The following is a 138,718-nucleotide window of genomic DNA, read 5'->3' as shown; positions in this document are numbered from 1 at the left end:
TGGAGTTTAGGTTATGTTTTCTTAGCTTGAGGTCCCATTATTGTGTTACTGTCAGATCAGTGTTCACTAGGGATTCTCCTTGTATGTCATTTAAAGCTCTTTAGAGGGCGAATGATTAATGAAATCTTAAAGCCTTCTACCAAGTGTTGCCTTGCTTTTATGCTTGTTTGTTGTTAGACCTTTATAGATATTGTGTCTTACTTGCATATTAGCTCCCCTCCAACCCAACTTGATGCGCTAAGGACTCGTGGTTCGGACCCGCTTGTGCCCGCTTTGAAGTATCGGCCGCCACAAGCCCCGACCACCCGCACTCCGTCGCCCAGATAGACGTGAGTGCTCCTGAGATTCTATTGCCCGCTTGTGTTGCTTTGTGCTCACAAGCCCCTCTTCCGCTCAAGGCTAGCGTTCTTGCCGCCAAAAGGCTAGAGCGCGCCGCACGTTTCGGGGTCCAAACTCCCGGACCGTGACAGTTGGTATCAGAGCCGAGGCTCAAACCTCGTCGCAAGCAACCCGTGTAGGCACCAAGGAGGGCTACACGAAGATGGAATTCGTAGAAGAAAGGCTCGCTTGGCTCGAGGAGAAGGCGGACAAATGGGCCGAGCTCCAAGTCATTGTACACGAGCAAGCCGAGCAAATTGTGAAATTGATGGCTGACAGAGATGCCCTCCGCGAACAATTGCAATTTGTTCAAGAAAAAGCCGACGAAGCACTTGAGAAATGTGCTACCTTAACGCGCGTTGTGGGCAGAGACGCACTGGGTGTTGGTGCGGCGAAGATAAAGCCGCCCAAACCTCGCGACTACAGTGGCGCTAGAGATGCGAAAGAAGTTGATAACTTCCTCTTCGACATGGAGCAGTACTTCCGAATATGTCAACTAAGTGACGATCAGAAGGTGGATACTGCCATCATGTACTTGTCCGAAGATGCTAAGCTGTGGTGGCGCACCAAGCACGCAGACATCGAAGCAGGAAGGATCAAGATTGATACATGGGCGGAGTTCAAAGAGGAACTCAAAGAACAATTCTACCCCGTCAACACAGCGTTTGTTGCACGGATGAAGTTGCAAGAGTGCCGCCAGAAGGGTTCTGTTCGCAACTATGTTAAGGAATACTCGGCGATAATGTTGGACATCACAGACATGAATGAGAAAGATCGTGTGTTCAACTTTGTCAACGGGTTAAAGGAATGGGCGCAACGAGAGATTTTGAGGCAGAATATTGATACCCTCGCTGCTGCTATGTGTGCTGCTGAGAGATTGATGGACTACTCAGTCGGGAAGGGTCGTCAATCCGAGAAGGATTCAAGTGGGACGTCAACACGCTCTAACAGTCCGTCTCCAAGCTCTCCAAAGGGTACAGAGAACGGCTCACGAGTATCGTCCAACACCATTAATACATATCATAGAAGAAGTGGAGGAGGTGATGCCCAGAGACAAACATCTACCCCCTCCCACAACTCAGGAAACTCGAGGGCCGGTGCATCCTCGGCAAATACAAGGGCAATAAACTGCATACTTTGTCGAGGTCCACACAAATGGTGGGATTGCGAGCATAAAGAAGAACTTGACAAGATCCAAAAGAGATTGTCATCCATGTCCGTTCAGGAGGCCACAAAAGAGACTAGCAGCGATGAGGAGCCCACATATAAGATGGGTTCCATACGACGCCTGAGTGCTATGAGAATGATAGCACCTCAAGAAGAACCAGAAGTCTGATATCTTTCGGCAATGCGAGTGATGGAGCCTGAGAAGAAGGCAACATCGAAGAAACAAGCTCGCACCAGAAACCCAGAGAAGTGGAAGATGAAGCCCATGGAGTTGGCAACATCCCAGATACACACCCGCCAAAACCAGAATCAGTCACAAGGTTCGAAGCAAAGAGCGACGAGCCTAGAGACACCAAAGAGACACCAAAGAAGAACCTCCCAAGAGGGAGGAAAAACAGTGGTTGAGCAAACAACGCAGGGCGCGTGCAAGGGATTACAAAGAAAATGGTCACCCAAGAGGCACCAGCCACAACTTGAAGCTCTCCAGCACAGTCTCAAGGAAGCAGCTCCCCAACAGATGATGGTGGAAGCAGCTGTCCCCCTTAATTCAACAAATTCCACTCCTAGGAGGAAATTTAGAGATGAAGCTCTCAACAAGATGTTCGAGCCGAGCGACTCCAGAGACAAGCTCCTCGTCAACAAAGAAGATCCAGCTCAAGAGTCATATAAGATTCCAGAAGATAGCCGCACCAACGGCGCATCCGAAACTTGAGATAGTTTAGGGTTTTCTAATTTTGATTGTAACTTTTGTAAGTCGACGAGGTCGTCAACAGCTTAAGTGGGGGAGGATGTTAGAATCCAACTCCTTTTGATGTATTAGATTCCATTTAAGTGCTTTCCTGGAGTTTAGGTTATGTTTTCTTAGCTTGAGGTCCCATTATTGTGTTACTGTCAGATCAGTGTTCACTAGGGATTCTCCTTGTATGTCATTTAAAGCTCTTTAGAGGGCGAATGATTAATGAAATCTTAAAGCCTTCTACCAAGTGTTGCCTTGCTTTTATGCTTGTTTGTTGTTAGACCTTTATAGATATTGTGTCTTACTTGCATATTAGCTCCCCTCCAACCCAACTTGATGCGCTAAGGACTCGTGGTTTGGACCCGCTTGTGCCCGCTTTGAAGTATCGGCCGCCACAAGCCCCGACCACCCGCACTCCGTCGCCCAGATAGACGTGAGTGCTCCTGAGATTCTATTGCCCGCTTGTGTTGCTTTGTGCTCACAAGCCCCTCTTCCGCTCAAGGCTAGCGTTCTTGCCGCCAAAAGGCTAGAGCGCGCCGCACGTTTCGGGGTCCAAACTCCCGGACCGTGACACTATGGCTGTGCATTTTACAAAATGATGGTAGCCGGAACAAGATCCGTCTTCATTGTTGCTTTCAACATCATCATTTCCCGAGTGAGGGGAGCTTGATATTCAACCGTTTGGGTGTATGTAAGCCCACATTTTTGAAACTTCATATTGACAGACGACCATGGAAGGCCAAGCAACTAAGCTCTAATAATCAAGTTGGTTCCGAGGTACATAGACGGCATGATAATGCCCAGCAGCCGCTAGCTCATCTTACACAAGGTAAGAAGGCTGAGGTTCCATGGTAATTTGACCAAGTTAGAGGGCTAGAATGTAGAGCTGGTGCTTGCCGCTTCTTATCCTTACATATGGTTGCCACCTCACTCACTATATTGCACAAAATATAGACGTCATTATTGCCGTTTTGCGCCCTCAAATGCAGCTTTGCCGTCTCAAGGAAACTTCAAGCAATTGAGGTTCTTCAATGATGATACAACCGGTATTGAGAGCCGACTCACTACCTTTGCTCACCCTCAAATTTTTGAGTAAAAGTATGAACATAGACAGCCCCTACATCCGGCTTTATTGACGAGGAAAGTTGTCCATACAGCCGGCTTTGATTGAGGAACAAAGATTCCCCTCAGCCGGGCTTGGTTGAGGCAAGAAGCAGATCATCATCCGGGCTTAATAAGCCAATGTCATAACCGGTTTTAATGCAGAACAAAGCAGCCGTTTGACAATCGTGTCACTGAGTCTGACTTTGTTTGGCTTAGTTGCCGTTTGACTAAGCTCAGAATAATATTTTTTTATTTTATAAAAAACATCATAATAATGATGAATATAGTAGCATTGCAGCCATGGCAGCCGTTTAATTGAGGCACCGTTCATGGCTCTTACCGGCTGGCACTATTGAAGCAAAGCTACCCCATGCCGCCTGAGTACACTAATGTAAAAGATGATGCTCAGCCGGCACAAAGTCCGTCTGCGCATGCTAACACAAGAACAGCTTGTGTATGCTAACACAAGAAAAGGCTAACCATGGCAGCCGCTTAATTGGAGAATATAGCAGCCATGCAGCTAGCTTAATTGAAGAACAAAGCCCTTACGGCTGTGCTTGGTAGGAGCGCAAAGTAGCCCCGCAATTGTCTGATGACCTTATTGATTATGCTGACCGGCTGCCACCATTGATGGTAGTAACTGGCTGACATTATTGATGATAGTAACCAACTGATTTGTTTGGCAAAAAATTTGCCAAGCCGCTTGATGGTGCCGCCTGATCGATTGGTCTAGGTGCCGGTAGTCAATACCGTTTGAGTCTACTATAGAACCGCTTGTGTATGCTAACACAAGAAATAAGCTAGGCCGTCTAGGTAGCTCAACAGCTGGTCCTAGAGGCCGTTTGTCTCCCAGTTGCCAACTTGCCGCATGACATTCATAGGCGGCTTTGAATGATGTATGACCATGGAGCTTACTTTCAATGTGATGAATATACAAGATGCTCATGAAAGTGTATAATAGAACGTTGCCGCCTATGCTATTTTAATGCATAATGACTCAAGTATAGCTTATGAAATCTAATAAATCAAACTTGCTAGCTGTAAAAAAAACTTGGGAGTGTGGAAATGCATGAATATACGCGCATGCATGTATCCCACTAATTAAAATAGTTTACTATTGAAATCAATTGTATAATATTATGTATATAATAAAACAATTGTTAATATTCATGTACATATATATATTTGTTAATATATATGATGTTGATAGTATCAAACTATCAATCATGAATAGCATGCGGCCATGATGTTGATAGTATCAAACTATCAATCATAAATAGCATGAGGGCCGGCTGTATGATCCGGCTGGGTGGCCTAAGCATGCGGCCGGCTCATTAAATGAGTCGGATTAAAATATTGGAGTTGGCCAATTTAGCCGTCTCTCCCCTAATAAAATTAAGATTAAACGGCATTGCCCTTTAACCTTCAAATATGCATGACTTAGTCTGACAGGCCTTTTTGGCCGCCTGACTCTCGACATTCAGCCTCATGACGCCTGCTGGACTTAACATCCGGCCTCTTGACGCCTGCTGCCTCCCAAAGGAGGCTCCTCTCTTGAGTCGGTGATCCACAACCGTTGTGCCATTACAGATGTGTCTCCCCACAGACGGCGCCATATGTTTTGGGGTTTTTTGTACGTACCCGAGTGGAGGGCGTGTACGTCCCGCGGGAGACAGATCCGCAATGCAACACTCGAACGGCCCGGTCACCTGCAAAACAACGGACCCCGGGGGGCCGGAGGTCCGCCTCCGACTATCAAGTCAGTGATCGAAATAATGTATTTCAGAGAGAGAAAGTAGAGAGAAGAGAGAGTAATTGTGGGGGGCATTGCCCTTGGAGAGAGAATTGGATCCCCTAAAACTGATGTAATGATCAGTATTTATAGAGCATTGGGATATGTGCCTCTTAGGTTATTTAACCTAAGTAGATAGGCTTCCCACCGTTTTACGGTTTCTAGGGTTGTGGGCTTAAAGCCCATTTTCACCCTTCTATCATTGAGTGACACGTGTCATGCTCTAATTGGCTCATTGAGCGCTGAGCTTGCGGACACGTGTCGAGGTGGCATTGGTGCACATATAGGGGGTATTTTTTACCCCCAAACAATAGTAGTTGGTGGGAACCATATATTGATAGAAAAATGTTAGACCCCAAGTAAGTTAATTTATGTAATTTATTTATTTCCATAACTAATTGTATACATGTCAGTTTTCTGAAATAATTCTTAAGATTCTAGTAAGAAAAAAAAGATCAAGGTAACTTTTATAATGTCAAAATCAAGGCCAGAGACAAATCAACTAATAAGGTATCAAAATTTAATACTATCTTTAAAATTTAACGTGTAAAATATAACCATTGTTTTCAAGTACATTTTCTATTTCAAACAATTTTAATTAAACAATTGGACTTAAAAACAATGCAGAGAAACAAATCAAGAGATGTCAACTACTGTTGATAAATCACAGCAAAGGTAAATGTTCATTTTAAAATCATTAAATAATCATTTACATAAATACAAATGATTGATTTAATACTGTTACAATTTTTTGCCTTTCAGTGATGAAGAAAAGAAAGAACAAACTCCTATGGCTCATGATGTAGAAAAACCCATGAACAAGGAGTAAGTATGCATAGAATAATAATTGTTCATTAACACTATATAATATAAACATTTTCATTATTATTTTCATTGACATATATAAATAGACTAATTTCAGAGATTCATCAGTCATTGTACACAGTACTCCTGAAGTACAGCAAAAAACAATACAGAGGTATACATTCTACAACATCATAATCAATTGTTTCAATTTTTATGTTGTTTGTATTCTAATATTTTTAGAATTATATGAAAATAATACAGCAAAATGGAAGCAATGCAACATGATGCAGGAAAAAATCCAAAATTTGCAAAAACAACTCAGAAAATTCTTCAAAAGCTGCAGAAGAAGAATCTGATGTTAAAATCAACAAAAAAGAAAAAAGAAAAAGTTGATGATGAGAAGAAATCAATTGAGGAAGGTAAACCTGTAGAGAAGCTGTCAAAAGAGGAAGGTGAAGGAAAAAAACCTATTGAAGGTAAATGCTCAAACATAACAAGTAAATTGAACATTTGTGTGGGATTGTTTATTTGTCTATTTTTAATGTGTGAACATGTATCTGTTGTAGGAGATGAACAAAAGGATTCAGAAGATATTCCAAAGAGCCAGAGCCATGAAAAGGAAAATCTTAAAGATACTCAAGGTAAAATGCTCATCTTTAATATATAAACTGATCAATGATATCTCATAAAATGAACATATTATCTGTTTTTACATAAATGTTCATTTAATATTCTGTATGTGATCATTTGACATAACTATTAAATTACATGGTAAAATAAATGCAGCAAAGAAAATATTGGATGATTTCATTATTGAGGATGAGACTGACCTCATTGATGAAGAAACGGAATCAGATAATCTTGATGCTTCAATTGATCCTAGTGAAGGGTCAACAAAGAAGAAAACAAAATTTAAAATGGTTGCAAGAAGAGTGGGAAAAAAGGATTCCCCTTTGGTAGAGGAGCTGTCAATTGGTAGAGTTACAAGAAGCAAAAATAAAGGTATATATATTTTATATAAATTTGTAGACATAAATTGTTTTAAAAATGTCATTATCTAATCGACTTTATCTAAATTTTGCAAATGTCCTATCTCAAGCTTCACAATCAGAACCTGCTGTCAAAGAAATTTCACTAAAACAAAAACAGACACCTGCTCTTGCTGAAGCAAAACAATCTGGAACTCCTGCAAAAGGTGATAAAATGCACATTTTATTATCTATATAAATAAAGAACATTTTTCTTTTTGAAAATGAACATTATGTTTTTAAAAAATGATCATTTATATTATTATTTTTATGTAGGAGGAAAAAGGACAACCGCTGCAGATATTAGTCCCATTCAAAAGAAACCAGTTGCTCCTGCTGAAAAAATAGTTAAAAAAGGTAAATATTCAATATGTTTTATATCATAATAATTTACTTTTTGAAAATGAACATTTTAATATCTAAATAAATAAAGAACATTTTTCTTTTTGAAAATGAACATTTTGTTTTTAAAAAAATGAACATTTATGTTATTTTTATGTAGGAGGAAAAAGGACAACTACTGCAGATATTAGTCCTATTCAAAAGATACCAGGTGCTCCAGCTAAAAAAATAGTTAAAAAAAGGTAAATATTCAATATGTTTTATATCAGAATAATTTACTTTTTGAAAATGAACATTTTAATATCTAAATAAATAAAGAACATTTTTCTTTTTGAAAATGAACATTTTGTTTTAAAAAAATGAACATTTATGTTATTTTTATGTAGGAGGAAAAAGGACAACTACTGCAGATATTAGTCCTATTCAAAAGATACCAGGTGCTCCAGCTGAAAAAATAGTTAAAAAAAGGTAAATATTCAATATGTTTTATATCAAAATAATTTACTTTTTGAAAATGAACATTTTAATATCTAAATAAATAAAGAACATTTTTCTTTTTGAAAATGAACATTTTGTTTTAAAAAAATGAACATTTTGTTTTAAAAAAATGATCATTTATGTTATTTTATGTAGGAGGAAAAAGGACAACTGCTGCAGATATTAGTCCTATTCAAAAGAAACCAGGTGCTCCTGCTGAAAAAGCTGTTCAATCAAGAAAAAAGAGGTCTGCTCCCACACCAGCAGGAGGAACAAAGAAAATTGCTAAGAAATCTGGTATAATCATGATCTTTATTAATGTTCATTTGCAAAAAACTTAATGATCATATATAGTAAAAGTTCATATTTATTTATTTAGATAAATTTAATTTATTAAAGTTCATTTTCAATAACTTAAATGTTCATAGTTAATGACTTTTATATTCATTTTCAGTTGTCAGCCCTGCAAAGAAGATTGCTGGGAAGAGGAAAAAAATAGAGGAAGTTCCATCTGATGAACCATCTCAGGATCCTTCTGATGAAGATTCCACTGACAGTGGTGATGACAGTGAAGATTCTGTTTACAAAGCTGAAACAGAGCTTATTGATGATGAAGATGATGAATTGGAGGAGGAGGAGGAGGAAGTTGAAGTAAAATCAAAGAAGAAAAAGGTAATGAAAAAGGGGCCAAAGAAAGTTAAGGCAGAAACTGAGAAGGAGGAGAAAAAGTTAGTACTGTATAATCAACAGAAGAGTGAAGAAAGAGGGAGAAAAAAGATGAAAACATAAATAGTTTTGGCAGGTGAAACTGATGAGATTGAGGAAATTCAGGAAGAGGAGTTTGTGGAAGAAAGATAATCAAAAAGGGGGGGGGGGACATGTCAAGTTCATAGCATGGGTAAATAAGATGACAAAAACCGAAAAACAAGAAATTGTTGATATAGGTTTAGGATCACTTCTTGAAATCAATTTACCACAACTTGATCAAAAGTTCTGTTACTGGGTATTGGATAGTTTTGAAGAGAATAGTCAGAATTTTGAATTGCCAAAGAATGAAAAAATTTAAGTTGAGGTAGAGGATGTGAGGGTAGTTTATGGATTGTCTACGGGAGAAATTCCAATTGTTGAGGCAAAGTCTGATAAAGCTAGTGAAGAATATGCAGAATTTCTGAAGAAATGGAGAAAGTCATGGGGAGGAAAGACTCCATCAGTGAGTCAGGTATAATCACTTACTTTCTTTAAATGTTCATTTTTAATACACCAAATGATCATTAATAGTAATTGTCTTGTTCATTTGCTTCACAGATTGTGAATGGATACATACATGACAAATTCAAGAACAAAAGACCACCAAGTGAACATTTCATAACCAATTTTTTAGCAGTTGCTGTGAACTGCATGATAAAGTGCATATCAAACAATCAATGTCATTTCAAGTTTCTTTTTTCTATGATGGACAAAGAAAGAATAAGAAATTTAAATTGGTGTCAGTATGTCTTTGATTCACTAATAAAGAGTCATGTTGATTGGAGAAAGCAGAATGAAAAGGGGTTCTACAAAGGCCCTCTGCAATTTCTGATGGTAATATATGGTTTTATAAAATGTTCATTTATAATATGTAAAATGATTATTCATTTTATGATTATGTTCATTTGTATTTTCATTGATGTACATTTCCTATTTTGTCTTGTAGCTGTTTTACTTTGATAGGGTTCAAAGCTTGGACAAACGGCCTCCAAGAACATTCCCCATTATATCTGTTTGGAAAAGAGACATGGTTCTTGAGAGGTTGAAAATAGAGTATGAACTGGGGTTTGGTAGAGGTAAAATCTTACCTAGAATTGCTGTAAAAGTGGAAGAAAGTCCAGAGGTTAGGAAAATGATCAATAATAATGACATAAATGTTCAGTTTATTTATAATAAATTTATTTTAATAATTCTTATAATTTGATTTGCAATATAGGTTTTCTTGAATGATTTTGTTAGCCTAGTGAAAGAGACTTGTACAAACCTTTCAAGACTTTCAGGAAAATTGATGAAGGCAAAGGAAATATTTCTAGAAAATCATTTGGTGAAAAAAGTTGATGAAGTTTTAGGAAGAATGGCTACAAGGGAGCAATCAATCCTAAGCCAAGATGAAGAGTTCTATGAATCAGAGGAGTTCTTGAATGCAATTGCTCAAATAGAAAAAGATCTCGTGGAAGCAGCTGATTTGAACAAAACTAGAAACTGGAAAAAGCAGGATTATGATGTACGAAAAGCATTTGCCTTCCATTTAACTCCACCGTCTCCAGCGACTGGTAAATACAAATTATATTCTTTTTTAAGCATCATGTCATCGCTTTTAATTTAACAACTTTGTTTAACTAACAAAATTTAATTCAAAACAGGAACAGGTCCTGGTTCTTCAACACATGCCTTGATTCTTGAACCCCCAATGCAAACAGTTTCAGGATCAACTGGAAAGGCTAATGAAGGAACATCTGCTATAGGTTCAATATGTTCATACTTAATAATCATAGTATTCATTTTCAATATTTGAATGTCTAAAATAAATTGATCATATTACAGATAAAAGAAATGTAGCCCCTGCTACAACAGCAGCTGAAAAGACTATTGATGAAAGTTCAGCTTCAGGTAAAAGATGTTCATATATAATGAATATAATGATCATTTACAAGTGTATTTCATTATAATTGTTTATTTTCAATAATTGAATTTTTAATTAAACATATTTTACAGAACAAAGAAAAGTAGCCTCTGCTATAGAACTAGTTGAAAAGGCTAATGAAGGAAGTTCAGCCTCAGGTATAAGATGGTCATATAAAATAAGTATAATGATCATTTACAAATACAAGAAATTGTTTATTTTCACATAATTAAAAGTGTTATTTTTTTTAGGTGATCCAAAGAAGGGTTATTCTACAGTTACTCCTGATGATATTGATTTGAAATTGAGCATAGGAGGAAAGAATGAAGATGTATTGGAAAAAGACAAACAAGGAGGACAGGGGTAATATGAAAAACCTCACCAAACTTTCAAGATGTATTAAGTGGATATGTATATTTAAAACAATCTAAATATGTAATAAGTAAGCACAGTGTTTTATTTTGGGGATGAAGAAGTAGTGTTTATTTTTCTAAGAACAATTTGTGTTATGGTAATTTATTTTGCGAAGAACAATTAGTATTATGTATAATTGTTATATTTAAATTATGTAATTAAAGTTTTTAACTTTTTCAATATCAGAATGTTTAAAAATGATGGGTATTTTCAAGAGGTTATTAAGAATGAACATTTATTGTTGTATGATTGTACATTTATGTACCTACTAACTACCTTTGATATTTCAGTAAGAACAAGGAAAAAGATTCATCAGGGAAACTCATGGACAGGTAAACAATTTTAAATAGTAATGAACATTTTCAGATAAGTAAATATTCATTTGTTTTCAATGTTAAATTATAATGAACATTTATAGATTACTAAATGTTCAATTGTGTTGTTTAATATGTTCAGGAATGATGAAAAGAAAAACCCAATTGCAAAAAAGAGTAAAAAGGCTGGAAAGGAAAAAGTTGAAAGGTATAATTTCAAATTTATTTATATACATTTAAATGTTCATTTAATGTTCTTAATATAACTATAGTACATTTGTTGAACATCAAGACCTCAACGTGAAAAGCAAACAATTCCTCATGCTTTCCGATCACCGTACATGATCAAGTACAAAGACCTATTCAAAGATGAGAAAACAATGAACCAAATTGTAGTAGACTTTGCTCTCAGTGGTGAAGATGAAAGGTAAATACTTACTTTAATTTAATTAAAGTGGAATATATTATCTAACAATATGTTCATATATATATATTACGAAATGTTCATATTTCAGTGCACTTTTATATTATGATGGCTTGAATCTCATCAATAGACAAGAAATGAAAACACTTGGAGATGATGTTCAAGTAACAAATTGTGTGATAGATGGCTGGGCAAGAGTTCTTCATCATAAAAAGCCAAAAAGAAAAATTTACTTCTCAACAATGCTTCACGTTAGTTTTACTTCTTTTTTTATACCAAGTGTTGTTTTATATGATTATTTTATACAAAATTTTCACTAATTTTATATATCATTGTTTCTATTTCAACAGCACATTATGTGTATAAATAGAATTTGTAGAGAAGGTTCATCCATGGAAAAAAGAATTCATGCCTTCATAGAAAGAATTGACAATGAGTTGAAAATGAATAAGATTGATAGCCTTGTTGGATACAAACAGGTATTTCCATAAAGTTCATAATAAAAACGTTCAATTATGAATAGTAAAATGATCAATAACAATAAAATATTTGTTCAGGTTTTCTTCCCAGTTTCAACTTCTGAGCATTTTTTTCTATTGTGCATCAATCATATGGAAAAGAAAATTCATATTATTGACAATAGGAAACTACCTCAACATATCTCAGTCCAATCAAAGTATGAAGAGCAACCAAAAATGATGGTGAGTAATTATGTTCATTTTTGTTTGGCTAAATGATCAGTTTCTGTTTCTATTTGTTCATGTATTCTACACAATACCAAATACTAAGTATTTTTTACTATTGCTTTTATTAGCTTAAGGGATTGGCAGGATACATGAAACACCTTGGGTATGAAGATGCTGATAAAATTGAAGAGTACAAAATTGTTTTGGAGAAGATGAAATGGCGTAGCAACGAGGATCATACAAACTGTGGTGTATACATTATGAAGCACATGGAAACCTTCACCGGTGATCCTAATGAAAGTTGGATATGTGATTTAAAACCAAACAATGTAAGTATACTAAATGTTCAATTATATAATATAGAATGTTCATTTATAAAAAAAAGGTACAAAATAATAATCATTTTAATTTATTTTGTTCAACAGGTGAACCAAATTAGAACGCTAAGGATACAATACGTAGCAGAGCTGATGCTATTTGAAGAAAACACTGAAGTAATGATAAATAGAAGAAAAGCAAGAAAGTTTGCAAAGGATTAATTTGACATGTTCATTTACGAATATGCATATGATCATTGTTCAAATATAGACATATAGATTTTTTATTTTTCACAAAGTATTCTATGTTATATTTCTTATGGTTATTCGAATGCAAACAATATTTTTATCTTTTTAAGATACAGTTTATATGAAAATTGCAAATTTTATAAATTAGCTCTTATTCTTGAATATATAATACTTAATAAAACAAAATAATAAAAATGTTCATTACCAATAAAGTATATGATCATTACAAAAATCAAATATGTTTAATTACATATATTTGCAACAAAATATTGAAGTGGAGCAAAATAGTTCAACAAAACAAGTTTTTACTTGTTATTTTTTGCCAACCTCTTAGCTACATTAGTATCAAAAAATGCTAAAAACCTATCATACTTATAAGAAACATGTTGACCACCACGCTGAGTGCCTTGAACTTGTTCATCATTTGAAGAAGCTATAACTTCAATGCTTCTTGACGATGGAACAGAAACTTGAACAGGTTTTGGAGGTAACTGAACATTTCTTGGAGGTACTTGAACATTTTTTGAAGGATCTTGAACATTTGTTGGAGGAACTTGAACATTTCTTGCAGAAACTTGAACATTTCTTGGAGGAACTTGAACATTTCTTGGAGGAACACTTGAAGAAGCATGAGCATTACTTGAAAAATTTAAATCCTTCTCCTAGATAAAAAATATTAAGCATTATAATAAATATATATATACATAAAAAAAATTATAAATGAAATTTAAAAAGAGTAAATAAACCTTAGCAAGAGCAGAAATATCTTCATCAAAAGATAAATTGGATCCAAAAGAACTTTCAACAGCAACCTATAAAAAAAATTACAATTAACCAACAAAACAATAATACAAAAATTATATTTACATAATGCCAATAATTTTTAAAATAAAAAGAATTAAAAAACAAATACCTAATTAAAACCATTAAAAATACTTTCATCAAAATCATTAGAACAATAAGGATCTTTTTCTACAGAAGATGCCTTCCTAGCAACCTAAATTATAAAAACATGAAATATAATCATTCATAAAAACGTAAATGAACAAATTTAGGAAAAAAAAAGTTATAAAAATATTACCTTAGAAGGTGGGTTTTTCAATATAACCAGTTCATCAAAATCACACATAGAATTAGCATAAGAAACAGGAAGTCCAATATCATCAAATTCCTAAAACAAAAAAAATAAACATTAGTATCAAATAAAATGATCAAATATAAAAACCTTTATGTTCAATAGTACCTGAACTCCTGATTGACCTTTAGCCCTCATGTAAGGTGTATATAAAGACTTTCTCTTCCTCCAATTACCCCTAGCTTTATTAAATTCCTTTTCTACAGTACTTTTAGGCCGAACATTTCTCTCACCAACAGGTCGTTTTTTGGGAGGATCATTAACTTCATGATCAACAATTTCAACACCTTCAGCAGCCTCATTGAAATCAATTGTGCCCCTAACACTCTCAACTTTGTCTTTTAAAATATCAAAATAGAGGTCAACTTCAGCTCTTGCAGACAAAGAATTTTGACAACTAGTTACCAACTTCACAAACTTCCTTAATGTTTGCGACCTCCAAACAGTAGAGGACACCAAATTAGTTCTTGAAGAAGGTTTATCAACAGTAGTATGAGTACACATTGCAGCCTTGGTTCAACGCTTCATAATATACTCATCCGGAATCTTAGGTACACAATGTAAATGATATACACGAAGAGAATGAGAACATAACATGAGTTTCCTTGTTGAAAACAACTTCATGCCTAATCTTATCTTTACCAGATCTCGATAAATGGTATGAATATTCAGGAAAATGAAGACCAGCATCAGAATGTTCATAAGCAGTACCCTTAATGAACTCCTCTTCAAAAATAATATATGCTTGAATGGTGTACAAAGACTTAGCATGAACTAAAATGCTAATATGAGCAAAAGCAAGATGACGATTACCCCTCAATGTATTAAAATCATTTCCATTCTCTTTGCTCCTCCACTCACAGATAACATCAAGAAAAACATGGTAGAAGTCACACAAACCTTGGGTCTTATTAAGCCTTTCCGAAACAGATTTATTTGTAGTTTCACTTCGTTGAGATGATAAAACACCACCAGACCAATGCTTCTTAGAATAGGCTGGACACCACATCTCTTTAATCTTGTACAAATCACACAACCAATAATCTTTTTCACATTTATATTTCATTAACATTCTGCATAAAACATATGATCATTTGATATTGTATAAATGAACAAATTATATTATATAATGTACATATATACAAAACTAAATGATCATATTATATAACTAAAATAAACAAACTTCAAAATACATATTATAATTAAAAAAATTGTCAATACCTTTTCCAAAAATGTTCAAATTCAGCAGGGGTTTCACAATACTTGAGCAAATAACCAAACAAATCTGTAAATCCATCCAAAGCTCTCAAAGCCCCAATATGCTTCTTAGAATTTTGCTCAATGTGCCAAACACAAAGACGATGATGCACACTTGGAGGAAATACATTCCGAATACCAGCTGCAATAGCTTGAGCTTGATCTGTCATAATTGTGATAGGACTTTTGTTTCCCATAGATTTCAAGAATGTATCAAAAAGCCACACAAAAGACTCGGTTCGCTCATTGAAAATAAAACCCATACCAAACATGAGGTTATTAGCATGATGATTCATACCAACAAATGGAGCACAAATCATTCCATATTTATTTGTCCTATACGTGGTATCAAAAACCAGCAAATCTCCAAAATACTCATAATCTCTCTTTATCCGACCATCACGCCAAAAAAAGTTAACTAAACACCCATCCTCATCTTGTTCAAAGTCATAGTAAAATTCAGCTTCATCAAGTTGTCTTTTAGCAAAATATTTGATCAATTGATGACTGTCACAACCATCAAGTAAAGCTCGTTTTTCAGCAGATAAAGAATTATAGGCATCCGGTGCTGTAAATCCTAAATTAGGAGAGCCACCAACATCCTTTTTCATTGCCCTCAAGGCTGCAGAAATTTTAACTCCACTACACCTCAATGTAGACATGAATTGCAAATTTTCTTTAGAAACATTCCTTTGAGACCTTAACAAATGTCTCTTTTCTAGAGGAATCATATGATGATTATGTTTCATGTAATGCTTTGTACATGTCCATAAACCTAAACGATCAATCTTAAACTGAATAAAAGCCAAACAACCAGTTCTTATATTAAGTCTCTCATAAGTCCTTTTATTCTTTGCCTTCTCATCCTTCCAACCTTCATTGCAACAAACAAATCTTTTCATCTTCAAAGAGCCATCATTTCGACTTTTACTTTTATCAATTCTAATCCCAGATCCATGCTTAAAAGCATATTCATTATAAATATCATAAGCTTCTTCTTCAGAATTAAAATCTTTATAAAGTAACTCTGATTTAGTTGCCTCTTCAAACATAATTTCATCACTAGTACCCGCTGCATAAGCTTTTAAAAATGAACATAATAAATAACAGATATGTACCAATACAAAGCAGTACATATATAAATGATCATTTAGCATAATCAACATGATCAAAATATTTAAATAAAATAAATTATTGAATATTAGTGTAATTGATAATGATCATTTAAAATTATTCAACTATTCAAAATAATAATACACAGTACCGTAATCAACAATCAAAATCAAAAATCACAAATAAAACTAAATCAAAAACACAGTCAAATAATTATATAACAAATAAAAATAAAATAAAATAGAAATCAAAATCAGAGTACTCAAAATCAAGCTAAAACAGAGACTAAATTGATCTAAAACAAAAACAATTTAATCAAAAAAATCAAAATCATAAAACAACAAAAACAAAAGCAAAATCAATTCAAAAAACTAGCATTAATCATAATCAAACAAATCAAATTCATTAATTAACTAAAACAGAAACAAAATTAATCAAAACAACTCACATTCATCATAATCAAACTAATTACATTCATAAAACAACCTAATCAAAATAAAAAATGATCAAAACAACTTACATTGATCAACAAATGAATTCAGCAATCCAGTAGAAGACGGAAAAACAACTTCACAATGACGATCAAACTCGGAAATCGAAGAATGCTGAAGTTCACAATCACGATCAACATCTAGAATCACGAATTCATCCATAATTGAGAGAAACAGGAACGATCTAGAGAGAGAAAATGAACAAAAAAGAGACAAAAATACAAAAATTAGGTTGAAATTGAAATATATAGGTAGCTTGAACAATAAGTAAGGAAAATTAAAAGAAAAGAAGGAAAGTCAGGAAAAAAAAAAGAAAAAAAAGAAAAAAAAAAGAAAGAAAGAAAGAAAGAAAGAAAGAAAGAAAAAAAAAAAAAAACAAGAATGATCAAAACGACGTAGCTACATGGGGAGAGTAGACAACAATAGCTAAAGGAGGGTGTAGGTAAAAAATTTCATAATTTTTTCGCTACAAATTTTAACCTACACTCTACGGCAAGGAACACTGCCTGCACCCACCTCCGCGCGTGCCCCGCCCCCACCCCTTTTCATTTATGAATTTTCAATAAATTTTTTGTAATATGTTCATTTATGTATTGGTAAATGTTCATTTATAAATCATTAAATGTTCATTTTTATATAAGAGTTTTTGTTCAAATTAATATATTTTATGAATTGAATTTTAAGATTATTTTATCAATAAAAATAAGAGAAAATTTATTTATATGGATTGTTGCATTTAAATCATTTTTATTATTAGAACTATTGCATCATCCAATGTTCATTTTTGTTTATTCATGTTTCAACATATGTTCATTTTTGTATCATGAAATATTCATTTCAAGAGCCATGTGTAAGTTTTATAGTAAGATATGCATACATCTTAGAATTGTATTTATATAAATAAAGAGTTGTTAAAAAAGATTCCAATATAAAATAAATTCAATTTAATTGCAATAATAATGCATTTCCATACAACTATACTATTATATGTAATTGTTTCATAAACACGAAAGTGAACATTATTGTTTGGGTAGTTGAAAGACTATCACGAAGTCGGTTTGAACATTTAGGTTTTTTGTTTGTGAACATATTGCTTTTCTAATATGATCATTAAATTTTGTATCATTGATCATTAACGACTTGTTTACTTCTCATAAGGAAGAGCAATCAATATTAGAAATATAATTTACATACTAGATGTTTTGTATCATCTAGCTACCAATATTGAAATGAAATTCATAAAATAAAAATAAGCATTTATTTAGCTTCCAAAATGTCAAAATTTGTCTATTAAAATGAACATTGTCTCTTATATTTAATGTGTGGTATTAATATTCAAAGAACATTTTACAACATAAAAAATGAACAATTATTAAACTTGAATGAATATCTTTTAATGTGCAATTGAACATTTAATAAAATTTAAATAAACATCTATTAAAATAATTATCTGCATATATATGTGAATGAACATTTACCCATATGTAAATGAACATATATTATTGTAAATATAAACACAATATCAATATAAAAATGAACTTCAATTACCATTTCAATACATTGTCATTTAATACATTTTGTATAAATAACAGGTATATAAAATCATCTTTATTGTGTATTGTTTTTAATACATATCCTTTCTCAATATATACATCGATGTCTTCTACTTTCTTATACAATTATCCTGTGTAATAAGAGATCTAATTTTTAAACAATTAATAAACATTTACACATACAAATATGAACCCATTATTAGAAAATGATCATATATAGTGCAATATAAAAATGAACAATTATTAAAATATACATGAGCATTTTTCAATATGAACATGAACAAGTGTTAAAAGTCAAACGAGCATTAAAAATAGTTTTCATTATGAACTAAATTAACTATACCTATGGAAAATATGTGAAGAAATCGGCCAAAAATAGACATCATTAAGAGATTATTAGAATTCATTATGTAGATCGTTTATTAATATGTGAATGACCGCTTACTAATATATAAATGAACATTTATGTAAATGAAACTGAACATTCATAAAAAAATAATTTTCACTATAACCTAAATTTACATTTATATAATTTTACGAAATAGATCATATTATCCATAAAATAAGGACAATTAAACTCTGTTTTCAATTTTTATGTCCAACAATGTTGTAATCAAACAACACACCATAAATTAATTCAACACAGAAGAGTGTATATATATTAAATCACTTTTATGATAAAAAAAAGTATAAGAATTCAAGAGCTACTATCAAAATTTTAATATATTTACTGAAAATAATTGAATAATATGGCAAAAAGTTAGGGTTTGCACTTTTATTCTTCCAAAAATAACTTACAATTTGATTTTATATCCTTGCAATTGTGTGACTTCATCTCTTATATCAAAGAACGCACTTGATTTTTATAAAGAATTTCGAGTTTTTAAGTAAATATTTTTGCAAATTTTGATAAGAGAGAATGGAGAGTGAAGATTAAAAGTGTATACTAATTTTAGGAGAGAGAAAACAATGCTTCTATCTTTTTTTTTTTTGGGGTGTAAAAAGTAAACTATAGCAGTGTGTTGTTTGGGGAAAGTGGATAGTGGGGGTGTAGGTAGTGCTACCTACACTAAAGTGTAGGTATATATAATTATTTTTTCGCCCCCAAAATCAGGTCGGACCCGGTCCGCAACTTAATTTTTTGAGCCGGTTTGGGAATGCGTTTTTATGCATTTTAGTTGATTATTTTTTACTCGACCTGAAAAGCCCGCATGGCCAGACCATTTGGGACGGGTTTGGGCACAAAAATTTCGACCCAAAACTTGGCCCGACCCCGATAAGTGAGCTGATTTTTTAACCTTGTCCCGGCCCGCCCAATGATCATCTCTATCTTTGTCAAACACAAGCATGTTCTTTTTTGTCAAATATAATGTTCTTTTTCAAACACGTTCAATCACCCGAGTAACCATGAAAAATAACATGTTCTTTTTGTAGAGACTTTATGTTCTTTGTAATGTCATGTTCTTTGTCAAACACAAACATGTTCTTTTGTCAAACACAGGTATGTTCCTTTTCAAACACTCGAATGTTCTTTTTTTGGCTCATGTTCTTTAAAATATGTATAATGTTCTTTTCGGGTGCACTATACTATTTTCAGTTTGATTTTGAGTGCAGCTCATGTCAGGTTGGATTTTTTTTTTTTTACTCCTATTGTTTCATAATAATTCCAATACTTTAATCAACAGGCACATATACCAATGCACATGATGACCATTAATAATTGTAATTATATATTAATTAGAAGTACTCCATAAAAGATTCATATAATGAAAATATACTTAAAGACTAATCTAAAAAAAATTACATGAAAACACATGTTTTTTATATATTGGTTAAAAAAAATATACTTAAAGTAAGATTACAAATAGTGCAAAAGTGAAGGTGCTGGTATTATTATGAAATGGAGGGAATATGATGCCAATAATCCAAGATAGGTAAAATATTGAGTTAAGTCCACATATATATGGTTATCAAGTTTTGTCATTTTTCACATTTCGTGTGATTAAGTTTTAATTGCTAATAGTTTGGTGATTGAAGGCACACTTCTAGCTAACTATACCCAAAAAAAAATTTCACTAACCACACGGTCCACACTTCTAACTACACCAAAACATAATCACTTGAGTATAACTTAATTACCTGTCATAATTTAATGTTCATTTTCTGGTTTATTATCACATTTTCCCAACTCATCTTCTCTCTCCTCTCTTTGCCAAAGGATCTGATTTATCCACCTCCGTATATGTGCATGAGCAAACCGAGTACTTGATCAATATTTTAGAAATTGGACTTGAAAGTGATTGGAACGGGTCCTAAAATTCAGAACTAGAATTGGACCCGATTCAATCGGTCCTAATTTTAAGAATTGGAATTGGAACTAGATGGTACCAACTTATTTATATAATTATTAGAATATCATACAAATTATAATACTTATTTTAACCTTTTTTTTTATCGATTAATACATACATTTATATGTTACACATTAATAATATAATTTTTATTTTAACTAACTAGATACATTCAAATTTATTTTTTTTTTAAAAATATATATATATTAATAATGTATGTGAATTGAATAATCAGGTATGTAATGAACCAGTTCAGTTCATTTACTAACTAGATATTCAAGGGTATGAAGTATATGGGTTGTAAGTTTAGGGGAATGGCTTTGGTAATGCTTTTGTAAAGTATAACAAAGCAAACATATACATAAGTTTTACAATTTCTGCTACTTGTAGAGCATTAATGTTTCTGATATATTTCTCTAAGATCCAACTAGGAATTTGCATTTTGACAGTTTTGATCGTTACAACTTGTGTGATTAAACTAAACAAAAGCATACCCTACTGCTCTTTGATTTTGGGGATAGATAACAGGAATCTAAGGATTCTATATAGAGGAGACTTAACCTTTGGGAAAGCTGAGATCATTGAGAAGGTCAGAGACGATTTGAACAGATAAAAGTTATTATTATAATAAAACTAAAAAGAGATAAGTAAGGAGATATCAAATTTGAAGATAGAACTCCTTAGCTCAAATGAACCCAAAATTTAATCAAGCGAACATGTATGTGATATGGGGACTAGCATTACCATGAATATGAACATCTCCCGACCCTAAGATATGGACAAAAAAAGGAAAAAAGTTGTAACCCTATTTCCCTATAAAGGTTCACACCTTTACAAATCTTGATAGTGGCTCCTAGCAAGGCATCAATCAAGTATTCAAGGAGTACCGTCTTTAAGGCAATATTTTGACGAGGGGTGGAACTAGGTCGTTGAATCTAATCCTCCCTCGGTCAAACTAAATTTATAAACACTTAACAAACCTATAAACAAGTATAGAGGCAAGTCAAGGGTCGAACCCAAAGGAACGGTAATGTTCAAGCGCTCTCAATTATGCGCCTAAGCTAGGTCGAAGTCTAAGGATAAAAGGTAAACACTATAATCAACTAACAAAATGAAGAACCAAACAAATAAACACTAGGAACGAGGATCAACAAGTTATCATGACAATTATAGCAACTCGGGAACAATATGCACATCAATGGTTGTGAAGACTAATGGCAAGCTCAATCAAAAGAGTCAACAAGCTATCTCCTAGAGGTCAAACTAGCATCAACTACGAGAGACTCTAACTAGGAGCATCACCAATCAAGCTCAATCGACAATTGCAATTCCTAAATCAATGGTCCGTATCATTAGAAACTACAATGAAATCTAGCATGATTCTCAAGGCCTAATCGAATTACACACATGCAAACTTCCATTAATCACGCACTTTAATCTCAACAATTAATAATCAACACAATCCCCAAATTAAGCACAATCAATCAATCATACGAGTTTCACCCAATTCCTAGCAAACAACTACACTAACATCATCATCTAATCACAAACAACTAAAGAAATCAACAATCTATGAAGAACAATTACACTAATCAACAATCAAACATCAAAATCAAACCAAACAAATATGAAATCAAACAAAACAATAAAATGAGATAGAGTTAAGAATGTTCATTGATAATAGAGAAGATCTTCAACACAATTGTCACCATTGAATCTTCAATCTCTCAATCACCATTGAAATTCCTCACTTTCTCTCTCTAAAATCTACTCCTAAACTAACCCTAGAACAAGAGAGAAAAGCTCTCAACTAAATTAAGATTATGATCAAAAACTAGAATAATACTTCTCTAAACTCCCTTCAAAAATCGGGTTACAAAGGTATATATAGGAGGCGCGAACAAAAACCGAGCAAGGAAGTACCAAGAGAGGCGCGGCTGCACGAGCAGGGGTGGCGCGCCCGCGTATAGGGTATGCGCGCCCGCGCCCGTGCTTTGCTCGCCCGCGTAATTCTAGGTTTGTTCGATCTTCTCGTGGCTTTGTGCGTTCGCTAAGGTCGCACGATTATGATGATGATTAACACTAAAGTAGGAAGTCCCTAAACACCATGATTGTGGGTTCAACACCCCATCTTCATGAGAGCACGGCTTGAGAGCACAAGAGCTATAACTTGGAGAATCAACTTCCTTGCATCTTGAGCTTTCCAATTGCCATGAGCTTGCTCCAAAAGCATCTCCACTTTAGTAATTTACCAATATCAAGACCCGAACCTCGTACAATACCTAGAACCACGAAAATAGAGCAAATAAAGGAGAAAAGAGTAGAAAAACCAACAAAATGCATAAAAGCTACTCCCTCCGTCCCTAAATTACATTCCTCTTTCTAGCATTTATTCCTCACATAATAGAGGGAAAGAGGAATGTAATTTAGGGACGGAGGGAGTACAAGATAAGAGAGGAAAGGTAAACCAAGACCAAATGCATAAAACTAAGTATTTATTAAGCATGAAAGCTATGAAAAGAAGGAGAAAACAACCTAAATGCTCATCAAATGGGTGCCATTTATGACACCCACCAAATACCCCCAAGCTTACCTTTTGCTCGTCCTCGAGCAAAACAAAACCAAGGGAGAAATGATGAGCTTATTCAGACAAACAAAAAGAAGAGAAGAGACAATAATATACACACTAACTTACTTTCGTAGGAATCACGGTCAATTTTAGCAACTAAAGACAAGCCATTTAAATCCCTAGATCGCCCTAGAGGATGAGTGATTCTCTCATAAAGGTTTCTTAAGAGATTAACCTATAACTCTCATAATAATACAAACAAGGCAAATCATGAAAAAGGAAATCAAAGGAAAATAAAAGCAAACACGTGTTCATGAAAGGACTTTTCCAAATGTACAAGCACAAATGAATGCAAATCTTTCTAAACAAGTAAGGGAGTGCACGTTTCAAGATACCCGAGGTTGATTGAAACATAAATATGCATAGGAACTAGAGAAACGCAATCCACTTTCATCCCAAACGGTCTTACCGCGTTCTCCCTACTAGTCTCATATCTTCCCCTAGTGAGCATCTCAAAAGTTCCATGAAGAAACCGGAAAAAGAGATAATTTTGGGCTACTCAACGTCTTGACAATGCATCCCCTTTCCTTTGGCTTTAACTCATAATTCCCTCCCCCGATATATGACTCAACCTCTAGCTCGAAAGGTCTTTCCCAATGGTTGTAACGTAAGGGAAAAAAGGGTGAGGGTAGGCTTAAAATTATAGAATTTGGCGGTATTCCTAATTAGTGAAGCAAAGGGTGATCAAACCTTCTCCACATAACCAAGCAATCGCCAAACAAAAACAAACTAACTCCCCCAAACTTATTCAAAGCTATAACCACAATCATATATACAAAAAGCGTAAACGCTTCTCCCCCAAGCTTAAAGGAAGCATTGTCCTCAATGCTTGAAAAGGGGAAAAGAATCACATCAAATATTTTTGTTTTTTCTTATTTTCACTTTTTTTTTTGTATTTACATTTCTTTCAAAGAAATTGTCCATGCCTCTTTAACTTAGGACGGCTTTTACAATTTTTACATTTGCATTGTCCTTGCCTTTTTTTACTTTGGACGGCTTTTTCTATCATACAATTGCCATTATTCACAAAATATACACAAATCACAAGCTTGCTTACAAATAGAACCAATATCCAACCTTATATACCACAAACTTCCAAAAACATGACCATTTGCTTCACAAATACCAAAAATGGAGCAAAAAGAAACAAAAGGCTCAAAGTTCTAAAGATGTGGCTTGAAAAGAAGGGAAAAGGCTCAAATGGTTAGAAAAAAGGCAAATGTAAACCCAATGAACTAAATAGAAAGAAAATTAACCTAGAAAAGAAAAATTACCACCCCAAAAAGATGTCTTTGTCTTCCCTAGATGGCTCGGTCTCGTGTTTGAGAATTATAAGTCAAGATTCTAGATTAGGTCCGCAATAGTCAAGGATCCATGCCGCTCATGCAATTATATGTTGAAGGCTTGAAAAATAATGAACCTCACATGGATGTAGCACAAACTCACTATTGGTGTCAATTCGACTAAAGGAAGCAACTACCAACATGCCACAAACAAGTAGAATCCGGTTTCATGGTCCCACTAGTTCTAACCAACTACCTTAGCATATTTTATCCTAGAATCAACCAAACGTACTCTCAAACCGTGCACACCGTTACCATTTAAGAAGAAAAGAATTCAATTATACAAGTCTAAAAGTATTATGTCCAAAGTAAGAACAAAACAAAGATACATTGCAAATTTGCCTTGATAGAAACAAAAATCTTTTTGGAGTTTTTCAAAATATAAGAACATGGAAAAACATATACAAATGTGCATAGCATATGTGAATCAACATCCCATCAAACATGATAGAATACCCTCCCCCAAGCTTGAATGAGACAATACTCTCAAACATAAATCATAGAAACCATAGGAGGGGAAAACAAGGAGAGCAATCCAACAAACCAACATATGTCCAACAAGTCATCATCCACTTGAGAAAGAGCAAGGAAGGATATTACCGGATAATAGGTGGGTGTAAATACCTGAAAATGACCCAATTAAACCTTTCAAATCTAATTTCCTCAAGAATTAAACCTTGTTTCCATATGCTAGCAAAAATAGGAGTCAACCTTCCTTGATTCTTGATCCAAATAGATGCACCAAAGTATATCAAGTCATGTACCTAGAAAAATGCACACAAACATTTCCATGAGAGAAAATCTATTCTAAAAAGAAAAGAAAATGAAAGCAATAAAACACGGGTTACTTCCCGAGAAAGGCTTGCTTAAGGTTCAAGCTTGACCGCTCTAGAAAATAATAATTCAACGCACGCAAGAGCTTGTCAAATGCACTACTACACATTTCATAAGAGAGAAGGTCGGCAAATGACGCGAAAAGGACGTGCAACAAGATTGTTGCACGCAAGTGAGAAGGGAGGTGCCAAAAGAAAGAAAAAGAGGGATCAAAAGGAAAAACAAGAAAAAGAAGAAGAAGAAGAAGAAGAAGAAGAAGAAGAAGAAGAAGAAGAAGAAGAAGAAGAAGAAGAAGAAGAAGAAGAAGAAGAAGAAGAAGAAGAAGAAGAAGAAGAAGAAGAAGAATAAGGGGGAATAAAAAAAACGGAAAGAAAAAGTAAAAGGCAAATCCTCCTCACTAAAATATTTTTGGGTGGCAACATCACCCTTTCCCTTAACAATAGACGAATGAGGGACATTAAGATCATCATAGACAAGGGGGTCTCCAATAGGCTCATTGAGATAGGAAGGGAGAAAAATAGGGCAATAAGGGATGTGGTCAAACCTTTAAGAAAAAGGGGTATGAGAAATAGGCAAAGGGGTAGCTACTCCCTCAACACAAGGTCTCACATTGCCAATGAGGGCATGAAAATCAATCATAGAGTCCTCAAATGAAGATCTCTCACAATCTACATCTCCCTCAAGCTCAAAAACTCCAAAGGAATCAACTTCATCCTCCTTTGCACCACAATAAACCACCTTTCCTTCAACTATCTCAAAACCTAAGTCCTCAAAACCGCGCATGGGTGGAGGTAGAGTCATCGTAAACTCATCTAAATCCCAATAAGCTTTCTTAGAATCTATAAATCTTCATATGACTCTCACAAAACAAATGGGACATTACCTCAAAAGAGTCTATGTATTCATAGATTGAAGGCTCACAAACATACACTTGAGGCTCATCAAGATGGGAAAGAGGGTTAGGATTTTCAAATTCAACTTTCTCTTCATTCTCAACTCCTTCACCATCACTCATATGCTCACCAATTGGATCCTCACACTCTCTTGGTTGCTCAAATTTAACATCATCACCCTCAACACACACATTGGATAAAAAATTTTCACGAACAAGCATTAAGGATGACAATTGGCTTTCTAGCTCTTTACCTCTCTTTCTTCCCTCCTCAAGATGCTCCACACTCTTTTTCATCACCTCCAATTGACTTCTCAAAGAATTAAGAATTGACTCCTTTTTAGGCCCAAGATCATCACTAAGTTCAATATGTCTAATTTGAGTTTCCAAAGTAGCAATAAGAGATTCAAAAGGTGTGGAAGGTTGAGGCTCAACAAGAGAGGAAGAGGTACAACCAAGATTGGAAGAATCAACATTAAGATCATGAGCATATACATCACATTGGGGAGTGGGGGCACAATCAATAACATGAGATTCATCATTAAGGGAACGAAGCACATCACAAGAAGGCAAGGTAAATAATGAAGAATATTGAAACACACCATTAGCATCAACTTGAGCATGCACCTCATCATCATGAACAAAAGGGGAAATAGAATCGGAAGCACATGTTCTAGGTTCACTCATGGGATCAATTGACAATTCATGGGAATTCATGCTAATATAAGAAGAAGCAAGACATTGGACATCAATATTAGAATCATGAATTCCCCAATTATAAACATCCCTAGCAAACCAAACATAAAAATCCAAAGCATCATCAATTGACAATGCTATAAATCTACCATTATGCATGCATTCAACTTTATTCCTAGTTTGTTCATTTAAACCAAAATAACAAATCTCACAAGCCTCCCAAAGACTACAACGATTATAGTAAAGAAATCCCTTAAGTCTATTGAAATATTCACAAAAAGGTTCATCATCATATTGAGGAAACAAGAGACATGCCTTTTTTTCACAAAGCAAACAAAAATAAAATAAAAGAAAAGTATATACACAGACCTAGACTCAAGCAATCAAAAACACTCAAACATAGACACCGTTCCCCGGCAACGGCGCCATTTTGACGAGGGGTGGAACTAGGTCGTTGAATCTAATCCTCCCTCGGTCAAACTAAATTTATAAACACTTAACAAACCTATATACAAGTATAGAGGCAAGTCAAGGGTCGAACCCAAAGGAACGGTAATGTTCAAGCGCTCTCAATTATGCGCCTAAGCTAGGTCGAAGTCTAAGGATAAAAGGTAAACATTATAATCAACTAAAAAATGAAGAACCAAACAAATAAACACTAGGAACGAGGATCAAAAAGTAATCATGACAATTGTAGCAACTCGGGAACAATATGCAAATCAATGGTTGTGAAGACTAATGGCAAGCTCAATCAAAAGAGTCAACAAGCTATCTCCTAGAGGTCAAACTAGCGTCAACTACGAGAGACTCTAACTAGGAGCATCACCAATCAAGCTCAATCGACAATTGCAATTCCTAAATCAATGGTCCGTATCATTAGAAACTACAATGCAATCTAGCATGATTCTCAAGGCCTAATCGAATTACACACATGCGAACTTCCATTAATCACTTTAATCTCAACAATTAATCAACACAATCCCCAAATTAAGCACAATCAATCAATCATACGAGTTTCACCCAATTCCTAGCAAACAACTACACTAACATCATCATCTAATCAACAAACAACTAAAGAAATCAAGAATCAACAATCTATGAAGAACAATTACACAAATCAATAATCAAACATCAAAATCAAACCAAACAAATATGAAATCAAACAAAACAATAAATGAGATAGAGTTAAGAATGCTCATTGATAATAGAGAAGATCTTTAACACTATTGTCACCATTGAATCGTCAATCTCTCAATCACCATTGAAATTCCTCACTTTCTCTCTCTAAAATCTACTCCTAAACTAACCCTAGAATTAGAGAGAGAAGCTCTCAACTAAGCTAAGATTATGATTAAAAACTAGAATAATACTTCTCTAAATTCCCTTCAAAAATCGGGTTACAAAGGTATATATAGGAGGCGCGAACAAAAACCGAGCAAGAAATTAACCAAAGAGGCGCGGTCGTGCGAGCAAGGATGGCGCGCCCGCACAGGAAGGTGGCGCGCCCACGCCCATGCTTTGCGCGCCCACGCACAGGGGCTGCGCGCCCTCGCAGGAAGGTGGCGCGCCCGCGCCCGTGCTTTGCGCGCCCGTGTGATTTTGGGTTTCTTCGATCTTCTCGCGGCTTCGTGCGTTCGCTAAGGTCGCACGATTATGATGATGATGAACAGTAAAGTAGGCAGTACCTAAACACCATGATCGTGGGTTCAACACCCCATCTTCATGCTATTTCCTTGCATCTTGAGCTTTCCAATTGCCATGAGCTTGCTCCAAAAGCATCTCCCACCTTAGTAATTCACCAATATCAAGACCCGAACCTCGTACAATACCTACAACCACGAAAATAGAGCAAATAAAGGAGAAAAGAGTAGAAAACCCAACAAAATTCATAAAAGCTACAAGATAAGAGAGGAAAGGTAAAACCAAGACCAAATGCATAAAACTAAGCATTTATTAAGCATGAAAGCTATGAAAAGAAGGAGAAAACAACCTAAATGCTCATCAAATGGGTGCCATTTATGACACCCATCAAATACCCCCAAGCCCCTTTTTCTCGTCCTCGAGCAAAACAAAACCAAGGGAGAAATGATAGATGAGCTTATTCAAACAAACAAAAAGAAGAGAAGAGACAAGAATATACACTAACTCACTTTCGTAGGAATCACGGTCAATTTTAGCAACTAAAGACAAGCCATTTAAACCCCTAGATCTCCCTAGAGGACAAGTGATGCTCTCGTAAAGGTTTCCTAAGAGATTAACCTATAACTCTCGTAATAATACAAACAAGGCAAAGCATGAAAAAAGAAATAATTAAATATGAAAATAGAGAAAAATTACCCAACCAAAAGCTAGAAAAAAAAATTGTTAGTTGAGGTGAACACTACAAGAAGAGAGATGAATTGTATGTGAGTTCTTAATGACTACTTTTGCATAATTAAAACTGAATATAAAAGGAACTTAGCAAAGCACACATGATTTTACGAGAAAACCTTCCAGGGCCCAATTGGAAGTAAAACATCGACCCTCCTAGGGATTTCACACACCAACTCTGTAACACCCCAAAATCTCTCTCTACGGAAATACTAGTATACTACGTATAATTATGCCGTAGAGATAGACTTGGGCGTATTACCGCCGCGTGATTACGCAAGGCTACTCAAAGTACTTAACTCAACAACAAAACTTGCAGCGGAAACTCAATTTTCTTTTATTAATACTTATAAAAATAGTAACATTGTTATGAGTGCTCAAAAATAAAGACAAGACCAACATTCCTAAACTAGGTGAAGAAAATCTTTGGACTCCCATATGCTCATTCATGACTCCACCTGAAAATAGTCAACACTGCTTACCATTACGGTAAACAGGGCGAACCAAAATAAATAAGAAATACGGATTAGCAAAATATGCTAAGTACGATAAGTGCAAGATAGTGTAAACTCAATTTATTTGCAAACATGCTTTTAAAACCAATTCCGATAATTAATCCAATAAATTCAAAACTCATTATTTCAAAACTGATTCTAATGATTCAATATTCAAAATAATAGTTAATAAAATCAATTCCTTTATTAAGAACCAATTCCTTTTAATCCAATTCCTCACCCAAGTGTGCACACCCCCCAAGCTAATCTCCTTATATTACAAGGCTATTCTTGAGGAAAGACCCGGTCATACAAAGTCCAAGGCCTTATCAATAAACCAAATCCGCATAATGGGATTACTAACATTCTTATAAAACATTAATAATAATAATTCAATGGTTCAATAAATCCTTTTAAAATCCAATAGTTCCCAATATTATTTAAACACGATAAGTAATCCAAATCATTCAAAACATGATTTAAAAATCAATCATTCAAATACTTTTAATAAAATAAATACCTTCAAACATAGTTTATTTCAAAATCAATTTAATTCAATCACCAATCAAATCATGTAAAACATGTTATTCAAACCAATTACTTTAAAAGGTATCTAGCCACCTAAACGTACCTTGTTCCTTGCTAGAAAACCACACAAAAAGAACCTCAATAACCTTGATTGAACACATCCTACAAATAAATATAACCTTAATCAATATAAGGTTAACAAATAATTAAAAACCCCTAACTATATGTACATGAACATTTTAAATTAATTTCTCATCAACATCATTAAAAATCTGATTTTATATAAATAAAACTACTCATAATAATTATTTATAAATCTCCCATAATAATAATAATAATTGAATAAGAGAAGAGAATAAAAAAAGGTAAGAAACCAAGGAAAAGAGAAGAATTGGATTTGCGTTGGAAAGAATAGACAGAACTTTCAGAGGCTATAACTCCTTCTATATAACACCAAATTGGGTGATTCTTGAGCCTAACCTTAAGGATTTTTCGATAGGAACATTCTTTTGTGAACGTCAATACCCTAAACACTGACCAAAAGTGCTCGAAAATTGGCTTCAAAGATAAACAAGATGATTTGTGTAAAAAGAGGAGAAGAAAAGTAGAGAATTGGTGTGAATAAGTGGGAAGAATTAAGGGTCTATTTACAGTGTTGAGGGTGTAGAAAGGATAGAGCTTAAGGTGTGATATGATTACTAGAAAATGTGATAAGTTTTTGGGGTTGTTAAGGTACTTGAATCAAATCAAGTCTAGATTAATAGTTGGGTTAAAAGATAAGAAAATTTAAATGGATATACATATGTAGGAATGGCAATGGATTGGATTCGGGTCGGATGTGGCTAAATCTGAATTCGATCCGTTTAGTAAACGGACCCTGGACTCGGATCCAAATCCGAGTCCAAATCCGAAAAATCCGAGTCCGAATCCGATCCGACTCGTAATTTTTGGATCCGAATCCGGTCCATTTATACGGACCTCCGATATGATCCGAATATTTTTTTTTTATTTTTATTTTTTGAAATGCCATATACCTATAGTTACTTGTATTGTCATACCAATTAAATTATAAACATAACATATTTAAATTATAAACTAAGTTACATAACAAATGGTTTCTATAAAACAAGCAAATAATTGTCCCAAATTATAAAGCATATGCTTATACTCTCAGATAGGACTCGGATCGGACTCCGTCGGACTTTGCGTAGGGTCCAAGTCCGATCCACCTCCTATTCAGATTCGGATCTATTTTATCGGATTCGGATTTGAACTAATTTTAAACGGATTCGAATCGGATTTTTTTTTTCCTTTGGATCGGATCGGATTCGAATCGAACTCGGATTAAATTGCCATCCCTATACATATGGTTGGGAAAAGAAAGATAGGAACAAAATGAGATAATGAAGGAAGAGAATCAGAGTTTGATTTAAAATATAATAATTAACAAACTAAAGTGATAACAATCACTCTTCAAAACATGATCAAATCACGTTTCACAATTTTTTTTTATTATTTTTTTTAATATAAAAACGAAAATAATAATAAAATAATTGAATAAATAAATATTTTAGATAATATAACATTAGTTAAATACAGAATGTATATTAGATATTTCTCTTGAAATAGTTAGTATAATAAAATATGGACCAACCTTAAAAAAGATAATTAAACCTATATTATTAATTTAGAAATCCAAAAATAATTAATTATTCAAATGATTAAATACTTATATTTGGCGCCAAATTTAAATATTATTTTGGCTCCAATTAATGAATTTACTAAAATAATAATTCTTAATTAATTAATTTTAAAATATTTATGAAAATACGGGGTATTACAAACTCAATCCACTATAATTAGCCAAAACAATATAATCCTAGTTACAACCTATTATAATTCAGAATTTTCTCACAAGTTCCTATCTAAACCTGTTACTCGATAGGACCCTATCCTACCCAATCCAATTCCCTAACTTAGATTCACTCGGCACTCCCTGAATGCTCACACTCAGCTTCAATCTTGAAGCCTATAATTTGTATGCAATATGCTTAACACTCACCCAAACCAAAAACAATACAAACTCTTTAACTCTAATATGTGACTAGAAAGCTACACATGGAATCCGAAACTAATATGACAAAGTTTAGACTTCGCAAACTTACACTTTAGAGCTCTTTTCAGATTCTTCATGCATAAACTAACAAAGTTGTGCAAATTATGAATTCTACTTTATATACAAGAAGTACTCGTATGCAAAGTAGGGTTTTCAAAAGATAGAAATTATAAAACTACTATTTTTATAATAACACGTTTTATGTAAATCTTTTGAGAAGAAAATCTTTTCAGGAAACTTATCAAAGATATAATTTATGAAAATAATATCATTTTGTATAGCCAGATTTTATAAAATAAAATCTTTCAAAAATCTTTCATAAATTAAAAACTTATCTTTTAAAAACTTTCCATTTATAAAGTTTGTCATGCTTTGTCACGCTTCTAATAAATTCCATACATAAACTTTCCTAACATATTTACAACAATCCTTAGAAAATAAACATAACATAAATTTATACTGTTTAGCTGGATTGCTTCATCAATCGTTGTACGTTAAGGATACTCGGGCTTCACGCAGACCAGGATCAAGTTCCCGTTGTCCTTCACTCTTCAGCTCCTTGCTAGAACTTCGTAGGTCAAGTTCTTATAGAACTTGCTGCCTTCTACGCAGACTAAGTCAATCTTCTCAACTTGCTGTCAAGATCCTGTTAGGGAACTTCTCTTAGTGTTTCTGTTAAGGAACTTAATTAGTTCCATTTCTACTTTCTTTACTTTATTTCCTTAAGATCTCACTTCCACTTTCAAAGTCAACTTCACTTGTTCTAATCACAACACTTAGAGAAAATCATTAGTTGAAGTTTGCTTTTATTCATCATTATCAAAACTTCAACAAAATTAAATCAAATGCAACATTTGCATATTGTAGGTGGTACAATCCACTTTTTCTTAACCAATTAAAAAAAAAGAAATTTTTTTTGTTATATAAATTTAATTCAAAAACTCACCTACTTCCCCCTTCGTGACATAAACACAGTTGTATCGTTTGTATTAGAAAATTGCATAAACATAGCATAGTAAAGTTTGAAGAAAAAACAAAGGTGATTCTCCAAAGACGCTTGAAAAGACTTACTATTTATATATTTTTTTTCTTTTACTATTATTCAAATTTTAGCATTTTCATAGAAATAGATCCTTCATCAAAAACATCTTTTCTTATATATTTCCTCCGTTTCTTTTTAGTTGACACGTTTTTTTAGTCACGTTTGCCAATGCACAAATCAAATCATTAATATCTTTAATATGCAAATGCAACATTTGCATATTGTAGGTGTGTGAATAGTGCTAAAGTCAAAGCGTGTCAACTAATAAAAAACGAAGGTAGTATAATTTAAGAGATACTTTTCCAACTTAATCACAGCACTCAAAACTCCTCATCCTCAATTTCTATTAATTTTACTTTTTATAATAATAAATAAAAGTAAAAAAACCTATCATTTTCCATTTAAACTTCTTATACTATAACTTCCACTAAAATAAATTCAGTAACTTCCACTATCATATTTACAAAAATAAATTAATACATCCCGTCCCCACAATTAACAAAGTCGTTTTAACGATAACCCTCCAAAACCCCAATGTTAAACTCTCATGCATTTAGGTTTTTTTTTTTTTTTAATTATTTTTTTTAATCTTTTAAACAACAATAACTACCCATCCCACAATTTTTTTTTAACTTAAAAAAAAAAAAATCAATAACTACCCATCTCACATTTTTTTTTTTTATTTTTTTTTTGTATTTTTCGGATGGACTACTACTAACATTTTTTTTAAACACTACATACAAACATTCTACTTTGTGTGTGTGTTTTTTTTTGTATCTATACCATGCATTTGTACGGGTATACAGTTCCTTTATCAACAATTCACCATAGCACTCAAAATTCCCAACATTTCAATTATATGCATTTTTTAGGGACTACCCTCTAAACAACTTCCACTTCTCTAATCATTGAAACAAAAAAAAAAAATGCATAGCATATTTTTTTCTCAACTGACCTCTCATCGAATAACTACTTACAAAATAACAAAGTAACTCCTAGAGCACTGATGGAATAACCCCTATAACACTAACCGAGTAGCTCCTATAACACTGAACGGTTAACCACTATATATATATAGCTTTGACAAAGTAAACCACAAAATAGCTGGCCACATTGTGTGGCCACCGACATATAAAAGTTACACTATGTTCTTTGAGCTTCTTAGCACAACGAAGAACATTAGATTTCAGCAGAGCAGGTGTCAGCAGGGTAGAACAAGTGTTAGTAGATTATTAATACACCCTAACTTATATAATTCAAAAGTACTTTTCCAACTTTTAGCCACATCACCCTAAATTCTTAATCCTCAATTTCTGTATATTCGCGTTCGTTTGGCATCATTGTGTATTTCTGTTTTTTGGTTTTTTATTTTTTAAAATCATATGATAGCATGTAATGAATCAAAAATTAGTCAAACTTATTAAAATCATTATAATTTTGGAAAATGAAAACAAAAAACAGTGTCAAACAAGCCTTCACTTTTTATTTTTTAATTTTCTTAAAGAAAAAAAACTAAGTTGTATTAAATTTCATTATAACTTCCAATAACAAACTACTAGCAACAAATTTAAGGGGACAAAAAAAAACATAACACAAGAAAATGAGAAAATAGAGAAGAGCGGGAGTAGAAAATAGAAAAAAATCTGGAGTATTCTAGTATCATCTTCCTCAACTACAAAGCTTGGAATCTGCCTTCATAATCTACTCTTTCTCCCATTTACCTTTCTTTCTTCTCTTCACTTGTTGCTCTTCAAGGTATGCATTGCTTCAATTTCCCTATTAATTTCCGTTTATTCTTACACTTTGATTTCGAATTTTGTGATTTCTTATCTTTAATTTCATACCCTTTTAGATTTTGGCAACAATTTATGATGATTCATTACAATTATGCTTTCTGATTACAATTGGTATAACCTAGTAATTTCTTTTTGTTTTGTTTACCAATTTTAATTTTAACCCAAAATTTGAAACAAATTTGAATAATTGAATTGTGCAGTTGCCTGTTTAATCTTTTGTTATTGATAATTGTATATATTGGCTTCATTGGGTTCAATTTTGTTGAATTATTCAATATATGATTTTGTTTATTATTTTAATTATTATTTTTAAATAATTCGTCAAATATTTGTTTAGGTGTATCATATTCAAGAAAAATTCTTGCAAATTTCTTTCCTGTTTTGGGGGGTGGTACGCAGAGGCGGTCGGCTCGGTGGGAGCGAGGGTTTAGTTTGTATATTCTGGGGTTGGGGGTGGGGGGGGGGGGGGCAGTGGGACATATTGATTTGCATTGGTTTGTATATGATCTGGTTATTGTTGTTGTATAGTGGTGGTTATACTTGATGCATTTGGTACTCGAATTGATGCATGTATGTTACGATAAGACGATAAATGTTCGTTATGCATAATCTTCGGTAAATTGGATATTGACATTCAGCTTTCGTTACGTAGGGTTTTAAATTGATTGTTGGTAAGTGAAAAGGAGGAAACCTTGATCAGTTTCATTTCAAGCAAGTTGTCTATAGAAGCTTAAATTGAAAGATGGATATTGGTGGAAGAAGGGTTTCGAGGGGTATGCTGCCTTTATTGGCTTTGCATACCGTGAGCGAGTATTACAGGCTTCAGCGAAAACCTCCTGTGACTGCTGGATTGTTGGCTGCTAATACTCTCATCTATCTAAGGCCTGCTTTTCTGGAGTCTATCCTCCCCCATATCAATGAGGTTTGGTTCAATGCGCATCTAATCCTTAAGGTACTCTGTTTCACCTGATTAATAAGCTTTTTTTTTTTTTTTTCCTTCATATATTGTTGTTTATCACACGACCCTTCGCACCCATGATAATCTTTTAACTGTTCTCATTGTTAGTTCATCCTAACTTTTGCAGCTTACATTTATATGAGTTGCTGCATGGTTTTTATCTTGCTGTTTCTCAACTTTCAAGCTCAAAATACTATTGTCTCTAGCTTTTTAGAACTTGTATGTGGTTCTTGTTGGAGAAATTAAATAAATTAACTGAGTGGTATGGAAAAGTAAACACAAAATTTTTCTGCACCGCTGCCTTGCTTTATTTTTTCTGACATAAAACTGACATGGGTTTTTGAGTGTGGATTTATTGACATATATATGTCCATAATTACTATGATCATGGGATTTATGGCCAGGGGAAAGGAATTGCTATCATTTAAATAGCAGATGCTTGCCTCTAAAAACTTGTGTACAATAACAAAGCTTTAGTCTCAAAGTGATTACTTGAATCATCATAAGGATCCATTAAGAAAAGTAAAACAAGAAGTATAAATATTCAACAACTTGTATACTTCCTCCGTTTCTTTTTAGTTGCTACATTTTCCTAGTTTAGAAATTTTTAATTAGTTGCAACACTTTCCATTTTTAACATTCTTTTTTCTTTCTCTCTCTCCTACCCACACGGGTCCATTTTATTTTTCTTTCCATCTTTCTCCTCTTAGAAAACTGTCTAGGAGACCGTGAAAATAAAAGTGTAGCAACTAAAAAAAAACAGAGGAAGTTATAAAAATAAATTGACCAACAAGTTGATTCTAAAACTAATCAGGATACAGAATTCAAAAGTGCCTTTTAGTGCTTATCTATCTTTTAACTATTAGGATAGTGGGTTGTTAACTTGTTACCATGACTGGTATTAGTGGGCACTCCCCATGTTAAAGTAGGTTGAATCTTGAATCCTCATGAAACTATGGGAGCCATAACCATAACTTAGTTAGTTAGTTGTTGCATGTCCCTTACTACCTCTAGTAGGTGGTTGTCAAGTGATGGTGTGAGGTTGTTTCTGCCACTAAGAAGGGAAAATGATTATGACACTGTAGGATAGAAATCATGATGCCTGTCCCAAGTTTCTCCTTTGCTTGTTTTCATGCCCATGCCTAGGTAGAGGGATACCGACTTGTGCATCCAATTTGAATGTTGATCATTGAAGGTTGATGATTTTAAAGGAATTCTTTGTCAGCTGTATTATTGGGTTTTTGTTAATTGGTTAGTATCGTTACCACCTTCATTTTAAGCCTTGTTGATGATTTGGTTTGCTTTCGCTAAAGTTAAGTAATGATATGATGACAGTGGAATACGATGTAGTGTCCACACCAAACAAAAAAAAAAAAAAAAAAAAAAAAAAAAAAAAAAAAAAAAAACACTTAGCTGCTGGTATTGTCCTTCTTGCTGCAGCTGCTGTTCATCTTTTCTGTTCTTAGTGCTGCAGCTTAATACTTCATTAAGGCTCTAGATTGTCAACAATGATCTAATTTAGATACTGTTGCTTAGAACCTGTTTCACAGGATAGCTGCTTTAAACTCCTTTTTCATCTTTTTGATTTGCACCATTTTTTTTTTTTTTTTTTTTTTACCATTTTTTTTTTTTTTTATTTATTTTTTTTTATACTTATATATATATAATTTTGTTTAAATACTGGATTTATTGTCTAGACTACGCAGTAGGGTGTCAGGATTGGTAGATTTGTTACTCCCTGTTTAAGGTAATTGGGAATCTGAATGTTTATTGCAGTGTTGAAGGTAGAAGATGGTTTTGTATTCGAGACTTGGGAGATGGGTGTCTCTCCTTAATTTGAATGTTGCTTAGGGGTATTTGTGGGAATTGGTTGTGGCATTACTTTTTTAGTTGAGTTCCTTTGACAAATTGTCATTCAGAGCAACCATAGGTTATGCAAAAATGGGTGATCTATGATGGTGCATTTTTGTCTATGGAAGCTCATTTTTTAGGTCTCCTTTATGTTCTTTGACTTCTTTATTTTGGTCGGGTTTAAAATAGGGAATGGTCAATATCTTTGGTTTTTTGTAAGGATGTTTTTTTTTGGGCGGGGAGGGGGGGGGTCTCCCACTTTTGTTCCACCTTTGCACATATCAATACATCATGATGCCCTCGTGTTTGCTTGCTTTCCATGTTGGGAACACTTAGGATCTGCTGCGAAGGTCTTGCATTTGTAGTACGATAGAGGGGTTTATTTTCATATTTAAGGTTCTGGCTCTTGGTTTATCTCATGCAAAGGTTTTATGGTATTACGAGTTAGGTAGATGATTAGTTAGGGACCAATTCATGCTAGTATGTCTTACCCATCTTTGCTAGTCTGCTACTTCCATTTTATAGTAGCCTTTTTTTTTTAATTTTTTTGTTTTTTTTTGGATGGCTTATCTTTGCTTAAGGTGAGAGATTTTATATGCATATTAGCATTTCCACGAATTAGTAACATTTAGTTTTAGGAAAATTTTGGGGTATGCCAAAATTCTACTTTGATGACCTGTTTTATGCTTATAAATTATTTTGGCATTTAAATTTATTTCATTGAACACGAAAGATGTTGGAATTCCTTGAATCTGATGCAAGCTACTCAGCATGGGGGATTAACTTATTTTCGTCCTAGTCCATTCTGTTTCGGGGAGTACAACAATAATTTTCCTTCCTTTTGGCTTCTGGATGTTTTTTTTTCATTGTCTTTGGAGTAGATATCTTATCTGCATGGGAACTCCTGAGTCCTGACCAGTATTAAAGTAGTGATTTGGCTTAGTAATACTCTCTTCTCCCAAAATTTCAGGTCTTCAAGCCTATAGATTCCCATCCTCCCAACTTGAATTTGTCAAAACTTATAAATATTGTTGCTGCTGAGAAATTCATTTTTCGGCAGCAACTTGATGTTAAAGGGATATATCTTTTATCTTCTTATGTAAATGCATGCAAAGGACGACTACTCATTGGATACAGCTTCCAGTTCTGTTTTTCTTTTCTTTTTATTTTGGCTTGCCAAGATGTGTGCTTTCATATTTGCTTGAGCAGAACATCCATTTACACTAGACACGGACTATCTTTAGGCTATCATTTATCTGTTAAGCTACTCACATTATAGTAATGTTTGAAATAACCTTTCTGTTTTCTTCTTTGATTTTTACAGTATAAGGATCTTAAACGATTCTTTTTGTCACCATTTTATCACATGGGTGAATCTCACTTGGTTTACAATATGCTATCCCTACTTTGGAAAGGAATCCAATTGGAGACTTCAATGGGAAGTATTGAATTCGCCACTATGGTTGCTACATTACTCACCATGTCGCAGGGAATAACCTTACTGTTGTCCAAGTCCCTCTTGTTATTTGATTACCAGAAAGCATATTACTCTGAATTTGCAGTGGGATTTTCTGGCGTCCTCTTTGCCATGAAAGTTGTTCTCAATGCCCAGTCAGATGACTACACATTCGTGCATGGCATCCTTGTACCTTCACGTCATGCTGCATGGGCTGAATTGATTCTCATTCAGATGTTTGTACCAGGTGTCTCATTTCTTGGTCATCTTGGTGGGATATTGGCTGGAATTTTTTATCTGCACTTGAAGAGATCATATTCAGGTCCTAACCCTTTGAGATCCATCATTAGAAGTCTGTCTGGTGTAGTTAGTTGGCCCTTGAGATTTTTCCGGGGCTTGATACGGCCGAGAAGGTATTCTGGCAGAGGAGCTGTTGGGAGAGGAGAGAGAAGCAATGTGACTGGAGTATGGAGATGTCCTGCTTGTACATTTGACAATTCAGTTTTGCTGTCTGTGTGCGAAATGTGTGGGACTGGTATAGATGGAAGCGACTTTGCATCAAATATGCAGAATAACCTCTCCCTAGACGAGCTGCGACGCAGGAGGCTTGAAAGATTCAGCTCTAGCAGATAGCATCCTGGTGAGTTGATATTTGATAGCCAACTAGCCTTGGAAGAAATCTTGGATATGGAGTCTTACAAACTAACTACTGAGTACATCTGAAGACAGATCAATTCTGATCCTTTTTGCTTATTGCTTAGTCAACTTTTTAGTTACCCATTAAACGTTTGTACATACGAATATAGAATTGATTTGGTTTATATATGAATGAATATTCTTGAGTGATTTAGCCTTTGTACCACAACCACTAGGGCTGTCATAAGTCAACCTTTTTAGAGGTCATGTGCAATAAGGAGTATAGAATTTGGCCTTTTATTCAAATTACCATTAGAAAAGAAATATTCGCACATATTTTAAAATCATCAATGTTTTGCGAAAATGAGCTTTTAATACTTAAGACTTATTTATTTATTTTTTTAACCAAAAAAAAAAAAACAACTATTTTACCCCACCCTTTAGAGAGCAAATTATAAATTCATGCTGTATTTACCAAAAACGAAATGACAAGTCATTTTTGAAAAAAAAAATGTCAAGGCATTAGTTATGTTGAAATGCACAAGGAATTACGTACGTTAATAGTTGTGAAAAAAGTTTTTTTTTTTTTTTTTTTTTTTGGGAAAATAAGTTGCAATGGGACTTGAATAGTTGGCCATTGTTGTGTATTTAGGACTTCGTAAAAATGTTTAATAAATGCAGTATACATTATTTATTCTCGTATATTTCTTCTAACGCTGCGTTCACTTTACCTTATTTTTGTTGAACTAAAATTATTTTTACTGAAACAAATTATATTTGCTGAACTTAAATTATTTTTACTGATTTTAATTAATTTTACTGAACTGAAATTATTTTTGCTGAATTGAAATTATTTTTACTGATTTACTTTTAAAATTCTTATTTATGAAAACCGAATTTTACTGAACTGAACTTATTTTTACTGAATTGAAATTATTTTTACTGAACTGAACTTAATTTTACTGAATTGAAATTATTTTAACTTAATTATTTTTTTAGGTGAAGTGAACAGGGCTATTTTTGTTGAACTGAAATTATTTTTACTGAAACAAAATTATATTTGCTGAACTTAAATTATTTTTACTGAACATAAATTAATTTTACTGTACTGAAATTATTTTAGCTAAACTGAAATTATTTTTAATGATATTCTATTATAATTCTTCTTTAAAATAACTGAATTTTACTATACTGAACTTATTTTTATAGAAGTGAAGCTATTTTTACTAAATTGAACTTATTTTTAGTTAATTTTTTTTTAAGGCAAAGTGAATAGGGGCCTAAGTTGTTAACTTCTACTTTATCAAAGTAATACTAGTGGATGTCTCATTCAACGACTGAGTTACCTTAGTTTATTAAGATTTTTTTATTTATTTATTTTGTGTCACTTAGGGTCTGTTCACATTTACTGAGCTGAACAGAACTGATTGGAGCTGAATTGAACTGAACTGAACTGAGCTGAGCTGAAATGAATATTTTATGAGAGAAGGAAATTAGGAGTTGAACTGAACTGATTAGAGCTGAACTAAACTAAACATAATTAATTGGAGCTGAGCTGAACTGAATTGAACTGAAATTAACTAATGTGAATCGACCCTTACTTTATTATTGAGTGAGTTGGTAACTTTGTCTTCCTACCTACGGGTGGAGGAAGATTAAAGAGACTTTATAGGGGATATTACCTACACAAAAAATGAAAAAATTTCAAAGTAGCAAACTTTAAAGAAAAAATGGAACAATATCTCGAAAATTACATGGAACACAAACTAATTCATATGAGCTCCACATTTTTCAAATACTAGAAACAAAGGCTTATAATCTCTTTGTACTGTTTTTTACCCTATTGTAGAAAATTGGGTCAAAATTTGATTAAAAATATCCATTAATCTATAAGAGATTATATAGTCAAGTGAGGTCTTGTTAAATTTATCTCATTGTATATTTTATTAATACGAAGTTTTTATAGTTTTTACGCGCATAATAATAAGTTATAAATATTATAAGACGCATTTTAGAAACCGTGAAAAGTCAAATAAGGTAAGAAATAGGGGTAGAGAGAGTCAAGAAGTGTTAAAAGTTGACCCGATCAATCTGATATGATCTAACTCGGATCCAAATTAAATTTCGACTTATATAAATACAATAATTAAGCATGAGTCAACTTTAAAATACACTCAACCCGATTTTACAAATTCCAACCTTAATACTCGAATTAACACCTCTATCAGGTGTTTTCTCTGATGTAAGAGAATGTAGGGTAGGTGTGATAAATGATTGATTCTCTCCCAAAAATGGGGGATATCTCCCTATTTATAGGGTCATTGGGAAAGGTGCCCTCTCTTAGGTCATTTGACCTAGATTTGGTGGGCCGCGCCGTTTTGCGGCGTTCTAGGGAATTGGGCCTAGAAGGCCGCAATACTGGAGGGTATATGAGGCTGACACGTGTCAGCTAATAATTGGCCCAAGTGGACCTGTCCAAGCTTGACACGTGACCCTCTCTGATTGGTCCACATGGATAGGGTATTTTTACCCAAAACATTGTTGGATTCGTCTCATTGTATATGTTATTAATATCAAATTTTTATAATTTTTACGCGTATAATAATAAGTTATAAATGTTATAAGACGCGTCTTGAAAATCGTGAAAAGTCATTTGAGGCAAGAAATAGGGACAGAGGGGATATAACATGTTCTAAACACCAAAAACCTACTAACATTGAGGGCCTGTTCATATTTACTTATTTTCAGTTCAGTTCAGTTCAGCTCAGCTCTAATTAGTTCAGCTCAGTTCAGTTCAGTTCAACTCAGTTCAGTTCAGTTCAGTTCAGCTCTAATCAGTTCAGTTTAGTTCAGTTCAGTTCAGCTCAGTTGTTAATTTTTTTGTTTTAGATGTTTTAGCATATTACAACAACGACAATAATAATAATAATAATAATAATAATAATAATAATAATAACAACAACAACAACAACAACAATAATAATAACAATAATAATAATAATAATAAAATAATAAAATAATAATAATAATAATAATAATAATAATAATTTTATTATTATTATTATTATTTTAAATTATATTCGTCGTTCAAAATGGTCACATGTTTTTTTATAGTTGAACTCATTGACAAAATGAGAGTACTACACAACAGTTACTAGCTTTCATAATCGGTTAGTTCTTCGTCTTCTTTTTCTTCTTCATTAAGTTGCTCCATTACCTCGGCATTCCTCTTAATTGACTCCCATATCTGATCAGTTATTTGGTTTCGTACAATATCCATAGCTGCTTTTCTGTTATTATCGTACATAGTATGATCTTCTATTGGTCCCATGACTTCAACTTGGTGCGTGAATGGAATCCCTAGTTTATGTAAACGAACAAAATTATGTAGAGTACAACAAGCAACGATTGACTACAGTAAAATATTGAAGAATACTTTTTATTTATATATATATATTTAAAATATAATACACAAAAATTTAATAATTTAAAATACAGAGTTATTTTTAAAACACTTTTATATTTTTCACAATCCACTATATATATTATCATTAATTTTCATAAACATTTTTATATATTTTTATGCATTTTAATTTTTCAGTTCAGTTCAGTTCAGCTCCAATCAGTTCAGTTCAGTTCAGTTCAGCTCCAATCAGTTCAGTTCAGTTCAGCTCAGTTTAGTAAATATGAACAGACCCCTGAGTTATCATTCCTTATAAATAGTCGACCATATCAAGAATTGTTAAAAATTTGACCTGACCAATCCAATTCGATCTAAGTCGAATTCGATTTAAATTTTGATTTATATGAATACAATAATTTAGCATGAGTCAACTTTAAAATACACTTAGGTCATGTTCTGATACGACTATTTTCAGTTCAGCTCTAATAAGTTCAGTTTAGTTCAGCTCTAATAAGTTCAGTTCAGTTCAGCTCTAATAAGTTCAGTTCAGTTTAGCTCAGTTCAGTTTAGTTCAGCTCGGTTCAGCTCCAATAGTCCAGTTCTGTTCAGTTCAGTTCAACTCCTAATTTCCTTCTCTTATAAATATTCATTTCAGTTTAGTTCAATTCAGTTCAGCTCTAATAAGTTCAGTTCAGTTCATTTCAAATCAGTTCAGTTTAAATAAGTTCAGCTCTAATAAGTTCAAATCAGTTCAGTTCAAATCAGTTCAGCTCTAATAAGTTCAGTTTAGTTCAGTTCAGTTCAAATCAGTTCAGCTTAATCCAATTTTACCAAATCCAACCTTAATACCTGAATTAACACCTCTATCATGACTACGCTTTTTCCCGGAACAAGTAGTAGCTCACAGTTACGCCAAGTAATTACCTTTACAGGGTTAGTTCCCACATTTCCCTTTCTTTACTGGCGCGGTGAAATAAGTCAGCACAAAAAGTGAAAAAGCAGTTGAGAAATGAGAAAAAGCCAAAACAAAATTCTACGCATTTAAAATTACATCCCATAAAATCAGTTATCATTCATTCGTAATCGTAGCTCACCTTCTCCCATCTAGTCTTTCTTCTCTCTCATCATTTAAAACTATCTGCTCATCTTCACCTACTCTCTATTATTCACACAAACAATTAATCAATCAACCCAGAATTTCATTTCATTTCAATTCAATATAATTTATTTAATCCAATTAAAATCAAATTAAATAATATAATTCTATAGAATGCCAACTCAACCCCAAGTCAAACACGCTGCTTTAGCTTTACCCCCAATTTTCTGCCGATTTTTCTACTGATTTTACCGAATTAATCCCAAAACTAACAACTGGGTTTTGCTCAAAATCAAATTTTGAGAAATGGGTAATCGATTTATTTGTATGTCTAAGAAAGATACCAAAATTAATGGATCAAAAAGTAGGAGAATGGGTAGTAAGTCTCAGAGAAAGTTGCTTGAAGATGAAGAAGTTGCTTTACATAGAAGAGCTTTATCAATGGCGCTTCATCAACATCAGTTGTCTCAGAGATTTGATCCTGGTTCTATGTCTTCTCGCCGAGTTGGCGGCGCTACTTCTCGCCGCCGCACTCTCTCTGACCCCTTTTCGAACTCCAAACAGGTTCTTTGTTTTTCCTTACCTATTTTTATTTGATTTGATTTGATTTTATGTATTGTTTAGTTTTCGGTTTGTTTTATATATATACGGTCTCAGTCGATATGAGATAAAATCTTAGTTCATGTAGCCGACCCACGAAAAGTAGAATTTATATATAATTGATTATATAGTCAACATACATGAGAAAATTATATTTGATTTAGTCGTTTTTTATTTGTATAATGATGGTATGAATAGAAAGTTTGATTATTATGGTGTTTGAAAAGTGAAGTGGAAAGAAGAAGATTCAATGGTATTTTTTTTGGAACCTAAATCTGGATCTTGTAAAAGCTGGTACAGAATTATGTAACTTTTACTTTATGAATAAATTTATTTATTTTGCCCCTTTTCTGCAGTATAAAAAGTTGATGGTGTAAAGTTGTTAATTATTACCCTATCATGATGTAAAAAAGTTGGAGAGTTTATCATTGTACTTCAAAGAGAATTCGATTTCATATGGTTTCCTTTTCCTTAATACTACGTATATAATACTCAATAAAATACTACAGTATATGTAAAGGAGTAAGTGCACTAGCATCACTCAGTTTATTGTAAATTCCCTTTTTTTTTTTTTTTTTTGAAGGTGGTTATTGAGTAAGCTTTTAGCAAATTGAACTCCCTTTTGTTGCCTTCATCGGTGTTTCATGTTTCTTTGGTGATTTAAAGTTTTAAACCTCTTACCAATGTTACTCGTGTACCAGTTTGGGATAGAGAAGTCGTAGCTCTCAGAGCTGAAAAGATATCACGTCATTTGCATCATCTTGTTAGCTAGATTTTTTTTTTTTTTTTTCTAAAATTTAATAATGATAGTTTACCTATGGAGGTTTAAGAGGTAAATTAAAAGGGCAGTGTATGTTTGTTTATAAGGGTGACCATTTTGTGATGATGTAAAGGCATCATTGATGTGAGAAGGGCACTTTTGGTAGTAGAATTACTAGAATTAAAATTAGTTTTCTATTAGCTTGATGAATAAGATAGGTAGTTTGCACAAGGGAAAACTCTACATGTAGAGCATATTAAAGAGAGAATTATGTGGAAGATTATTGAGAGTTTTGTGTTTGTTTTTGTGACCCTTTGGTAGCTTACAAGTCTCTCGAATACTTATGACTATGAAAATAACCTCTATTATTGGTGTTTTGTAGTAATATATCAATCAAACTTCATCTTCTTCCCTATATCTCAATATTTATCTTTTTAATCTGTTCAAAGCTAAGTTGAAATTTAGCAGAAGCCCATGTGAATGTTCACATTACAACTGAACTTGTGACCCTTAAGTGTAATCTGTGTAAGGATGTCAACCAACTTTGTGGTGTCTTATATAATTTTATCGTAAAAATAAATAGTTTCCCCTTCCCGCGGAGGGTGATCGAATGCAAAGTAATGACGTTATCACAGCTGAGTCTGAATATATTTTTTCTGATGTCTGACAAAGCTGAGTCTAAAGCATGTGGTTCTGTTATCTACACCCATATGCCCCTTTCTTTCGGGTTATCAATGCTCCCTTTCCTATAATTTCTGTAATAAACAATTTTAATGAAAACAGTTCCAGATTTATTTCTTTCGTTGCATTAAAAAAATATAGATAAGAAATCACAGTTATTTGAACCTTGATCTAAGTTATTTTTGGCAATCTTTTTTTATTTTATTTTTCGGTCCTAAACATTATGCAGAATGTAGCTTTCTTACAGTTCTTATCTTCCTCAGGCACCTGACTTTTTAGAAAACCTGAAAGGAACAAGATTTGTTTTAGTACATGGTGAGGGTTTTGGTGCATGGTGTTGGTACAAAACTATTGCTTTGTTGGAAGAATCTGGATTGCTTCCTGTTGCTTTAGATCTCAGTGGATCAGGTATAGATACAAAGGATACAAATTCAATTGCTACTCTGGTAGAATATTCTAAGCCACTGATTACATATATAGAGAACCTGCCAGATGATGAAAAGGTGAGATGCCTTTGATAAAAAGTACTTTTACCTATGTTCGTTATATTATGTGACAAATGTATGGGCCTAACATGTGGGCTTCACTTGTAGGTTATATTGGTTGGTCATGGATGTGGGGGCGCATCTGTTTCGTATGCTATGGAGCAATTCCCGCAGAAAATTTCCAAGGCCATTTTTGTCTGTGCCACAATGGTATCTAGTGGACAAAAGCCCTTTGATGTTTTTTCTGAAGAGGTATCTAGAACATCTCAGCATAATACACCTGTTGAGAATGATAGTTTTTATTCTCTAATTTACTTTAAACTAAAATAAGCATCTAATATGCTAAACTGCATGTAAGTATATACAGATTGCAGCTCTCGTATTAAGCATGTAAAAAGATTTGGGGATGTCGTTAGATGAAGGATTTTCCTTTTGCATGAGTGCATGTCTTGAATGATTATTTTCCATAGTTTAGGAAGAGAATGTCTTCACTATGTGCTTCCATCTTCGTCTATGCTGGATTCTACTCTTCTCTATGATAAAATTCCATTGTAAAAGAGGTTAAAAGTTTCCATTTGGCTAAAAATGTCTATACTGGGCTTCACATATCCTCTGTTAGATCCAAGATAGGTTAAGACTGCTTATTTTCTGGTATGTCAGTGCAAAAGCATTTTTAATAGTTTAATGTACTCAGATGTAATTCCACCTATTAACGTTGTTTTGGTATGTGATATATCTTTCAATTTGCATTTTTTATTTTTTTTTTTATTTTAAGAAAAGTGAGCAGTATTTATCCAATTTGCATGAATTGATAAATTTGTTTCTGCAGCTTGGTCCTTCTGAAGATTTTATGAAGGACTCAAAGTTTTTGATTCATGGAAATGGTACTGATAATCCTCCCACGTCATTCATGTTGGAGAGGCAGCACTTGAAGGCTTTATATTTCAACCAGAGCCCTCTTAAGGTAAGTTCAGCTATTTTAAGTCACACACGCCAACTATAACAATTTACCTGGTGAATATATTAATTACATTAGTGACTTCTGCAAACTTTTGTACATGATGAGTTTGTCCTGTGGTCTATGCCTGGATCCAATTCATCCAATCTGATTACTCGTTTCAAAACCGAAGTTTACCCAAGATTACATGATCTATTTAAGTATATAACTATGAATTGTAATCTCGGATCTGGTCGCAATCGCGGTAATGGTCGAGGATGCAGGCAATATATGAAATGTAGCTGTTGTGGCCTAATATCTTGCTTGCGGTTAGCTAAAGATCATTAATGTGGTGATGCGGCAGAGATTAAATACCAGATTGTGCCCCAAACTAAGTCAATGTGACTAAACGGATTGACAACAAACCCTATTATGATCCATCTCAAATAGCCCTGAAGTGACTGACCCATCTCCCAAACTAATATTTCTACCTCCAAATCTTTCATGTCTGATTGATTGTGATCTGCGGCATCTGCTAGCATGTTGAGAGCTCAAGCCTATCAGAAATTGCACTTGCTTGATTGTTTTTACTTAAAGATAGTATAATACTTCATAATTATAATAGAATCCGTAGGAGTATTAGCGGAATTCAATTTGCATGAGTTCTCTCTCCCTCTCAGTTTGCACATTTGAGATGCTGATGCTGCTTGTACTTATTAAATTCTAAAGGAGAGATTATTATTTCAGGATTTTGCTTTAGCCATGGTCTCCATGAGACCTATCCCTTTGGGACCCATTATGGAGAAGCTCTCATTATCGCCTGAGAAGTATGGTATGGTGAGACGTTTTTTCATTCAAACACTGGAGGATCGTGCACTTTCACCTGATGTCCAAGAAAAACTAGTCAGAGAAAATCCACCTGAGGGAGTCTACAAGATAAAAGGTAGTGATCATTGCCCGTTCTTCTCTAAACCCCAGTCGCTTCACAAAATGTTACTTGAGATTGCCCAAATAGCGTAGTTCAAGATAGCTCCGAAATGGTTGATGATCTGATGGTTTTCTGCTTATTGAATATGATATCATCTGCCATCTGAGATTGAAATTGTACAGGAGAAAGAGAATGGTTGTATACTCTGTGCTACCTCATTTCATTTTGTCATATATACAGGAAAATCTTCGAATTCTTTTGTACACTCTTGTTGCATACTTCATATTAGATAGAAGAAATGCAGGTGTCATGTTTCTTTTAAACGCAAAACTCAATTCGTGTAGAAGTTATATCACCAATGGCATGACATGGAGTTGCTTGCTGTTGCTTTCCATTTCCTGGCTGCAACTTGTACTCATCCGTTGTAATAAACGGAGGAAAATTTTCGTACATCAACCTACAGGAGGGCAGGAAAAGCCAATAGGCAGTAAAGCGTCCGCCTTCTTGCTCCTCTTTTGTGAGTTGTTGAGGAAACGTATACAAGTAACAAGTGTGCGAAAATGGAGGGGGTTGTAGGTAATAACTATTTCCTCCGTTTATATTTAGTTGACGCCTTTGATTTAGGCACATATATTAAGTAGAGGAGAGAGAGTGAGAGAGAATGAAAAAGTAAGTGGGGTAGCTTGTAAATGTAAGGTAAAAAATTTACCCTAAAAGGAAACATGTCAACTAAAAAAAATTCCTAAAAAGGAATACGTGTCAACTAAAAAGAAACAGAAGTAGTTTTAAAAAAAATTGTCATTAAGGTTGTGGTTGAAAACTTTTAAAAAGTATAAGGCTAAAAAAAAAGAAAAAAAAAAAAAAAAGAGAGGCTATCATTAAAAATTTCCCTAATATAATTGCACTCTTGATTCTTGAACTTTTTCAAATTCACTTTCTACCACTTATGTTTAATAGCGATGCATGCATACATACTCTTATGATTAACAAATGTCAACTCCATTTTTACTAACCCCTAATTAACCTAATTAGAGCATAGCAGTTTGTTCCTTCTAGGTTTTCTCCTTGGGAGGGTTTCTCTTGCCTCTTGGTTTCCTTTAGGGTTACTCTTTTGAGATGGTGTTCTTAGCCTCATTGCTAGATTTTTTCCTTTTTATTTTTAATTTTTTATAAAGGTTTTTCTTTTCTTCTTCCTTTTCTCTCCACCAATTCCATCTCTTTTCCTCTTGGTCTCATTTGTGAATCTTTGTGAGGCCTTCTAATGGTATTCTTACCGATGATAAGCCCCAAATTTTTTTTATTTGCTTTCAATAATAATAGACCTCATCCTTGAGATAATTTTTTTTTCTCTTATGATTATTTTCAATTTATCTTTGTATGGCGAGGATTGAAGAATTAGGGTTTCATAATCTCCATAAGAATCTAGAGGATCACATATTTTCACTCAAACGAGTACACTTTAGTTGGATTTCAATCGGAATTAGAGCTAATTTACATATTGTATTGCTCTGGATAAAGTATTTTATTAAGACGATTGTTTTTTTTTCGAGGAAATTATTAAGACGGTTGTTGATCGAATATGTAATGTATTTACTTGTCTTTAAATTATTGATTTCTTAGAAATTATATGTAAGAGTCGTTTGGCTATATTTTATCAATGAATCCTTTTTGTCTTGTAAAATAATAATAATAATAATAATAATAAATAATAAAAAATAATAATAAAAAAAAAATAGCCATTCAAAGCCCATTAGAAGGATGATCATCATATTTTATTATCCAACTATTTTTAACCCGGGCGATGCCCTAGATCATTATGAATTATTTAAATTAAATTTTAATAATAATTAAGTGAAATATTAAAATAGATTAGTTATATTTTATTTTTGAAATTGATTAATTATTTTTATAATATTACTTGTATTCCAAACATAATTGAACATTAAAATTCATCATCTAATATTGCGTATCCTAGATATCATTAGTTTATTTTGTTCTTGAATTGTTATAAGAAACTCTTTAAAATTGACATATATGTGGGAAAAAAATTAGCATAAAAAGTGCAACATATTTTCGGGTTACATATTTCAAATAACTATAGAGTTATATGAATGAGCAAATGAAAGAGATGAGATCACATTTGTTATTATAAATTGTTGTTAAATAACGTGTATAAAATCTATATATATTATTAATTTAGAAATTTATGAGCATAATTAACTCTTTTAATATAACATTATTGACACAAAACGTGTCTATAGAATGGCGGTAAAACTTGAATCATAATAAACATAAGGTCATAGGTTCAAATATCAATGATATCAAATTTTTTTTTTGGGATATAATAATGATTATTAATGGACTGGTATGACATGACGACACATTATATGCCAAATGACAAAAGTAGTGACACATGACAGAATTGCATGTTTTGCCATGGGTTTTAATAATATACTAGTGAGTAGCCCGAGCGTTGCCTCGGGTTGCTACTTTTGTAATTATACAATAGGAGTAATTTTATTTTTATTTTTATTTTATTTATTTTTTTTATGGATTTTGTATTTTAGTTTGGCAATAGTCTTTGTGTAGGCGAATTTTTTTTTTGGTAATAGGGAATAAAGAGTCAAGTTGTCAAGGAAATTTAGTTACCGCCTTAAATCATTAATACAAACATTGTCTTTATGCCTACCTGTCTTTTTTTTATTATTATTTTTTTTATTTGAATGAATGTGTGTGTATTTTTTTAATAATTAAAATATTTCTTTTTCATATATGTAACATGCTTGATATTTGGCTTAGATGGTTGAAAAGCCAATTTTGTTATAAGTGGTTCGCGGTTCAAATCTCCTTATCTTCAAATTTTTTATATGATGTCTCATGATGAGATGTTGGGTAGGTGACATGGCATAACGAAGGTGTTGTGAAGTGACATGGCATCATGAAATGTTTGTGAAGTGACATGGCGGTAATGTGGAGGAGTCTACGTGGCACAGTGACGTTTTTATAAACACCTTTTAATATATTAGTATAGATATTGATATTTTATAATATTGCTTGTATTCCAAACATAATTGAACATTAAAATTCATCATCTAATATTGCGTATCCTAGATATCATTAGTTTATTTTTTTCTTGAATTGTTATAAGAAACTCTTTAAAATTGACATATACGTGGGAAAAAAAATTAGCATAAAAAGTGCAACATATTTTCTGGTTACATATTTCAAATAACTATAGAGTTGTATGAATGAGCAAATGAAAGAGATGAGATCACATTTGTTATTATAAATTGTTGTTAAATAACGTGTATAAAATCTATATATATTATTAATTTTGAAATTTATGACCACAATTAACTCTTTTAATATAACGTTATTGACACAAAACGTGTCTATAGAATGGTGGTAAAACTTGAATCATAATAAACATAAGGTCATGGGTTCAAATATCAATGGTATCAATATTTTTTTTGGATATAATAATTATCATTAATGGACTGGTATGACATGGCGCCACATCATATGCCAAATGGCAAAAGTAGTGACACATGACAGAATTGCATGTTTTGCCATGGGTTTTAATAATATACTAGGTTAATCTCGTGCATCAATCCCGTGCGATGCACGATTTTATAATAAGAAAGAAAAAAACTACTTCCTCCGTTTTCCTAATTAATTTTTGATTAAATATGAATATACAATTCCCAAGAATGCATAATTTTCATATTTAATTAGGAAAATTTTAAATTATATTATTACCTATTGTTAACAAATCATAAATAACTAAATAACATAATCCTATATATAAGTGAAAGGGGGTTTTGGGTGATAAATTTCACTTTCCCAAAATACCCCTCTCATTTTTGTTTTACTTTTTTTTTTTAAAAAACTACCATCTAAAACATAATACCATCCTTTAATAAAAGCTACCATCTAAAAAACCTAACATGTGAAATAAAGAAAGAAAAAAAAACTTCCATTTGAAAAAAACAAGATTTTACTCTATAGATTCACACGCACGAAATTTCGTGCGTCTCTACACATGTATCTATAGAAAACCAAAATTTTAAAAATTCAAATGGAATTTAATTTTCAAAGCAATGTTAAATAGGGTAGCTTGTAAAGGAAAAATATGACATCATCCATGCATTTTGGAAGGAAAAAATAAAATAAGAAAGTGACACGTAGGCAGTGATGACATCAGCAGTTGTTATTTTAGTATATATATAGATATTGATTTTTTTATAATATTACTTGTATTCCAAACATAATTGAACATTAAAATTAATCATCTAATATTGCATATCCTAAATATCATTAGTTTATTTTGATCTTGAATTGTTATAAGAAACTCTTTAAAATTGACATATATGTTGGAAAAAAATTCGCATAAAAAGTGCAACATATTTTCGGGTTACATATATCAAATAACTATAGAGTAGTATGAATGAGCAAATGAAAGAGATGAGATCACAATTGTTATTATAAATTTTGAAATTTATGAGCATAATTAACTCTTTTAATATAACATTATTGACACAAAACATGTCTATAGAATGGTGGTAAAACTTGAATCATAATAAACATAAGGTCATGGGTTAAAGTATCAATTAAAACCTTTTTTTTTTTTGGATATAATAATGATCATTAATGGACTGATATGACATGACGACACATTATATGCCAAATGGCAAAGTAGTGACACATGGAAAAATTGCATGTTTTGCCATGGGTTTTAATAATATATATTGATTATTAATTTTGAAATTTATGAGCATAATTAACTCTTTTAATATAACATTATTGACACAAAACATGTATATAGAATGGTGATAAAACTTGAATCATAATAAACATAAGGTCATGGGTTCAAGTACTAATGGTATCAATTTTTTTTTGATATAATAATGATCATTAATGGACTGATATGACATGGCGCCACATTATATGCCAAATGGCAAAGTAGTGACACATGGCAGAATTGCATGTTTTGCCAAGGGTTTTAATAATATATATTGATGGCGCCACATTATATGCCAAATGGCAAAAGTAGTGACACATGACAAAATTGCATGTTTTGCCATGAGTTTTAATAATATATATTGATAAGTCTTAGCTGCACCACCACACTCTAAGTAAACATTTTGTAAAAAAATACGAACACATAAATTAATGAACATTTAATACTAAAAAGTGAATACGTTAAAAAAAATGACCATTTAGTATAGTTAAAATGAGCATTTAGTTAAAATTAAATTATGAACACTGAAAAAAATAAAAAATTATGAACATGTAAAAAAATCAAAAATTCAGTAATAAAAAATGATACGTAAAAAAAATGAACCTTTAATAACAAAAAGTGAACATGTCAATAAAATATATGAACATTTGGTATATTAAAAATGAGCATTTAATCTATCATATACTTCCTCCGTTATTTTATACTTGCTCAACTTTCTTTTTCCGGCCATTTTTAAATACTTGCTTCATTTCCTTATTTGAAAAACTTTAACAATATTTAATTAGTTTCTCTTACCTACCATAAACCATATGTTATGAATTTCATATTCTCTCTCTCTTCCGATTCTCTCCACTACATTTGTTTTTTACATTTTTTTTATTCTTTTACCTACCCCACTATCTCCATATTTTATTACTTTCTCCAATTTCTTCTAAAACCACGCGCATGGAGAAATGGAGCAAATATTTAAAAACAGAGGGAGTAATAGCTAGACCATACCTAATAAATGAACATTTTAATAAAATATATAAACACGTTTATAAAAAACCCTCGAACATTTAGTATTAAAAAATGAACACGGAAAAAAAATAAAAAATTTGAACATTAAGTATATTAAAAATAAACATGATTTTCATCTATTCATATAGGTTCAAATTCATTGTATATAATTATTACTGAAAAAATAAAGATAAAACAAATCCCTCAAAAATGTTCAGGTCTTGTTCTGTTCACCTTATCTTCACTTATTTAAGGAGAAATAAGCTAAGTTCAGATAAGTTTAGATAAATTCAGATAAGATAAGTTCAGGAAATATAAGTTCAAATAAGTTTAGATAAATTGTGATAAGGGTTAATTAGGGCTATCGAAGTTCAATTCATAACTAAAATAAGTTCTAATAAGGGCTAATAAGTTCAGATAAGTTCAAATAAATTTTTTTTGAGGCAATAAGATCAAATAAGTAAAGATACGTAAAAATCAGGTGAATAGAACGCAACCTTGTTTTTTATGCACTATATGTTTATTTTAAAGTACTACATGTTCATATTTTTATTAGAAATTATACACACTTCAATTGTAATTATTTTCTAACTCTAAATAATTAAATATATACACCTTAAATCTAATCTTGGCTGAGAAAATAATTACCTATCTATAACACAATTAGGAATCAAAAGACTACCAGGCCAAAAAAAAAAAAAAAAAAAGAGGAGAGAGATAATGACTATAATCAGTTGATATTCATCACAAATTAAGCAATTCAATTGATATTTATCACAAATTCATAAAAATAAAAAAAAATCATCATGATCAACAAAATCAAACAAATTACAATTACAAATCGACAAATTATTTAAGGAGATAGTGAAATAATTACTACTTTTTATTTAATTTAATTTATTTATTTATTTATTTGACAATAGCAGAAAGAAAAGAAGACAAAGAAAAACTAAAAGACATCAAAGGTAAAAGAATTAAAGATACTATTGAAAGTAACTCGAGCTGGTTGGCTATACGGTGAGTGAAAATAGTATAGTGCACCCGGGTGCACCCAGAAAGAAAATTAGGCTTATTTTAAAGAACATGAGACAAAAAAAACATACGAGTGATTGAAAAAGAACATGCTAGTATTTGAAAAAGAACATGCATAATATATAGTGTTCAACAAAAGAACATGTTTGTGTTTAACAAAAAAACATGGCCTCCGAAAAGAACATTAAACATATTTTAAAGAACATGAAATAAAAAGAACATGTTAGTGTTTGAAAAAGAACAAGCTAGTGTTTGAAAAATTAACCTTGCTTGGTTATCTTCCAGTTGGCTTCAATTCGTTACTATTCTTCTCTTCTCCTCCTATTGTTCTTTTTTGAACAACTTTTACTTCATAGCTTTAATTATTTTTATTTTTATTTTTTAAAAACCACCAAATTCACAAAAATAAACACTTTGACTTTAAAATTATTGACGAAAAACAATTTGCATGTACAAAATTTATACTTACATTTTACTTGAATCCACCATTTGTTCAAGTTTGAAGGTTGAATTGTAGAAATAAGTTCAATTTTTTTTCTTGGGTTTCACTTTGAAGATGAACAATTTTTCTATTTTGAATTTTTTTTGAAAAATAGAAAAAAATAGAGAGAAAAGTTCTAGAGAGAGAAAATGAGTACTTTGGAAATGATTTTAACCCAAACGGTAGAAGAAGTACCAGTATTACGAGATTGACAGCAAAGTGAGATCAATTTGAGACCTTCATTGAAATTCTTAGATGAAAACAATGGTGTAAAGGAGAGAGAAAATTGGCAGCAAGAAAGAGAGTGATAGGAAGGGAAAGAGGAGTGAGAAATTGCAGGAGAAGAGAGTGATGAATTTGCAGTTGCAAGAAAATAAAAACATGTTCATTTGTTACCCATATTCTTTTATATATACTAAATGATCTTTCGGGTGCACCATGCGCATGGTGCACCCGGGTGCACCAACCACAAATTATGTATAATCGTATTAAGGTTTTTGTTATATGTAAACCTACTAGCTACATATAAAATATAATCATCAATGTACACTTAGTAATCGTTAACAATCAGTAACATTAATAATGATTAACATTTGTACTTTTTATTTCTAAAATATTATCTCTTGAAGTCATCAAGGAAAAAAAGGGATCAAATCTACCATTAATCCATTACCTTAAAACGTAGTGATATGTTGTAATCAAGTTTAATCCAACCTAGTGGTTCATAAGAAACGTCATTTTAAACATTGCCAAAAAATCCTTCCATGACAAATTACTGTGTCAGTTATATTATAGCTCTCATTATCCCTTGATCAGCAAAGACAACTATGCCCATCTCCTTTATTAAGCATCCTTTACATTGCTTTTTCGCTCTCCACCATTATTCTCTTAATTCAGAATTCTATGCAACTCTAAAGAACCTGAGCTAGAAAACTTTTCGTGGTATGTTCGATGCTCTAAGACATAAATGAAGTTTTTTGATTTTGTGCTGGTTAAGCCTACAACTCCTTTAATTTGACATTTTCTGCTGTTGAGTTTTTTGTCTTTCGTTTATGTTAATCTCTTACAAAAAAAAAAAAAAAAAATTAGTGGTGCATATTCACTTACAATCGTAGGTGCCTAACATAGGAAATTGTCGAATTGCATAATAACCAAGGAAACTAATAAGCCCCCATTTTTTTTTTCATAAAAAATATGAGAAGAAATACTCCGTAAACCATTACTGTGAAAATTAGTTTAATTTCATTCTCAGGTTTAAAATAAATAGACCCTCCATAATCACTATTAAACTTTCCCAAAATTCCCTCTACACTTCTGTGATTCTTTTCTTATCTGCTATCATTGACTTGAGCAGTTGAGCTTTACAAAACTAGCAAAATCTTTACCAATGCCAATTAATCATCCTAGTCATTTTTTTATCTTCTCCATTATTCTCATCAAAATATTTGTTTGCTACAACTTTTGTGAAACAATAGCTAGAAAAATTTGAGCACGAGCCAACTATTGTGCTTTCTATATACTTTTCCGAGTTACCAAGCTTCTAAGGTTTTTTTTATTGTCCTTTTTTCTTTATTTTTTGTTAGAATGAAAATCTCCATGGTTTGTCAAACTCTTTTATTTTCAGAATGAATATATGGAGTTAAGTCATGAACTCTCCTTTTGTCATAAAAATTTAGATCAATGTTTTCGTACAAACACATTAGAGGAATCCGCTGTTTCGGGAATTCCATGTTCATCTTTTAGATTGACAAAAAACGTTAATCTAGCCCCATTCTCGGTATTTCACATTGCATTAGTAAGGACTCATCTATCAATTTATGATCCTTATTTGGAATGTGGCACACGCAAGTTCATGACTATATATACATGCCATGTCATATTGGCCGTCTAAACGTCTTTTAACTCAAGGATGCTGTAGTTTAACTCTAGTTAGGGTTTTCAAACAAACTCTTTCCTGTTTTTTCTTCAACACCATCATACAATTTGGTTAGTATTTGAATCAGACCCGTTCTCAAATTATTTCTGTTTCTTCATTTCTGTATCTTCCTCTAATGTTCAGATTGGTATGGGACAAGATGCCCTTGGAAAAAGGTGCCTGCCACCGGTATTTGACGATGCTGCGGGAAAGGCAAACAACTCGAGCGAATCTGTAAGTCTTGTATATGCCGATTATGTAATGGTTATGTACTGGTTGTAAATTTCTTTGTTAATTCAACTGAAATCGTTGTTTAATGAGTAATTGAAACTTATTATTTTATAAATTAATAAGTGCTAATACAAACTCAGAATACGTATTCATTAATTGAAAATAGACAATACCGTGCAAATTCGAATTTTGCGTTCAAGGTTTAATTGAGCTTCGCGAATTCTTTTAATGAAATTGGAGATACCGTGCAAATGCAGCGCCCAATTGGTACTGGAATAGTTCAAAAATCCATAGAGTTACATCCGGGACTATTCACGGTAATCAAAATTGATATGATTTTAGTGTTTTAATTAGCATTTGTATATCTTGATTCAATTAGCTTAAGAATTTGATGTATTGTAGGATGACAGTTTAAGCTTGGGTGGTTTTGTGAAAGCAAAAGGGCAAGTGATTAATCATTACTTTGCTGCATTGCGTAGAGTGAGTTCCATTCTCATATTTTTTACAACTAAGATAATATTACATATTGATTTAAAGTTAGTTTACGGTAAAGGAAACCTGAAGTTGTTTCAAAAATGAACTGCAGCCCCCAAATATGACTTGTCGTGTTCAGTCAATTGGCAGAATATGCCAGAAATTCGATGAAAGGAGAAAAAGATGGGTTTGTGATATGGGGTTTGGGGGGCTGCTACATTTTGCTTCCCATATGCACTTACCCCGTCAATTAGCATATTGGATTATGACTCGTATTGATCCTATTAATAGGTGTTTAATAGGCACAAATGGTCGTTCGATTTACTTTTCGAAGAACCAAGTGCATTGGATTTTAGGAATTCCTAATGGGGAGAAACCAGTCCCTACATCCAAGGAAATGTCTGGTGTAGTTAGGATGAAGGCCAAAAAATATTGTTAAAGTATGGGAGGGCGTGGAAGACAAAAGCTAATAAACATGGGTCTAGGACATATACTTCAGTTGGCATTCCTGTTACTGGGATCATGATGGATAGATTGGAGGGACATTTTGATCCAGATGAAGAAGAAGAATTTAAAACCTTGTTCCTAATCATTTCTCTACATATGATTATGTGTCCAACACAATCCCCAAGACTGTCAACTGATTTGCTTCCGGCATTGAGTTGTTGTATGGATAGCCAAAACTATGATTGGTGTGAATTGGTATTGAACAAATTTCTGGAGAGTGTCTCAAATTTTGCTCGGCGGTTTTATGCTAATGGATTTGCAGGTGGTAGAGGTGGTTGTTCAATTTTTGCAGTTGTGATGTGAGTACCTCATATGCCTTTTTGTCAAATTTATTATAAGGATAAAATTGTTTTCTATAGTCAAGATTATTGTTTAATTTTGATTAAAATAGTTTAAGGACATAATTTCAGATTTTCTATTTGGATCGACTAAAATTAGCTTGGATCCCAATGCGTGGGATACATATCCTCGAGTGAAGGCATGGAGCATGCAGAGAATTGGGTATTCATGCAAGCTTGACCGAACTTATTCCGGTGACTATGGAAAACTAGGGGTATGTTATTATCTTCCATGTTTTAATGTAGCACATGTTACGTTTTTTATTTTACCTGACTGAACAATATCTTTGGTCTATGTAGGTTATAGATGTGGCTTATGGTGAAAGACATCCTAAGGTAGCACGGGACACATCTGGACCACCTCAATGTCCAACTTATGATGTGGGTATAGTTCTTTGGTAAATTTATATTGCAAGGGTTACAAATGCACCATCACTCTTTAACGATTTATATTTTATTTTTGTGTAGGATGTTTCGGCCCATGTTCCCAGTAGTAGTAGAGGTAGGCGTAGACGGGCGGATTACATGGGTTACGTTGGGGTTCGAAGTACGTGTACGATGATACCACCCCCACCAAACAGGTGAAGAATCAACATACGAAGAAGGTGCAGATTAATGAAAGTTATACAAGGTCGTTATGCAATGAAATACTGTTTTCATGTTTTAGCATGTCATATCAACTGGAGATAGACGCACACATCTGATTGATATAGATACCTGTAGACTTGTAGTAACTAGTAAGATTCAATTGTTAACAAGTCCCTAAAAGCAATGTAGCTGGTGATTACCTATACATAGTGTCCCTATACTTGTGTATACGAAGATTAGTACTATGAACATATGAAAAATGTTAACTTAAATAGGTAATCTTGTAGTGATGCTTGAATTGGATTTTAATTTATTGCCAATATTATTTATTAAAGTTTAGAACATGAGATTTCAGTCTTTTTTTTAAAATTTATTATGATAGACAACCAATATATAATTTGTACACATCTTACAAGGTCATATGACAAGGATAATCTATAAAATGACACTAATTTCAAATATTATTCTTAGGGTCTGTTCTCATTGACTGAACTCGGTTGAACTGAACTGAACCAAAATGAAATGAATATTTTATAAGAGAAGGAATTTAGGAGCTAAACTGAACTGAACTGAAATGAAATGAATATTTTATAAGAGAAGGAATTTAGGAGCTAAACTGAACTGAACTGAGCTGAACTGAACTGAACTGAACTTAACTAAAGTGAGCTGAGCTGAACTGAATTGAACTGAACTGAAGTGAACTGAATTTCAACGTACGAGAACAGGCCCTTAGTTATTTGTGTGTTCCAATCTCGGTTCTTTACTTTCATTACTTCTTAGAGTTTTACGTTGACCAACTTCATTAACTTGTACACTTGTTCGAGTACATAGATATGTTTACAAGTGACGTCTTCATTGTATAGTATAATTTGATCCTTATAGTGTATAGTTATATTATATGTAATTTCACTATGGGGACCTCAATATTCTATGAGAGAGTGTACATCTTTCATAAACGGTTGGGGGCTCATTTGCCGTAAGGAAAAAGAATTAATCCATGAATCAATCCATGGCCCTAAATTCAGCAATCCAATTGCAAGTATTTATAAATTAAAATTTAAAAATTTGGGTCATACATTGATTATTTTCCGAAGTATGGGATCCAATGAAGTTGTGTCCATTAAATTTGTTGAGTGTAGTGATAATGTAATGGAATATTAAGTGTGTGCAAGGAAAACAGACATATTACTACTATGCACATTGCCACCTTGGAGTAAAATGTGAATTAAAAATAAAAAAATATTTTATAACACAGATAATAAACGTAATATGTGTAATCTTGCAAGGATGATTGAATTTCAATATAAATATCTCCAACATTTATTTTGATATTGAGGATTAATTATATTGGACATGACTATAACATTAACAATTTTTTGTGGCCCAAACTAATTATGGATTTATCTTAAAGATAAAATATTGAACTAATTGGTGTAATGTATTGTGATTTTATTTAAGTTTGTTTATATCTCCCTCTTTAAGTCGAATTTATAATACTCCTTCTCATGTATCGATTTAATAAAAACCAAAAAAACATCCATCATTTTAGAAATTTCTGCCTTCATTTGATAACAATATATTGGCGAATGGTCTTAAACTGTTTTGGAAACTAAACATCGAACGTACTAAATTAGAATTACACAGAAAAGTTCCATGAGCTAATCATCTATTACAAGTGTCATCAACACAAAATAATATAGGTTAAAAGCTAACAAAGAGTTAATAATGTTAGATAACCGGGGGTCCATACCAGAATACCTATCAATATCTTCTCAAACTAAGAGTTGGTGGATCCATACTAGTCACCTCAATAATAAACTTTGCACCCAACGTAACACCTTCTCCCTTTATGAGTTCTTGGACTCCTTTCTTAACGTACAAGCCACAATCTTCCCATGTTGATTTTTTTTTGACGTGCATTGTGGCTTCCCATGTCTGACTTATCGTCAAATAAACAGTGCAAGGGTCTCCAAGGCCACTGAAATTTGCTTGAGCAAAGGGTAGAGAAATGTTCTAAAAAAATAAAAATAAGGAAAAATATAAACACACGAGTGTAAAAAGAATCAAGCAACCGTACCCATTAAAATATTAACACGTACTAAAATTCAACTTACAATTGTTGGTTTTTTAATGTAGCTTTTGATGAACTTGAATGGAAAGAAGGGGTTTGGATGTGGTTGTTGTATAGCTTGGGCAATGTCATCGCCATCATTAGCACCATCATTAGCATCATCATCTCCATTTTCGCTAGAATCAGACGAGATCAAAATTACATCATCGGTTTCTTCTTCGCCATCCCTCCAAATGGCCACCTTAAATGAATCATCACAAATTACCGTGATGACTAATGTGTCACCAAATGCTACGCTGTTTTCCTCCACAAAGACCTCCCAACCATCTCCAAAAAACAACTTATGTCCAGATTTAGTCTTCACCTTCTTTAGCTTAACCCCATAAGTAATGGAGTCATCATCGCCTCTTTGAACTTTCACCTCCCTTACGCCCCTTGAAATTTCCTCCTTTATATAATCTGGAAGACACTGTTTTCAAAACATGTACTTAGATGACGCTAGGTTGAAGGGAAAATTATATGATACCCTTACATTATAGTGATTAAAAACATGCTCACCAAATAATACAACTTCTGATCATCATTAATCGTGACATTGAACCATGTATCACCATTGTCGGCCATATCCTTCTAAACAAAGAAATGGGTGATTGGAAATCATAAGTGTGATAAACAAAGAATAAAAAGTCCATATCCGGATAAGTGTAACAATCAATGAAAGAGGTGACAGTATAGGTAAGCCAAATAAAGCGAAACAATTGCTATATTGGAAAAAAAACCTAAGATTTAACAATTCAATTCTTACCAAAAACAGAAAAAACCATTTTCCAAATCCCAAGTCAAAAAAAAAAAAAAAAAAAAAACAAAACAAAAACACCATAAGAAAAATACAAAATATCAGATTAAACGTGGAAATTGACTACTCCAATTCCACCATCAACAACATAACATAATCAATTACTTCCTATTCTACCACTAATTTCAAATGAGACAAATATTAAAAACAAGGAATTCACCAATCAGAAATTGGAAACATAAACAACCATTTCCGGCTCAATAAACGGCCAAATAAAACCGTATTAAACACATTCTCCAAACACACACATCAAGAAACCTATCAATAATTCCACCATTAAAAAATAGATTTAAACCAAAACTTGAAATTTATCCATATAAAACTGACGACAATTGTATTAAACATCAAAATCACTAAATATAAACCTTCATTCAACGGAATTTGCTAAATATGTAGCTATTGAGACTCGATTTTGAACACACTTTGAAGAACAAACAAGGCATGCATAGAACTTGATACATGTTTATCATAAATGAAAATTTCTTATTGTTGGACCAAAACCACAACAAAGATGATTAATACCTGATTAAAGTGTATGCGGTGTTGGTGTGTTGCAAGATCTTCCCTTGAGCCTTGCGCCGTCGCAGAGCAAAGAATTATGAGAGGACAGATGATTTGCTTTGGAGGAAAGGGGTAGAGTTTTGAATTGAAATAAATATCAGACGTTAAAAAAGGGGGACATAAAGAGTCTTTTTGGTATCTTCCCTCACGTGACTTGATGATGGTATAATGTTGTGAAAAAGGAACCGACAAATCTCCCTTTAAAAAAAAAACTTTAAAAAAAATAAAAAACAAAAAAATATTTATTAAAAAAAAATAATTTAACCGTTCAAATTAGCGAATAGTAACAAAGTTAACGGTTAATAAAGTGTAATGTAAAATTAAGTGAGATAAAATTATTTTGATATCCTTATGCAAAAAAAAAAAAAAATTGTAAAAAAAAATAATTAATTGTTTATCCGAATATTTTTATTTTTCAAAGCAAGTACTTATATGATATTATTAAATGTCAGAAGGGGAAAAAAATTATGAGGGGAATAAAATTTTATTTTATTTTTGATGAATAATAGGGATTAGAAATTGTTTTTTCTCATTGTATCATAAAACACCCTTTTGTATAAATTTCGTAATAATTTTGAAAAAAAAAACCACCTTTCACTTTGTAGGAAAATTGATTAAAATCTAAGAATATAAACATTTATTAAAATCGGCCATGAAAACCCAAATCATACCGAATACCTAAATAAAAAAAGGGGGGGGGGGGGCATAGTGGTGTTGTTAGGAATCGATCCTTTGACAATTGAAAGCTAATTTGTTCAGACTTGTATGACATGCATGTAGCCATTGAGATAGTGGTATCACCTTGATAGTTTTGGTATAGACTCAATAGCAGGATAGTATTATTATTTATTATTACTATAATGTGATATAATGATGAATTATATATTTATACGGTCATCAACTCAACATAAATCATGATAATTACTTTGAATTACTTACCTTATATATATGGACATTACACCATTAGTACTTTGCACATTCGATATAAATATCTCCCACATTTATTTGTTACATTTAAAAAATGACCTATAACGTATATTATGTCATATGAAAACAACCAATAAATATAAAGTACACAACTTTTAAGTTGATGTGGCAAAGTGTAGTCGACATAGGCATGAAATTTTAAACCTAATTATATCTTTTTGATTAAATAAAATAGGCAGCTAAAAATGTATTTGTTTTTGTGGAACACCTTAAGTTGCTTGTAGTCTTGTTCTAGACAACAAGAATCGGTTAGGAAAAGGCGGGTCCGAAACCGGATTGTGAACAGGTGGTTCCAAATTCGGGTAATAAATTACCCCGTTAATAACCAATGCCAATTCTCAACCTTTTCAAATCGAAACGTTGGTATCCGGTTACCAAATATTTGTAAAACAACTAAAATTTTGAAATAATAAAAATATGTTGAATGTATCTAATATTTAACTTTGAATAAGTATTTGATAATACGTCACATAAATACTAATTGATTAATGAATGTAAAAATATAAGTATGAAATGATAAAAATGAATCTGACCAAAATAAAAAATTTAAGTTATATTATATCTTAATACATAAGTGGTTGCCCAGAACCCGAACCGGGACCTGGTGTTTCCAATATCAATTCCTAAATTTTTGGACCCGGTAGAACTAATTCTAAATCTGGATCCAAAAATTTTAGGTCCCGAATACAACAAAATAAAAGTACAAGTCATAAAATTTTGATTGGGTACCCGATTTGCTCTGTCCTAGTTAAAACTCCTATAAAAATAAAAAAACAAATAATTTATGTGGAATAAAACGATTTGTAACAAACTATTAAAATTTCTTTCGTATGGGTGTCTATGTTTAGGTCCTGAAAAAGTAAAAATAATGGTTTTTTTCCCTATATATATATATATATATATATATATTTACAATTTTCATTAAATTGCAATTGTAAGTAGAGCCGAAAATGTATATGCTAACCATGCCTCATGGCTTGAATTATTTGGTTCATATTACATGGCCACCGAATATAATACCCGAATATTTTATGATTTTATATAAAATATTTTATAAAAATATAGTTTATTTTTATTTATTATATAACTTTTCTAATCTCATATTTTTTATTTAGACTTCGTAAAGTTTTAAAACCCTATCTTATTTAAATAGCATTGTACAATTGAAAAATGTATATAAACTATTTTTAAACCCTAAAAATATTATTTACCTCTCAAAAGATATTTTTTATAAAAAAAAAAGGTGTGGGGTTTGCCGTACGTAGCTTGTGCGTGACCTCCATGATCCAACCCCAAACTTGATTATTCATAAAAGTTTTTCTTTCATTATTCTCCAAACTCCATTGGATTTGTATAGTCAAAGCTTGCAGATTGCAACAGTGCTCAATATACCTTGCCTTGAATATTGTGATTTGATTGTTATTTGTTGAAAGGTAATCACACTTTATCAATTAGGAGATGTTTGATTAATTGATTGTATTAATTATTATGTGTAATCACAAACTCTTTTAAGATGTTTGATTAACTATCGATCTTTTGGAGTTGTTTGATTATAATGTGATTGTATTAAATTATTAGAATGGTTTGGTTATAATTTGTTTATTGATTGTAATTATTATGTGCAAATTTTATAATTGTAATTCGTGTGATCAAGTTTGTATATGTATATGTACATGATTGATTATTGGTACATATGATTTGATTGGATATGTTATGATTGATTATGTTTTATTCTAGGGTTTTAATGTTGTTCCTATAGGGAGTATTGTTTCATCGAGATTTTAGGGTTGCTAATGTGGGTATTATTTTTAGATTGAGCTTTGATTATTTTTGGGTGCTAGTATTATTTTCCTAAGAGTTGAGATGTTTTTGAATTGAATTGATGTATTATTTGGGAACTTGTGCCATTGTGGAGTTATTATTTATTATCATGTGAAAGATTATTTGATCGATGTATGAGATCAAAAGGTTGAGAATTATTATTTTGTTCTTGGGAGGCTCGGCGTTATAGACCTTAGTCCTTGGCATGTGGGTAATGAGATAATGATCATGAGTTAAGAATGAGGTACAATCTTTATTATTTATTTTTCTATGGTCCCCTACAGTGGGAATTGACCCGTATGTGGTCTGGTTCAAGGTATTTTCTGGTTATTGAGAGTATTAAAGTTTTTATACTTGTTGGTTTTATTCGAATTACCCATGTCCAAGGCTAGGTATAGAACAATGAGCATGGCACTCTTACGGGTTATATGAGTTAATTGAGTAAAAGTTCATATTATTATTCGAGGTTGAGTTGATAAAGGTTATATTTTTTTTCAGAGTACAATGTGTAATGTATTTCTAAACTACATTGTTTAAGTGAGCTAATAATATTAATTATTATATTATTCTTTGTATTGTGATATGTGGTGATTACTCAATTTTTGTTGACGTGTGTGTATTGTTTTGTTGTGCTACTTGTGTTTGCGGCCATGTCTTTTTCTTATGGTGGCCCTGCGACGATCTATTTAGGAATTTGTCCTTAATGGTGAGCAGTCAAGTTTGTTTAAACAAGTTGATCAAGTGGTCGTAGCTAAAGGAGCTCAAGTGTTTCGATTAGTTTGTTATAACAAGTTTAATTTATAAAGTTGTATAAATAGCTCACTTAGATTATCGGGTTGTAATTAAAGGGATTGTGTAAGCCTTAACACTTGACAGGTTGTCGAGTGTGGCGGTGATACCTCCGATTTAGGTGTATGCTTCCGCAATTTTATTCAAAGGTTGTCTATTTTTCCTTTATTTATTGTTTATTATTAGCTAATAAATCGGGGGTGTTACACTGAACCTATTGCTGATCAAGGGATGGTAACGTATACTTCCTCCATTCTGTTAATATTGCAACAAGGAGGAAATTACGCAATCCAAAACATATTTTATATGCTAAATATCTATAATTGTGTAAGAGTAAAAATTATAAAAAGTTGATATTGTGAAAGTATTACATGAGTCGAATCCAACAAGATCCCACTTGACTATATTTTGTTTAACGTATAACTCATATTATATGGTCAAACAAGAGTGATGAATAGTGCAAAAAGTCCATTGTTGCAATATTAATAGAACGGAGGAAGTATACCATTAATTGTTATACTTTTATACCTCTTTTGCATTATAAATTTCCTGCGGATTGGTTTAATATTTACACCGTGGAATGATCGTTATAAAAATACAAAACAAAAGTAATACTAAGCAAATATACCAATTCAAAGCCCTACCGATCAATGAAAATCTAAAAATACTAAACACAAGGATAGAAAAATAAATAAACCATTGCAAAGCCATACTTCTCTGTTCATATACTCTAATTGAATTCCAAACAAAAGCACTAAGCTAATGTTTATTATATTTATGATTATTAATCACATTAATAAATTTTGTTCTAGAAGTAATGCTTTCTCACGTTTACTATCCAAACCTGACTCATATTTTCTCTCACCATTGTTGAAGTATGTACTTATTGTACTTCCCATAACTAACCTAATGAATATGATTTGTTGTTAGTTTTCAAATAGAAACTTGTATAGTGTCCCCTTTTTTTTTTGCTAATGATTGATGACATTTAGATCTTTCAAAAATTGATCCCACCCGAGATACCTACCCTAACCCGACATATCAACCAACCCGTTCGTACCCTTAAAAAATGGTGACCCAAACCTAACTTACCCCAACCTGAAACCAAATTATCGACTTGGAAATGTCACGACCTTGATTATAAGCCACAAATTATCGACTTGAACCGAACCAGATTGGAACCCGAAAATTACACTACCTGATTATAACTCGTAAATAATTAACTTGAACATAACCTGTTTCGAACCCGAGAAGACCCTAACTCGTTTAAACCCTTAATTAACCGACTTTAACCCGATCTATTTTGTACCCGAACCAGATGTAACACACGACCGTTTACTAACCCGACCAAAACCTGACAGAAACCCGTTAAGATGTCTTACTCAACGTGACCCGACTCCACCAGGATCAAACCCGAACCAGACCCACATATGTTCTGACATTAACCCGTATTCACCCTACTTGATATGACCCGACTCACGCTAACCTGACTCAAACCGACTCGTTTACCTGAATTGATTGCTCTAATGACAATGAACCATTAATCATTGATTTATTTTTGTTTTATTCAAAAACATCAATTACTGTTTTGCTTTCCCATTGAAATATTATATTATTATTATTTGTCTTATTCTTTTTTCTGTAATTTCCGTGTAATTTTACAAACGAAAATGTAATTTAGTAACACATGGATGGTTTTTATATGAAGTTATATCTTCTTCCTTTGTTTAATATTATCTAACTCATCAAATTTAATTCACCAAATTTCTTATTGTTTTCTTTATGTGTACATTTATTTCCTATTCATAATTATACCACAATTTATCAAGATGGTTTAATATACATTTTATTTAATTTAATCGATCATGAATAATTTTGTTAGCTAGTTGACCAAGTCTTGTGGACCCACTTGTGAGTTTAATCCTATAAATCTTACGTTTTGAGCTTCTACATCCCACATTTTACATTCCCCTTCTTCTCGCATATTCTCTTAAGTTTCCTATTCATCCCCTTTCTGTCTATCATTCCTCTGTCTGAAAATATTTCCTTCAACTAGTAACCATGGCAGGACGTGCAAGAACAAGAGCTGGTAGCATTGCTTTGATGTTCGTTACTCCACCATTGGGCCTAGTACATGAGATGGATTTTAGAACCTTCGAATACCTTCTCAAAGATCCAGTAAACGAAAACTCCTACATCCCTATTTCATTAGAAACAATTTCCTTCCTTATTCTTCACCTATCCAATCCCAACAATAGCTACCTAACAAATCTTCTTATGCGACCAATTGGGTCTACTTCTGTGCCTCGACCCGCTCATTTACCCAACTACTACGATCTTTACCCAATTCGTGACGAATACATTATCTTTACAAAGTGGTGTCTAGGGCATGTGCCCAACACCAACAATATTACCCCTGCTTTGCATGTTCTTGACCAAAACCAATACTCAATTTCGGTGCCCTTGTGTTCGCACTAGAGCGCATTCCACTTTGCCTTTGTATGGGCTCTTTCACAGATGCTTTTCAAGTAATGAAAGTGGCATCATTCCCCTACGTTTTACACTTACTGGTTGCCTATGATGCATATTTTGATTATGTTGCAGGGTACCAAAAAGTTGATTTCAGCTCATTTGGTGGGGCCAAAGCAGCCACCCTAGTAACTGCACCATGTTGTCCCATTCCAAGTGACCTCTTTTTATGCTCTTGGAATGTGCGAGGTCTTGGTCGGCCCTCTTTTGTGGAGAATTTTCAACACCTCTATGACAGGCGTGCACCGACTGTGGTTGTTTTGTTGGAGGTTAGGCAAAGTATTTTCAATGTTGATATACTGGTAAAGGAGTTGCCAGGCGCATACAGTTTTATTTACTCCCCCACCGACGGTCTTTGTGGTGGCGTGGCTATTTTGTGGAGGGGCGATGTTTTATGCGCAGATAAAAAGAATGTTAGTTCTCCTTTGATTAAAGCTGACATATTTTTCAAGGTAACTATTTACTACTATAGCTTTTAGTATTAATTATTATCACCTTCAAATTAAATTGATACTTCTACTCATTTAGAAATCTTTTTTAAATTTCGATTCTATTTTCAAAATTATATAATTTTTAATCTATGAATCTATTTTCAATGGCATCATATTCATGTAGGGTCACCCAGTGTCCAGGGTATGTTGTTTTGATTGCTGGGATTGTTGCTGAATGATTCTTCAATGAATGTTGTCTTTGCTAACGGAGACTCGAGTTGTTTGGTTCTTTCAAGTGTTTGATCATCGTTTCTTTTTGTGTCTATGCACTATAATTGAAGACATTTTAGAAATTCTAAAGTTTGTTGTAATATATTTTAGTATTGTGGCTATGTTTCCTTTGTTGTACTAATTCATCACTGATGTTGTGGCTACTCTATTTATGTTAGTAATCGAATTGTGTGCTGATGTTATGGTTTGCATAATTCATGATTGTTAAATTACAAAATCGTTATATTATTAATCTATCAACATCTAACTAGCCTAACTTCTAACTACGCACAATTCCTGGTAAACCTTGGTTTGAAATTTCTATAACTTTGAATGGGTGTAACGGTTTTAAATTTTTTTAAGAGAAATGGTAATTGCGGTTTGAGTTAGTAGAGTAATTGATGCAAATACATAATATATTTTAATTCTACTTAATTTGTTAATCTCCATTACATTTCCTTCCCTTGAAAACAAACTTTGAAAACAAACTTGTATGAAAATTGGTAACAAATTAACAATAGCTATTACGACCATTGGTGGAAAATTTAATATTTTACAATGTAAATGCACGCAGAATTATCACAAGTGAGATAAATATTAACATATAAAAGCTTGAAAGAAGTTTTAGCTACTTTTACAAGATTACATTGTGTGTGAACTACTCCACTATGAATAATAAATTTGAAATACTTTAGAGGAAAATGTTGGAGCATTTGTTAAAAAGGCTATCACAAAAAACGAAGTCTTAACAAGTAGTCAAAGTACTCAAGTAATTTATAAAACATGTTGGTAATAAAGACTTTGTAATAGTGAAAGTGTTGGCAAAATAATCATTACACTTTAATAAATGAATTGGTCATCAATTCACTAGCAAAATTAGGTGGCGAATGATATCTCCATAAATTTTTTTTTGTACAACACTTCAACTTTTTCATGTAGTTTCCCTTTTTTTTTATTTAATGTATTTTCAAATTGTTTTTTTTGATTGTAATTCCGGACATAGTATGTATTTATCGATGTTTAGGAAAAGAAATACAAATCTCATTAATATATTAAAACCATAGTATGCAGAAAAAATATAATTAAATTAATTATTATAATTATAAAATTGGAATGTTTTACCAAAATGGCTATTTAATAAAAGTAGGTAAATAATTGACCTTGAAAGAAATTAGCTATTCCTTACTTTCCTTTGAACGGATAGGTACACTTTTCAATTTTTTATTTTTTTATTTTTTTAGTTTCGTGTTTATTTTAACATTTAATTTATTTTTAGGTTGAAAAATTAAAGGCCAGTAATTTTGTGCGTTTCTTTTTAATTCTGGTTAACCCACATTCTAATTCTTGTGTTTTTTATTATTATGATTATTGGGTAAAGTTATATGTAGCCCTATGGGCTATATATAAGCATTAAATATACTCTTCAAAATTGTATAAAATTAGGATTTCATGGCAAAAACACGCGTAAATAAATGTTATTAGTGTTTATATTTTGATGATTTCTTACTTTTTACGATTTTCAAGTGTAAATTTAATGTTTATATGTAGCCCTAAGGGCTTTGTATAACATTTTTCTATTATTATTCTAAAATTTTTATTAAGAAAATTTTAAAACTTTAATTTAAAATATCCATTAATTTGGGAAATGACATTAGTCAACATATTATATTTGCAAATATTCTCATTTTTTTTATAAAGTTAGGCAAAATAACAAAATCACTCACAAATTTGGTCCAAACTTCTAATTTAAATAATAAATTAGCCGACACTAGAGGAGAGCAAACAATTAGCTTAGCGAAAACGAAAAAGATGAACAATACCTTACGGTTTGTTTGGATAGCAAAGAAGGAAAGAAAAGAAGGGGAGGGAGAATGGAGGAAGGGAAGGGAAAAGAAAGGGAGGGGGAGGTGAGCTCCATTTTCCCTCCAAATCTGTTCAATTTTGGAGAGATTATAGTTATTATAGAGAGAGGGAAAATAGATCCCTCCTTCTCTTTCCCCTTCCTTCCCCCAATCTTTTACCCAAACAAGAGATTTTGTCCCCTTCCATTTCTCTTCTCTTCTTTTCCTTCCATTTCTTCCTATCCAAACAAAGTGTTAAACTCCCGTATAGTCATACAAATTTGTGGATGTGTTGATAGAACGATTCTACTTCAAATGTTATTTTTTCATGATGATATGATCTGGAACAAAAAAAAAAAAAAAAAAAAAAAAAGTAGTTGCATATTTTCTTAAATAAATAATGCAATAATTAACTTATAAATTGTAAAGGGGTTTACATGTAACCAAAATACATGCAATGTGTAGTACGTTGGTGTTCACCTCTATTGTTTTCATTTAACGAATTAGGGTTTAACGTCGGATTAAAATATAAGGACTACAACAAGTTTTGAACACGCGTATTATCTAGGGTTTAGTTCCATGCTATAAATTTGTTTTATATGTGAAATGGCATCTACACCTACCAACAATTTATTAGGTGGAATTTTTTTTTTTTTAAAAAAACCATCTCATTTATTCATCAAATATGTCATCTTCCTCTTCCTTTGAATCAAAATTTATCCCAACAATGTTGTGAACCCTAAAAGAACTGCATCCGCTTTTGAATTACCACAAATTTCCTATTCTAGCGTAATGAATAACCAATATCCTCAAATGCCTGAATTAGATAATCAACCCCCTCTTAACTTACCAAGACCTCACGGAGGTTTTGCGTTTGTGGCAGTTATTCCACCTGCGTTGTGGACTGAACTAGAACTGTCTGAGACAGAGCAAAATGTAGTGGTGGTTGAAATAGATGATGGGCCACTGATGCCATTGTATACAATCCATGTATCCAGCATGGATGAAGATGATGTAGGTGTCAATTACTACTTACGTGGTAACGAGACCTTTAAGAGGGTGTACACTGATTATGCGGATAAATGTGATCGATTTGTGGATTAATTTTTCCTCGAGAGCAACGGTTATATGATTGAACAGCTTGATACCCCCACGACACTTAAGTTGAGTCCTATATGTAAAGTAATTGCTCGAAGTGAGGTAATTTACATTTACATTTTAATTTTCTAAGATATTATGTCAGGCTCAACATTTTACAAATTAATAATTAATTATTAGACTTAAGCGTGCTATTTAAAATGATTCTTGACTATGTTTCTTGTTTAGTCCTATCAAAAAAAAAAAAAAAAAATGTAATTGTAACTTTTTAGTTTGCTGTATATCTATTTATTAACACTATGTTATGTTATTCCTAAACAATGAGTGGAACTTGAACACCCACGTTAAATCATACTACGTGAGGGAGCACGTGACTGCACCAACGCGAGTTAAGGTTCGTGCTGCGGTTAATGCTCAGTTGATGTACTTCTATCACCTTTGGGCATTGTATGGGGGCCATAATTCGGCGAGGCTCATTATGAGTCGCAATAATAAATTTCTCTCAAGGTTTGACTCTGTAGCCGCTGCCAAAATCCGGAATGAAGATGAAATCTTGGTGTTGCAAAACATCCCTTAGTTGAGTTTGTTGATTATGGTTGAAGAAGAACAATAAGTGTTCGAGTTGAAATGGAATATTAACAAAATATGAATGTTTAGGCTATAAGTGATTTTGTATGTATAACTCTGTGGTGTATTGTAAGAACATGTAAGATCGGTGCTAGTATAAGTTAGTTAATATTTTGGACATTCCAAAGTATTGTTTGTTAACCTTTTGGCTGAATTTTGAAGGTACATTTTAGTGTCCAAGAAATGTAAGGAAGTAGTAGCACCTTTAGCCTTATGTTAATGCAAATCGTTTATGTACCTTACAAGGTTTTATGTAATTGTGGGTAATTCAACAATTTTTTTTTTTTCAGTATCATAATTTTTAAATAGCTAGTTTTGGTCCTATATAAGAATTGACCAGTATAGGCTTGTAATTGAAGAGGTTATTAACAGTTTTTTTGGTATACACAAATAGAGATGTGTATTAAACGAAAGTAGGACGAATTCCAAAATCATAATAATACTTGAGAGTGTGCATGATTAAAAGAAAAAACATATTCATAAACGTAAAATATCATTAAAATAAAGTTTTGTTGCTAAACTTTTGCAAGACATGCATAAGTAGTGCAACTTATTCACAAATGAAATTGGAATGTTACTAGTATTGAACTTGATAAAACTAGAGTAAAGACGAATTCAAAGAGAATATACAATCTTGAAACACACCTTTAAAAAGGAAATGACATTTGTGGTTTATTCGTAGGTAATTTTTCTAACGGAAACATGTTACTAGGCTACATAGGTAGATGTTATTTAAGTGATAGACATGATAATCTTGCTAAGGTATAGTAGTCGAAGTATTAATTAAATTAATAATGAATCTGAAAAGGTTAGAGGCTATGGTTATAATATTGTATAGTTATGCAAATTATAGATTGAGTTTTACTATAAAGTAAAAGTAATGGTTGCCATATTATAACGTAAAAGGAATCAAAAATAAATTACTCGTTGCAATATCCAATTTTGGATTATGTATTGATATCCTTCAATCAATGTTATAGTGAATGTCTTTTTTAAGATAGGTCACGTATTAGTAAGTTGAATAGGAATAATTTTTATATTTCCTCGAAGAAAATGGAATAAGCAAATACAAAGGTAATTAATCAAGGAAAATGTCTAAATGTATTTTAGTAGGTCCTCCGTATCAATTTAGTTATCAACAAAGTAAACTAAACATATATTGTAATGCTAAATAAAGTAAGTAACTGATGCGCTTCCAGGCATTAGCTTAGAGTTCAGAAAAATGTATTCAAAATATTAGTTAGTATTAAAGTAAAATACATTTGAAAATATATGAACCATAGTAGTCTAAAACGTTGCTACGTTCCCTTGAAATATAGTCATCCAAACTAATAGATCACTAAATACATGTACACATGAAAAATGGCATAATAAGTTTATGTTGGCCCCACGTAAATAGTTGACTTGTGCTATATTAAGGAGCATGCGGTTCTCCTTATTAGGAGTAGAGAAAAGCATTTTCATAAAAACCACTTCCTCTATTAATATTCTGTGCTTAGCTTGCATTTTTTATTAAAAAAATATACTCGATTGACAGGGTAAAGTCGTATCCCCTAATCAAAAGTAATTACCTAAATCCTCTAACTAAAGTAGATAGGGAAGTAGGGTCGAACTCCACAGGGAAACATAATTTACAATTCATTGGAACATATTTTTGGATTTTTTTATTTTTTTATTTTTCAATTTTTTTTTTATTTTTTCATATATAAGAAAGCAATAAAACTAACCTAGAAAGAAAGAAATCTAGCCTAAGAAAACACACCAAAAAAAAAAAGAAAAGAGGAAAAGAAATATACCAAATCCAAAATCTCCCCCAAGCCAAAATCAGACAATGTCCTCATTGGCTCGGGGACTAGCCCAGCATAGCTAGTCCTGATCATCCTCATCCATCGAGCCAAAACCTGCACCTCCACTGCCACCTGAACCAGAAGAGCTACCACCAAAATAATCAACATGAAAACTTCCCCCCGCCGGTCCCCCGAAAGGAATGTCCTGGCCGTACCCATAGAATGAGGAATAGTCAGTGTAAATACCACGGGCGGTGGGATCCCTATCGTATCCCTGGGGTGGAGGCTGAAACCAGTCAGGGTGAATAGCGTCGTCGGGAATGTTACCCCGACGAGCATAATCATCGTACATAGGGTAAAGAGCTCTACCCTGGTTCATCTCTAGGTACCCTAACCTCTGGTCTATGGAGCCTACCATCCTCCTAAGGTCAGTATGGGAATGCTCTATACGTCCTAAGGCCTGACCTATATTCTGAAGGTCCCAAACTGGGTCAGAGTCAACATGAGGGATGGAGTGAGACATGCGAGGTGGAGAGAATGCCACCTCGGGCTGAGGCTGGGGTGGTGGAACTGGTGGTAGTGGTGCCTGCCCCCTAGCGTTAGCAACTAAAACGTCATATGTGTAAGATGGTTGCCCTGGGGGAAAAGCGGTCAAGTCAGGACTGGGTAGGGGAAAGATGGGCAAAGGTTGCTCGCTCCAAGTCCTAATACACCAAAAGGGTGTATGCTCGCTATCCGGTCGTACCAACCCTAACTCCTCAAAATACCTAGCAATCATATAGGTATCTGGTCCACAGTTGGTCAGTTGGTGGGGTCCATCCACTACAAAACCGGCCTTTTTCACTTCTATTCGAGTGATAAGGCCTCCTAAACGGATGGGGTTTTTTGATGTGGTGCTAGCCGTGGCATGCCTACTCAAATGGTGAACAATAAACCTGCCTATGTTCAATTTCTCGAACCCATACACATAGTGTCCTATGACAGCTAGTTCGTTAGATTGGGCATTATGGGGCTCGTTCCTACCTAAAAAACACAAACCCGCAAATCTTTGCCAGATTTTTGGGACAGGGTGGTGAATAGGTTTGGTACTAGCATGTTGGGTGTCGGGAGTAGGCAAACCAGTCAAAGCATGATATATGTCACCCATTTTATAGTCCGCATGCCATTGGTGAGATAGTTCAGAATTTAATTCAAATAATTTTTAAAATTTTATAAAAGTTAAACTAATATTTCTATTGTTCAACCTAAAAAATAAATTTGGCCCATTTCTACTACTAACAACATGTAAAGAAGACAAGAATTCACAAGTAAGTTCTCAGAATGTAGGATAGTGCATATCAACAAATTTTCTCATGCCAATGTCATTTAAAAATCGTTTTACAAAATCATACAAACCAAATGATTCTAGAGTAGGGCGGTGTAACCACCGAGAAGGAATTACCTCATGACCGATTAAGTGTTCCAGCCGCTCCTTTTGCTCTCGACTAGCAATACTGATCGTCTTCCAGTACGGAAGTTGAAAATCCGGGCCGTATTCCTCCCTCGAACTGGAGCTCCTACCGAAGATAGACCTAGCCCTCTTTGAAGCCATGGTAGAAAATGGGTTTGAAAATTTATTTGAATAAAATTTGAAAATTTTTATATGGAAATGTAGAGGATGAAGAGAGGATCACAAATATGTAAAAAGTTTTGAATTTGGGTGAGAAATGGAGGAGAAATCTTAGAGAGAAGGTAGAGAGAATTTGAGTTTTAGAGAGAGAAAGTAATGGAGGAAAGAAGAAATGAAGGAAGAAAGAAGAAAAGAAAGAAGAAGAGGACGCGGAACCCACTCGTGCCCGGTCGGGCGGTGGATCGCCCGGTCGAGCGATCTGGAATTTATATTTTCAGAGGTTCTCGTGCCCGGTTGGGCGCCTTTCACCCGATCGGGCGATCTGATACTCGATTTTCCTCAACATTCGCTCCCGGTCGGGCGATCTAACGCTCAAAATCTGATGGTCTCTCGCGCCCGGTCGGGCGGCATTTGCCCGGTCGAGCGATCTAATGAGATAATTTTCGCCTCTTCTCGCGCCCGATCAGGCGAGATTCGCACGATCGGGCGGACAATTTAGTCCGTATACGACGAGTTTTGTGCCCGGTTGGGCGGCCATCGCCCGGTCGGGTGAAATTACTTGATTTTGAAGACTTGCTCTCGCGCCCGATCAGGCGAGATTCGCCCGGTCGAGCCCGAGACTAAATTGTCGAATTTTTATTTTCTTCTTTTCTCTAAAATTTGGCTAACTCTTTTCCTTCAAACCTGTACGAACACTCATAAAACTCGTTAAATTCCCTCATCTCTCCTCTCATAAGAAAAAGGAAAGAAAAACTAGTCTAAAAAGCATTAAAAATACGTGTTGCCTCCCGCAAAGCGCTGGTTTATCTAGGTCCCGCATGACCTTCTTACCAAGTACAATAACTAGGACCCTTGGCCTAACGCTTGATCGGGTGGTTTCTCACCCGGTCTAGCGGTGTTTAGGCTACGACGCGGCTTCCTGACATACCCAGTGGGACGCCAAATCACCTTATCAGGTGGATCCTCCTTGACTTGGACTGGGTGATCTTCAATGCTACGCACTAAAGATCCTTCTTTGATCGAGGGTTGCTTCAAATTGTCATTGAATTCAACACTTGCAACTCGATCTGGCGGAACACTCACCGTAGGCTCAAATCGCACAACTTGCTTGATCGGTTCCACCTTTTCATCCTCAAAACCAAGACCAACATTGTAGAGTGCTCTTTCTATTGCATCAACTTCCTTCTGCCATTTGTCTATCTCATCTGAAAAGGGTGCAACACAAGATACCGCCTCCAAGGGGTCTTTTTCAAGAGCTTGGGGCTTATTAGAATAATTCTCAACCACATTAACACTGAAACATATTTCCTCAGTCATGGAGCTTTTAGGGGCATTATTCAGATTAAAAACAATTTTATCATCCCCCACTGATAGTGTTAACTTACCACTTCTCACATCTATGATTGCTCCTGCAGTGTTAAGGAATGGTCTACCCAAAATAATTGGGGTTTACACATCCTCATCCATATCAAGAACAAAAAAATCAACAGGTATATAAAATTTACCTACTCTAATGGGGACATCCTCCAAAACACCTAAGGGGTATTTAAAAGAACGGTCGGCCATTTGTAGAGTAATATTGGTAGCTTTTAATTTACCCATATTCAGTTTGGAACACACAGATAATGGCATGACACTAACGCTAGCTCCCAAATCACACAATGCATTATCAATCATTAGATTGCCTATATGACAAGGGATAGAAAAACTACCCGGATCTTTTAATTTAGGTGGAGACTTATTTTGAAGTACGGCACTACACTCTGCAGTGAAAGCTACTGTCTCTACCTCACTAATAGACCTTTTCATTGTCAATATTTCTTTCATAAATTTTGCATACGAAGGAATTTGTGTGATTAATTCAGTGAAGGGAAATGTTACCTTCAAATCTTTTACCATCTCCAGGAACTTACCAAACTGCTTATCCAAGTTTGTCTTCAATTGACGATTGGGGAATGGAAGTTTGATAATTGGCTTTTGAGCATTGCTTCTCTTGTCTGGAGTAGCCACCTTCTCTGGAGTCGTACCCTGCAATGTAGAATTAGATATGTTAGCTTTATCCTTTAGCCCTGCAGGGCTATTAACTACATTGTTTGGTTTAACGGAATCAAGATTAGCATTGTTTAATAAAATAGGTTCATCAACTTTGGGCATAGGGGGCCCTTCATAGTTTGAACCACTCCTTAGAGTAATTGCAAATGCTTGATCCGTAGGCCTAGTCGGCTGTGCCGGCAGAGCTCCCTGTTGGCGGGCTTGTAGAGTAGCGGAAAGTTGCGCAATTTGATTATCTACAATTTTATTATGTGCTAGAATTTGATCAATTGTCGCATCTCTACTCTCCATGTGCTTTTGCATATTAACCAACATTGCTCTAATTTCCACCAGAGAAGGGTCGGAAGATGAGGAGGTTTGTTGTGGTTGGTTCTTCTGGCCAACATTGGGATGATAATATTTCTGCTGCTGTTGCTGTGGCGCCTGTGGTTCTTGTGGTGGTGGATTTTGAACATTAGTACTTCGGTAGGAAAGGTACGGATGATTCCAATACCCAGGATCGTAGGTGTTGGAGTATGGGTTATTCTGCCTATAAGCTTGAAAGGCATTAACTTGCTCCACGGAACTCTTGCAATCTTGTTCCCAATGACCTATAATACCACAATTTTCACAGAAAGCCTCATTAGAATTATTATTAATCGCAGAAACATTAGCTACATTGGCAGAGCTAAGATTATCTAATTTCTGGCATATAGAGGTCAGTTGAGCTTGCAAAAAGGATACAGAGTCAACACTATGTTTGCCCTTGTTAGCAAATCCTCTAGGATTCCCATATTGGGAATTGTGTATCGCCATGTCTTCAATAACCTGACCTGCATCTTCAACATCAAGATTCATAAATCTCCCACTAGCTGCAGAATCTAAAATTATTCGAGAAGAATTTCCAAGGCCATTATAAAAGGCTTCTTGGACAAAGTTCTGAATCGCACTCCGTAGTACGGTTGTTCTCTCTGCAGGATAATACTTGTTATAAAAATTCAAAACAAGAGTTTCCCAGTTAGTTATACCAAGTGCAGTTCTATTTAAGCCATTAAACCACAATTTAGATTTTCCAGTTAGAGAGAAGGGGAAGAGAATCTCCCTGATTTGGTCTTGAGTGACCCCGGCTTACCTGATGGTATTGCAATATTGACAATAGTCGGCAATGTGGAGATTTAGGTCTTCACCCTTAGCTCCACTGAATTGCTTCCTCTCTATCATCGTTATAAATTGGGGTTTAATTTCGAATTGAACCCCATCAAGAGCCGGAGTAGGGGTGAGATGTGGAAAATCTGTAAGCTTTGGTTGTGAGTAATCACTAAGCTTCTTTGGAACCGCCATCTCTGATTCCGCGTCTGATGATACCTCTGAATCGCTAGAACCAGTTGGAGGATCGCGGTGATTATTATTATTATCACCAGAATCCGTCAGGATTTGCTTGTAGAGATTTTTCTGTCTATGGAAGGAACGTTCGATCTCAGGATCGAATGGGATGTAACCTTATCTGGAACACCTGGGCATAAACAAAAACTAGAAGCAAATATGAGATTTAGGGCTTTAACCCCTAGCTTGAACCCCACGTTGATCATACACTAAAGTACGGTGGCGTCCATAAGGGAAGAAGATAGAGCAAAAGAGTCGCCAACAAGTTTTAGGAACTTGTAAACCGTTCACAGGGTGAAGGTTACACCCCTTAACGATCCAAGAGATCGTCAACTCCATAAGGTCTTGAACCAAATAAGGGTTCGGGGATGAAGGTACAAATCCAACCTAAAAGAGATTGAACCTGCCCTAATAATAGGCCTCTACTTTATTCTGATCGTATTCATGTGCGCTTTCGGATTAACATACAATCAATAGGATTAACCCTAAACCTGTTTATCTATGTTGGTTGAATATTAATGCACAAATAAATCTATTATTGACGATCACTTGAAATCATAATCATATTAACCCTAACAAGATTATTAATTATCTTATTAAGCGTGATTACAAGTATAGATTCCCTTTAAACATGCATAAAAGGCGTGATCAAGCAATACAAAAATCATCAAGCAACATGATAATAATAATCATAAAAATAAATTATAATTGAAATAATCATGATAATAATCATAATATTCATAATCATTATAACAATTATAATCATAATCATGCTCATGTTAATATTAAAGCATAATAAAAATAGCAAGATCCTAGGCATGATACTAACATGATACTAACAATCATAAATATTAGGAAGAACATAGGAAGCATCGTAACAATCATATTTAATATTAAAGTTACCCTAGACATGATACTAGGAATATCATAATAACAACATAAACATGATTTCTACATCATAACATCAATAAATCAATTAAAGTACTTACTTTGATGCCTCGTACCTCTTTCTAATAACAAAATACACACGTTAGTAACTTCAAGGAAAATAATAATCAAACAATTAAATTAAATAATTGAAATAGAGATTTGGGACCAAACCCTCAGAAATTAAAACCTTTCACATCTAGGGCGAAGGCAACTTCGAATATGGCTAGGTGTTTCTAGATCTTGTGAATGCGGAATTTTGTACGTGAAAATCAATTTTTAGAAGAGAGAGAGATGGTGAATGATTATAGAAGAGAATGAGAGAGAATTGATGAATGAAAACTGATTGTAGGTGAATGAAAACGGAGTTTTTACGTCGTTATTTATAGAGAAATCAGCCAAAAAGATAAATTAACAGAACAGAGTCCTGGCGCAACTGAAACAGAGCTGGCGCCAACCCTGGCTAACTGGCGCCAGGCGCCAGGAGCCAGGCCTAGCTCCAGGCGCCAAGCCTGTTTTTGACGCGCTTTCTCAAATCAAATAAATTTTTCGTACTGTAGGATAAAGTCGTATATTTTCCTCAAAAATGCTCTTTGATTTTAATTAAAATTCTAAAAAGTCAACAAAAGTCAATTTATCAATGCTAATTGAATTAGGAATGAAAAGAACCTTCTAGAAGAATCTAGAAGACTAAAATCATTCCTAATTGCATTAGGAATGATAAATCATATTAGGCCCTCCCCTAGATCATTGGGCCGCGTATAAGGCTCAAACCGGGCCCAGTTTAGTAAATTGGCCATAACTTCCTCAATATTCATCGGAATTGGGTTTATAATATATCGTTAGAAAGCTCTTGTCAAGCCCCATCCAACTACACTACTATTGGACCCATATCATGGACCAACCAAACTGGATTGGCTATTTTCTTAAAATAAGTTTTCAAAAACAGAGAGAAGAGAAAAGAAAATTAAAACTTTCCGCAACACTAAACTTTCCACACTTTCGCTTCATTCGATTATGGTTCGACGCGAAAGGTACTCATCACCGGGTTTGGTTTTGGGGAGACACAAATGGGTGTCTACAGAAGCCCCTACTTTGACTAATTTGGAGAAACACAAGTTTCGAAAACAAAAGTCAAAGTAGCAATAGGGACGGAGAATGATTTAGAACGTTCTACGATCCTAAATCACTCTTGTAACGCCGATAGCTGCAAACTAGTGTTAGTTAAACAGATAAAAGAATTAAGAAACGCGTATCTTGCACCGTTGAGCACACGTCTCTGAAAGTAACCGATTTGCTGCCGCTTTACTGTTTTTATGACCTCCTGCAAGCTAGAGAATGCCATCCCTCTTGAAAATCGCTACACCCGTAACTGCTTCCAATTCCGCCATGATAATATTCCACAAGCCAGGGAACACTATCGAAGATTGCTTCTCTTGAAACAATCCTCATCCGCATTGATAATATTCCACATCCAAGGGAATACTATCGAAGATTGCTTCTCTTGAAACAATCCTCAGTTGTTTGTGACAACTCTCCATAATCTAGGGAACGCCACCTTGCTGTTTTGATGTTCACTCGTCTCTGATTAAAGAGCTTCTTTTTGATATGTTCACGCGCCTCTGAACAAAGAGCTTCTTTTTTATTTTAATATGTACACGCGTCTCTGAACAATAGAGCTTCTTTTTTATTTGAATATGTTCGCGCGTCTCTGAACAATAGAGCTTCTTTATTATATTCTTTTTTAATATGAACTTCTAAATGATGTGTCCACGCGTCTCTGAACGAAGAGCTTGATAATAGGATGCCCACGCGTCTCTAAGAAAAAGAGCTTGAAAATAGGAGATCTTTGACGATATGTCCACGCGTCTCTGAACAAAAGAGTTTTTGAATGATATGCCCACGCATCTCTGGAGCAATAGAGCTTGAAAAGGATTGTCCATGCGTCTCTGAACAAAAGAGCTTGATTGATGTGCCCACGCGTCTCTAGACAATAGAGCTTGAATGAAAGGAATGTCCACGCGCCTCTGAACAAAAGAGCTTGAATAATATGCCCACGCGTCTCTGGAGCAAAGAGCTTTGAAAAGGATTGTCCACGCGTCTCTGAACAAAAGAGCTTGAATAATATGCCCACGCGTCTCTGGAGAAAAGAGCTTTGAAAGAAATGTCCACGCGTCTCTGAACAAAAGAGCTTTGATGAAAATGTCCACGCGTCTCTGAACAAAGAGCTTTAATGAAGATGTTCACGCGTCTCTGAACAAAAGAGCTTCGGTACTTGAACGTTTGTTGCGATAATATTCTGAAGAAAATTTCCGATGACCAACGTTTGTTGTTCTCTAAAGCTTGTCTGAACTTTGCTTCCGCTAAAACCAGTATGTCGGTGTTTCCGTGATGAGCCAATTCTTAGGCGCTTTAAGCTAAGTGAGACGATCTTTCATCAGGTCGACCACTTATTGTGATTGTAATCAAACTGACTACTTAATCATGTTAAATTGCTTATAGGGGCTAACTAGCGTACCAAGGAACCCGAAATTGCTGTACGAGGTCAAAATCACTTTTCTGAGAGGCTTCGATCTCTGTCGCTACTGAAAAGATCTAGCACCAGGCGCTGGAGTAGGGTCTTCCCTATTCTGCTGCACCTGTATTTATTTTGACTATAGAACTTTGCCAATTTCTTTAACTATCTTAGGGTTAACCTAAGGTTTAACATTACTTGACTCATCGACTTGACACGACTCAAGGTATAAACTTGACTCGATATGATTGACTGACTCGAGGTTGACTCGACTCGAAGTGAAATGACACGTGTGTGCATTGTAATGTGATCGTACGACTCGAAAATGCAAAAAAACAAAAATTTTCTGTCATTTTTGTGGAGGGTACCGACTTTCTCCCGAAAAAGAAAGACGTGAAAAAGAAAGAAGCTTTCGAATGCATGTTGAACAAGCTTAGTCAAATGTTGTTTGATACTATCTCTCAAGGATTAAGGATTAATCCATCCTAGGCTATCTCAATGGTTGACTCAATGATGAAAGTATTTGGGTAACTTAGGCACGGAGGCTAAGCACTTCATACTTCGTGATGCAATGACCATTATGGTTGATGAGTGATGTTGATATGAAAAGGCATGCTTCAATGTTAAGATTTCATGACAAAGGGTTCCTAATGGAAGTATATTTGGTCATGTATCTGTGCAGTGTGTGAAAGTGACACTAAAGTTAGGCTGCAAGAGCTAAGTGTGTGGGAAAACATCATTTGAAAAAAGAGTCAAATGGTGGTGACTCTTTAGGCTAGGTAAGCTAATGATGTAAGGATCAAGCCCCGAAGTCTAGCTCTAAGTAAATAGGGATGAGCATAGGAGATCCCTTGATATGACCATGGTGTAAGTGTGTGAATGTGAATATGAATGCATGTTTATTACGGACGCACCTCGATGTGATCAAGGTTGCCTTTGTATCCGCTAGGAATCAGGCCGAACGTAGCTCTAGCCGAACCTCGCACAAGTGTGTATACCTCAACAAGGTCTTTTTAAGGGTTGTAACGTGGTTAGGCTAAAGGTTATAGAAGAAAGGGATAAAAAGGCTCAAGACCCTAGATAAGCCCCCAAGGTGTGCAACCTTGCTTTTGAGTCTTTATATTTTTATGCTTGAGTTTCTACTCTTTTTATTTAGCTCTCTCTTTTGCTTTAGCATTTATTTCATTTTAATAAGTGTGGGCAATCCCGATCATGCGGTCTATCACTTGCTTGGCATTCATGTTCCTCAGGCACGGTACCGAGCACTTGATAAGAGACGCAATCTGAGACGTGTTTTCTTATCAAAGATATTTTCATATCAAAGACATTGGAACACTTGCCCTTTTGTACACTTTTATTATATTTTTTCTTTGCTTATATTTATATTTTGATCTTTTGAAATCACTCAAGCTCTTTTTTTTTAGAATTGCATAAGTTACACACCATCCCATCCCAAGGTTAGGTAGATGTAGGTTGAAAAAAAAGAAAGGTCTATCATTAGACGAGGCTCAAAGTGGTTTATGAATAAAGGATGTATAATTGAAGGGTGAAAGGCAATATGATGTGGCTACAAGGGGTGCCTCAAATCATTTGTATACCTTGTGCTTAATTCGACACAGAATTTTTTTTTAATGCAATATAATGAAATGATCATATATAAGGAAATAAATGCTCATTTTATTAAAAGGGAAAAAGGAATAATCTAAAAAATTAATCTAAGGGAAAAGAAAGGTGCCTATGCTAGACTTATTGGGGAGAGGAAAAAAATGAAAAAGAAATAGAAAAAAGAAAGATCATGAAATCTTGTCGTTGCGGCTCGCCTCTTGCCTTGTGTTTATCATCACTTGGTGTTCTTGCCGACTGGAGGTATTGGAAGCTTGTTATTATCAATCAAATGTTGGATAGCCTCCTTTAGCTTCCAACAGCTCTCAGTAGCATGACCCCTACCTTGATGGTACTTGCAGTGTTCGTCTGGATTCCAAATAGGCGATCTCTTCTCAAGTGGGGGATCTTGAATAGGTCCAATGGGAGTAATGAGTCCCTTGGCATGGAGTCGATCAAAAGCATCATCGTAGCTAATTCCAATAGGGGTGAAATCCTTTCTCATTTGCTTTCGATTACCCATGGCTAGGATATCACTAAGGTCGAAAGTACTAACACTATTACTAGAGTAGGCGTTTTTGGAAGAAGAAGGATTGCCGTTCTTCTTTCCTTTCCAGCCACTGTGGCTATTATTGTTAGTAGCTTTTTGTTTTGCAAGGTCATCTTCGATTTCAATTCCGATGTCATAAACGGCCTTGAAAGTATTCAGATTGTGTTGATATTTCAAATGCTTCGAATACTTCTCTTGGAGATTCTTGATAAACATCCTCACAGATTATTTTTCAGTGGGCACCTCAATCATCTTAACAGAAGTTTCCTTCCATTTATTAAAGAAAGAAGTAAAGCCTTCATTCTCTTTTTGTCTTAGCATCTCAAGTTGTCTATAATCAGTTTCAACATGAATATTGCACTTGTACCTATCAATGAAAGCGTTTACTATCGATTCCCAGGTAGAGGTTTTCTCTTTGTCAAGGGAGAAGTACCATTGTTGGCAAACGGTTTCAAGAGATAGTGAGAACAGAGAGGGGAAAACTTTCTTATCGATACTCTTAATACTCTTTATAGTTTCGAAAGCTCTTAGATGGAAGTAAGGGTTATCTGTTGCCTTGAATTTAGGGATGTCAGTGGCGTTGAACTTCTGGGGAAGAAGATCTTTGTCCAGCGAGACCCCTTGTGAACTCATGCCCTGAAATTTATAGTCACTAGATAGCTTTCTTAAACTTTCTTGCATGATGAGGTTCATTTGTTGTTGCTTCACGGGATCATCGATCTTGAGTGTGAGTAGCTTCAGTGTCTCAGTCACGGTAACCAATTGGTTCCTAAGCTCATTGACTTCTTCTTGAGTTGCCATTATCTATTTAGCCTTCCTCTTTTGACGAATCGGCTTATCAAAAGGCGAGACCTGAATAAAAAGGTTGTCCTTGATTAATCGCCCTTCTCTTCTCGACCAAGTACTATGGAAAAGGAATTTGGGGATATTCATTGTTAATTATTTGACTCAAACTTTATTCAACATGCAATGGATGGAGGGAGTGAAGAAAGATTGGAATAGAATGTGAAAGAAGAATGATGTAGATGGAGGGATATGAAGAATTAGGAATAGGGTGTACCCCCCAACTCAAATGACGGAAAAAACCGACTCATGCATGAACCTAAGATATGGTCATGGTGACATATACTCAAAGTGTGTGCTAATACTAGTGAGTGTAGGTGACATGTTGAGACTCGTGTCATGACCATGTGGCTAGACTATGTGACTAGACTCAATTAATGACTCGACAAGGTATGATTGACAGCGAAAATTAACCGACTTAATTAGCAAACTGATTAATTAGCAAACGACAGGACTGGCGTCGCACTGTGGAGCTTGGCACCAGACGACAGAGCTGTCGCCAAGCGCCACACTCCACAAGGTGGCGTTACAGTCCAGACTTTGGCGCCAATGCTGGAGCTTCAATATGGGATTGTTTTCGGTGTTATTAATCAAAAGGGGTATGCCTAAAGTCGTACTTGGTCAATTCTGATTAAAATATTAGACTTTATTGACTCAAATTGATTAATTAATTAATTAATTAGGAAAAGTTCTTTAAGTCATTAATTTATTTAATCAGAACACAAGTCAACAAACGGTTAAGAGAAACATAGAATATATGCACAACAAATAATGCACAATTAGTAAAGTAGGCACAATATGATGCAATGAGTTCGCGACCTAACCATAGCTCTAGTTCTCTAAAGTTCGGGATATGGTTTAGTCAATAGAGGAGCCATGACTAATTGTCCGGATGCACCGCGCGGAAGCCTAGCCGTGAAGGGTTGGCGCGAGTGGATGGGATACCGCGAGTTTTAGAAAAAACTCGCTTCCATGGTTTGGTGAATTCAACATCTCGGATGTACCCTTTGTTGCACAGAGCGTTCAATCAGGTAGATGAAGCATGAATTCCCAGAGAGTTATGTCCATATGTAGAACACATATGAGTTTCAGAAAAGTGAGAAAAAATTCAATCAGGAAGTAGGATCGAGCAAACAATACGAAAAACCGGTTGAAATTAGAACGCATATTTCTGGCTCGGTATTGGGGGAAGTTGGCGCCAGCAATCAGAGACTGGCGCCAGTTTTTAACTGTAGCGCCTGGCGCCAATGCTGGTGTCTGGCGCTACGGCTAAAATTCTGGCGCCAAGCTCTGGCCTCTGGCGCTACTTCCCACATGCCTCAGCAGCTGTCTGTGCTCGATAAAATTTTCCAGTTTCGCGCGGTGTTATTTCGGTCCTAGTTGTGAAAGATATTTCTCGAATTTCCTACGTGTAAAATCCTATGTTTTTAACACATTACGGATGGTCTTTCCAATGAGATCTTTTTTATGCATATGACAATAATGTTAATCAAAATTACGCACATGAAATACTTAGAACGTTTCGAGTCTCATCCACTCATTCTAAATCATTTCCGAAACAAATTCAGGAATTAAAATAGAAATCCTCCCTAGTGGAGTCGCCAAATAAACCCCACTGTGATCATACACTAAAGTACGGTGGCGTCCATAAGAGAAGAAGATAGAGCAAAAGAGTCGCCAACAAGTTTTAGGAACTTGTAAACCGTTCACAGGGTGAAGGTTACACCCCTTAACGATCCAAGAGATCGTCAACTCCATAAGGTCTTGAACCAAATAAGGGTTCGGGGATGAAGGTACAAATCCAACCTAAAAGAGATTGAACCTGCCCTAATAATAGGCCTCTACTTTATTCTGATCGTATTCATGTGCGCTTTCGGATTAACATACAATCAATAGGATTAACCCTAAACCTGTTTATCTATGTTGGTTGAATATTAATGCACAAATAAATCTATTATTGACGATCACTTGAAATCATAATCATATTAACCCTAACAAGATTATTAATTATCTTATTAAGCGTGATTACAAGTATAGATTCCCTTTAAACATGCATAAAAGGCGTGATCAAGCAATACAAAAATCATCAAGCAACATGATAATAATAATCATAAAAATAAATTATAATTGAAATAATCATGATAATAATCATAATATTCATAATCATTATAACAATTATAATCATAATCATGCTCATGTTAATATTAAAGCATAATAAAAATAGCAAGATCCTAGGCATGATACTAACAAGATTAATAACAAACCCTAGCATGTCACTAAGCGATAAAAATCAAATCTTTAACCCTAACATGATACTAACAATCATAAATATTAGGAAGAACATAGGAAGCATCGTAACAATCATATTTAATATTAAAGTTACCCTAGACATGATACTAGGAATATCATAATAACAACATAAACATGATTTCTACATCATAACATCAATAAATCAATTAAAGTACTTACTTTGATGTCTCGTACCTCTTTCTAATAACAAAATACACACGTTAGTAACTTCAAGGAAAATAATAATCAAACAATTAAATTAAATAATTGAAATAGAGATTTGGGACCAAACCCTCAGAAATTAAAACCTTTCACATCTAGGGCGAAGGCAACTTCGAATATGGCTAGGTGTTTCTAGATCTTGTGAATGCGGAATTTTGTACGTGAAAATCAATTTTTAGAAGAGAGAGAGATGGTGAATGATTATAGAAGAGAATGAGAGAGAATTGATGAATGAAAACTGATTGTAGGTGAATGAAAACGGAGTTTTTACGTCGTTATTTATAGAGAAATCAGCCAAAAAGATAAATTAACAGAACAGAGTCCTGGCGCAACTGAAACAGAGCTGGCGCCAACCCTGGCTAACTGGCGCCAGGCGCCAGGAGCCAGGCCTAGCTCCAGGCGCCAAGCCTGTTTTTGACGCGCTTTCTCAAATCAAATAAATTTTTCGTACTGTAGGATAAAGTCGTATATTTTTCTCAAAAATGCTCTTTGATTTTAATTAAAACTCTAAAAAGTCAACAAAAGTCAATTTATCAATGCTAATTGAATTAGGAATGAAAAGAACCTTCTAGAAGAATCTAGAAGACTAAAATCATTCCTAATTGCATTAGGAATAATAAATCTATATTAGGCTCTCCTCTAGATCATTGGGCCGCATATAATGCTCAAACTGGGCCTAGTTTAGTAAATTGACCATAACTTCCTCAATATTCATCGGAATTGGGCTTATAATATATAGTTGGAAAGCTCTTGTCAAGCCCCATCCAAATACACTACTATTGGACCCATATCATGGACCAACCAAACTGGATTGGCTGTTTTCTTAAAATAAGTTTTCAAAAACAGAGAGAAGAGAAAAGAAAATTAAAACTTTCCGCAACACTAAACTTTCCACACTTTCGCTTCATTCGATTATGGTTCGACGCGAAAGGTACTCATCACCGGGTTTGGTTTTGGGGAGACACAAATGGGTGTCTACACTAACGTAGATGAAATTTCCCCCAATCTCATAGGTAGAGAGCCAAGCTTCACTTTTCCAATTTTGTCTCCTATCGTTTTTATCACCCCGGTTTGAGGGAGATGATAGTTACGCCAAATAACTCAAGGTGTGGGTCCGAAGTAAAAAAACTAGTGCTACTCTCATGGAGTATATATGGCTAGAAGACTACCTTGAGGAAAGGATTACAAGTCGTAACTCGAAGGCCTAAAAGGAAGCGGTGAGGTTGGTAGTCGTTGAACAAGAGACGGAGGGTCATCTTAAAAGAAAGAAGTGGAAAAAAAAGGTTAGTTTTTTCTGGAAGTTGGCCATGAAGCTAAATGCTTCGTGTTTCCCGAGGAGTCGTTCGAGTGAATGAAGGGCAGCTATATGCTTTGAGTAATTGTATAAGTGGATGAATATAACAAGGGGATATGTAGAATCTAAGCTGTCTTTTTAAATGATAGTCTACTCTTTTAGTTAGTATTTGATGTGTATTCAATTTCTATGTGTCAAATTATGCAAAATTTCATATGAAATATGATCTACAGAATCAGAATTCCAAAGGTGTATTATGTAATATATGGTTTGGTTTGGTGTTCGATTATCTTTTGTATCTATTATTAGTTTCAATATATATATTTATATTATTAATTTTTTTTGGAAAAAATATATATATAAAATCATTAATATGGTAATGTTGAAAAATAAAAATTAAAGGGATGATCCCAATCAATTACATTACACTAACAGCGGAAATACACTTGGCAACATAACGGAAAATAATTTTACGTACAAAATTACTTACTTTAAAAAAAATTTAACATTAAAATAAGGTTTGTATCTAAATTATAATTAACACGTTGTACAAAATCTAAAATATACTTCCTTAAATATCAAATTGCCTGTAAATCAATATAAATGAAACGAATGTATAAATCAAATTTTTGATCAAATCCAAATGTAAGATATAGTTACGCGGTACATGTCTACTTGTAGCTTCTTAATGCACACGAAAGGGGTGGAGTAAAAAGTGTAGACATAATGAGTTCATGTATTAAGAACAAGCACAAGGAAGTTGGAGGTAAACTTCAATAAACTGAATTGGATTGAACTGTAATGGAGTGCACCAAACTGAACTGAACTGAATTGTACTGAATTAAACTGAAATGAACGGTATTGAGCTAGATTGATTTTCAACGTTTGAGTACACTAGTTAGCTTTTCATCACACCATTTAGGGCATCTTCTCATTGGCTAAACTTAGCTGAACATAACCGAACTGAACAAAACTAAACTAAAATTAACTTAATTGACACGAACTGAACTGAACTGTAATGAATATGTCATAATAGAAGGAAATTAGGAGCTTAACTAAGGGGAACTTGACCAAAATGAACTGAACATAACTGCACTTATGTATTCTGAACTGAATTGAACATACCTAAATTGAACTATACTGAACAAACCTAAATTAAACTATACAACATGATTTTTATTTTTCCATCAACTTCCAAGTAGAAATGAACACCAAAAAAAAATTATAATCTCTTCCTAAGTACAAACACAAATTCGATAATACATTCACCATTTAATTAAGCATATAAAGGTTTTGAAAAAACATCTACTAGGTTAATTTTAAGAACACTTAAAAAAGATAAGAGGATAGGGTGGTGATCATTAATAACAAAAACCTTCACCGATATACTACTAGCCTATCAGTACTAAAAAAAATAAAAACAAATACTTTGATAATTAAAATAATTACATTAAATAATTTCTTAATTACCCGCTAACATTAGCTATGGGGAGATTTTTTTGAACAAATTCCCCTTAAAATTACTTATAATAATTTAATTAATAGGTGAAAATCAGGCCCCAAAAATCGTTAATTAATCTTCGAGCAGCTTGCAGACTCACAAAGTCACAATAGATAATCATCAACTTCACAATTGGTTGAGAGTGGATTATCTGGACCCTCCAAATCAAAATCGCCGTTTAAATCCTCGAGACGACCATATTCAGACGACGTATAATCAGGAACAAAATTATAAACATCAAGTAATGTTTTAGGCGCGTCATCGTAACTAAACAATCCATTCAAAAACCATGATATTTCCAACTCCTGCATATCACAACTTTCTTTCACTGGTAAACTCAAAACATGATCTTCCGGTTTCCGGTCACCAATAAAATCACAACTAATACTGCTAGTGTTATTTTGGGTGGTAGTACTACTACTTGCTATGGCCCCACATCCAATATCTTCCATGTATATATTTTTTTTATCTCCTCCACGTCATCTCCTCCTTGATGACATCGTAGAACTGAGGACGTCAAACACAGCCTCGGTGCCACCTCATCCTTCTTCTCAATCTCCCCAGAAAGTGACGGAACGCCGTTTACTGGCACCGCTGGTAGGTAAAAGTTGGTCTTAGCGTGGGGCCCACGTATTAGGAGAGTTGCTTTGTCGTAAATCATGGCAGCTTCTTCGGCTGTATCAAATGTTCCGAGCCAAACCGCTGAACGTTTCCCCGGATATCGAATCTCCGCTATGTATTTCCCCCAAGGACATTGCCGGACTCCTCTGTATTTCCGGATATTCTCGTTCTGAACCCGCTTACCAGATTGCCTCATTATTCTGGTCTAGGGTTGCGGTTGAGCTTGCGCTTGGAACGCCGGCTGAGTCGAGATTTCAGGCCGGGTTATTTGAAATTGGATCTCAGAAATATGCTTTACAACTCGGGTTTGACTAGTGGGTCTGTCATCTTCATCACCGGAAGAGTTAGTACCATCGTCATCTCGTACTGAAATTTTGAGGATTTTAGGGGAAGGAGATGGGGAAGATAAATGGAGAAGCTTTGTAGTGACACTTCGATGCTCAGTGTATTTAACCGATGTCATTATTTTAGGATGTTTTATAGATTTGTTCACTTGAAATGCAAAAAGGAAGATCGAAAAGGGTTATTGAGTAAGTAGCAGAGTATGAAGAAATGAAAGAACCTGGATAATTGGGGTTTATTAAAATGGAGGTCGGAGTTGATTTTTTTATTTGATAAAGGAGGAGAGAGTGAACTGAGTAGAGAAGTAAATGAGGTAGAGGGGAGAAGACTGGGGAAGAGAGCCTTTAATGGGAGAAATTAAGAAGACAACATTTTTAAAATTTAGCTACTCGTGACATATGTTTCAAGGAGTATGTTTCAAAGAATTTTTTTTTTAAAAAAATGTAAAATATGGGTGCCTAGTTTTATATGTCAATGATTTTTTATTTGTTTTAAATTTTTTTAATAATAAAAATTTGGGTGCTTAATATATTGTTCGAGTAATAATACTCCGTAAATTTCGTATTTTCTAGTGTATTTTGTTTGATCTTTATAAGTGTATTGTTTTTTTAAAAAACGAGCAATTGGAATTTTATGGAGTACATTACATGTACAGCTCTAATTTTGACTTTGGTGTATCTTTTTGGATTGATTTAATCTATATCCATAATATAACAGATGGAAGTAGTAGCAAACTTGAGACATGTTGCTATCTCATTTAAATTTTTCCCGCTCATTATCATAATCCTAAATAAAGAAATTTTAATAGTATATTATTTCCTATAAAATCTTAGGAATATATTTCATGGTTCAACAAATGATATTTACCTAAACAACTTACGATCATATTTGACAACAATATACAATCATATTAAATGTAACACTCTTATTTAAACCAATAATATATATACATTGAGAGGGAGGGATAGCTCAAGTGGTTAGAGCTTCCCTCCCGATTTCAAGAGAACTTGGGATCGATTCTCATCCCCGCTGTTGTGGTTATCATAACACCAAAAATAATATATATACATTAAAATAATTTGGAGTACGAAGTTGTTAAAATTTATAGGCTCATTATTTAATCATTTTAAATTTCTAAATGATCATAAATAAAAGAATATTACTACATTGCTAAGATAGTAAATTTTTAGGTGTTACTTCTATGTTAAATGATTTTCTGTGGTTATCTTTTTACAACTAGGCTTTGTTCTTTTCATCATATGTTTACTATGTATTAAGCTACTGTATTATATTAGAAGAATTAAGCATATACCTATTCAACTAACTACTAATTTGAAGAATTAAACATTCAGAACCCTAACTAATATATGTAGACAGCCAAACTGGAACCACCACCTTTGTGAATAAAAGGAAGTATACTCGTTCCAAAAGTTGATCAGCAAGAACTAGTGCCTCAAAATTCTCTGGAAAAAAAAATCAAATAACAAAATTCTAAAATTTCGAGTTGATAATGAGTGTGAACCCTTCTATAGCTAACAACAATAATCTACCTATATCTCATAGGGGCCTGCCAAGACACAGTCCCAAAGTGTGGTTAAAAGATCAACCTCCTAGACCTGCAGACCGGGTGTTCCCAATGGTGGTTGTTGGAAAATTTATCGATAGTAGGAGTTTTTCTGAGAAAAGAGTTCAAGGGTGGATCGATTCAAGGTGGAGAAAGAACGGTTCAATTGTTGTAGAAAAAGTGGGTTCTGTGTTTATGATGCATTGCTCCGACATCCGAGATCGGGATAATCTGGTGGATCAGGAAACTGCTTCTTTAAATGAAGCTTTGTATGTCATGGCACCGTGGTATTCGCAAGCCTTAGTGCAGCCTTTCAGATTTAAATATGCATGTCTATGGGTGCGGGTGGAAGGTTTACCGATGAACGCCTCTTCACTGGAGTTCGTGAAGGTAATCCTTAATGAGATAGGAATAATATTGTACTTTGATGAGGAAACTATGAGGCCCGGAACCAAAGAATTTCTAAGGGTCAAACTGCGTGTTCCTTTGAAGCTGTCACTAATACTTGGATTTTATTTTGAAGCAAGTCTGGGAGAATTTGTGTGGGTATTTCTTCGTTATGAACATGTATTTGTATTTTGTAAAAAATGTGGCAGAATTGGTCATGTTAGTGATGAGTGTAGAGTTACAGCTGGGGACATGCAGAATCTAATTGGTAAAAGAATGGGTGAAATTGCCAATTCCCAACAAAACGTCAAGATTGGGGAATTTCATGAAGACATGTGCACCGAAAAGCTTATTGGACTTAAAAGGTCAAACATTTACAAAGATTCTGCTATTAATTTGGTTAACTACAATAGATGGAGACCAGAGAGGGTTATAAGGAGGAAAAAACCCTATCCATTGAGTAGTGATTCGAGTAGTAGTTTAGAAAGGTCTGATTCTAGCACAAGAACACATAGGAAGCGAAAAGTCCGAGGGACTAGATATAAAGATGATGAAGGAGTAATAGTGTGGGGAGAGCATGAAGAGCGTGGTCCTGTTACAAAGAAGATACGATTAAACGTTCCAATTTACATTCGTCGAGGTGTGACCAATGTAGCCCCAATCACTGTTGATAAGAGGGAAAGAGTTGATTCCTCTGATGAAACTCTGGATATTATAGTTGGGGAAAAGGATGGTGGTAATTCAAGTGATGATGTAGAAAAATTTGCTACTATTTAGTTTGTTAAATATTATCTAACAACGCGCGTAAAATGTAATTTATGGTGCTACCACTAGCTTGTATTCTGTTTTCAATCTAATAATTTGAGTTTCAAGGATTCCCATTTCCCATTGTTAGTTGTTGTAGGTGGTGTACTGTACAAAAGTTGTTATTATGAATGAAATTAAATGTGTGTGTATGGGCTAGCATCTTGTACAACGGATTATGCATCAGTGACGTCACAAAACTATTAAATTATAGCAATGTACTAATTATTTAATCTTACTTGATACTGCTTCTAACTAATATATTGTGAATCAGTAAGATCAAAGAAACTAGAGTCGCTCTATCAAATTACAAAATTAATCACTACACTGAAGATGAGATTACGCGCCTTAGTTTAAAAATATTTTACGGAAGTATGTAGGCTGTCAAAGGTTACTGTGTTGACTTATATAATTAACTTGGACTTTAGTATGCGTGATAAAGGTGACTATGTGTGAATTTGTTTCGTAACGTCGTATGTAGAGGTGACTTCACTCTTAAATTTTACACAAACATGAAATTTGTAATGAGAGGGTAATGAAATGCACAAGTCCAAGTAAATCACCAACTACATCACAAATAATATTAGTGGTGAAGACAAACAACTTTGCTTATGATTTTTGAAAGTAGGTCCATTAAAAAATGGAGTATAAAATAGCCTACCTAATAACATCCTTATTCAATAACCAAAAAAATAATTTGTTATGTTGTTTTAATGTTTATCTAAAGCCCACGGTTTTGGAGCCACAAGAGTGTTTATTGGGCCATTTATTTTCCCTCAATAGTCAAGGCCCAAATAACAAAAATTGATGACAAAATTGTATTTTGTACAGGCCCAAGCCTGTATGGCCTTTGAAGACCATCCTTTGTGGTTGGTAGTTTGGTACAACCTAAGAAGCTAATATGTTGTGGTTGATTTAGGAATAATTCGAAAACATGAAATCCATACTAGGGCAGTTCGGATAATTAAGTATTTGTGTTTTGAACTTCTAGTATTTGGCAATAGGCCAAAACAATAATACAAAGGAGTGAGGTGATAGCCAATTTTTTCTATATTTATATAAAATATGTATTAATAGTATTGCAACCCAACATAAAATATAAGAATCGCAAATTAAAAAAAAAACTTTTAAACAAGTACATTACAACAACGAGAAAATTAAACCATAGTCTTTACACAAATGTAACAACTGTTAAAACTATGCATGAAATGTTTAACCTCAACTTAGGATTGCATAAAACATAGGTCTGACAATTATTAGTTAATAAAACAAATTGCTATTCGTAGTTACTTCCTTCTTGAATTCGAAACATCATAACAAGAATACATCAATAATACTCAAGCCTTCTTCTTCCCTCTACGTTTTGTCTTTGGAGGTCGAGGGCTAGTCAAGTCATTTGTGGCCTTTTGTTTATCTTGATAATGTAAACACATGCAATTGTAAGAGAATTTAGTTAAGCAGCAATAGAACGATGTTCTGAACATTTGGTTGCACTAATACGTACCTTTTTTTTCAACGCGTTTAATGGCACCAAATCGTCTAACAATTTAACCTTCCTGGCCTACATCAACAAAAAATGTTATCAACGACCAAAATGAAAGACCCTCATAAACATGTAATACGAAAACAAGTGTTATGGCTACATTGTGTGATGACCCCATTGAAATCGCATTTTGTACTAGTGATTTTCGTTTGCTCTTTCCATTATCAATGGTGGCCAGATCTATGTTACTTTTAACCATAGTGGTGTTTTGTTTTTTCTTAATCTTGAAACCCATCTTAGCCAAAGTCTTTTGACGAGACCCCTTAGGCCGTCCACGAGGTCTTTTTGTGACCTTAAGATCTCTCACTGAAATTATACTAGGAGGTGGGACATGTTCTTGGCTTTCAAACAGAGAATCAATAGTATAGTCGTTGAGTTGAATAGGCTCATCAATAGTGGACACATTGTTCCTGCTTGTGTTTGTTGACAAATTAGGATCGGTAACCTCATCAAGAAAAGATATGGTGGAACTATCTGCAACCTCCTTATTCCTCCACTGTAGAACTTCTTCCCTAAGATTCGCTAAAGCCTTGCTAACCGTGGTAACAACATCTTCATTCAACATAGCAGTTTCGTTGCGTAACTCTTCAAACTTAGCCATGAACTTGTTGTACCTTTGAACAACCGCATATTTATTTGGGTCTTGGTATGACACGGCAACTCGTATGTGCTTCCTAAGTATATCCTTGTGCCATCTCCTAACAACATATTGTTCAGGAACGTCAAACACATAATTCTTATCAAGTATTTGCATCATGTGTTTGCACATTATACCATGTGTGACAAATTTGCGGCATTCACACTCAACCTCCAAAGTATCCTTGTTGAATATGGCTTTGAAATACCTTTGGCGATCGGTTATGACTTCCTCACTCTTACCTTCTGGCACAATCCACACACGGTCTTCTACATCATACTCAATTATGTTTTCAGCTAAACTTTTACTTTCTTTACAATAGCAATACATCATTCGAGTACATTCAGTCTGCACACCCTAGAACTTGGTGTCTGTGTAAACCCATTGAAAATACTTCTCAACCTTAAAACCAGTCACTAGCCTCCTTACATACTTAGCACAATTAGCATCAGCATCTGTCTCGTCCCGTACCCTCTTCTTCATCGCCTTTGCAAATTTAATTGGAAATTCAAAAAGCTTAGTGGTCTGATTTACAAATCCATCAAAAAAACTATTAATACTTTCCACCCGTTGAGTTGTCTTCATACCCCCCAAAAGTAGTCTCTCAAGAATGCGGGAACCCACAAATGCCTTTCGGTATAAAGGTTTGACAACCAATCATTGTTTTCTAAGCTGTAGTCATTTATAAACTCTTTCTAATGATTCTCAAACTCTTCAATAGTCAAACTTTCATAAACAACTGATTTTAGCACAGGTTTGAATTCTTTGTACCTGTAAACCGTTAGACATTAGGATTTAATTCAATATATAAACTATCCATAAAGAAGAATATAAATTTACTAACCCTTTGCATTTGCCTAGTTTTTCTGGTATTTTTCTCATAATGTTCCAGATGCACCATCGATGCCCGCCTCGAGCATCACCTCTTCTAAGGGCTTCCTCATGGCCGCAGCCTAATTAGTTAAAATTGCTCCTGGGGATTTGTTTTTCATACATGACAACCACTCCTGAAAAATCCATCAAATTTATCACAATCCTCATAGGAAACCAATGCACACTCCAACAGTATGGTTTGTCCATGATGGTTTACACCCACGAAATTAACAAATGGTAATTGTAGGCTTCGCTCGAAGTGCGCCTACGTTAAAAGCATGTGGTGAATATGCTTGGCACTCATAGGAAGTGGGAATTGACATTAAGATTAGGGATAACGATTAGGGACAAGGAAAGTAGGGAGCCGCCAACAAGTTTTTAAGGAACTTGTAAACCATTCACGGATCATAAAAGGAAACCACGATTAAGGGACAACGATAGGCAACAACGATTGACCCGTGAAGGTTACACCCCATTCATAATCCATGAGATTACTAACTCTATATGGTTCGGAATCACGAAAGGAGGATCGGGGATGATGGTACGAAGTGAGTCATGGAGTCACATTTGCCCGTATTGGCCTCTACTCGATTCTTATAGTGAAAAGCGATTCCTGCGATCTCAAAGGCATACAAATAGAGATTCAATTTGCTCCAAACTATTATCAAGCTAAATTTTAATGCAACACATAATTCTAAAATATTATGATCACTTGATTAAACAACAAGATTAAAAAGGATCCTAAACCGGTTGTCCAAATTATCTTATTAGGCGTGATTTTCAATTACATATTCCCTTTAAACATGCAATATAGTGATCAATAATAACAATAGAATAAACATTAATATTGGAAGCAATTTAACAATAATAGCGTTAGTCAAATCAAATATAAAATAGCCCTAATCATGATACTAGCAATATAAAAATAAAATAAATAATTAAATTAATTAATTACTCACATTCCGTGCGTTCCTTTAAATTGCTTTCACGCCTTGGTTTAAGGACGGAACCTCGGGTTAAGTATGGACTCCGTGGAGCGCTTAGAGGAATTATTATGGATGAATAAGGAAGCTAGAAATTAGGTTAAAGAGGGATAAGAGAATGAATTTTGGTCTAAGGTGAGAGAGAATCATTATTGGTGCCCCGAACTGCAGAAAGGGGGGTCCTATTTATAGGGAAAATGAGCAGAGGGAACACGCGGAACCCTAAAAAGATAAAAACCCTAAAAAATAATATCATGTCACAGAAAAGAGCACCGTGACACGGTGACAGGCACCGTCAGATGGGGGAAGATCCCGTGACACGGGGAAAAACTGAGTGACGCGGGAAATCTTTAGGTTACGGGAAGTGAAAACGCGTTTAGGGATTACGCAGAGAAAACAAGGAGCAATCCCATGTCACAGGATGTGCACCGTGACACGGGAAGAAATTTCGTGACACGGCATTGTCCACCGTGGCACAGTGCAGTATGCCGTGTCACGGTGTAAAAAGTATGCGGAAATTACACGGAATATCCCCGTGTCACGGAATGGGCACCGTGACACGGGAAATTGCACCGTGACACGGTGCAAAATCCCGAGACACGGGAGAAAACTGTGCAAAATTACAAAAAAGGGCACCGTGTCACGGGAATAAGCCCCGTGACATGTCAGCATTTGCCGCGTCGCGACATTTTAGCTGCTGCGCGGTAATTTCAGTTTTTTACCCGTTTTTAAAATAATCATAACTTTTGATCCGTAATTTGGAATAAGACATATAATATATCATTGGAAATCTTATCAAGTATACTTTCCAACCCAATTAAAATCAGGTCAAATTATTTTTATATTTAATGATATGACCGTTTTAGTGGAAGGGTGTCAATTTTAGGCCGAGTTTAGTGTTTTGCTCATAACTTTTTCGTTATAGCTCGGAATTGGGCTTATGATATATGGTTGGAAAGCTTATTTAAAGGCCTATCCAAAAAAATAATAATTAGATCAAAATTTTATAGCCATAGAATCAGTTTCTCTCGGTTTTGCAATGTGGACACGAAAAGTGGAAAATAGGTTATGGTTTAGGGAAATGAGCTAGAAATTGGATTGGTTCATGAAAATATATATTGGATAGAACACGGATTTAAGAACTCCAAAGATTAAATACTCAACCCGACCAATAATGACGTGAAAGGTGTTCATTAACGGGTTTTGTTTTGGGGAGACATTTTTAGGTGTCGACAGTAATGCATACACATTTGTTAGATAGGTAGCATCAAAACATACAACATCCCAAAATTCTTCATATGCAGCCCGACTACGCCCATCGACCCAAATTACATCTTTCAACCTGCCCTTTGGGTCTAAGCGAACAGAATGAAAAAAATTCGTGTTGCCTTCTTGCATTTTCTTAAAATAAGTCATCAGTGTTCTTGCATCACCCCCCTAACATTTTCAGCCTCCTGGCCTTGTACACCTCATGAGCCAAGTCTTTCACGGTGAAGCGTAGGTTTTCAAACCCATCTACTTCAGCGGACCAACAACCGTGAATTTGGGATATAGGCACATCTTCTTCGAAATAGTCCAACAACCTCTTCCTAGCTCTAGATGTTAGGCCCTTCATTTTATACTATTTCACTAAACTTGCCTTACGCGGGGTAGCATCGTGCGTATGTTCCAACTTCATTTTCTTGATCTCCCACTCCCCAGCATTGTTAATACTAGCATATACCTTTGCCAGACACTCACATTTTTTCGACTTTCTCTTTCTTTGGCTCAGCTCATCCACACACGCGACACCACCAACAACTACTCCAGGACCAGTTACATCCATAGCCTTTGCCCTCTTCTTCGCTTCCCTCACGGCTCTCATGTCAGGTACAGTCTACCCCAACATTCACACCTCCATGTTGTTACAGTACGGTCTCTAACCTCTCCTTTTAAATACACACCTTGAGCCCTAGTAACCCTAAAACCCTGTTGTTCAGCATATGATTTGTAGTAAGCCTCAACATCTTGCGAACTCTTAAAAATCATTCCAACACTAGGGGGTTCAACAAAGCTATCCTCACTGGCATTATTATTGCCAACGACATTGCATCCAGTTCCTGTCGTGGTTTTTGGAGACAAAAATCGATCTCCATTCTGCCCCCCACACCCATCTTCACTCACAATTTCATAACCTTCAACTTCATCACATTCAGATTCCACTCTATCAAGCATACTATCACCCATCGTATCACCCTAACTATCAGCCATTTTGTCTAACTGTTTCTAAAAAAATACTTACCTGCATGAAATACAGATCACAAACACAGATCACCATTCAATTTATTAGCTACATCAACTACCAAGTACGAAAACACGGTCATATATAAACAAATATTTTTAACGATCTGAAAAATTTATTTCTGTTCCGGGAGATTTAAAAAAATTAGATAAAATTAAAATAAACTCGCGTCAAAAAAAATTTCTCTTATCTATCCTCATCAGTACTAGGTAACCATGTATTATATATAAACTATTGATTGTAATACACAATACCCTTATAATTAGTTCAATTTACTAAGAAATTCCTAATTTCTTAGACTACCTAGAAAAATCATCAACCTCTAAAAACAATAACCCTCAAACCAAGACTTTCGTTCCTTATAATAATTAATAACCCTTGAACTAATTTAGCTACATAAAATATTTGTAAAAATTTGACTATAAGCAGAATTACAACTTTGTACAAAAAAAACACTACAATTGATAATCGATGCTAACCTTCAAAAAATGGTAATCCTGTGCAATTATGTTAGATCTGGGTTCTTCGAGGTTATTGGTACTCAAAATGTACCCACGATGAAATTCTGCATGTGTTTGGATCACTCACTACTATGTTCGGTCACTCAAGAACGCATACCCCAATTTTTTCTACATATTTGCAACAGTATGAATCTTGGAAGGGAATAAATATCAGTCAACTACCTACATTTGACTATGTCTATATGAACCAACCACCGATAATTAAAAGCAAACGTTAACCATGGTTACCTACAATACTCGAGCACTAACGACAAAGCACTTCAGTCTAGTTCGTAACATTACCGACGTGTACCTACATTTGGTTGAGTCAACTACTAGTCACTTAAATTGCTTATGTGGCGTAATTGATTGACAAAGTTTGTTAATCAAATAGATCAACTGGGCAGCCCTCCTAGGATTTCAAGAAGTATTTTATTGATCTGAATGCTTTTTTTTTGTTGGGTGTCTTAGGTGGTTGATACGTTGAAGTGTATTTTAAGTTAAAAGCAAAATGACATATGTTTATGAAACTTGTAAGGCTTTAGAGAAGGACAGATATTGGCATGAGTTTCCACCTAGGAAGCACAGGTTTTTCAAGTTGATGATTGGTAATTTTGAGCAACAGCTGGTAAGTTAGGGGGCGCCCCAGGCAATCAGCCTGATTGACGAAACTTTGTCAATCAGTTGCTTTTGTGGGCCCCTCTTACCAGATAAATTAATTAAATATTGCTGAAGGCTACGGTGTTAACTAACGTCTGGTTTTTTTAATTTTTGTTTTTACAATTTTTTTTATTTTTATTTTTAAAACCATCTTCTCCTTTTGAGAATCTCCAATCTTCCACCTGCAGGCTGCAGCACACCAGCACCACCATAGGCTCCATAGCCGCCATCTGGTCCATCACCGTATTATTAGATCTTCCACCATCCGAAACCCATCAGATCCACCACCATCTCTCCGCCTTCTGCCGGTTAAACCCACAAAATCCTTCCCGCCGTCCTCCTCTTTTTCCTGTCGTCCTATCCTTCCTCAACAATGGCCGTTTCGCAGCAAAACAAAAAGACACCCTACTAGAAAAGAGTGTAAATTAGGGCCATATCAACCCCTTAGGGAAAGCCTTCCATTCGCGTCAGCAATTTAAACTGCAATAAGCTATGGTGCCACCGTGCCGTGAAGGAAGAAGTGAGGTTTTCGAATTCTGGTTTCTAGGTTCTAGTTTTATATTACTGTTTGTTTGACTAACCTTACATTTGCCTAGTTATGTTTGTGCTGACAACTTGACAAGAGTACCCTTACAATTTATGACTGAAAAGACAAAATTAACCCCTGATTTGCACAAGTTGTGAATCAGCCTGATTAACTTGAATTTCCTCGGTAAGTTAACACACCTTATAGGCCTAAAAGAATTCCTATTACTAATACTTTAGTCATATATTAGATCTAACACAGTTGATTTTTGATTAAAATTTCTGTAGCGAATTCTTAGAAAATTTGTTGAATGCTCTAGGGAAGACCTTTCAAGCTCTTGCACTCTAAGAGGTCAAAGCAGGAATATATGGAAAGTTCAAATACAAAAAACTGAGAAAGATGTCCTATTTGCAGATGGCTGGGGTATCTTCGTTACTGATCATGGTATTAAGTATGGTTGTTTCTTGGTCTTTTGCTATGTTGGGGACTCTTCTTTTGAGGTATCGGTTTTGATGTTACTGGATGTGAGGTAGAATGTCCGCACTTCACAAGGAATACAAACATGTCCTTGAACACTTCTTGTAGAAGCCTTTTACACGTGGAGAACGATGAATCTAAAGGAGCAAGAACATTGGAAGCTGATATTGATGGCTCAATAGAAGTAATTGCATGCAGTGGATGAGGAATATGTAATGCTTCATCTCAAGAAAACAATTTCAGAGGTAGTCAGAGTGCAATATGTAATGCTGCAGATAAAGGGAAAGCAAAAGGGAAGATACATGAAGAGGAAGATCTGGAATTATTATCTGATCACGAGAAGAGGTTTCATAAACTTCGTCTGAATGTGAGAAGTGGAACACCTCAAGGTATAAAATCTATTAAACATTTTTCAACAAGAATTTATAACTGCAATCATTGCTAGTGTGATTGGTTCATTTATTTGATATCTATACCTCTAAGTGCATGCAATTGCGATTTAATTAATTTGCAGTGAGAAAACCTCAAAAGTATTACAAATCAAGGAGGCAGAAGGTTACAGAGCAAGAGAAGCAAGGTGCACTTAACAAGGCCATTAGTCATATGAGTTGGAGATGTCATATGATTGAAATTGTGATGAAGCACACACATGTTTATCGCGGCTTTCATCTGGTATGGCATCCTTATACACCTAGTTTTTCATAGTAATTTACTTTCTCACGTTAAGGACCTAATCTAATAAGAGTGACATAATTATCATAACCTTTTTACTACTCTCATTGTAAAAGTAGAACATCTTTTAATAATCAAATCTAAGCTAGTTTGGTTTACTGTGGCTGTAGACCATCCCTAAAGAATGGGCTGTAAAACACTTGCTTCAGAAGTCTGATCATGATGTCATACTTCGGGTCCAGGAGTAGAGGAGAGCTGGACAGTGGGATGCAGATGGACACCTTTGCAATGTCAGTTCAGACCAGGGTGGTCGACTTTTGTTATAGAGAACAATCTCGAGGAGCATGACGTTTGTGTATTTGAGCTGCTTCAGAAAGGAAATTTGGGTCACAAGAATAATTCTGTCTTTGATGTTCACATTTTCCGGTTGTTAAAGAAGTAGTTCCATGGGATGATATGTGACAAGGGCCGATATGCTCCAAAAAGCAGACATATCGACCATATTGGCTTTTCGATACTTGGCACGTGGCAGTTTTATCATTGACACTTGGCGAGAAAAGCCTTGCATGACTTATAGCCACCTGTCATGAAATTTATTATAAACAGTAGATTAAGCTTCACTAAATGGTAAGCATTTATTACACTCTCTTTCTCTCTCTACTTTCTCTCTCTTACTTACCTTCTCTTAAACACATTCTAACTTTACCATCGGAGTGGTTATCCCCGGATCACCCCGGGGCTAGCTAACTTCTGTTCATTGTGTAGGTTCCCAGCTTGTCGATAGGAGTATCGGGATCTCGGGTTCGGATTCTCGGGCTATCGGACCCAGACAGAAACAATTTGGCGCTAGAAGGAGGGGACTAGTGATTACTTCTATCGCCCAAGAACCTAACAGACAAAGTAACGATAGTTATGGCCGAAAAAAATGCAACACCAATAATAAGCAAAACGGTAAATCGACCGATTATAACACACCCAGTAATTGAGGTAGAAGACGAAACACATACATTGGAAGAAAATCAGTTCCACATGCCGTTAACTCCGGAAAGGCAAGTGGGAACGACAGTAGACCCCATGGCGGAGTTTACACCAGAAGAATTGCAAGTAGCAGCAAGAGTAATGACTGCAATGAGTAAAAAGAGAAAAGAGGCTTAAACGGCTCAGGCAGAAGGGGGGTGCCACTAGCTAATCACGGTGAACAGTTCAATCAAGCAATGAATTCACCAAGGCACCGTCGGGAAGAAACGCTGGTAAGGACACATACCACACCGCGTCAAATATAGGGGAAATCATCGAGCCACACTGTTATTACAAGAGCCCATCAGCAGAGAAGTGCTCAGGTTGAAGGACAGGTACCGCGAACTGTGGTACAGTTAAGAGCATCACCGTTTGCGCAAAGTATCTTAGACCAGCCGATGGAAAAAATTAAGATGCCGACCTGTAGGTATGACGGAAGAGGATACCCAGGTAGATTCATAACATCATACGAAGGGCATATGATGCTCTACACAAACTCAGATGCTGTGTGGTGCAAAGTCTTTCCGACTACGTTAATTGGGGCTGCAGCCGATTGGTTCAATAACCTGGAAAATGGAATGATAGATAGTTTCGAGAAGTTTACCGAGGTGTTTGTGGGACAGTATGTTAGTAACAGTGTGCGGCAGAGAACATCAGGGGAGTTGATGGCAGTAGAGCAAAGGCCGGATGAGTCTCTAAGGGATTATATCATACGGTTTAATAATGAGGCGAATACGATCCCGAAATTTCAACAAGAGATAGCTGTGATGGCATTGATGAATGGCTTAAATGATTCCGAGTTTAAGCGTTATCTTACACGAAAGAATTTTCAGACATTGGCGGCTGCATTTAACAAAGCCCATGATTATATCAAGAGTGAAGAATTGATGAAAACGAGTATTAAGAATGTAGCTGCTGGAAAAGGTCAACATCAATATGAAGGGGCAGCCTCTGGAAGTGGAAGGCCGAGAACTTCGACCCCAGGAACGGGAGGGGGAAATCGGCAGGAGATCAGAGTTGCAAAACCGCTGATGCGGTACAGTTTATATACGCCCTTGAACACACCGAGAGCAGCAATTTATTCAGTTAATCAGAATAGAGAAGGCTGGACAAGGCCGATTCCGATGAAGGCAAGACCAAGAGATGTTAAGAAGTACTGGATGTTTCATAGAGATGTGGGTCATTATACCGAAGAGTGCACACAATTGAAGGATAATATTGAAGAATTGATAAGGAAAGGACACTTGACTCAGTATCGGTTAAGTGCGAGAGGAGCTCAACCACCTCCCCGGCACGTAAAAAGACCGTAGTTGGAGGCAAGGCCTGAAAGGTTGCAAGGTGGAGTGGTCCGACAAGGAGGTGGTGGAATTCCTCCCCTATCAACAGGAAGAGGGGTAGATGTGATAACTGGGGGGCCGGTTCATGGAGGAACAGTTAGTGGGGCCAAGAAACATCTGTCTGAGCATCGTCACATCATCAATGCCCTGGATACCGACAACCGCCCTCGGCCAGCTTCAATCCTAGATGTCGTATTTACGGAAGAAGACGCTAGGGGCATTGTATTTCCACATGAAGACCCACTAGTGCTCATAACAAAGATCAATGGAGATGATGTCAAGAGAGTCTTGGTGGATGGGGGCAGCTCTGCGAAGGGTCTTGTTCATGAAAGCTTTTCATGAAATGATGATTGGGAGGCAGTATCTAATCAGGTATCTTACCCGATTATTGGGCTCAATGGATCGACAGTGAGACCAGAAGGAAGCATAATTTTGCCGGTACGGTTGGGTGATGGGTCGACTGTGAGAGATGTGATGGCGGAATTTTTAGTGGTCAATGTCCCATCAGCTTATAATGGCATTATCGGTAGACCGATAATTCATGATGACCAAGCAGTTGTATCGACATACCATCTGACGATAGCTTATGTATCGAATTTAGGAGCTGTTGAAATGGTTCACGGAGGGCAGGTGATGGCAAAATCTTGCTATGTAACAGCTTTGAAAAATCCGTCTGGGGAGGATGTGGTGATAAGTAATCCTAAGAAAGAGTTGGAGCCAACGACACGAGATCTGGCCATGAGTAACTTTGATACAAGGCCGGAAGCAACTCCAAGGCCGTTGCCGGGAGGTGAAACAATGCAGATAGAGTTACAACCAGGAGATCCTAGTCGAACAGTGAAGGTTGGGGAAGATATGGATATAGATATGAGGTGTCATTTAATAAGTTTGTTGTGCGAGAACGCCGATGTATTCGCCTTCTCGGCAAGTGAAATGTCGGGAATCCACCCTGGGGTAATGGAGCATAAGTTGAATGTCAACAGAGGGTTTAGGCCTATAAGGCAGAAAAAACAAAAGTTTTCTACTGAAAAGATAGAAGCCATAGAAGCAGAAGTTAACAAGCTTTTAGCAGCAGGGTTTATAGAGTCGTGCACATATCCAGAGTGGTTAGCAAATGTTGTCACGGTGAGAAAACCAACAGGGAAGTGGCGAATGTGTGTAGACTTTACCGACTTGAATAGGGCTTGTCCCAAGGATTGTTATCTGTTGCCTCGGATAGATAGATTGGTAGACTCTACTTTTGGTCATGCAATGCTCAGTTTTTTGGATGCTTTCTCAGGTTATCATCAGGTCAGTCTCCATAAGGTAGATAGACCAACAACGGCCTTCATTACAGATGTGGGTGTATATTGTTATAAGGCAATGCCATTTAGGTTAAAGGACGCTGGAGCAACTTATCAAAAGTTAGTTGACAAAATTTTTGAGAAGCAGAAGGACCGAAATGTAGAGGTGTATGTAGATGATACAATTGTTAAGAGTAGAGAAAAGAAGGATCACATAGCTGATTTGAAGGAAACATTTGAGACATTGCGGAAATATAAGATGAAGTTGAACCTAGAGAAATGTGTATTTGGCGTTTGATTAGGGAAGTTCTTGGGTTTTATGGTTAGTGAACGGGGAATAGATGCTAATCCCGATAAGGTGAATGCAGTGCTTGAGATGAAACAACCGAAAACTATCCGAGATATACAAAGGTTAACCGGAAGGATGGCAGGGTTAACTCGATTCATCAGTAAATCAGCTGACAAAGCACTTCCGTTCTTTGTGGCTTTAAGGCAGAACAAGGCATTTGAGTGGGGAAAGGAGCAAAGGGATGCATTAGAAGTGGTGAGAAACAATTTAAGGTCCCTTCCAACAGTGGCAAGGCCAGAAAGGGGGGAGTTGTTACAACTATATACTTCGGCTTCCCCAAAGACGATAGCTGTAGTATTATTGATAGAAAGGAAGAAGATACAAATGCCGGTGTATTTTGTCAGTCATGTTCTAAGTGCGACTGAGCGTAGGTATCCGATAATAGAAAAGATGGCATTGGCAGTGGTCACAGCGGCTAGAAAATTGAGGTCGTATTTTGATTCACATCCGATGGATGTCTTGACAAACCATCCGTTGGAAAAATCTTTGCGCAAGATGGATACATCAGGTTTACTGTTAAAGTGGGATGTGGAGCTGTCAGAGTATGAGATAAATTATAAGCCCAGAGTTTCAATAAAAGCACAGGCCTTGTCTGACTTCATTGTGGAAACCACGTACAATGACGAAGAAGAAGAATTGGGAACTTGGCAAGTTTTAGTGGTTTATAATCCAATACTTATAATATAAAAATCAATTACAAGTTTTAAAGTTAAACATTTAAGATACAAAAATATTAAATGTATTAAATACTTACAATTAGTTTGCAGTGTGGCAGGTATCAGTAGATGGATCCGCAACATCAACTGGTTCAGGGGCAGGGATAGTGATAACAACCCCAGATGAAAAAACTTTTGAGTATGAAATCAAATTTAAGTTCAAGGCCACTAACAATGAAGCTGAGTACGAGGCAGCCATAGCAGGGATCCAGTTAACGATGGCAGCTGAAGCAAAGCGAATAATTTTGACCACCGATTCCCAGCTAGTATCCAGCAAGTATACTGGGGTGTATGAAACGAGGGAGCCAACAATGATAAAATATATTGAAAAGATGAAGCAATTAATAGTACAGTTGCAGTATTTTGAAATCAAGCTAGTGCCGAGAGCACAAAATGCACAGGCTGATGCCTTGCCAAGGTTGGCAAGTTCAAGTTTTAATGACTTGGAGAGAATAGTTATGGTGGAGGTGTTAAGACATAGAAGTATAGAAGAGAAATCAGAGGAAGTGTGCTGTGTCGATAACGACATTGAATGGTTTGACAAGATACTGGCGTATTTACTGTATGGAGTTTTACCCCCTAATAAGGAAGAATCTAGAAAACTACGCAGGGATAGCGTGTGGTTCATAATGTATCAAGGCCAGCTGTACAAGAGAGGATTTTCGTTGCCGTTACAAAGGTGCATAACGGATCTTGAATCTGTCAAGTTAATTGAGGAGATACATGAAGGAACATGCGGAAATCATCTTGGGGCAAGAGCATTGTCACGGGAAGCTCTGGGATATTACTGGCCGAGAATGAACGAAGATGTTGTTAAGTATGTGAAGAAATGTCAGAAATGTCAGAAATTTGCACCCGCTATCAATTTGCCGCCCAATGATTTAATGCCAATACTTAATCTAATCCCTTTCGCACAATGAGGAATGGATATAGTATGGTCGTTTCCCTCAGCAACGGGCGGAAGAAAGTTTCTCATAGTGGGGGTGGATTATTTTACAAAATGGATAAAGGCGGAGCCAGTAGTAAAGATAACAATGTCAGAGTTGAAGAAGTTAATCTGGAAAAATATTTTCACAAGATTTGGGTTACCGATGGCAATGGTCTTTGACCATGGATCTCAGTTTGACTGTAAACCAGTAAAGGATTTGTTGTCTATGTATAAAGTGAAGTTTGCGTATGCGGCGGTATGCCACCCCAATCAAACGGCCAGGCGGAATCGGCAAACAAGCAAATTAAAGAGGCAATCAAAAAGAAGATAGAGGATGCAAAGGGTTTATGGGCTGATTTGATACCGGAAATTTTATGGGCAAATAGAACGACAGTGAGAGAAGCAACAGGAGAATCACCATTCACGTTAGTGTTTGGAACAGAAGCGGTGGTACCAGCAGAAGTAGGGTTGTCAACATTCAGAATTCAGCATCACTGTGAAGATCAGAATGATTTGTTATTACGGCAACAGTTAGATTTTCTCCCTGAAATACGGGAAAAAGCAGCAGTCAAATCAACCGCCTTAAAAAAAATAATGTCAAGAGCGTATAACAAACGGGTTGCATATCGACCTTTGAGTAAAGGTGATTTGGTGTTGCGAAGAACAGCGGCCACATGGAAAGGTAGTGAAGATGGAAAGTTAACGGCAAATTAGGAAGGGTCGTACCGGATAAGAGACATGGTGGTGCAAGGATCATTTTACTTAGAGACAATGGATGGAAAACCATTGAAAAATGTTTGGAATATTGCAGTACTAAAAAAGTATTATGTGTAAGAAGTATGAAGAAATTTTATAATCAGCAAACCTAATGTTAATAACAGCAGTATTAACAGTGAATATATACAAATTATCGGTTACAAATTCTACTATTGAAAAAGGCATCCTCTACTTAACAAATCATCGTTAAGTGGGAAGGACAGCTAAAAACCGCTTACGTGAGGGTAATGTACTCGCAACCTGATCAGTTGTGATCATTAACTCACGAGGTTGCTGGTTCAAAATATAATTCCGGTAAAATCAAATCAAGTATACGCCGACAAGAGGCGTAGCTTTGATAATGATCACCGAGAGGGTGATTAACTGACTATGAAGTTGGTGCAGTAAGCGACCGGTATTATACTCTGAATCGGCAACGGAAATTGCGTTCTAGTGCATATAGTTGTTTAACAAACATATGCACTAGGGGGGCAGGAAGTATGGGGAAAAAGAGTTAATTTAATATCTCCTTTGCCTTACTGACAGGTCGAAATTAAAAAGGTCGAAATTAAAAAGCAAAATTAGGGCGTTAAGCCTAAAAAGCGAAATTAGGGAGTTAAGCCCAGTAATATCGTAACTATGCGAATTGGTTAGATAACTTGTTAGTGCAATGATCTATGTACAAAGTTTGTAATGAAAGGCAAGAGTTGCAGTTAACTAACATATGAAATTGGTAGTCATGAAAATAACATAGTATAAATTATTAAAACGGAAAAAGCAACTACATGTCTGAAACAGTAAAAGATAACAATCGACATGCACCACCAAAAAAAGGGTATATGCCGATAAAGCAGCATTGATAAACAAAGAAACAGTTTGATAAAAACAAGAAAAACATTTCAAACTAAGACTGATAAGGTCCAACAACACAAGACCCGCAAGAAGATGTCGGTGATGATTGCCCGCCCTTTCAAGCTTGTTTATTATCAGATGCTGGGGAATCTAAAATGCTGGGATCTTTGGGGCCTTCAACAGCGCTCGGCTCATAGTTAAACAAATCTTCCTTAGCAAATTGCTGTTGTTCAAAGCCGAAAGGTATCTTGTAGGCTTCGTTGTCAAAGTCTTTTTCAACCTTAGCCTAATCCTCCTTCTTCCAGCCGGCAGCATGGGCAATGCACCTCTGAGCGGCTGTCCAACCTCCATCAAAGCGGTCTTGGAGCCGCGTGCAGAATTCTTTGCCGAATGCCGGGCTTGTCAGCCTCCATCTTCTAAACCTTCTCTTCAAGATTTTAAATTTTTGCCTTGGAGTCATTGAGATCTTTCTCAAGGGAGGGAAGACGCTCAAGAGCAAGGTTCTTCTCGGCAATTTGACCCTTTAGCTATTGGACTTCTTTCTCGAGTCCCTCGAGCTTGACAGCTTTATCCTTTAGAGATGCCAACTCTAGGTCATCCCTCTTCTTAGCTTCTTTCAGCAGATTTAAAGCCTTGTCAGCATTGTCCAAGGTGGTTTGTAAGGAATTTTAGTTGGCAGAAGAATGATGATGTTGCTCCTGGTAATAGCGGTACATCTTAACAAGCTCGGTACCGGACATAACAGTCTGCGTTAAAAAGTCGTCCATACATAAGAGCATAGACGACAACGTAAGGACGATACAATAAAAGGCGAAAAGAAAACACAATTTCGCATACATAAATAAAATATTATAATAAAAAGATATGTGTGTGTATAAACAAAATGATATATAAAAAGTAAGGGGACAAAGTGCAAATTGAGTACCTTCATCATGTTATGCATATGAACAGCAGCGAGGGGACCGATTTCGCCCACAGGCCTATCCAGGGGAGGAGCCAAGTTGCACAAAAGGCGGTAGCCGAGATTCCCACCTTGCATTGGGTCGTCGGTGTAGAGAGACTCATTTCGGTACACATCGAGATTTGGCTGCCATCGATCTCCCGAATGGCCAGGGAGAACAGAGAACCCTCTCAAAACAACTTTCGAAATCTCCCTTCAAGGCACTCGATCCATTGATGAGACCGATAAATAAGCCCAGGAATGCTGGTGTCTGAACCACCGGCCGTGATGGGGATATTTTGGCCAACTGGTGGTATTGTCTCATTAGGTTGAAGAGGGGGAGACTCGGAGGTTCGAGTGAGATCTTCAATCTCCACCCCATCAGTCATCTTCTTAGTAATTGGTTCAGAACTTTGAACCACTGTCTTGTCTTCTATTGTAGCAGGCTTTGAAGACGGAGAGGAACGTTTAGTCTGGTTGTCATTCTCCCTCGATTTTTTCTCAGATTGGATGTCGGATAGTCTAGTGTTGACTACTCCGACATTGCCACCCCGACGGTTTCTCAAAGTTGATAGCTTTCTCTTCTTTGATTGGTCGTCAGCCATCTTTTTAGCTTTTCTTTTGGGATTGACTGGGGAAGCGCGGCTGCAATAGGAGGCAAGCATGTCATAACTGGAGCTGGGAGCTCTAGGACACCTCCGAATGACTCTCTTCCCGTCAGCAGACAATCCAAGCTGCTTATTGTCTAGTTTATCGACACCTGTTGTATATATATATATATATATATATATATATATATATATATATATATATATATATATATATATATATATATATATATATATATATATATATATATATATATATATATATAATAGGGGTTAAAGTTATATTAAGATGATAAGGCAGAAATATAAGGCAACAGAAAGTAAAATCATAAAAATAATAATAAATGTTGGATTAATACCATAACAGTCAGTACAGCATAGACCAACATGTGACAATGGGGCATTGCCGAGAATGTACCCCGCATTAGGAACCCACACCTTTGGAGCAAGGCGAGATCTACCTTCATCATCCTTGGATTCAACAATGTCAAAATAGTTGACGGCCCTAAGTTCATGACGGCCAAGTTCCCTCTCAGGAATAGTGTCAAATCGAGGATGTGGCCGGTAAAAAGTTCTCCGAATAGGATAATCATCGGGAACAGATAAAAAGAAAAACTTGTCTTGCCACCCTTTACAACTAGATAATTTGGGGTGAACTATGTATTTCCTAGAAGCAGTATATAAAGACCACAAGCCCTCATATTGACCATCTCTTTTTAAGGTCATGAGCTTCCGAAAAGCATTAAGAGTTAGAGGAAAATTCCTATACAGCATAACCCACACAAGGGCGATTACGACACGAACTGTGGGAGGGGTTATCTAGACTAAACATACGTTCCAAGCTTTTAAAATTTTTTCCACGAACGGATGAAGTGGAAACCGTAAGCCAAAATCAAAGTGCTTAGCGTAAACGGCAACATGGCCAGCAGGGCAATCTAGTACAGAAGATCCCGCGGCTGGGAGATAAAGGTTATAACCATCAGGTAGGTTATAAAATCGTTTAGCACGACGACAATAATCTTTTTCTATTGCAGTTTTTCTGAATTTTTCGTTTATTATAGCTTTCGCTACTTTAATGTTCCTTGATAAAATAAGAGGTTGCCGAAAATCATCGTCATCAGTCTCAGAGTTATACTCCTCGTCTAATCTCTCCTATTGAATTACCTCTGCCGTTAAGTCAACAACATCGTCCCTGCTCTCATCATCAGAATTGTTATCATCCTCATCCCCAAGAACCGAATTTACTGCAGACTCGTGAACAGGAGATGATTGGTCTTCTAGCCGAGTTGGAGGATGCTCCTCTTTATCGGAGTCGGAGGATCTAGGGCTTACCACTTGGCCTTGCCCAGGTTTTTTGCTTGATTCCGCAGCTTCTCTGGCGGCAACTTCGGGCTGATAACTTGTTTGCTTCATTCTCGGCATAGAAGTGATACTTACACCAATATTCCCGACGTTAGAACCGTATTGATCAAAGCGTGTATTATCAAAAATCCTCAGATGATAACGGACGTTAACCGGTTCGATATCAAGAATTTCAATGTCTTCCGGAATACAAAGATTAACAGGGCGAGTAGCCTTCTCACAGTCGGCTAACAATTTGTGACGGTAAAAAGCTTTCTTTTGTTCTTCTAGGGATAACGGCTGAAATGGATCGTCAATATTGTCAGAAAGGGAAGAATCAGTCCCTCCAGATCGGCCAAGGTCTTTCCCCAACGATTGTCTAATAAGACGACGCCTAACAGTGCTAAGGGAAGGAAGTTCTTCCTCAATACTACTATTGGACATCTAATGTCTTAACTTAGAATTTTAAAAAATAAAAAAAAAAAATCGAATTACGAAGCATGCAAATCCTTTAAGAAAATATATATATAATAATTAAAATCTGTAAATACCTTAAAGCTATTCGCCAAAAGTGCAGAACTTCGATTGTGCTTTTAAGTGACGAACTGAAAGACCGGCGATTACTTTGCTATGGCGGTAATGGAAGTATAGATGAAACCCCTTTTCTCTAAATATCTCTCTTTTGAACCGCTTTTTTGCTTTTGTTTATAGTCGAGAATGGAATATAAGAGTAAAGGGGAAATTTTGTTTTTTTAAAAAAAAAAAACTGATGTGACGGTTGAGTCAGAAATCCAATGGCTAGGAAAAATTGTAAAATTTAAATACAAAACCATTAGATTGGCAACACGTGTGCTGCCTCAATGCATATTTCCCGCTTATTTTACTAAAACCTAGCAAACGATTCATCTCCTAAACGACTACGTTTTACCAGTTCTTTTATTAAGTAGACCTTGTGTCTTATCGGTACACAAGGTCACTTGGGGGGAAAACGGAGTTTTTTCGCTCCCAGTTCTTTTACTAAGTAGACCTTGTATCTTATCGGTACACAAGGTCACTTGGGGGGAAAACGGAGTTTTTTCGCTTCTAGTTCTTTTATTAAGTAGACCTTGTGTCTTATCGGTACACAAGGTCACTTGGGGGGAAAACGGAGTTTTTTGAAAACCCCGAACATTAGAATAAATATTTTACCAAATATACTAAACAGAGTACAAGAAACATAGTATTAAACCAAATCAATTAATAACACATTTTGATATTAGGAAAATAAAGCCTGAACATAGCATAACATTGAATTATCTAATATCCTAAAGTGAGAACGTCGATCAATTGTCCAACGTCCTCACTTGGGGGGCTAGTTGTATGGGATGATATGTGACAAGGGCCGATATGCTCCAAAAAGCAGACATATCGGCCATATTGGCTTTTCGATACTTGGCACGTGGTAGTTTTATCATTGACACTTGGTGAGAAAAGCCTTGCATGCCTTATAGCCACCTGTCATGAAATTTATTATAAATAGTAGATTAAGCTTCACTAAATGGTAAGCATTTATTACACTCTCTTTCTCTCTCTACTTTCTCTCTCTTACTTACCTTCTCTTAAAAACATTCTAACTTTACCATCGGAGTGGTTATCCTCGGATCACCCCGGGGCTAGCTAACTTATGTTCATTGTGTAGGTACCCAGCTTGCCGATAGGAGTATCAGGATCTCGGGTTCGGATTCTCGGGCTATCGGACCCAGACATAAACATAATGTAATCGTAAGTTCAGACGATCTAGCATGAGCTTATTTTCTAAGCTAACTACTGCAATCTAGGGCATATCATGTATTATCGCAAAACTTTGATGGGCTCATTCCCGAATTGAATGGTATTGTATGTTTGCCTTATTATGATCATAAAGGGAAGCACATAATTTTTATTTTAGCTTAGCTTTTACTTGGTGAATGACTAATTTTAATGTTTATTGTACTTTATAAATTGTTTCTAATCCTTAGTAGTTTGGCAGCCTTTTGGAATTAAAAAAGATGTTCATTTTGCTTCATAAATCTGCAGGAAGTGCAAAGTGCAACTGTCATAAGGTTTCTTCTAACCAGGTCTGATAAAACTGCAGGCTTTATTGGTAGTATCTTATAAGAAAGAACATTAAAAAAAAAAAAAAACTTTGTGTTTTTTTTTGCCTTCTGCAAATTAGATTATGTTAATAAATGAACTGATTAAAACCTTAGAATTAGCCTTATAGGTTACAATACAAGTTTAATCCAGTAGCAAACTTTCTTCAATTATCTTGCACATAAATTATTTTGAATACATACTTTATAATCAACAACATTGCTCACAACCAAAAACCATTTTAAAATCATTCACGCTGACACGCCGGTATCTAAAATCAATAACAAATTAACAACCTGATATCCATAAAGAAAAATAAATCTAGGCGGAATTTTTCCTTCCATCATATGATTGTTGCTTCCTTGTACCATTTGATTTTTGTATCGTTTTAAGCATTGGGACATCAGTCCTTAGCTTTTGGTTGGAGCTATTTCCGGTCCTCACAATACCCTTACGCCTACTATATGCATCCATTACAGCACCTTCATTCTAAGCAAGTGAGAACAGCCTTTAAATAAGCATTATTCTGCATGCAGGTGTTTCTGTGTTATCAATATAATAAGCTGATTTAAGTTGCCACAGTTGTATCAGTAATCTGTTTCAAGGCCTTTCGAAAATGATTCGAGGCTGTTTCAAATTATGATTATTGTTCTTAAAGTTGCTTGCAGGGTGCAATAAAAAAACTGAAACAGATTAAAATTATTATCAGCTCTGATAATATGCAGACATCTATAGTTCTGTTACCGTCTACATTACTATGTATGCAATATTGCATTCTTTTCTGTACTAAAATTATATGATACTTTAGACACCCATTTGTGTTTCCCGAAAACCAAATCCGGTGATACCTTTCGCTTCGAATCATAATAGAATGAAGCGAAAGTGTTGAAAGTTTAGTGTTGCGGATAGTTTTAATTTCTTTTCTCTTCTCTATGTTTTTGAAAACTAATTTTAAGAAAACAGCCAATCCAGTTTGGTTGGTCCATGATATGGGTCCAATAGTAGTGTAGTTGGATAGGGCTTGACAAGAGCTTTCCAACGATATATTATAAGCCCAATTCCGATGAATATTGAGGAAGTTATGTCCAATTTACTAAACTGGGTCCGGTTTGAGCCTTATATACGGCCCAATGATCTAGGGGAGGGCCTAATATGATTTATCATTCCTAATGCAATTAGGAATGGTTTTAGTCTTCTAGATTCTTCTAGAAGATTCTTTTCATTCCTAATTCAATTAGCATTGATAAATTGACTTTTGTGACTTTTCAGAGTTTTAATTAAAATCAAAGAGCATTTTTGAGGAAAAGATACGATTTTATCCTCCAGTACGACAAATTTATCTGATTTTAGAAAACGCGTCAAAAACAGGATTAGCGTCCAACGCCAGCCATTGGCGCCTGGCGCTAATGTTGGCGTCTGGTGCCAATCAGCTGGCGGTGGCGCCAGCTCTGTTTTCGCTGCGCCAGCTCTGTTTTAGGTGCGCCAAATGCTCTGTTTTGATATTTTATCTTTTTGGCTGATTTTCTCTATAAATAACGTATTAAAAACTCCGTTTTCATTCACCTACAATCAGTTTTCATTCATCAATTCTTTCATTCTCTAATCCATCTCTCTCTCTCTCTCTCTTTCTCTCTTTTTCTAAACTTGCTTTCACATACAAAATTCCGCATTTACAAGATCTAGATACACCTAGCCATATTCGAAGTTGTCTTCGCCCTAGACGTGAAAGGTTTAATTTCTGAGGGTTTGGTCCCAAATCTCTATTTCAATTATTTAATTTAATTGTTTTGATTATTATTTTCCTTGAAGTTACTAACGTGTGTATTTTGTTATTAGAAATAGGTACGAGGCATCAAAGTAAGTAATTTAATGGTTTTATTGATATTATGATGTAGAAATCATGTTTAAATTGTTATTATGATATTCCTAGTATCATGTCTAGGGTAATTTTAATATTAAATATGATTGTTACGATGCCTTTTATGTTATTCCTAATTTTATGATCGTTAGTAACATGTTAGGGTTAAAGATTTGATTTTCATTGCTTAGTGACATGCTAGGATTTGTTATTAATCTTGTTAGTATCATGCCTAGGATCTTGCTATTATTATTATGCTTTAATATTAACATGAACATGATTATGATTATAATTTTTATAATTTATGATGATTATGAATATTGTTATTATTATTATTTTGATGATTATTATTTTATTTTATGACGATTATTATTATGATTATTATTTTTATGATTATTATTATCTTGATGATGATTATAATTTTATTGTCATGAAGATTATTTTGCTTGATATTATTTATTGTTATTGCTTGATCACAACTTTTATGCATGTTTAAAGGGAATTTGTACTTGTAATCACGCTTAATAAGATAATTAATAATCTTATTTAGGGTTAATTTGATTATAATTCAAGTGATCGCCAGTAATAGATTTGTTTGTGCATTAAAATTCAGCCAACATAGATAAACAGGTTTATGGTTAATCCTATTGATTGTGTGTTAGTCAAGAAGCGCACATGAATACGATCAGAATAAAGTAGAGGCCTATTATTAGGGCAGGTTCAATCTCTTTTAGGTTGGATTTGTACCTTCATCCCCGAACCCTGATTTGGTTCAAGACCTTATGGAGTTGACGATCTCTTGGATCGTTAAGGGGTGTAACCTTCACCCTGTGAACAAGTTCCTAAAACTTGTTGGCGACTCTTTTGCTCTATTTTCTTCCCTTTTGGACGCCACCGTACTTTAGTGTATGATCACAGTGGGATTCAAGCTAGGGGTTAACGCTTAAAATTATTTCTTACAGATACGTATGACTTGCACAAGTTTTCTTACAGGGTATCAATCCGAGCTTGTTCTAGTAGCAAATATTCTCTTTGCTCTCGACTTGACAAAAAATTGAATCTTTACAACCAAAAGCAATGTAATTTGTTTTAATTAATCTGATAGTTGAGATCTGGAAGTTAACTTTGCTGTGTTTTTCTCACAATTTGTGGGTTGTGGGAGTGACCAGAACCATCTAGGCAAAGGCTTGAAACCTTCCCTTTAAAGCCACTTTTAAAAGTACAAAACAAAAAAGAAAAAATAAGATAGGATTAAAGCTTTAAAATGGGAGAACAAAAAGGAGTCTTTTGCTTATGTCATGAATTGATGATCAGATCTTCTCTGACAACATTGAGTTTTTGTACTTTTGGATCTCAAGTTAATTATTTGGGGGTACCACTTGCACATGTTATTTTTCCTTCTTTAGATTTGATATTGAGGCAATAGAAACAATTTTTCATACTACCTCCGTTACATATTATTTGCAACAATTAGACATTTTTTCTCTCTACTTTATGTCAAATCGTTGCAAATAATATGTAACGGGGGTAGTAATTTTGAAATGTAGTTGTTGAAAGATTGGGGAGGTGGTTGTATTTTGAGGTTTTAAGTTTCTAACCAGCTGAACTAGTTCGTAAAATATTTGAGCTCACTTCAAATCATTCACGAGCTTAGCTCAACATATTTTTATTCGTCAATCTCGTGAACATGTCAAAATGTTTGTATATGTGTTTTTTCTTAACTATTGTATTTTTTATTCTGTATACTATAATAGAGCTATCAATTCGGATAAACGGGTCGGGTCAACTCGGGTCGGGTCGATTCAGGTTAATGTTGTAACCTACGCGGGTTGGGTTGGGTCATGCTTGAGTCGGGTCACGTCGGGTCATATATCTTATCAGGTTTGGGCCAGGTTTAGGTCGGGTTAATAACAGGTGGGGTTACATTTGGGTCGGGTGAACAATAGGTCGGGTTTAATTCGGGTTAAAACGGATTAGGGTAATTCTCGGGTTCGAGTCGGGTTCGGTTCAAGTCAATAATTTGCGGGTTAGAATCAGGTTGGGTCAATCTCGGGTTTGAGTTGGGTTCGGTTCAAGTCAGTAATTTGCGGGTTATAATCAGGTTGGGTCATATTCAAGTCGGGTCATTCTTGGGTTCAAGTCGAGTTCGGTTCAAGTCAATTTGCGGGTTATAATCAGGTTGAGTCATTTCCAAGTCGGGTCATTCTCGGGTTCAAGTCGGGTTATGTTCAAGTCAATAATTTGCGGGTTACAATCAGGTCGGGTCATTTCCAAGTCGGGTCATATTCGGATTCAACTAACTATGAATAGATAATTATCATTTTTATCAAGCTAATTATTTCCTTTGACTATAATATGTATGGCAACATACTAGGGTATATAGTGTATAATTTAGGAAGATAATTATCTCCTTTGACCATACAACAAATATATACTATATTTAACTCTTAAAATTGGGGATGGTGCTCCTTTCCTGGACCGACTTGGTCTCCCTAGACAAAATGCTTTGATCAACAATAATAAGGTGGTATAAATTGAATTTAAGGTGATTTGAAATCGGGTCATGAACAATTTGGGTTGAATTTAGCTCGGGTCAATAACAAGTCGTGTTGATTTCGAGTCGGGTTAGTAACAGACCGGGTTGAATTTTTGGGTCGGGTTAGTAATAGGTCGGACAAATTCGGGTCGGGTCAATAACAAGTTGGGTTGAATTTAGGTCGGGTCAATAACAAGTCGGGTTGATTTCGGGTCGAGTTTGTAATTGATCGGGTTAAATTCGGGTCGGTTTAGGAACAGGTCGGGTTGAATTCAGGTTGGGTTAGTAACAAGTCGGGTTAAATTTGGGGTTTGACGGGTTAAAATGGATTTGGATCAATTTCGGTTCAAGTCAATAATTTACGGGTTACATTCGGGTCGGGTTATGTCTAGATTGGTTCATGTTCGGGTTCGGGTCTCACATACTCGGGTCAACTCGGGTTTAGGGTTGGTTTCAGGTCGGGTTTGGGTCACCATTTTTTTGGGTTCATATGGGTCGATTAATAATCGGATTCTGGTCGGTATTTCGGGTCGGGTCAGCTTTTAACAGCTCTATACTATAACATGCATTAACAAGGAGTAGTAAAATGCAAACTTTTAAAAAAAAAAATTAAAAAAAAATTAAAAAAAAAATAAAAAAAAAATAAAATAAAAAAAAAAAAAACTAAACTAGAGCAAACTCACTTAAATAAACCAGTTGAAAACTTTAACTCAAAATTTGAGTTACATGGAAAATTGAATTGCATCTAAGCTCAAAAAAGCTCGAGTTTGAATGCAAGTAATAAACAAGCAACCCAAGAGCTTACTCTCGGCTCACTCAATTATAGCCCCTAGTTGTATTCATTTATTTGGTTATATACATTTTGAGGGCATTTGATTAGATTCATTATTAGTTTGATCCAGGCTCAAATGATAGAATTGAAACGAAACCGATAGATTTGATAAAAGGGATTTATATGAAACATTAGAAACATTATCTCACCTTAACATCCTCTTTTTTCCCATCTCTTCAAATGTTTGCTGTTGTCAAAACATTATGCAACTATTCATTATTATTGCACAAAAGTGTAATTATGGACATCTGCATTACCAAATCCAGCGTGCAAATCACTATCTCATATTCCCATTTGTTTTGATGAGTTTTGGTAGGTCATGACATACCTTACAAATCACTTTCACAGATAAATAAGTCTAAGATGTACTTGACATAACCTGAATAATCAAAGCATGATGCTATATCAAGATAGCAAAATTAGTCATTAGTTGTGCAAACAGTTACAACATAGTACTAATTACTAAACAACCCACAGCCTAGGATTGCAGCTTAATCCCCACTAGCACAACCCCTACATCCGCAGTGAACGCATTCTACGACTTTTTCCTCCCTCAGATGCTTTGGCACTCGGCAAACACAAGTTGTGCCAAAGTTATGGTCTCGTGGTTGTATGCAACGCAGGCAGCACAGACGCTCATATCCTGGCTGCAAATCAGAGGCAAAACAAAAACATCTATCAGCAATATTGAAACAGTGTCTTCCCCTAATATGAACATCACACTATCAGCATTACTTACATCAATACGAGAACAAGATAGTTTAGATTCAATGGATATCAGTAATGATCAAGCAAAGACTATGTTCACAGTTCACACAGTTCCTAATATTATTTTAGCTTAAGCTCAATAATGGCTTGTTGATTTAGTCTGACAAAGAAAATGCTAAACTCAGAAATTATACTTCATATGTCTGAAAATATAAGCAACAAATACATGTACTATATTAAGATGTCCAGAAGAAACTGTCACACTTGTAAAAATTAAAATGTCTTCCAAGAGATTTTGCTGATAAACCCTCCTTTGAATTGAGTAATTGGGAGGGTATGAACATAGTCCACCAATACAAATGTCAAAAGTATGTCATACAGGTATACGAGTATTTAACAACAATTCACAACAATGTGAATAATATAAACAGGACAAGTGGACAACAGAGTAACACTTTGGTAATAATGAAGTGTTGATTTCAGCAAATTCTACAAGTTTTGAGCTAGGATACACACAGGTAGACCTTAATAACATTGGTTTAACAACGTCCAAGAAACTTACTAGTAAATTGGAATGGTGGAATTCCACTCATGGAGCAAGTGTTCACGACGCAATATCACAATGTCGCGCCTACAAATTAGGCAATAAAATAGGCTAATAACTAGCAAATTTTTGCAAAACCCGCCCATCCATATACCCTAACGGGCTCGCCGGTGACGAAGAAGGCTTAGGTTGGCCTTCCGTATGCCAGCGAACCACCAATTTCACCTTAGTCTCCAGCCTACAGCCCACAAAGCTACTGTCAAGTTTAGCTTCTCGTACTATGCAGGTCGATTCAGCCCATCCACGCTATTTCCTTTAATTACAGGTCCTTCCTAGCTTTTTAATCTATGTCCCTTTTGTTTCTTTCTATTGTTTCCCTCCTATTTCCCTTGTTCTTAGTATTGGTTTAGTGGTATTTGTGTAGCTTGTAGACTTTGTAGTCTCTTGCTAAGTTGGGCTAGTCTGTGCTTGCCTTGGTAATTTACTCCTCGGAGTCTTGTGAGGAGCTAAAAGGGGATCTTAAATCCCTTCTATGGGAGGAAGAACCAAAGGAAAAGGATGGTTTGAATGTTTGATGATTGATTTCATCCTAAGTTTGGAAAATCCAGAAGGTATAATCAGTTATGCTAAGAATTTTAATAAGGGAATCTGCAGATCAAAAAAGGAAATTAAGAGGGAGCTTTGGAGAAGTATGATTGTGCAGCAAAGTTCCTGATGTCTATTTCTATTAATTCAGTAGAAGATGGACAGTCTTTTGTTGAATTATCATTTACCACTAGTTTAAATAAAGCTGCTTGTCTGCTGAAAACAGGAGATTTTTTCCAAGTTGGCCGATTATGCTCCGTAGTCCTCAATTATAAATTGCACTAAAGCCTTGTTTAGGAGAGCTTGTGCGGCTGTGGAACTAGGGAGAAATGACCTTGCTCACCTAGACTTATTGACAGTTTCTAATATAGAACCCTCAAATCAAGAAGTGTCTAAGAAATTAGATATCGTGAGGACTCTCATTTTCGGTCACCAAAAGGTAGTTGATAAAAAAGGTGTCCCAGCGGGTCTCGGAAATAGTCTCCCTTCCCAGGAGAGGTTGTCTAAAAAGTAAAGGCAACTGTAAGGTAACACACCGCTGATTTGTGTTCCTCCAAGCCTAAAATAGTAAAATGGACTTCAACCCTTCTTCAGTGGGTGTTCAGGATATCCCTTCGACAAATCCAGGTCATTCATCGAGCAGTCTGGAAAATGGATCCCCCATCAATATGGAGAGTGATCTTAAACTTCCTTTTACAAAGGAAGAAAACAAAAATGTTCATCATGCGGAGCCCAAATATGGGTTTGAAAACCGAAAGAGGTAGGGTTCCTCTCTTACTATATCTCGAAAAAATTATCTGCTAATGGAGCAAGGACAAACTCTTACTTATTTCAACTCATAGTCGGGAGTATTTTCCAAAGTCGGGGTGATTCCCTCATTGAAGGAAAGTCCAAGCAACAAAGGTGAGTTCAAAAGCAATGAAGAAGAGCATGTTGAAGAGGCAGCAAAGGTGCTTGAAGAAACAAAGACACAAGAAGAAGAAAAGGCTCATGACTTCAAGGGACAACCCCACAACAAAGAAGCCAACCTCGTTTTTAATGAACCCAGAGGAAAGGAGTTCAAGGAAATCCTCCATTGTCAAGCCCAGTCACGCATCGAGGAAAATCAGGAATAGGAAGTCAGCACATTGTCAAGGTGAGCATTCCACTTCTACTAACTATGATTTTATGTGCAGATACCAAGTAGGAGTGAAATGGAAGAGCATTGCCCCTCCCTCAACAGATTCCTCAACCCATCCAAGGAAGAAGCCAAACTAAATTGTCCAATATAGCTTTTCAGTTTTTAGTACTTGTTTCTATGTTAGCTCGAAAATTAAGGGTTGTAGTGTTTTAGGCGGTAGAAATAAAATAAAATAAAATAAAATAAAAGCACATATTATGGCTATTAGCCAGATAGGCTTAGTGTAATCTTGTTTCCCAGCTGCCACAAAAAAATAAATAAATAAAAAAATGGAATGGTGGCAAAAAATTCTAGGGGTCACTTGGTTGACAAGGGAAATAACTTCCTATAGTAATTGACAAATTATGGGAATAACTTCCCACATTAGAAATCCCATGAATTGTTGAAAGTTGTTTGTTATTCATGGAGGAATTTGCAAATCATGGGATTTTCAACTTTCAAGTTACCAAGGGGGCACTTGGTAATTTAATTCCCAAGAATTTATGTTTTGTGGTCAACCAAACAAAACCCCAATTATCTAAATTCCCATGATTTTCTATTTCCCCATTTCTTTTGTGCAACCAAACAACACCGGCAAGGATACATAAATTTAGAGCTTGATAGCATTTAGCAGTAAATAAAGCAACGATACGGGTTGAGATGAAAGTGATACCTTCTTCCACTTAGCAATAAGGTTTCTGTCAGCATAGCCTTGGTCCAAACAAAACTCATAGAGTTCTTTGGAAATCTCACTTCTTCTATAATAAAGATCATAAATGTAACGACTCTTCTGGTGAGCAATTTTGAAAATTGGCCACAATGTTTCACACTTTCTCTTTCCATCATGAGAATCCATTTGAGCTGCCAATTCAACCATAATCAATCAAACATCGTTAATCGACGAATTCGAGAATTTTACAAGAACAAATTGAAATCAAATTAGGCAAACCTACCTTCTCTCATCTTAGATTCTAGCTCCTGAAGTGTTGGCTCAATTAATTCCCAACCTTCTGGGTATTTCACACGATTTGTCTTCACTTTCGGCATCTTTCAACTGCAAAGTTAATAATTTTAGGGATAATTGATTTAAATTACGCTCATAATTTTCTTTTCTTTATCTAAGAATTTACGAACCCTAAACTTAAAGCACTGATAATTAAATTTAGGGAATATAAACCCTAGATTGTGAAATTGATATGATGATGACAACAACAACTTACCTTAGAAGCTGCTTCAATGGGGATACAAGAATTAGATTCAAGTTTAAAACTGAGAGTCTGAGAGAGGTAGGAAATAGGAACGTGAGGCCTTTAAAAGCCAATGACCCGCCATAGTTATAATATGGGTTAGATCCGTCTGATAAATAAATGGGTGGGTCTTATATCATCAATAATCATTTTTTTTTTGGAAGCCAATCAATAATCAATAACCATCAATTAGTAAATATAAAAAGTTGACATAAATAATTTTTATCCTAGTGTGTCCTTCAATAATTTTTTTTTTTATTATTTCCTTTTAGAAAATCTTTTATAAGTAAAGCTTGAAGAAGTAAAAATAAAAAAAGTTAACTTAAATATAAATAATGACCTTAATTGTACGAAGTAATAAATTAATTATTGTCTAATTCTTTAACTAGAAATAATAAAAAACAATCACATATTTTGGAAAATATCATATGGATTATCAACATAAGATTTTTAACATTTTTTTTTATTTCCTTCTAGAAAATCTTTTATAAATAATAACTTTAATTGTAATAAACTAGCATAGTGCCTGTGCATTGCACGGTTTATAAGTCAAATCATTATTTTTTTTGACAAAAGCATGAAATATTAAATCCTAAAATAATTCAATTAGTAATAAAGGGCTTATTTTCTCTAACAATTAATTAATTATTAAAATTTTGTCCAGTTGCAATAATGGTTGATACGTAAATAAATTAAAGAAAGATGTGATTTGAATAGTATTTAATGTCATTTGCAATTCTTTTCTTTTATTCCCTATTATTTTTTTTATAATGTTATTTATTATAATTGAAAAATAAATTAATCATTTTTCCCCACATAACTACGTAAGAGAAGTAGAGAAAAAACTAAATTTACTTGTCATACATTCCGCATATTACTATAGAAGAACAATGGAAGAAAAACTAAAATTCACTTGTCATACTATCTGTTCGGTATCTATACAATCTAAACCTATTTTACCCGTCGCATTCACTATCTACAAACACGATATTAACCTTATATCTTATTCACCGCCATATTTTACAGTTATCTAAGCTAAGCATTGTGTCAAAAACTTTTACATAATATCCATATAACTAATCAACAACTGATGATTGAATATACAACACAAATATATAGAAATGGTTATTGATAAATTTTATATGATTAAAAAAATATTTATTAAAATAATAAGAATTAAAGACATATTTTATCAACTAACCAATCATGTATATAATGCATTTTTTTTACAAACATGTATTCTTATACAGTAACTATGAATGTTATAAAACTCATAAAATTACATATTAAATTATTTAAATTTTGAATATGAGCATTACAAGAGTAAGAAAATATGAAAATTTAATTGTTATAGAATGAGAATATTTTTTTCATACAAATTTCATTAGATATTATTTATGTCAAAACCAGAAACTATTTTGTGTATGCATCATTTTTTGGCATAGTTTTGCTTACCGTATACTTGTCTTCCCTTAATTGTAGGAAATTAGGCCTACTTTATAGCTTACCATATGTAGCTTACAGTATATATAATGCCTTTGATAGGCTTGTTAATATTTACCGAATTATCTTGTTTCATTATAAACATAATATTTTAGAGAGAATATGAATTACCATACATACATATGTTATTTTGATATTTTTTATAGTAAAATTTTTTATTCTTATGTAGCTATTATTATTTACATATACTAACATATTTTATGATACTTTTCTTAATATACCGTGCATGTGTATTTGTCTATTACTTTACTATAATAGACTTTACTATAATAGTTTAAGTACTTATTTAGAATAAAATGTATAGATTTTTTTTATACATATGGAAACATAAATGTATAATAATAAAATAAAAAAAATTAATAAAATACAGCGAATCATAATAAGACATTTGTCAGTCTCACATTGAGCAAATTTCATTAGATATTATTTATGTTAAAACCAGAAACTATTTTATGTATGCATCATTTTTTTGGCATAGTTTTGCTTACCGTATACTTGTCTTCCCTTAATTGTAGGAAATTAGACCTACTTTATAGCTTACCATATGTAGCTTACAGTATATATAATGCCTTTGATAGGCTTGTTAATATTTACCGAATTATCTTCTTTCATTATAAACATAATATTCTAGAGAGAATATGAATTACCATACATACATATGTTATTTTGATATTTTTTATACTAAGATTTTTTATTCTTATGTAGCTATTATTATTTACATATACTAACATATTTTATGATACTTTTCTTAATATACCATGCATGTGTATATGTTTATTACTTTACTATAATAGACTTTACTATGATAGTTTATGTATTTATTTAGAATAAAATGTATAGATTTTTTTATACATATGGAAACATAAATGTATAATAATAAAATAAAAAAAATTAATAAAAGACAGCGAATCATAATAAGACATTTGTCAGTCTCACATTGAGGCGCTTATCTTTTAGTATAGTATATAGATAAATTAATTATTGTCTGAATCTTTAATTATAGAAAGAATTATAAACAATCACATCTTTAGGAAAATATCATATAGATTGTCAACATAAGATTTTTATTAGTTATTTTTGCCAAGCAAATTACCTTGATGATCAATATCTACGTAGAAAAAAGTCAATGACTGACTATTTATAGCTATATACTAAATGAAAAACCAGAAATAACACGTGTCATCCATTTGTTAAAAAAATTTCCTCTACAGCTTTTTTTTTTTTTTTTTTTTTTGTGACAAGTTATTTTAGAGAATATTTAATATGGAGCATTATAATGTAATTAATCCCATCTTATGAAGTAAGTATATATTTTATTTATACACATTCCACAACTATATTACTCTTTTATTTAATACAAGTACTATATATCATACAATAATCTAATATATATATATATATACCACGTAGGATTTAATTTTCTTAGTGCGCCATGTAGGATTATAAATTTAATTTGTAGCCAATTAAATAAGAGATTATTAATTTCTTTTATAATTAAATAATTCAAATGCCACGTAAGCAAAATTGACGAATGAGATTTTAAAGTTTAAATTAATTAAATACAAAGTATTATCTTTTGATATTAGAAAATTTATCTAATATTTTAAAACTAATATAATAACAATTTTAATCACATAAATATGAAAAATATTTTTAAAAAAAAATACTAACAACCCGTGCATCGCACGAGCTTCATCTATTATCTATTAAAATTGGTGAATGAGATTTCCCACTTTAAATCAATTAAATATAAAATATTATCTTTTGATATCAGGAATTTTATCTGAATATATAACAAATTTTAGCACATAGATATATCTATATATATATATATAAAATATTTTTAAAAATTCAAACAAACCGTGCATCGCACGGGCTTTATCTAGTATTTTTCTATGTATAACTTTTTAATGTATGTAATTCATAATTATTTTTATTAGTTGTGTATATAATACTCCTTAAGTTTTAGTGTATTTATTTAGTATGATATAATTTTCTTTTTATTTTGTAATTACAAAACTTTCATTTTATTTTACAATTACATATAATTTTTTTTTTAATTTGACACAATATTAAACTAATGATAAATGGTAGAAATTAACGTGCATAGCACGGGATCTAACCTAGTGATCGACTAATTATGAGACAGGTGGACTTTAAAGGTTTTAAGTAAACATGTTTTAAATATTTAAACTAGTGAGTAGCTCGGGCGACGGGCGTTGCTCCGGGTTTCTACTGTTGTCGACGTACAATCGATAAATTTGTATAAGGTTTTTCAAAACTGTAATTGTCATTGTCAAATCAAAATTGAGTTATTCTTTGAGTATCTTATTGTTTTTTTAATTGATATTGTGATTTACACTTATATAATTATTTTTACATATTAATAACATAGTTGATCATTGGCTTGCATGGCTATATAGTCATCTTTGATAAGAGAGGTTGAGGGTTCGAACCACCTTATCCTTATGTTTTTATATTGAGCGATGTTGGTTGCTTATGTGATGTGACATTGTTTGAGTGATGATGTGGCATCATGAAATGTTGAGAAGATGACGTGGCGGGACTATGTGGCAAATCGACGTTCTTAAGAACGCCTTTTAATATATTAGTATAGATAGATATTTTCATACACTAAAGCTTGTATCAATTCTTTGTAAGTTTATTAGAATTTTTTTTTATAAAAAAAACAGCTAAAAACTACTTTTAAATATTATATCTCTCTCCTCTCACAATCCTCACCTAAACCCACTATTACTGTTTTATTATATATTTCCTCTCACATTTATTACTTTTCAATAAATTATTAACCCCATTATCTTTCTTTTACAATTTCTTAATACTCCAACTACCCCACTCACCTCTTATTTTATTTAAGTCAATTAGATTGCCTAAAAATATGTGCTGGTCAAACTATAACACTTATATTAAATACGGAGGGAGTAATTAAACTGAGTTTACAACAAACGAAAGGACAGTAAAGTAACATAAGTTACTATTGGTATAAGAAGCCCTTACACAATACTAATTAAGGTCATTAACGATATTTACCTTTAAGCTATTACAACGAGTGAGGACAATGCATATAAGGTTTACCAATATACATTTAAACATGTGATGAGACTATTGATAGAACGAGGGAAGTTGGTGATGATGTTTCGTGTGGTGCAAGGTATTTTCTAACATACAATTAAAAGTCTATGAATGTTGCTGAAATGACGGAGACAACCCAAATCAATATGTCTTACCCTAAGGGACCTCAATAATTCAAATGGATAAAATCCTCTTGAGATCTATGTTGCATACATGTCAATCACATTTCTTTGCGATCTGACAAAACCATATCTTATACTTCCTCCGTCCCATAATATAGTTCCTACTGTGGTTTTTCACGGTATTTCAGAAATGGGAGGAGAAGTGGAAAAAACTAGACAAAAGTTCGACAAAATTACAAGGCAAGTGGATAATTTAAGGGGAAAAAAGTGAAAACTACAATTATAGACAAAAGTTAGAGAGGTAAAGTGAAAAAAGTACAATGCAAGTGGATAAGTTAAAAGGGCGAGTAATACTTTGGCTCGTCTTGTTGCGAGATGGGATACTAGAGGTTGTAATGAATACGTTTGCTTAGATCCGTTCCCTCAAAGCCTACAAACTTTGGCGGAACTTGACCTCGTTTAATATATTCCCATTCTGTTTGTTTCAAAAAAAAAAGTTAAGGGTAAATTAGGAAGTTGAATGAATAAAATAAAATAAAAAAGGGTATAATGGTCTTTACATACTATTCAAGATAGAAAAAGGAATAACATTTTGGGTCTCTGAAAAAAGAAAATATATTGTGGGAAGGTGGGAGTATATATTCTCATACAAGGTCATGATGTTGTAATGACTTTAACTGTTATCACATACAAATGGGTTTAACAACACATACTACTATCCTCCTTCAACAAGGGTTTATGTAAATCTGAAATTGAAATTTTGCTACATCTCCTAACAAATATAAGTAACACCACTTCCATTAAAGGAACACATTTTTATTAAAAGTAAAGAGATTAAAAAGGGCAATTCCAAGAGTCAAACAACTTCATTTCATCCTCTAATTAACCCTAAATTTGACTTGTCTTCGCCTTTTAATCTATTATATTAATTGGGTGCTTCCAATATCTGAGTTTAATATTTTGTAAAAAAAAATCACTTTAATTTATTAATTCGATCTTTTAGCGATTTACTCTCAACAATCCCAACTTACATTTATTAGGGAGCACTTATGAACTTTTGGGTTGATTTTCTTTGACTTTAAAGAAAGGGTGATTTTTATTTTGTAAAAGTCATGTGTGATGTATGTGTCGCAACAAAACTGGTCCAAATTTTAAAAAAATAATTAAAAAAAACTTCCCAGCCAGCCACCATCCTTCCTTTCCTTAGCCCCAACCCAACTGAAATTCGACCGACTGCCTCCACTGACAACCAATAACAGTCGGTCGACCTATCCTTACCCCTAAAACCACTCAGCGACCCACCTACACCATCAAAACCACCCCCTTCCCCCATCCCCAAAATAGCCCCTCCCTTCTCAGGTCGGTGAAACCGCCCCTCCTCCCTTCCCTCGTTGTTGAAACGACCGATTTTTTAGCTCCCTCAATTGGAGATTATTTCCAATAAATTAAATGTAGTTGTATTACTCAAGGTTTTTATGGTAGATTTTTATAGAATTTTTCTTACAAAAAAAATAAATAAATAACTAAATGGTAGTTGTTCTCAAAGTAGTCATTATAATGGTAGTTGTTGGTAAAATTTTCTTAAATTTTGACAAAATTATCCTATATCTAAAGTATAATACTCCCTTTATCCCCTTTTTATTGGATACATTTTGACTTTTACACGTTTGTCAATACACCTATTTTATTATTATTCATTACATACTTTTAAAAATTATAACGATTGAATATTAATAAAGTATTCATTGAGACGAATCAAACATAATCTCACATGACTCTTTTACTTTAATTTTGTGAGTAAATTTGAAAATTGTCTAATTCTCCCTTTCTCCCACAAACATGACATAGTCAACATTGCACACATGCCTATGCATCATTTTGACTATACCTGTATGTAATAAATACTAATAAAAATTATATTTTGAAAGTTTATATATATACCTATTTAACAACAAATGTTATGATAAAATATATTTTTATTAAATTATGTGAGTAAAAAATTATGATCAAAACTAATACATGAATAGTGAAAAAAGTCCAATGTCTCATATATTTTAGGATGGAAGGAGTATTATTATAGGGAATATTTCAAGCCATCCCAAAACTTGAACCCCACTGTGATCATGCACTTAATCATGGTGGCGTCTAAAGGGAAGAAAGCTAGAGCAAAAGAGTCGCCAACAAGTTTTAGAAACTTGTAAACCGTTCACAGGGTGAAGGCCAGGTTATACCCATTCACAATCCATGAGATCGCTAACTCCATAGTGGTCTGGAACCATGACTGAATATTCGAGGATGAAGGTACGAATCCAACCTAAAAGAGAAAGAACTCACCTTAATAATAGGCCTCTACTTTATTCTTCTCATATTAACCCTAAACCTGTTTAATCTATGTTGGTTGAATATTAATGCATAAATAAAACTATTATTGGCTATCACTTGAATTAAAATCATATTAGCCTAAACAAGATTATTAATTATCTTATTTAGCGTAATTACAAATACAAATTCCTTTTAAACATGCATAAAAGGCGTGATCAAGCAATAACAATGATATGTATCAAGCAACATAATAATATCAATAAAGCATAATAATAATAATAGCAAGATCCTAGGCATGATACTAACATGATTAATAACAAATCCTAGCATGTCACTAAGCAATAAAGATCAAAGACTTATCCCTAACATGATACCAACATGATATTAGAAAAGAATAGGAAGCACCCTAAACATGATACTAGAAAGCATTAAAATAAAAAACACCCTAACACAATACTAGGAATTTATATAATTTAAACATGAGTTCTATATCAAAAGAATAATAGAGAAGTAATTAGATTACATACTTAGATGCCTCGTATCTCTTTTTTTCACGTCTAGAGCGAAGGCAACTTCGAACATGTCTAGGTGTGTCTAGAACTTGTGAATGTAGAATTTTATGAAGAGGGGAAGGTTTAGAAATAGAAAAGAGAGAGAATAAGCTTCTAGTTTTTAGAGAAAGAAAGAATAGAATTAGATTATGATTGTTGGTGATTGATGATTCTGAATTTAATAACGGGGATATGATAACCCTATTCATAAGAAAATAGTCTAGAAATGATAGAAACAAATCAGAATTTCGATCGGAATAAAGCTGCTCCCTATCGCGAGCAATAGAGTCTGTCGCCATGCGACAGGAATCACGCATGGCGACAAGCTCTGTCGTTTGGCGACATGCTTGTTGTTTTACGACAATTAAAAGATAAAACGCAATTTGTACGGAATACTTTTCTTAATATAATCAAGCAATTAAAACTCAATCAGATTTTATCATAATAAAACATTTGTTTTATTTCAAACCAAATTCATTATTTTTTCTAATATATTAATTATCAATCTTAATGCTATTAGAACTCAAAATGACCTTCTAAACTATTCTAGAAGATCATAATCAATCCTAATAATTTTAAAAATAATAATTAATGGGCCCTCCACTAGATCATTGGGCCATAAAACCATTTCAGACCCAAATTAGTATTTGGACCATAACTTCCTCATTATTCATCGTAATTGGGCTTATAATATATCATTGGAAAGCTCTTTACAAGCTTGACCCAAATACACTATTAATGGACCCTTATAATTGACCAATCTAAATTGGACTAGCTATTTTCATAAAATAGATAAGTTTTTGAAAACAGAAAGAAAGATTTTTACTAACACAAACACATCACAAGACTTTTCACACTTTCACCTCATTCGATAATCAAGCGACGTGAAAAGTGTTCATCACTGGGTTTGGTTTTTGGGGAGACACAATTGGGTGTCTACAGAAGCCCCCACTTTGACTGAGTTTGGAGAAACGCAAGTTTTGAAAACAAAAGTCAAAGTAGCGATATGGACGGAGAATGATTCAAAGCGTTCAGCGATCCTAAATTGTTCTTGAAACACCGATACCTGCAAAGTAGAGTTAGTTAAACAGATAAAAGAGTTAAGAAACGTGTATCTTGCACCGTCGAAAAGATGTCTCTGGAGTAACCGATTTTTTTGCTGCATTTTTATGACGATCTCCACAGTGCCTAGTGAACGCCATTGTCGAAGACCGTTGCTTGTAACCATCTTCAACTTCTTGAGACAATCCTCCACATCCTAGGGAACATCGTCAAAGGTGACTTCTTGTAGCCATCTTCAGTTTCGTTGTTGTTGATGTTCACTCGTCTCTGAACAAAAGAGCTTCTTTTTTAGGAATGTTCACCCGTCTCTGAACAATGGAGCTTTTTTGAGGATTGTTCACTCGTCTCTGAACAATGGAGCGTCGAATGGTATGTCCACGCATCTTGAACAAAAGAGCTTGATTAGGGATGTTCACTCGTCTCTAACAAAGGAGCTTAAAGGAGATGTCCACATGTCTTTGAACAAAAGAGCTTTGAAAGAAATGTCCACGTGTCTCTGAACAATGGAGCTTTGGTCGATGTGCCCACGCATCTCTGAGCAAAAGAGCTTTATGATATGTCCACGCGTCTTTGAGAAAAGGAGCTTTGATACATGAATGTTTGTTGAGATAATTCGGTTGGCTGCAAACAAGAGCTTTGCTGAATGGTTGTATCTTGTAAAAATCAAAAGATTGCCAAAAGACTTTGCTGGTGTTTTTCTTAGGGCTGACCTAATCTTTTCATGTTTATAGAAGAAGGGGTTTTCTCTTTTGGATGCTTAGCCAATATTTCCTCACTAGTGGTAATAATCGTGAGGGTCAAGCAATATTAGTGTCTTTGATGGAACAAATTGAATCAGGGAGAAATCCAATGCCATTAATTGTTGGAAAAACAATGCTTAGTTTGAATGAATTATAGAAAATCCAAAAGCACATTTTCAAGGCTCTCCAATTTTATTACAGGTAGAAAAATAATATTTTCAATTACAGAAATCAAAAACATATAATTTTTTTATAGTAATACTAATTATTTGCATTGAATTTTTACAGATGTGGCTAATGGATAGACTAGAATTAATTAGTCCTCCTGATAACATTGAAAAATACACTCCAAACTACTTTGTGAGGCGAAAGAAGCGCTTCTCTATAAAGATGGGTCGCCGAGAGTGGATCAAAATATTCGCCTCTCGTGATTTTGCTATCAAATGGATCATCCCATGGTGGAAAATTGAGAAGATGGTTGGTGTCAACAAGCAACCCTTCTGCCGTCTTCCAAGCTTAACCAAGATGACTTTTTTTTTATCCCTGCAGGGTAAAAAGACAGTACGGTCTTACTCAAACAATTCCTTTTGGAGATCTTCGTCGTCCTTATGAATTCCCTCTTTCACAAGAAGTAGAGAGGTTTGATGCCTATTGGAGTGCTAGGCCTTTATGGGAAGTGGTTACCCAAAAGGTTCCTCCTTCTTTGCCAAGGATGTGAAGCATTGGCTTCTTAATAAGTCTAAAAAGGACAAAAAGAAAGATCAAAGTAGAACCAATGTGAAGAATCGTCTAGGTGAAAAGATAACTCCTATAAATGAACTCTTAGGCGAAAGAGTTGAGTTCAAAACACCTATGATTAAGGATGGAAATATCCAACGGATGATCGACCACCCGGTCCATCCGCTTTATTAAACGGGTGAAAAACCCAGTTTATATGGATGAGATGCGGATGACGGGTGAATCAGGTGATGGATCGGGTCGGATTCGGGTGGTGGTTAATCTCATCCGTCTCCCATCCATCCATCCGTTTAGTAGTATAAATATTCTTATTTTTTAAAAATAAATATAAATATCTTATACATATATAATATTTGCATATTAGAAGTTGTATGGTACGATTATATTTTATTTTTTTATGTTAATATTTGACATATCACAATTATTTTACAATAATTATTTTAATATTAAAGGGTCAAAATAGTTTTCTCAAGTTTTATTTTTATCTAAAATTAATTTATATTCACCCACCCGTTTACCACCCGGCCCATCCGTTTCACCCGTGGATGGTGGATGGATGGATTTCGGGTGATATATTATGCGGGTGACGGATGGATCGGGTGAAACAGATGGATGCGGGTGACGGATGCGGGTGGAGCTCCACCCGATCCGAACCCGATCCATTTCCATCCTTACCTATGATACCTAATAAGAAGGACACTAATAAAGGCAAAGAGAAAAGGAAAGCTGACTCTACGGAAAAGAAAGTTTGGGTAGAAAATAAACATGGTGTTCTAGCTAAAGGAGAAACTATTTACTGTAAAATTGAATATAGATCTTCTAAAGGATGCTTACTAGCTAAAGTAATGGGCGATGAAGAAGACGCTGACAAGAATTGGAAAAGAGCAAAGAAAGAGAAGAAAGATTGAAGCATTACTTAACTTCCACTTTATTAGGCAAATTTAATTTTTGAG

The 138,718-nt window shown here is 34.5% G+C and overlaps 9 protein-coding genes and 1 pseudogene across 12 annotated transcripts; 6 read left to right on the top strand and 4 right to left on the bottom strand.

The window, feature by feature from the left end:
* Positions 1-14,567: 14,567 nt before the first annotated feature.
* Positions 14,568-26,392, bottom strand: LOC110682844 (protein FAR1-RELATED SEQUENCE 5-like). The gene is made up of 4 exons (XM_021859189.1): positions 26,257-26,392; positions 16,911-17,021; positions 15,242-16,358; positions 14,568-15,093 (listed from the first exon to the last, which is right to left on the bottom strand). Exons 1-4 carry the CDS (start codon positions 26,390-26,392, stop codon positions 14,568-14,570), a joined length of 1,890 nt encoding a protein of 629 aa, XP_021714881.1.
* Positions 26,393-35,174: 8,782 nt separating this feature from the next.
* LOC110682780 (rhomboid-like protein 14, mitochondrial) lies at positions 35,175-40,640 on the top strand. The gene is made up of 3 exons (XM_021859116.1): positions 35,175-35,484; positions 36,178-36,477; positions 39,659-40,640. The coding sequence occupies exons 2-3, from the start codon at positions 36,268-36,270 to the stop codon at positions 40,421-40,423; spliced, it is 975 nt and encodes a 324-aa protein (XP_021714808.1). The 5' UTR covers positions 35,175-35,484; positions 36,178-36,267; the 3' UTR covers positions 40,424-40,640.
* A 4,244-nt stretch (positions 40,641-44,884) lies between these two features.
* On the top strand, positions 44,885-49,710 carry LOC110682779 (putative methylesterase 14, chloroplastic). The gene is made up of 5 exons (XM_021859115.1): positions 44,885-45,489; positions 47,230-47,469; positions 47,560-47,703; positions 48,281-48,415; positions 49,136-49,710. The coding sequence occupies exons 1-5, from the start codon at positions 45,232-45,234 to the stop codon at positions 49,406-49,408; spliced, it is 1,050 nt and encodes a 349-aa protein (XP_021714807.1). The 5' UTR covers positions 44,885-45,231; the 3' UTR covers positions 49,409-49,710.
* Positions 49,711-58,479: 8,769 nt separating this feature from the next.
* Positions 58,480-61,118, top strand: LOC110682724. Of its 4 annotated transcripts, none has more exons than XR_002503451.1 (6): positions 58,480-58,718; positions 58,973-59,032; positions 59,118-59,995; positions 60,107-60,249; positions 60,335-60,415; positions 60,503-61,118. XR_002503451.1 is itself a non-coding variant. In XM_021859049.1 (6 exons), the coding sequence occupies exons 1-4, from the start codon at positions 58,635-58,637 to the stop codon at positions 59,626-59,628; spliced, it is 549 nt and encodes a 182-aa protein (XP_021714741.1). In that variant the 5' UTR covers positions 58,480-58,634; the 3' UTR covers positions 59,629-59,995; positions 60,107-60,249; positions 60,335-60,486. The 4 variants fall into 4 exon arrangements, 2 of the variants coding, with proteins under 2 accessions (XP_021714741.1, XP_021714742.1); XM_021859049.1 differs by lacking the exon at positions 60,503-61,118 and having other exon boundaries at positions 59,118-59,195; positions 59,302-59,995; positions 60,335-60,486; XR_002503452.1 differs by lacking the exons at positions 58,480-58,718; positions 58,973-59,032 and having other exon boundaries at positions 59,048-59,195; positions 59,302-59,995; positions 60,503-61,117.
* Positions 61,119-62,124: 1,006 nt separating this feature from the next.
* On the bottom strand, positions 62,125-64,549 carry LOC110682723. Its single transcript, XM_021859048.1, has 4 exons — positions 64,072-64,549; positions 63,252-63,323; positions 62,737-63,162; positions 62,125-62,635 (listed from the first exon to the last, which is right to left on the bottom strand). Exons 2-4 carry the CDS (start codon positions 63,315-63,317, stop codon positions 62,384-62,386), a joined length of 744 nt encoding a protein of 247 aa, XP_021714740.1. The 5' UTR covers positions 63,318-63,323; positions 64,072-64,549; the 3' UTR covers positions 62,125-62,383.
* Positions 64,550-93,102: 28,553 nt separating this feature from the next.
* On the bottom strand, positions 93,103-94,751 carry LOC110682722 (annotated as a pseudogene).
* Positions 94,752-104,102: 9,351 nt separating this feature from the next.
* Positions 104,103-106,368, top strand: LOC110682843 (B3 domain-containing protein Os11g0197600-like). Its single transcript, XM_021859188.1, has 5 exons — positions 104,103-104,219; positions 105,065-105,306; positions 105,498-105,643; positions 105,769-105,926; positions 106,222-106,368. Exons 1-5 carry the CDS (start codon positions 104,103-104,105, stop codon positions 106,366-106,368), a joined length of 810 nt encoding a protein of 269 aa, XP_021714880.1.
* Positions 106,369-107,356: 988 nt separating this feature from the next.
* LOC110682842 lies at positions 107,357-108,253 on the top strand. Its single transcript, XM_021859187.1, has one exon. It carries the CDS (start codon positions 107,357-107,359, stop codon positions 108,251-108,253), a length of 897 nt encoding a protein of 298 aa, XP_021714879.1.
* A 1,629-nt stretch (positions 108,254-109,882) lies between these two features.
* On the top strand, positions 109,883-111,548 carry LOC110682840. The gene is made up of 2 exons (XM_021859186.1): positions 109,883-110,572; positions 110,688-111,548. Exons 1-2 carry the CDS (start codon positions 109,883-109,885, stop codon positions 111,546-111,548), a joined length of 1,551 nt encoding a protein of 516 aa, XP_021714878.1.
* A 12,096-nt stretch (positions 111,549-123,644) lies between these two features.
* Positions 123,645-127,736, bottom strand: LOC110682778 (protein BUD31 homolog 2). The gene is made up of 4 exons (XM_021859114.1): positions 127,608-127,736; positions 127,341-127,441; positions 127,061-127,248; positions 123,645-124,038 (listed from the first exon to the last, which is right to left on the bottom strand). Exons 2-4 carry the CDS (start codon positions 127,432-127,434, stop codon positions 123,883-123,885), a joined length of 438 nt encoding a protein of 145 aa, XP_021714806.1. The 5' UTR covers positions 127,435-127,441; positions 127,608-127,736; the 3' UTR covers positions 123,645-123,882.
* Positions 127,737-138,718: the final 10,982 nt, after the last annotated feature.

Source organism: Chenopodium quinoa, unplaced genomic scaffold (assembly GCF_001683475.1).
Source record: "Chenopodium quinoa cultivar QQ74 unplaced genomic scaffold, ASM168347v1, whole genome shotgun sequence".
Taxonomy (NCBI): Eukaryota; Viridiplantae; Streptophyta; class Magnoliopsida; order Caryophyllales; family Amaranthaceae; genus Chenopodium; species Chenopodium quinoa.
This window is presented reverse-complemented; position numbering and strand designations above follow the sequence as displayed.

Excerpts from the sequence above, each read along its gene's own strand:
- LOC110682844 (XM_021859189.1), bottom strand. The coding sequence starts at position 26,392 with ATGACTCTACCTCCACCCATGCGCGGTTTTGAGGACTTAGGTTTTGAG. Across the intron at positions 16,359-16,910 it reads GAATTCATTTGTTGATCAAT|CTTATGCAGCGGGTACTAGT; the intron begins GTAAGTTGTTTT and ends CATTTTTAAAAG. Across the intron at positions 15,094-15,241 it reads TTTGAACATTTTTGGAAAAG|AATGTTAATGAAATATAAAT; the intron begins GTATTGACAATT and ends TGTTTTATGCAG.
- LOC110682780 (XM_021859116.1), top strand. The coding sequence starts at position 36,268 with ATGGATATTGGTGGAAGAAGGGTTTCGAGGGGTATGCTGCCTTTATTG. Across the intron at positions 36,478-39,658 it reads ATGCGCATCTAATCCTTAAG|TATAAGGATCTTAAACGATT; the intron begins GTACTCTGTTTC and ends TGATTTTTACAG.
- LOC110682779 (XM_021859115.1), top strand. The coding sequence starts at position 45,232 with ATGGGTAATCGATTTATTTGTATGTCTAAGAAAGATACCAAAATTAAT. Across the intron at positions 47,470-47,559 it reads ACCTGCCAGATGATGAAAAG|GTTATATTGGTTGGTCATGG; the intron begins GTGAGATGCCTT and ends CTTCACTTGTAG. Across the intron at positions 47,704-48,280 it reads TTGATGTTTTTTCTGAAGAG|CTTGGTCCTTCTGAAGATTT; the intron begins GTATCTAGAACA and ends TTGTTTCTGCAG.
- LOC110682724 (XM_021859049.1), top strand. The coding sequence starts at position 58,635 with ATGGGACAAGATGCCCTTGGAAAAAGGTGCCTGCCACCGGTATTTGAC. Across the intron at positions 58,719-58,972 it reads CAAACAACTCGAGCGAATCT|CGCCCAATTGGTACTGGAAT; the intron begins GTAAGTCTTGTA and ends GTGCAAATGCAG. Across the intron at positions 59,033-59,117 it reads TACATCCGGGACTATTCACG|GATGACAGTTTAAGCTTGGG; the intron begins GTAATCAAAATT and ends GATGTATTGTAG.
- LOC110682723 (XM_021859048.1), bottom strand. The coding sequence starts at position 63,317 with ATGGCCGACAATGGTGATACATGGTTCAATGTCACGATTAATGATGAT. Across the intron at positions 63,163-63,251 it reads ATCAGAAGTTGTATTATTTG|TGTCTTCCAGATTATATAAA; the intron begins GTGAGCATGTTT and ends TTTTGAAAACAG. Across the intron at positions 62,636-62,736 it reads ACATTAAAAAACCAACAATT|AACATTTCTCTACCCTTTGC; the intron begins GTAAGTTGAATT and ends TTATTTTTTTAG.
- LOC110682843 (XM_021859188.1), top strand. The coding sequence starts at position 104,103 with ATGACATATGTTTATGAAACTTGTAAGGCTTTAGAGAAGGACAGATAT. Across the intron at positions 105,307-105,497 it reads TTGATGTTACTGGATGTGAG|AGGTAGTCAGAGTGCAATAT; the intron begins GTAGAATGTCCG and ends AAACAATTTCAG. Across the intron at positions 105,644-105,768 it reads GAGAAGTGGAACACCTCAAG|TGAGAAAACCTCAAAAGTAT; the intron begins GTATAAAATCTA and ends ATTAATTTGCAG.
- LOC110682842 (XM_021859187.1), top strand. The coding sequence starts at position 107,357 with ATGCCGACCTGTAGGTATGACGGAAGAGGATACCCAGGTAGATTCATA.
- LOC110682840 (XM_021859186.1), top strand. The coding sequence starts at position 109,883 with ATGGTTAGTGAACGGGGAATAGATGCTAATCCCGATAAGGTGAATGCA. Across the intron at positions 110,573-110,687 it reads GAACTTGGCAAGTTTTAGTG|GTATCAGTAGATGGATCCGC; the intron begins GTTTATAATCCA and ends GCAGTGTGGCAG.
- LOC110682778 (XM_021859114.1), bottom strand. The coding sequence starts at position 127,434 with ATGCCGAAAGTGAAGACAAATCGTGTGAAATACCCAGAAGGTTGGGAA. Across the intron at positions 127,249-127,340 it reads AGAATCTAAGATGAGAGAAG|CTCAAATGGATTCTCATGAT; the intron begins GTAGGTTTGCCT and ends TTGAATTGGCAG. Across the intron at positions 124,039-127,060 it reads TTATTGCTAAGTGGAAGAAG|CCAGGATATGAGCGTCTGTG; the intron begins GTATCACTTTCA and ends TCTGATTTGCAG.